Source organism: Petromyzon marinus, chromosome 16, assembly GCF_048934315.1.
Source record: "Petromyzon marinus isolate PM22_M1 ecotype Great Lakes invasive population chromosome 16, UKy_Petmar_22M1.pri1.0, whole genome shotgun sequence".
Taxonomy (NCBI): domain Eukaryota; kingdom Metazoa; phylum Chordata; class Hyperoartia; order Petromyzontiformes; family Petromyzontidae; genus Petromyzon; species Petromyzon marinus.
This window is the reverse complement of record NC_133682.1, coordinates 14289561-14433739: the sequence shown is the minus strand read 5'-3', so window position 1 is coordinate 14433739 and position 144179 is coordinate 14289561. Positions and strand designations below refer to the sequence as shown.

The 144179-nt window shown below is 44.5% G+C and overlaps 5 protein-coding genes across 5 annotated transcripts in view; 4 read left to right on the top strand and 1 right to left on the bottom strand.

Annotated features, from left to right (window-relative positions):
* Positions 1-23699, top strand: part of LOC116942783 (vesicle-associated membrane protein 3-like) — a 48967-nt gene extending 25268 nt beyond the window's left edge. Inside the window, exons 2-5 of the mRNA XM_076067532.1 lie at positions 6318-6429; positions 7313-7471; positions 12944-12995; positions 18430-23699. Coding sequence (XP_075923647.1) covers positions 6318-6429; positions 7313-7471; positions 12944-12995; positions 18430-18446 — 340 coding nt within the window. The 3' untranslated portion in view covers positions 18447-23699. The remainder of the gene's footprint in view (positions 1-6317; positions 6430-7312; positions 7472-12943; positions 12996-18429) is intronic.
* Positions 23700-30807: 7108 nt separating this feature from the next.
* On the bottom strand, positions 30808-45681 carry LOC116942812 (trypsin-like). Its single transcript, XM_032955122.2, has 6 exons — positions 44650-45681; positions 41319-41487; positions 39464-39605; positions 38347-38469; positions 32192-32329; positions 30808-31434 (listed from the first exon to the last, which is right to left on the bottom strand). Exons 1-6 carry the CDS (start codon positions 44690-44692, stop codon positions 31285-31287), a joined length of 765 nt encoding a protein of 254 aa, XP_032811013.1. The 5' UTR covers positions 44693-45681; the 3' UTR covers positions 30808-31284.
* Positions 45682-60060: 14379 nt separating this feature from the next.
* Positions 60061-73222, top strand: LOC116942814 (leukocyte cell-derived chemotaxin-2-like). Its single transcript, XM_032955124.2, has 6 exons — positions 60061-60151; positions 62539-62676; positions 64598-64741; positions 66639-66735; positions 69529-69674; positions 72177-73222. The coding sequence occupies exons 1-6, from the start codon at positions 60115-60117 to the stop codon at positions 72341-72343; spliced, it is 729 nt and encodes a 242-aa protein (XP_032811015.2). The 5' UTR covers positions 60061-60114; the 3' UTR covers positions 72344-73222.
* Positions 73223-79591: 6369 nt separating this feature from the next.
* On the top strand, positions 79592-90767 carry LOC116942813 (uncharacterized). The gene is made up of 8 exons (XM_032955123.2): positions 79592-79717; positions 81358-81495; positions 82571-82621; positions 84553-84693; positions 86297-86419; positions 87013-87103; positions 88466-88611; positions 89226-90767. The coding sequence occupies exons 1-8, from the start codon at positions 79681-79683 to the stop codon at positions 89396-89398; spliced, it is 900 nt and encodes a 299-aa protein (XP_032811014.2). The 5' UTR covers positions 79592-79680; the 3' UTR covers positions 89399-90767.
* A 36895-nt stretch (positions 90768-127662) lies between these two features.
* On the top strand, positions 127663-143296 carry LOC116942815 (uncharacterized). Its single transcript, XM_032955125.2, has 8 exons — positions 127663-127944; positions 129804-129926; positions 132457-132582; positions 134279-134401; positions 137661-137786; positions 140027-140117; positions 141567-141712; positions 142339-143296. Exons 1-8 carry the CDS (start codon positions 127845-127847, stop codon positions 142509-142511), a joined length of 1008 nt encoding a protein of 335 aa, XP_032811016.1. The 5' UTR covers positions 127663-127844; the 3' UTR covers positions 142512-143296.
* Positions 143297-144179: the final 883 nt, after the last annotated feature.

Sequence of the window (144179 nt, the reverse complement as noted above, 5' to 3'; positions counted from 1 at the left end):
CAGAAAGCAACCACCATAATGCACCACCAGAATGTACCACCAGAATGCACCATCAGAAAGCAACCACCATAATGCGCCCCCAGTGTGGGAAAGTGACGATTCCTCAGAGTGCATTCTCCAGGTTGAGAGTGGCTTCCCCTTCCTATCCCCCCTCCCCACACCCGATCTCTCCTGAGAATGCCGGTAACCTCCTCCCTGCCCCCCCCCATACATATTTCCATATTTCCAGCACAGTCGATCGGTTATCCGGCCGCTTTGGGAGGGGGCGCCAGATTTTTAAAAAAGGCAGGATAATCACTAATCATCATCATCATTATTAAAAATATCTTATATTTGCACAGTCTTATATAACATGTTTTTAGGTGTTGCGTGTATGTTTTTTTTTCTGTTTTAAATGTGTTTACTATATGGAATAGGCATAAATGAACATACAGATAAAAATAACAATAAATATCGTACTTTAAAAAAGTCATTGTATTTACCGTACCATACTTACCACTCCAATCTCGAAGAGCTTTGCAAGGGTTGACGTATGTACGCTGCAGTATTTTAATTGTTTACGTTGTATGTAGTGTATCATGTACCGGATATAATATCTGACACTGCAATCAAGCGTAGCTGCTTTTTTTTTATTATCACACGCACGTGGCTGTGCCGATCGCCGGACTGGTTGCAGCCTTTAGAGCGACTTTGCCGGTTTCGCCGGATCGAAACAGGGGACCGCCGGATAATGATGGAAGCAGCAGCAGCAGTCGGATTATTCGCGCGGTGCCCGATAATTAATCGATGATCGACTGTGTCAGCTCCCACTCACGGAATATTCTACCTCCCCCCCCCCACACACATCGACACGGTCAAGCGCCCAAAGTCATCCCGCTCGCTCCACCACCGCCGGTTTTTCTGTGCCCCCACGTCCCCAGGAACCATCGATGCGTTACGACCGCGCGCGAAGTGCTCGCCACAAAATAAAAACACAACTACAAAAGAGAGTTGCTTCCCCACAGACCGCTGATGATGAAATGTTGTTCAATCGTCATATTGATTAGCCGAGCTTACGCCATCACTGCAGATATTAAAGCTGCTTATTCAGAATTTTAGAGCAGTGTCATTTTACGACCAAACGTTGCAATGAGTGATGGAATCTTGGCAAAAGGTAAATACACATTTTTAGTTTTTTTCGCGTTTTTTAAAAGTAGGTTGAAAGCATTGTCATTTGCTCTATCAATCCACCCTAGGGGAGGCGTGATAACTGATTCAATCCCAACAAAACTTCATGCCAAAGCTGTGTTGGTTGTTATTCGGGACTCACAATATTGAAAACTGGCCACCTCCGATTAGCACGGTTAGCTACGTATGGTGCAAAAGAAGTTCAACATTCACACATATAACCCCGCCTCTGATTAGCACGGTTGCCTACGTCCGGTGCGAAAGAAGTTCAACATTGACACACACACACATACACGCACACACTGATCAAAGGCTTTCCCAAAACATTTAGAAGAAATCGGAGCTCTCTTAGGCCTCACTTTTAGCGTCCCGACTCTGCCCACCTTGGCCGCGTCTTCGTCGGCAGGGCCGCACGTCGCGGCCTTTGGAGAGGCTGCTTCCTGTGCGCCTCGCACGAGAGCGAACGTCGCTGTCGCTAATTGTACTCTGTATGTATGTCGAACTTTTCCTGCCGTACGTAGCCAACCGTGCTGATCGGAGGTGCGTGGCGGAGGACAACGAACTAAGTATAAAATCAGTTTTAGCGTCTCTGCTGTTCTTGCAGTGTACGAACTCCTCGCAACATTCACCCCCCCCACTACCCCCCCCCCCTCTCTGATTTATTTAACTGCCCTAACCCTGGTCTCCCTCCCACTTCAGTAAACATTTCCTTGCTGTGGTTGTCACACCTGATGATGATGATGACGATTGCTTGTGTTGCAATCGAAACGACGTGATTTTATTTTTTTCACCTACGTGACTTTACCGATAGAACCAAAGAGTATAGTTTTAAAGAAATTAGTTTGTCAATCTAGATGATGATTTGAAAGTGCATAGCTCCCAGTGCATACCTAATATCGGAAGGAAGAGCGTTCCAGACGGCCGCAGAAGCGCATCCGAAAGCACGCGATGCGGTGACCCTTTTTGTATAATGGCCAACCAAAATCCGGTGCGAGGATGATCGGAGTTTGCGTCATGATGGTTTATGTTGTGGTTAGTTTGTGGGAAGCACTTTTGTGTAATGAGTGTAACCATATAATGTATGCGTTCAGCAACCAGGAGCCAATTCATCTCAGCGAGCACTGGACAGACATGGTCGGATCTTGCAATAGCCGTCACCAGTGTGTGCTAGATATTTTATACTCCATGTTGATGCATATGCCGAGCTGCCGAAAGTGGCCCAGGGATATTGCAGAGTTTGGGCATTTAGCTACTGAGGATGCACACTGGGGACATAACGTGAGCCTTACTTAAAGAAAATGAAGTTGATGGCAGCGTATTCTTGGTTCTTTCGGTAAAGTCACGTAGAAGGGAAATAATAAAATAATACAAATGAAACATAATATTAAATTCTCACGACGTTTCGGCCACAACGCGAGCAGCCGTCCTCAGGTGAAGAACAGAGCTGTCGGAAAGACGCGGGCGCATGTTCCGACAGCTCTGTTCTTCACCTGAGGACGGCTGCTTGCGTTGTGGCCGAAACGTCGTGAGAATTTTTTGTATGTTTTATTTTCATTATTTCCCTTCTACGTGACTTTACCGAAAGAACCAAGAATATGAATCCCTGCAGTCACGAAAGCTTTAAATCGAAATTTGATGGCAGCGGTTAGGGATGATGGGGATTGTGTCCGTAGGGAGGCAGACACGTGGAGGTCATTGAAAACTCAGTGAAATGAGGCAGTAACGTGCATTATGCATGCGGTTATGTGACAGATGTATTACGTTAACTGGTCGGGGGGGGGGTGGCATGTTTTAGATTGTCTACATGCCCCACTTTGGGAGAGCAGAGAGGTCACCTTTTGTGTTTAAGAGACGGATGTTTTCGGCAAGAGCGATGGCTTTGTAATTTATTGCTGTGCGGTAGCTGGCACAGGCACTCTGAACATGCGCGGGGAGAGAGGGGGGAAGAGTTTTACCAATATGGGGAAAAATAAAGAATGCAAATATTGGGCTCCTACAAATCTCTTCACGAAACGCTAAATGCACAAATCTGCCAACACTAAACAGCGCTTCCGTGGTGAACCGTGTTCGGTAGTCGTGGCGGGTGATTGTTGCCATTGTGGTTGCATTAGCACGGATGGCTACGCACGGTGCGAAAGAAGTTCAACATACTTGCATTTTTGGAGTGCGTTGGCTGTAGGTGCGGTGTTGCTGTGGATCCGGCATTGTGGTCATTATTGCTGTCCACGGTGGTTGCGGCGTTGTTGAAGTGGTAAATAGCTGTGGCACTTGTGATTGTGGTGATTGTTGTACGTATACAGTACATGCATGTACGCTAAACTTATATCGCACCGCACGTAGCCGACCGTGCTAATCGGAGGTGCGGGGGCCTTTTTTGCTCTCAACACGACACATCGTAAGATTTGTAGCGAAGCGTGGATCGTAATCGGAGGCCGTTCCCTGGTCCAGCTGGCACCTCGGGCGACCCCGCGCTGACCCGAGCGTGACGACGCGCGGGCAAAACTCGGCCCCTCGTGTCCGTCGCGCAATCGATGGCTTTGGCGAAAGTAGGTGGGGAAGCCTGAGGTGGTGCGATGAGAATCACCGCCTGCGAGTCAAGGCCATGGTCCGCCCGTTTGACGACGATTGTAACGCTTGCGACGTTGAGAATCGAGAGGAGCGCAGCGCCTGTGATCGTGCAGCCGTCTCGCGTGGCACGTGGCCATTGGCTACTGGCCTGACCCAGTAAAGCCAATTCGGTGGCATCGTCATTTCCACATTTGAAGTTTTTTTTTCATCGTCAATTTCAACATTTGAAGATGTAATATAAAAACGGCGATGGGCAGCTGCACGCTGAGTGATATTAAACGTTGATTGTTCAAGGGTTACCGTTACTCTGGGTAATCAGATTACAGTCATGGGTCTCTTCTCAAAACTAAGGAGTCCAAGCACATTGGCGAATGCTTTGATGGACAGAGATTGCTGCGCTGTGAGATTTCCATTACAACCAGAGCTGGAAATCACCAATTGAGGCCATACCCCATGAAATTTTATTTGAAATAAAACTTCAATTTTGAGACGAAATTTCTCGTGTAGATGAAGTTATTTTTCTGCGGCAGTAAATAACGAGGCTTATATTTACAATCGTGCACACGCTGGCCTCTGACGAGCACGGCTCACTAGTTCAACACGTTACATGCGGGGAAGACGGAGGGGAGAACGCTGAACAAAAACAAAACCCCTTACATTTGCAGCGGCTCCCCGTGCGCCTGGAATGATAAGTCATAAACACGCAGGACCCAAGCAGTTGCGGCAGAAGGATTACCGCTCGTTGGATTAACGGCACCGAAAGAGATTGACGTCAGCTGCTATTTCAGGAAAAGCAGCTCAGGTACGGGCGGCTTGATACAATCACGCGGACTCGCGGGATGCGATGGAGGGAGGGCCCACTTGGAAGGCTGGAAACGCACGGTGCCAGCAACCTTGTGTGGGCTGCGCGCACCGACCGCATCTGTCGACCGATATGAGAAAGCGTTAATTTCGCCAATTCACGGCGGGCAAGATTTGTCACGAAAACAAAGCCAGCGTTACTTGAACGCATGAAATGATTCACGAATGTCGGGTGATTTATATATTTTTTTGTTAAATATATGAATGCATTACACGTGACTGCAAGGGAATCCAGTGTAAGCATTCGCCTTGCATATCGATTGTAGTCAATGAGCAACGCTTTGTACAAAGAAAGCGGTGCTTGTCCAATGGAAGGACTCTCCACGCGAAGGTGGAATTTCTGACACCGGCTCAGAGGTGTAAACAGATGAACACCACCCACCGCTTGCCCCGTGTGAGTGGGGAACCGCATTGACTTTGTCGACGATAACTTTGCGTATTGTGTGATTAATGACAATCGTCGTGGTGTGTAGAGGTCACGTTCTACCTTAGCGGGCCTCACCCAAATCCCACTCAGCATTCGTACCGCCCGGCCGTGACGCACACGCCATCTGCTGCTGCTGCTGTGCGTGGTGTGCACGCCTCGTTAGTGGACGTGCGTAGTGTAAGCCACCCCCGGCCTGCGTGCCTTCCGCCTGGCGGGCCCGCAATCACCGGACCACGAGGTGGGCCTCTTGGCCACCGCGTGGACGGACGAGGCAACGGTGTCTGGCCGGGCTCGCCGGTGACACTGAGGGCCACCTGGCATTGGCCAGCTGTCGTACGGGGCACGCGTGATTGGTATATAAATATATAACATCAAAGAAAAAAGACCGCTCAATTTTACTCACGATGGTGCAGTTGTGTTCATAGCGTTTGCTTGTTCAAATATGATCGTGTGAACATTCGCAATGCAGTTCGTATGGGGAATGGGCTGTTGCAGTATGTACCAAAGAGAGGCAACCCAGAGTAAAAACTGATTAGTATTCCCGAAGAGCTCACTTCCGCTTACAAGCATTAATGTATTAGATGAAGCATTCGATACAATGAATGAATGGATCGATGTGTTTATTTATAGTCTGATTATCGGCCATTCAGACGCAACGTCGTGCGGGTGTAACGGAGACTCTGTGTAAACTGTTGCATGAAAATAACCACAATATCACATGCAATCCAATTTAGTTTTCCTTCCTCTTGCTAATCCGTTCAAAATGTCTTTGGTGCGAGTCTCCGGCTACACTCTTAAGGGCAATACAATGCGACTCTGGCAATTGCAGCAGTGCCGGATTAAGCTTCTGCGGGGCCTGTAGCATATGTTTTAAAGGGGCCGTAAGTAAGTAAATAAATAAATATTAAATCACAAATGTTTAACTTGCATAGTAAAGTAATTGTATTTTTTCATTTTCGATACAGCCAGATAATACGACAAATCGCTAACCTTAAACGCCCAGTCGTTCATAAAAGTCGAAGGCGGTATAGTACTACAGTAATAGAGCAAGTGCAGAATCACTGATCCTGGATTGATAGCTTGAAAGCGTTTAGCGCAGGGCTCTTGAAAGTGCGGGGCCCGCAGGATAATCCGGCACTGATTTGCTGACTGATGCCGGTATCGCAATGACGTCCATCCAGTCTTCCAGTCCAGTCCATCGTCAATGTCACATCCATTAATGTCGCATTGGGACACTCCCCTCCTCCCTCCCCCTGCCAACCCCCTCCCCCCTTCATCCCTGGCTGTCCTGTAGGTCCACACCCGAGGCCGGAGCCCCTGGCGGTGCTGGCGGACCCCCGGGGGGGCCGCCCCCCAACCTCACCAGCAACCGGCGGCTGCAGCAGACCCAGGCGCAAGTGGACGAGGTGAGATGATCGGGGCGGTGGCATTCCACGAGCGGCGGTGGCGGCGCAGTCGTCGTGGTGGAATGATTCCTCCTCCCCCAACTGAACTCCCCCGGCGCCCACGGTGACTCACGGAGTTGCCGTCATCAACGAGGCGGTGTTCGCGGTCATGATTGGGTTCGCGAATTGATTCCTGCGTGTGGGGACATCGCTCCACCGACGGACAGAGCGGCACGTGGCTCGAAGATACAAACTTGTATACTCCAGGAAATAAGTGACTTCTGTATTTTTTTTACTCCACTATTTTAATTGAATGAGCCACATTAACAGAAGAGAAGTACTCGTCTACCATATGTGGATCGCACTCGCGAGACGATCCGTTTGTATTCACGTTTGATTTGAAATGTAAAAACGTTCGCATGACATTTTCAGTGCTTGTAGTTTGCAATAAAAACTAAAATTTGTTACATTTTCGATAAAAAAATGTATGCAGCAATTCGAAAAATTATAATGAGCATTAGCCAAATTACGATCTCAACAGACACATCTGCAAAAGATGGGAACATACACTGCATTGCCATTCGAAGGTGATTCAGAAAGTGCGGACTAATCTCCGTCTGTTCCTCCCACATGCAATAAGACTCATTAACTGGCTGAAAACATCTCAATGTATAGAGATAACTGCAGTGCTTGGCCAATTGCTGGTAGCGCCGGCTCTCCCCCTGGCTGCTGCCACCTGTCGTTCCTCGCCGATTATGAGATGCAATTTGCACGAATGCAGCTGCACCATGGAGCTAAAGGTTCACATCAACAAACGGATGGTGTAGGAGACGGGGCTTTGTGAATACCCCCCCCCCCCCCCCCGTTGAGCCCTGTGCACGTGTGTGTGCGTGCCCCAGGGCAGGTGGTGGACATCATGCGAGTGAACGTGGACAAGGTGCTGGAGCGCGACCAGAAGCTCTCGGAGCTGGACGATCGCGCCGACGCGCTGCAGCAGGGAGCCTCGCAGTTCGAGAGCAGCGCCGCGAAACTGAAGCGCAAGTACTGGTGGAAAAACTGCAAGGTAACGACGGTGCCACCTTTCGTCTGCCGCGTCTCCGGCTCGCAGCTCGCATTGTCCACAGCCCCACCCGCCAAGCTTGGAGTGGCTAGCTTGCCGTGGTACGGTGCGTCGGTCTCGCTCCCTCGTGGCGTTGTCACCGTGTGAGCTCCCTCACTCTCTTCTCTCTTCTTTGGTTCTTTCGGTAAAGTCACGTAGAATGAGAATAAAATAATTAATTGATAAAATAAAATAACACAATAATATTCTCACGACGTTTCGGCCACAACACAAGCGGCCTTCATCAGGTGAAGGGACGAAACTGTCTGGTAGGACAGCGCTGGAGTGAAAGAGCCACGTTCAGATCACGGCCTTTAAGCTGTGTGAGAGGAACAAAGCGCCTTGACAAAAGAATTAGCATATAATTTAGCATTGAAATGGCTGAGTGATTAGCTTGTGACTGGTCACAGAAAAGGCTATGTTAAAAGTTAAAGCATACACATCCGCAGAGGTACCCCTTGTTAAAGGAATTAGCATAGAATTTAGCATTGAAATAGCTAAGTTAAAGCATACACATCCGCAGAGGCACCCCTTGACAATGGAATTAGCATAGAATTTAGCATTGAAATAGCTGAGTGATTAGCTTGTAACTGCTCACAGAAATAGCTACGTTAAAGTCAGAGCATACACTCTCTCACGTGTTCCTCTCTCTCTCTCAAATGCTCGACAAATCGTTTGGTTGCTAGCGCATTGGCAGCGGCGCTACGAGCACGAGTAACAACAAACAGACTCGTCCGTGACATTGTCCTCGGCCGTAAACACGTGTGTCACGGTGAATACGCGTGTCAGGGTAAATACGTGTGTCACGGTAAATACGTGTGTCACGGTGAATACGCGTGTCAGGGTAAATACGTGTGTCACGGTAAATACGTGTGTCACGGTGAATACGCGTGTCAGGGTAAATACGTGTGTCACGGTGAATACGTGTGTCACGGTGAATACGCGTGTCAGGGTAAATACGTGTGTCACGGTAAATACGTGTGTCACGGTAAATACGCGTGTGTCACGGTAAATACGCGTGTCACGGTGAATACGTGTGTCACGGTAAATACGTGTGTCACGGTAAATACGTGTGTCATGGTAAATACGTGTGTCATGGTAAATACGTGTGTCACGGTTAATACGTGTGTCACGGTGAATACGTGTGTCACGGTAAATACGTGTGTCACGGTAAATACGTGTGTCACGGTAAACACGTGTGTCACGGTAAATACGTGTGTCACGGTGAATACGTGTGTCACGGTGAATACGTGTGTCACGGTGAATACGTGTGTCACGGTAAATACGTGTGTCACGGTAAATACGTGTGTCACGGTGAATACGTGTGTCACGGTGAATACGTGTGTCACGGTAAATACGTGTGTCACGGTAAACACGTGTGTGTCACGGTGAATACGTGTGTGTCACGGTGAATACGTGTGTCACGGTGAATACGTGTGTCACGGTAAATACGTGTGTCATGGTAAATACGTGTGTCACGGTGAATACGTGTGTCACGGTGAATACGTGTGTCATGGTAAATACGTGTGTCACGGTGAATACGTGTGTCACGGTAAATACGTGTGTCATGGTAAATACGTGTGTCACGGTGAATACGTGTGTCACGGTAAATACGTGTGTCACGGTGAATACGTGTGTCACGGTAAATACGTGTGTCACGGTGAATACGTGTGTCACGGTGAATACGTGTGTCACGGTAAATACGTGTGTCACGGTGAATACGTGTGTCATGGTGAATACGTGTGTCACGGTAAATACGTGTGTCACGGTAAATACGTGTGTCACGGTGAATACGTGTGTCACGGTAAATACGTGTGTCACGGTAAACACGTGTGTCACAGTGAATACGTGTGTCACGGTAAACACGTGTGTCACGGTAAATACGTGTGTCACGGTGAATACGTGTGTCACGGTGAATACGTGTGTCACGGTAAATACGTGTGTCACGGTAAATACGTGTGTCACGGTAAATACGTGTGTCACGGTAAATATGTGTGTCACGGTAAATACGTGTGTCACGGTGAATACGTGTGTCACGGTAAATACGTGTGTCACGGTAAATACGTGTGTGTCACGGTAAATACGTGTGTCACGGTAAATATGTGTGTCACGGTAAATACGTGTGTCACGGTGAATACGTGTGTCACGGTAAATACGTGTGTCACGGTGAATACGTGTGTCACGGTAAATACGTGTGTCACGGTAAATACGTGTGTCACGGTAAATACGTGTGTCACGGTAAATATGTGTGTCACGGTAAATACGTGTGTCACGGTGAATACGTGTGTCACGGTAAATACGTGTGTCACGGTAAATACGTGTGTCACGGTAAATATGTGTGTCACGGTAAATACGTGTGTCACAGTGAATACGTGTGTCACGGTAAACACGTGTGTCACGGTAAATACGTGTGTCACGGTAAATACGTGTGTCACGGTAAATACGTGTGTCACGGTAAATACGCGCGTCACGGTAATACGTGTCTCACGGTAAATACGTGTGTCACGGTAAATACGTGTGTCAGGGTAAATACGTGTGTCACGGTGAATACACGTGTCATGGTGAATACGTGTGTCACGGTGAATACGTGTCTCACGGTAAATACGTGTGTCACGGTGAATACGTGTGTCACGGTAAATACGTGTGTCACGGTAAATACGTGTGTCACGGTGAATACGTGTGTCACGGTAAATACGTGTGTCATGGTAAATACGTGTGTCACGGTGAATACGTGTGTCACGGTAAATACGTGTGTCACGGTGAATACGTGTGTCACGGTAAACACGTGTGTCACGGTAAATACGTGTGTCACGGTGAATACGTGTGTCACGGTGAATACGTGTGTCACGGTAAATACGTGTGTCACGGTGAATACGTGTGTCATGGTGAATACGTGTGTCACGGTAAATACGTGTGTCACGGTGAATACGTGTGTCACGGTAAATACGTGTGTCACGGTAAACACGTGTGTCACAGTGAATACGTGTGTCACGGTAAACACGTGTGTCACGGTAAATACGTGTGTCACGGTAAATACGTGTGTCACGGTGAATACGTGTGTCACGGTGAATACGTGTGTCACGGTGAATACGTGTGTCACGGTAAATACGTGTGTCACGGTAAATACGTGTGTCACGGTAAATACGTGTGTCACGGTGAATACGTGTGTCACGGTAAATACGTGTGTCACGGTAAATACGTGTGTGTCACGGTAAATACGTGTGTCACGGTAAATATGTGTGTCACGGTAAATACGTGTGTCACGGTGAATACGTGTGTCACGGTAAATACGTGTGTCACGGTGAATACGTGTGTCACGGTAAATACGTGTGTCACGGTAAATACGTGTGTCACGGTAAATACGTGTGTCACGGTAAATATGTGTGTCACGGTAAATACGTGTGTCACGGTGAATACGTGTGTCACGGTAAATACGTGTGTCACGGTAAATACGTGTGTGTCACGGTAAATACGTGTGTCACGGTAAATATGTGTGTCACGGTAAATACGTGTGTCACAGTGAATACGTGTGTCACGGTAAACACGTGTGTCACGGTAAATACGTGTGTCACGGTAAATACGTGTGTCACGGTAAATACGTGTGTCACGGTAAATACGCGCGTCACGGTAATACGTGTCTCACGGTAAATACGTGTGTCACGGTAAATACGTGTGTCAGGGTAAATACGTGTGTCACGGTGAATACACGTGTCATGGTGAATACGTGTGTCACGGTGAATACGTGTGTCACGGTGAATACGTGTGTCACGGTAAATACGTGTGTCACGGTAAATACGTGTGTCACGGTGAATACGTGTGTCACGGTAAATACGTGTGTCACGGTGAATACGTGTGTCACGGTAAACACGTGTGTCACGGTAAATACGTGTGTCACGGTGAATACGTGTGTCACGGTGAATACGTGTGTCACGGTGAATACGTGTGTCACGGTGAATACGTGTGTCACGGTAAATACGTGTGTCACGGTAAATACGTGTGTCACGGTGAATACGTGTGTCACGGTAAATACGTGTGTCACGGTAAACACGTGTGTCACAGTGAATACGTGTGTCACGGTAAACACGTGTGTCACGGTAAATACGTGTGTCACGGTGAATACGTGTGTCACGGTGAATACGTGTGTCACGGTAAATACGTGTGTCACGGTAAATACGTGTGTCACGGTAAATATGTGTGTCACGGTAAATACGTGTGTCACGGTGAATACGTGTGTCACGGTAAATACGTGTGTCACGGTAAATACGTGTGTGTCACGGTAAATACGTGTGTCACGGTAAATATGTGTGTCACGGTAAATACGTGTGTCACGGTGAATACGTGTGTCACGGTAAATACGTGTGTCACGGTGAATACGTGTGTCACGGTAAATACGTGTGTCACGGTAAATACGTGTGTCACGGTAAATACGTGTGTCACGGTAAATATGTGTGTCACGGTAAATACGTGTGTCACGGTGAATACGTGTGTCACGGTAAATACGTGTGTCACGGTAAATACGTGTGTGTCACGGTAAATACGTGTGTCACGGTAAATATGTGTGTCACGGTAAATACGTGTGTCACAGTGAATACGTGTGTCACGGTAAACACGTGTGTCACGGTAAATACGTGTGTCACGGTAAATACGTGTGTCACGGTAAATACGTGTGTCACGGTAAATACGCGCGTCACGGTAATACGTGTCTCACGGTAAATACGTGTGTCACAGTAAATACGTGTGTCACGGTAAATACGTGTGTCACGGTGAATACGTGTCTCACGGTAAATACGTGTGTCATGGTAAATACGTGTGTCACGGTGAATACGTGTGTCACGGTAAATACGTGTGTCACGGTAAATACGTGTGTCACGGTGAATACGTGTGTCACGGTAAATACGTGTGTCACGGTAAATACGTGTGTCACGGTGAATACGTGTGTCACGGTGAATACGTGTGTCACGGTGAATACGTGTGTCACGGTAAATACGCGCGTCACGGTAATACGTGTCTCACGGTAAATACGTGTGTCACGGTGAATACGTGTGTCACGGTAAATACGTGTGTCACGGTGAATACGTGTGTCACGGTGAATACGTGTGTCACGGTGAATACGTGTGTCACGGTAAATACGTGTGTCACGGTAAATACGTGTGTCACAGGTGATGGCATTTTGGGCAATTGCATGACGTCATTGCACAGAAGGAAGGTTGCTTGAAAATGCCACCTTTTTGAATGTCATAATAATAATTAACATTTATAAACTGCCCTTAAGCAATCGTTCTCAGGGCTCAGATACCGTATCACAGCACGCCGAGCTCACCAGCGGTTACAATAAGGAACGGGCATTTGAATTGCTGTGTCACGTGAGTTGCCGTCGGCGTGCCGTGGGAGACAGATGCATGGGTCTCTCTGCGTTCTCTCCGTTTCCCCTGGCAGATGATGATCATTCTCGGCGTGATCTGCGCTCTGGTCGTTCTCGTCATCATACGTGAGTACCCAGAGTCACGATTCCCTCCTGGGCTTTGCCGTGCCCCTTAAGAGCAAGGGATCGGTGAACCTTTCAAAGACAAAGAGGAGGCATTTTTCGTTTTTGGCTTTGGCCAACATTTTTTCTCCCGAGAGCCGCATCACGCGCAGGGACAGCAGCTTGTGCACAGACACAGCAGCAGATGTACAGCAGTTTGACTCTTGTTGACGTTTCCTTGTCACCGAGACGATCACGGATTCCGCAGCCAAAGAACCACATGGGGGGCAGAGAAAGAATCACATGGGGGGGGGGCAGAGAAAGAATCACATGGGGGGGCAGACAAAGAGTCACACGGGGGGCAGACAAAGAGTCACACGCGGGGCAGACCGCATGGGGATCCCGAACTGCAGGTTGCCGACCCCTGTTTTCGAGGGACAGCGCTGATGTGAACTGCATCCAAAGTCCTACCCTCTTCATGTACTTTAGAGGACCCGTGTACGGGCCCCGTTACACGGGCCTACAATTCCCTTCCCGTCGATGTACGCACTCACCGAGCTCGCGTGGCAGCTGTGCATCGCCGTCCAGGAGCTGGGTGGTTGTTTGGCAGCGTGGCCTTGGGGGACATGTCCAGAGCTGTGCTACTAACTTAGCAAAGACGAGTACAAGATGCGTTTAGGATGCTCAGGATGCAGCGTTAATTGCTGAGGTGGCTCGGAGAGCCAGACTGACACCCCTGTGATTCCTCAAGTGCTCACGGCTCAAAGGCACCAGGATACGTCTCGATTCTACCGCTGCTTCAGTGTAAATGCCTGGGACTCAGGAGGCCTACTTTAAGGGTGGCATAGCCACGGCTAACCAGCTTTATCACCAAAAAATAGGAAAAATAAATTTTGGTTCACATATTTAAGGTAGAAATTTGGAGATTGAATTGCTTGTAGAAAACCAGAGCGGTGACTTGTTAAGTACCGTTCTGCCTTTCTCTTGTCGACGATCGATGTCTGTGAGGGCTCAAGTTGGGAAACAGCAGGGAGCGGTAGTGCCGTGGCCTCCTGCGGTGGATACTACGAGATGTGAGCACCCGTGGGAGGATGGGGGCGGGATGGTGATGATGATCCAAGCTATTGCGGCAATATGGTCATGGTTTGACATCTTGCCGGCATGGCCTGTGTGTGTCCAAGCCGCGATGAGTACGCATTGTGCACGCTGTCGTCTGCCGCCCTTTCGTGCAGGTTTCTGCTCTCATTGGTTGGGTACAATGACGTGTTTGTGATTTCAATTTGAAAGTGACGTATATAGGTGTACGTCACTTTCAAATGTTGTGGGGGGAAATGTGCATTTAATTTCAGGTTAATATCTCTTTTTTAACAAGTGACGTGTTGCGTACAAAAGAGGGTTGTCTTGGGAACAATTAGAAATCTGATGAGCGCAGCGTTGAGCCAGAGAGGGCAGTGCGGTTTCATGCGTGCGGACTAACACACAGGCGCATCATTAAAGCAGTGGTGACTCTACATCGGGTGGCCTTTGGGCATCATCCAAATGGCTCTTGCGTGCTCACCTCCATTGACAACCCTAAGCAATCATGGAAATTCCACACACCTGTGGTACGGGCCGATAGTTCCGTAAAACAAACCACACTTTATTTCCCACAAAGCGGTACTTCATGTGTTAACCCTGTAGTGATGATGGGCTGGATTGAGTGGTGAGACTTGATTTGAAGCTTTCGTGACTGCAGGAATTACTCTTTGTTTTTTTTTCCGGTAAAGTCACGTATAAATAAGAAATAATAAAATAACATAATAGCGTACGACGTTTCGGTTGCAACACAAGCAGCCATCATCAGGTACAGAAGAGCTAAATTTACGAGAGAGAGGAAACACATAACCCCAGATGTATATACAGCCAACCAAGAAGGGGGGAACTAACACAGATACAACAGGGGACACAGAGAGAGAATCACACCAAACAAACAGGGTTTAGCAAAATTTGGAAACCATATAAAGCAACACAGACGGTCGGTCAAAACACAATTAACGCATAGTCTGGTTGATTACGCTATTTCAAAGATTGCTAAATTGCAAGTTAAGTATGAAATTTAAAATACAGACCGCGCACACACACATAGACATCCATTGAGTGGTGTGTGTGTGTGTGACAGCACTGATAATTTTTTTTTTAAGTCGTGGCCACTTGTCTGTCCGTCCCTCCCAGCCGCCAGAAGGGCCTTGTGCTCTCTCCTTGTCCTCTATACTCACTCTGTCTCTATTTATATCTGATTCTTTATTCCTCTGCCCCTCTTTTGCCTCTTCCCTCCCTCTACATTCCTCCCCTGCATCCACTCTTTCTCACCTGCCTCCCTGCCCCTATCACTCTCCCCGTGTCTCTCCCTCACCTCTCACCCTCACTTTCTTTAATCACAGCTCTCCATTTCCCGTCTCAAATGTCTCTTGCCTCTCCATGGTCCTCCCTCTCGCTGCGTGTCGCTCTCCATCGCTCTTCTCTGTCCACTTCACGATCTCGTTTTACTCTCGAGTTCACGCCCTTCCACTCTCTCCCCACCCTCTCCTTTCTGTTCCTCTCTTTGTCTCCCCCCTCCCTCCTCTGGCGAGATGTTAACAACCTCCCCTCGTGTTCAGGAGTTCGAGGGTGCGATCCCGACCCTGACGCCTGCTGTATATTTGGAGTTTTCTTGCTTTCCCCGTGGATTTTTCCCCTAGTTCTCCACGGGGTTTTCCCTCCACATTTAGAAACGTGCATTGAGAGTATTTGGCTGCTGTACATTTCGACATGATAAGCCACTTCGTTGAACTATCATGTGCGACAGTGAGGTCGCTTCTGGACCTTACCGAGTAAAATAAAGCATAGTTGATAGTGTTATCATTTAACACGTAGGCTTTCGCGACCAATATAAACCATAATAGAGGGGATTTTTTTTTGGGTTAGATCGCGTAAATATATAAATGTGTCGTTAAAGCCCGCCATCACCCGACACAGTCAACTAGTGAAGGTTGTCACGTCAACAGAACGTGGCCAATTCGTCACCAGTACAGCAGCACCGCTGTGTTGGAGAGCCAAGGCACAACGTTTACAATCTGAGTACGAAGTTTCGCCAGTAATTACAACTAGCTTCATCAGGCGACAGCCAGATTTGTGGCGAAGGCCACCTGTTTCGTGCCTTACATATAGATATTTGTATAGTTTAGAGTTTATCGCCCTCCTCTATCTCATCTATCGCATTTCCGCGGATTCCACGGCCGGGGTGGGGTTGGGGGTGCGTGGGGGGTAGCGCACGACATTAGTGCGATGCACGACAGCGGGCGACGCCGTCGCGAAGACGCGCGCGGCGGCGTCGCCACCACTTCTGTGCCAGCCAGCCGGGACAGATAGGAATCCAGGCAGGAAGCCAGCCAGCCAGCCAGCAAAACTTGATTTTTTAATTCTTTCTCCCTCTATGGTAAAGTATGAGAAACAAGATGACAGCACGTGCCAGTGGCGTAGAGAGAGCTCCGGCTCAACCGAGGGGCGGGGAGATGATGGCACGTCTCACGTTCCGTGCCTTTCTTTAGAATGGCTCTTACGTAACGCCGATAATTCACTGCTCGCGTTCCACAGGTTGACACGAGATAATGCCTTATGCCCAAAGACCCTTGTAGATAATATGCTCACATTTATTTTAGCACTCTCACCGTCATGAATTTAGACTGCAGACTGGGCTCATTGATATAAATATATTTTTTAAAAAACATGAATATGTTTATATTAAAAACGCGTTTTTCTTTCATGCTCACGCGAGTCAAAAATAAATACCGTCGTCTTGAAATAATTTAACATCATTTTTTTAAATAATATAATACATTAATAGGAAGTATATGTGCCGCTCGAACAATAATTTCAAGCACTTTTATTTATTATTTTCAGTCAAGTTCAAAGTTAATCCACAAGTGCCTGCGGAAAGTAAGAGTTAATGAATTACGTTCATTTGTCAACCTGGTGAGGAAGCCACTTACCTGGTCACCCAGGTGCATTCATGGTAAAGCATAACTCAACCATGGCTTACAGCATTTGACCTCTGCTCTCGAGCCAAGCCTCCAATACTTCGCGTCAAAGGGAATTTCTCAGCTGGCAGGTTCCTTGACAATGCGTAAATCGCCGTCACTTGGTCCAGGCATCGATGCTGTCCTTGACTACAAAGTGCCAGCGACAAAGACCGAATCAAGAACGTTGCGCTATCATCCCCGCTGCAATTCACTGCGAACTGGCACACACCCAAATATCCAACGCTTGCACCGCGTGCCATTTTCATCCCCCCTTCCCACTCGCTTGTGGCAGGCCCAAGAGTTGTGTCGTTCGCGGAATGTTAGAGATATTGCGGGCACTGCTTGCTCTTGGCTGGACGACAAAGGGCACTCTCTGTGTGGCTTTACATTTCACGGGGTTGTAAGCGGTCATGGGGAAATACACGTGTGGGTGAGACTTATGAGAGGATAGTGGGAGAGTGATAAGAAGGGCTTGCGTTGATAGAAGTGGAGGGACCCATGGGCTGCACGGCAATTTTATGGGATTAAGACTCTAGCTTAAAATTCACTTGTGTACATCTCATGCTCAGATGTGTTTCAAGGACAGAGGGGAATTCATCTTATAGCCCTGGAACTCGTTATATGTGTCAGAGATTGATCAACTGAGCACACTTGTACATGGACGGGAGGAGTTGTTTATAAATTTAATCCCGAACTTGGGTTTCCAACATTCCAGGTGATTATCTTCTTGTGACACGCAATCCCTGCGTACGTTACGAACAATTGAAAACTCATTGGGCCGGTAGACGCGAGGGCGTCCGCCAATTGTCCCAGCGATGGGAGGCGTGAAATTGCGGCAAAACTTTCTTCGGCCTTTGCGCAAACGTTGTACCCATTGGTTTTTTTCTTTTTTACGAATCGTTCGGGCATCATTCTGCCAGAGTATCACGAACCACCAACGTGTGGACGCGTTGGTATTATCTCCCGAAGTCTCCGGGGAATGATTGACCGCTTGAATGAGTCGCTTGTGCATTAGCATTCATCTTATGCTGCAACGCCTGCCGGTTATTAAGCCCGCAACTTGAAATGTCCAAATCTGGCTGTCGCCTGATGAAGCTAGTTGTAATTACTGGCGAAACGTCGTAATGTTGTGGCTTGGCTTTCCAACACACCGGTGTGCTGTACCAGTGACGAATTGGCCACGTTTTGTTTACGTGACAACCCTTACTAGTTTGCTGTGTCGGGCTGTGGCGGGTTTTAACGACACATTTATATATTTATGCGATCTAACCCAAAAATCTCTATTATGGATGATATTGGTCGCGAAAACCTACGTGTTAAGCTAACATGAAATGTGTTTATCCTTGTATTGCATTGAATACAAATTCTAACGTGTTGTTTTTTCTGCCCTCTTTTCTCCCCCCCTCCCCCACTTCCTACAGTTTATTTCTGTCTGTGATTGTCCGAGCCCAACTGGATAAAAGCAGCGCAAGCTAAATGAGATCTCTTCCATAAAATAACCACCTTGTTCCCTCCCCTTCCTCACCCCTTGTCCCCCTTCTGCTCTCCATCCGGTACCTCCCCAGCTTTCTCTTCTTGGGCTTGTGAATGTGATGACCCTTAACCCACCTCCCGGTTCCCAGCATCCCCCTCTCTGTAATGTACCCAAAGCAGTATTGTAGTGTTGAAAACAATAAGCTCCCAGAAAAAAAACTCTCTCATGTTAGGAAGTGATCACTGTTCATACCTCTGCAAACCAGCAAGGATGTCCAAAGTCGATCTGGCAGTATACTTTATGAATAGACGCACTGCATTTAGAAATTATTTATGACCTTTTGTGATCCTGTCCCACTCACAGTGCTGGCTGCCCAAGAGAATTTGTTTACTCTTAGACTTTAACTGGCTGCCTGCAAACGTAACTCTTTGTGTCTTTTAAAGGTTTGGAATCAATAAAAAAACTATGATATTCATTATGTAGAGGACAAACACAAGTAATGTATATTGACACGGTTAGACATTTTTTTCACAATTAATATATATAGCCACCACTCCTGAAAGTCGAACGGCTAAGTGATTCTTTTCGACCGGTAATCGCGATGTGATTCCTTGGGCATCACATTCTCCCGGATGTTAATTTACTGCAAACACGGTATGGTTTTTTTCTTCTTATTATATATTTTTTTGGGGATCAAACTACATTCTCTGATGCATGCTTTTATTCAAGACGGCAGTAATTCTCACCTCTCGGTTGTGATATGTACGCAAACAAAACGAGAGTCTTCAGTAAATTCTTGCGCAGATTGTGTTTTTTTTTGGGGGGGGGGGGGGGTGGGGGTGGTGGGGGGTGGTGGGGGACACACCTATTTGAGAGCTTGAGCGACGAGAGATGCCGCGTGGGCTGTGTGTGGCATTGGCGCCGGAAGGGGCTCTAAGGCATCCGTCGTCTGGGGCAGCGCGCGGTTGTGGCTTCGGCTGCTCGCTGTGGCTGCTACGCTCGAGAACGTCCTTCGCAGAGACACTCACGCAGGCACCTCTCCGTCGCGCGCCGTCATAGCCCTTGAGCGGGAACATTTTGAACCGTTCTGAAGATTTAAACAAAAAATCCTCCGCACGCTATTGCAAATACGCAAGTCGGAAACAACGATATTCTGTCTAAAGTAATATTCGCTGATCGGCGAAGAGCAGACCGTCAGCAGACGTGCAGATGTGACCCCCCCCACATACCCCACGTATCGTTTACCCCCCCCCCCCCCCCCCGCTGAAAACGACATAATTGTGCAATTGGTCTCACCTGGATACGGTATACTGCAAACAGACTCGGTGTCCATATTGTAACGTGCAACGTAAGTAGCTGTTGTGTTGTCTGTGCCGTGGGGTGTTCTCTCCGTGTGCCACGGTGCACACGACGTCGCGAAGGGCTCTGGGATGAACACGCTGAGCTTTTGCGCGCTGCCCGTGGTTTCAAAATTGTGAGTTAATTGATTTAAAAAAAAATTGAAATGTGTTTCTGACGTCTAGATGAGTTCTAAAGAGCAATATACTGTGAGCATGTAATCGAGGTTACACGAGTCCCTTGGTGGAAAACAGATTCAAGTTGGCCGTATTTCCCACCGTTTGCTGGTTTGTCCCCGATGGCTGAACACCGCGCAGACTCCAACAATCTGGCCAAGACGTTGATGAACGTTCGTCGTCTGAGTGTGCATGCCATGTCCATCACTGCTGTTTTGAATAAAGGTCAAACAAACGTGTGTGCTTTTTTTAAACGGTTGACTGCAAAGTTTAATTTCGCCTACAGTGCTGTTCGTATCGAAAGTATGTGTTTGACTATCAGATATTATATTGCATATCGCTTGAAATATCCTGTTGGCTGTTGGGGGGGGGGGGGGGGGGTGGGTGGCATGTACGTCTGTGAGAAATTTGTAGCTCAGAGAAAACAAAAAAACTCCATCGTGATACAAATGGTGTCTGTGTAACCACTCATGTTCTACCACTGCAGGACAACACTTTATTCAGCTGTGCTTTATGGTGCAGAAGCGGAGAAAGATAATTTACTCGTTACGTGGAAATGTAGAGGTTCGCAGAAAAAAAAGAGAGATGTACCGTTGTGTGGTTTATTTTAAGAACCATATTCATGTCTCTTGTAGTACTGTATAAAGAATAACACTAAAAAAAAATCATGCCATTTGCTCTCGCGACAAACAGACACGCTTACAACAAATCACTGCATTTCATCCTTCGTTCAATTTGCGGACGCCAGTTACTGCAATGCCGAATAGTGATTCTGCAACACCCTGCAGATATTAGGGGGGGGAGGGGAGGGGGGTGGCGGTGGTTCGGCATTTGCGGAGAGCTGTGCTGCCCCCTCAGATCTGCCTCCCATTCGCTGCCCCTCGCCTGCCCTGCCACCTCATGGCCGGGGAACCCGAGAGAAGCCGCCCGCATCGCCGCCCATTCATTGCCGCCTTGCCGCCTCGTTGCGCATCGTCGTAATTGTGTTTCTCTCTCTCTCTCCCTCCCTCCCGCTTGACACGCGCGCCGCGTTCCGAAAGACGTGTCCACATTTATGAAGCCGACGCGCCTTCCGCGGCGCGTACATTTGCACCGCGGATCTGGCGCAAGCATTTCGAATTGCCCTCGTTTAGTCTCATTTGGTTGCTGTTGTCACCTTCGTAGTAGCAGTGGTAGTAGTAATAATAATAATAACGATGCATTATGCAGAGGCCTGCCATGGAGCAGAGGACTAAAGAGGTCGCGATTGTGGAGTGATGTCAGGGAGAGCGACCGGGTGATACTTTTCCCAAGGCACTGCTGCTCATTTACTCCGGGGAGTGCGGCATTGCTTTCCCTCCTGCCCCTCCTCCCCCCCTTCAGATGCAGTTTTCTCCGTGACGTATGTAACCGTCCATAATATAGGGGGGGTTGGATTAGGTCGCGTAAATATTAATGTGTCGTTAAACCCGCCACCACCCGACAGAGCCAATGAATAAGGTTTGTTCCGTAAACAGAACGTGGCCAATTTGTTACTAGTACAGCACACCGGTGTGTTGGAGAGCAAATCCACAATATTCACAATCTGAGTACGACGTTTCGCCAGGAATTACAACTAGCATTATCAGGCGGACATCCAGATTTGTGGAGAGATCCTCCTGTTTGGCTATGTCGGGTGGTGGCCGGTTTAACGACGCATTTATTTTTACGCGATCTAACCCAAAAAAACTATTACGGATGATATTGTTCCCGAAAGCCTACGTGTATGTAACTGTATTGGAATATGGCATGTGATGTGAGACGTGTGTGTGTGTGTGTATTATTGTCCAGTGTTGGATTCGCCCTTGACCGTCTCTTTCTGACCATTGTTACACGGTTTCAGGGGCTGGTGGTTAGCCACACGGGGCCACTGAGCTGGTTTGCATGTAAATGCAACGGGATTGACCAAAGCGTACCGTTTGTTATTAAGTGAATGCTAAACACCCAGTGTCCCACCTCCAAATCGTGCATAATTATCATCCGCTTCATGAGAAACAATGTCACCTGCCCGCAACGTGACTACTGTTTTAAAGATATCGAGATCCCTAAGGCGATACGATACGAGCCTCAACTGGAGGGCTCACTCTCGATCATGAGGACAGGTCATCGGTTCCTGAGCACATTATTTTCCCTCTGCAAAAAAAAAAAAATCACCGCCCGTGGACATGGCCCACCATACTCTTTGGTTCTATTCTGTTCAGTCACGTAGGTAAAAAAAATAAACAAAAATCACGACGTTTCGACCACAACACAAGTGGCCTTCATCAGGTGAAGGGACCAACCTGTCCATAGGACAGCGCTGTCCTCTGGACAGTTTGGTCCCTTCACCTGATGAAGGCCACTTGTGTTGTGGCCGAAACTTCGTGATTTTCTTTTCTTTTTTATTACCTACGTGACTTTACCGGATAGAACCAAAGAGCATGGATGCTTGCAGTCACGAAAGCTTCAAATCTAGAATGGCCCACCTTGCTTGGGGGCATCGTCCCCTTGGGCGTGCGGCTCCAATTCACGACGACCGGTAGCCGTGTCGCAGCACTAGAGGCCGCTGCGAAGGACCCTGCGCGCACGGGCACTGGAGTGCAAAATGTAATCGCACGACGGCCGAGAGCCGGAACCGTTTCCGCGGCTTCTTCTCGTCCCGTGCCGCCCCGCTGGTCATGCGCGTCGCAACGTTGAGTTTCCTGCGGTATAATCTGTTCACGGGGGGGGTGGGGGGTGGGAGGTGTTGCTCAGCTGCGCACACTCCAATAAGATTTGGAACGATCGACACCGTGGGTGATTGGCGGGCGGCGGCGTCAGCGTTGCAGTTCTGTAATAGTTTAGAGAGAGGGAGGGAGGAAGGGAGGCCCCTCGGAGTGAGCGTTGTTTATCGGTCATGATCCATTTCCTCGTTCCGAGTCGCCCAACCTCCACCCCCCCCCCCCAGAAGAGATGGGCAGCCGTGAGCTTCCCTCCAATCGGAATGGTTACAACGGTGGCGAATATGTTTTCCCCCATTACGATGCATGGTTGTGGTGAGATAATTTCGAGGTTTTTTTGGTTTGTGTTCAAATGAGCCCATAACGCATACCTAAATGGCTCAATGTACTCATAGCTGAATGTGTTATTTGCTTCATGCTGTGTATCTATGGAGGCGATGTTATCGGTTGATCGGCAGGCCTAGAGGTGAGGGGAGGGGGGATTGCCACTGACAGACGGTGACATGTCGTGCTCCGGCCTCAGAGAGACACCCCAGGGGTTGATGCGAGGGTTTGATGAGGCCAGGAGGCCGACGATGTCCCGACTGCCATCAACAGCCTTGCACGCGGGAACGGTGACTAATACGTCGATGGCATCGTGAAGCAATTGAAACGTGCATTGTATTTATAAAAAAAAACACCAACACCAACAACAACTTGTTGCTCTATAGCAATGGCTTGTCATGATGTTTAATAAATGTGTTCTCGTCGCAGTGGTGTGCGTCTTGCTACCGATGGCAAGGAAAGGTTTTGCATCTTTATGACATTCCCCAGGCCCACAGTTGCTGCCCGAGTGATTGTGTCAGTCGCGTCGGGTGTGTGTCTTGGGATGCTTTTGGTCAACCCATGTCACGCATTTACTTATTTCCTGTCTTTGTGTTGCTGCTGCTGCTGCTGCCGCTGCCATCATGAAAAGTGCTTGCTCAGTAAAACCTCCTCGTCCTGTGTATTAATTTGTGGATTTCTGTGCCCTGATCGTTTCCTTCGTTTGCGTTCACCCAACCGCTTGCCTCGTGCGACCTTTACATCGCGATGACGCAACACTGCCCTCGTGTCTAACGTTGAGTCAGCACGTGCAACATCTGCGAAAACCGGCAAAATTGGGAAAAAAGGACATTTTTCAAAAATTTTACGCTGCCGAAAAAAAAACCCTCACTACGATCCTATACATTCCCACCGAAATAAATTGTTATTGTTCACGTCCACGTACTAAGTGTGGCAAATATCCAAGAATGATTCAGGGTCACATCGACGTGACAGCGAAATTGGGCCCCGACAGTTCAAACAGTGGTTAAAAGCTGACAAGTCTCACTGGAAGATTGCAATGTCACGTGGCGATGCTGGGAACGGGCCCTGTTAAGCAGCAAACACAACCACGGCCTCAAGAATGCCGCTCAAACAATGAATACCCAACGCTGATGGATTCGGTATGTATGTTGAACTTCTTTCGCACCGTACGTAGCCAACTGTGCTAATCGGAGGTGCGTTTAGCAAGGTGCATTTCCCCCAGCGGTAACGTTAACTATGATTACTTAGAAAACTCAAAAGTTCGGAAAAACTTCATATCTATGTCTCTGGTATGAAAACAATACCCATTCAAATCAAAGGAACATGGTATCTCTGCTTAATGGGTGTTAGGAGTTTGCAGGTAGCTTATCTCCAGATTATAAGACGCTTCGGAAAGTGCGCCCCAAAACTTTTGCTCAGTATCGATACAGTTACATAAACCTTGTCATACATACAAAGACAAAGAGCCTCTGTTTGGCAGCCTGAGCAGACTATTGGGCAACGTGATCACATTTGAAGGCCGGCACAGCACAGAAGGTAAACTAAACTGTAAACGAATCTAGAATTGAAGCTTTCGTGACTGCAGAAATTACTATACTCATTGTTTTTTTTCGGTAAAGTCACGTATGTGGAAATAAAATAAAATTTTAATAAATAAAATTAGATTAAAATAAATCACGACGTTTCGAACGTAACACAAGCGCTCATCATGCGGTGTGAATGGGGTAAAACACAGTAGCAAGGGAACACACAGAGGGACACCACGCACATTGCACATAGAAAACGCCAAACTACACGGAGGCAAATACCTCGTGATTTATTTTAATCTAATTTTATTAATTTAAATTTTATTTTATTTCCACATACGTGACTTTACCGAAAAAAACAACGAGTATAAACTGTAAACTATTTTTTATTTTGCGATGAAAGGCTCGCTGAGCTATGTCGCTCTTTTTTCAGAAACAACCTGGCCACAAATGGTAGCTCAACGAAGTGGCTTATCATGTGCAAATTTATAGCAGCCACATACTCTAAACGCGTGATGTTGATTCCAAATGTGGAGGCAAAAACCGGAGGACCCGGAGAGAAATCCACAACAACGGGGAAAACGTGCAAACTTCAAATATACAGCAGGTGTCTGGGTCGGGATCGAACCCACAAACCCATGACCTAGCGAGGTAGTTAACATCTTGCCACTGCGGTTGTGGGTGGACAAAACTACACTCCGCCGCCTTTGTCTCTCTAGTGGCAATGTTTACACACTGTACCAGGTACTCATTTGAGGCTGAGTCGACCTAGGGGAGGCCCAGGACCGGTTTAGATAATCGTCAATGGTGTTGGTGGCCGTGAGCAGGAATCGAACTTGGGCAGGCAGGGTTCGTAGCACAGCGTGCTAACCACTGCGCCACCCCTCCGCACACACAACACACACAACACACACACACAACACACACACACAACACACCACACACAAACAACACACACAACACACACAAACAACACACACACCACACACAAACAACACACACACAACACACACAACACACCACACACAAACAACACTCACACAACACACACAAACAACACACACACAACACACACACAACACAAAAACACCACACACAAACCACACACAACACACACACAACACACACACAACACACACACAACACACACAACACACACACACAACACACACAAACAACACACACACAACACACACACATACAACACACACACAACACAGACACAAACAACACACACAACACACACACACAAGCAGCTCATCAACAGTCACGCTCATTTATACCAGTGGACTGAGATGGGTTGTGTTCGACCAAGGTAGTACTTAATTTATTGGCCCTGAAGTGATGATTTGGATGAGTCATCCTTCGACAGGATTGGAACTCAGAATCTGATCGTTGAAAATCTTCTGCACACCGCTGCTGCCATTGAGTTCAATCGTTCATTATTATTGGCCATGCAACCCAAACTATGGGCCGTATCGTACGCCACTGTAGCCTGGGTTGCTTTAACGGAGACACAGCAAAGCCACACGAATTCGTCACCCAAAAGCCCTGCCGTGGCCAGCAGACCTCGACATCGCCACTTAGCTCCTGGACAGCAATATTAGCACGTGTGTAGCCTCAAAAGGAAACACAAATGTAATAGGCACCACGTTCGGGCAATGACCCTTGATTAATAAAATAAAAATCCCAAATCTATTCACTTAAATGTTCTACCATGTGTTGCACCATTTACACCCGAAGGAGTAAGCCTGCTCATAGTATTTTAGATAATGAGCAATTTCTCGACATGGAATTCAACTGTCATGCAGACTGCTGGTCACCAGTGCCGGATTATGATAGTGTGGTGAGGCCTGTAGTATATGTTATAAAAGGGCCCTAAATAAAAAACGTACATATTAAAAACAATTTTTAACTTTCATAGTAAAGTAATTGTTTGTTTTCATTTGCTATACAGCCAGATAATACGACAAATCACTAACCTTAAACAGCCAGTCGTTCATAAAAGTTGAAGGCGGTATAGTACTATAGTAATAGAGCAAGTGCAGAATCACTGAACCGGAATTGATAGCTTGAAAGCATTTAGTGCGGGGCCCTTAAAAGTGCGGGGCCCGTAGCTACTGCTACTACATGTGTAGTAGCTACTACTACTACACGTGTAGCAGCTACTACTACTACACGTGTAGCTGTAGTAGTAGTGTAGTAGTAGTAGCTGCTACACGTGTAGTAGTACTACTACTACTACACGTGTAGCAGCTACTACTACTACACATGTAGCTACTTTTGCTACTAGGATAATCCGTCACTGTTGGTCACGGCTACTTAAACGTCGCACTTGAGCGATTTAGCCTTGAGCCCAATCAACCCTGAATGTGCTTCACCTCATCAGATCTGGGACGCGAAGCGAGGTTCACCCTCGTTAGTACGGGGATGGGGAGACTGTCTTGGTAACAGCAGGCGTTGGGGGGCCCTGGGCTCTGAGATTGACACGGGATGGCAGCGTTCACGGGGTTTTGTACATTTCAAGGCCAACTCCCTCCACGACCATCACGCTCCATCATTGCCCGTGTGCTTACCTACCAACTCCTTTGGAGCGATCAAGCCGCCTCACGTGGACGCCTTGGCGGTAAAAAAAAAATGTTTGCATCGCCTCACAAAGAGGACAACATCCAGCATTGTTATTATTTCTAAAAAAAAAAAGAAAAACCTCATTACTGTTAATGCAGACGCACAGAAATGTAGACTTGTAAGTACTCACTATCCTACTAATTGGTGACGAAGATGCTTTTGGGAAGATGCTTGGAAAAGTGCGAGACCTGTGGCAATCCTTGCTGCTTCTGTTTGCAAAAAAAAGAGTGTGAGCTCTCATTCCCCTCGCTCCTGTTGTGCCAGAGGTTGTATTCCTCGCCAATGTCACGAGAGAAGGTTTAAATACTGGACAGGTGTTAGCTACCGCGCTGTGTCGCTCTCTCCGACGTCTTTTACAGTTGTACCGCGTGTTGTAAAGACACGGTGTACGACGTTTCGCCCCACACATATTGGGGGGGGGGGGGCTTTTCAGGCACCGAATTCAGAATATATTCTTCACGAACTCAGTTCCCGAAGAAGCTCGCAGCACGCGGAGCGAAACGTCTGGCATCGTGCTGAACAATGCGCGCGGTACAATCCCAAACACATCAGACATCCAGAGAACCATGCAGGGAACCCCATTCATTGCGAGTTGCAAGCGGCGAACGTACTGTTGATGAAGCGTGCCGGCCTGGGTTCGCAACCTCACCCGCCGACAAGTTGAGCCCATTCAGAGTCCCCGCAAAACGTCCACGGCCGAGTGCCGCGTGGCCAACTGCACGGCGAATCCGTCGTTGAGCGCCTTGCACAACGCGCAGGAGCTAATCGGAGGTGCTTGAGGTATGGCGAGCCGTGGATGCAACGTGTGCAGCAGGTGATGTCCCGGGCAAAGACGATGTCCCGGGCAGGATACGGAGGCCACCGAGTACAACACCCCGCACAACGGCTGTGACGACCCAACAACGTTGTCCGTTTCATAAAATGAAGCCGTGCTGAAGCTTCGTGTGTTTTTTTTTATATTGCGGTTGTTACCAAAAAAAAAACCTCCCACATCAAGGAGGCCTTTGAGATGAATCATCAACAAGCACCCTGGCAAACCATTGGAGCCGTACATATCGACGCTCTCAGATGGCTGTGATCAATCGGAGCGCGTGTCGTGTTGTATCATTGAAGGTGTAAGCCACGCGCGCGTTCGATATTCCCTTTTCCAGCATTGCCGACGTCATTATGCCCCACATCTCTCTCCGGCCTCTCTTGATGCTCCGGTGAAGGGCCATTGCCCGACACGTTGGCCATGACATACCGTTAACCTTTTAAGGCGGACGAACAGTGTTGGTTGTTGTTGTTATTTGTGCTTTGTGCACCACTGCCAACGCAGCAGCGGCGTCACCAAATAACTTGGTTACGCGACAGCTTCGGGGTGTTGCGAGTAACACCGTCCACCGTTTTCCCCGACGTGGTTCATGTTGGTGTAGGAGTGACGCAGACTGGCGGTGTGGATCTGTGCGTGTTTCCGATGACCTCGGAGGGATGGGTTTTCCGCATGCAAATAACGTGTCCTACTTTGTGCAAAATTCTTCCGCGCTGCGATTGGAATTAAACGGTGAACTTGGAATTGGAGGCTGGCATTGTTTTATCTGGCTCGATGAGAATGAGCAGAAAACGAGAAACCGATGTATGTATGTTGAACTTCTTTCGCACCGTACGTAGCCAACTGTGCTCATCACAGCTGCGGGGGAAGGACAATAAACTAAACACAAAAATAAGTTTGAAAGAAACTAGTTTTCAACCGAAGATTTAAAAGTGCACGGGAGCAAGAGCGTTCCAGACGTCCGCAGAAGCGCATTCGAAAGCACGCGATGCGGTGACCGTCTTTGTTTGATGGTTCGGCCAAAAGCAGCTGCGAGGATGACCGAATTTCTCGTGATGGTTTATCGTTCCTTGACGAGATCAGCAAGGTACATGCAGATCACGTGCCGTGGTTGGACCAACCATGATAACGGCTGCTGCTGGTTTGCTGTATAACAAGCACACAAATTATGCGATTACTCGTTTTCTTGCTAAAGTTAATCACTCGGAGGTGCCGATGATGAGAATCACTGTCATCATCAATTCGAGAAAACCACAACCTTATCCGCGCTTGGCTAAAGAGACGAAAACCAGAACCTACTGCACCTCAACATCGGCTAAAGGGACCACGGTTGTTGTGTAAACTCTGTGTGCACAAACATTTCAAGAGGATCTTTTTAACTTCCGTGTGCTTTCCCCCCTCAATCCTCTCCTCTCGATTCCCATTCACCACGGTTGATCAGCAATCCGTTGACAGCTGCCGTTATGGAATCCGAGCGATGTCAACATCGCCAGCCAACTGCACGAGGGTAAATTTCAAAATTATTACGGATAATAAGAATGTACCGAGCTGCGTAGCAAGTCATCAGAGAGTATCGCTTGTCGCTGCTTGTGAGAACACGGCCAGAGTAAAAAAAACACATGTAAACTAAAACCAAAAACTATTTTTTTTATTTCACCAGTTAAGGCCCACTTGGCTATGTAGCTCTTTTTCAGCAGCGACCTGGCCACAAATGATATCTCAACGAAGTGACACGCAAACTCCAAATATATAGGCGCCAGGGTCGGGATCGAACCCATGACCCACTGCATACCAAGACAAGGATCATAGCCGCACAAAAAAAAACAGCAAAGGGGTCGGGTACGAGCACGACTGGAGTCAATGTGGAGACTTTCCATTTTACTGTCAATGACAAGGTCCGGTCAACGCAGTCATTCATCGTGAACGTCGCTGGCTCATAACCGCAAAAAAAGTTATATAAACAGGTGAAAACCACGCAGATTAGAAATAAGCTCCAAGGTCCAACGACGGTATAAAAGATATTCAGTAAATCCACTGCAAAAAAGATACACGTGACACTTTGATTACAAAAAAAAAACACCCAAGAATCCAAAAGCTTAATAATTGCTATGATAAAAAACCACACACACACACACAAAATGACTTCAGCGCATCACGTTGTTAAGAGGGACACTGATGGACACAACTCGGGATGGAATGGCAGCTAAGAATATGAGGCATGTGAAGGAATGAGGTGATGCATGCCTGTGAGATGAATTCGGGCCACGTACACTGCGTTGCGAGCACAGCGAGACTTGCGTCAGTCGCTAAATGTTTGGGTTAGGCCTCGGAGTCATCACGTGACAAAATTTGTCGTGAAGTCCCTCCGCCGCCTGACCGAGCCAATCACATTAATTGCCGCACGTACAAAATGTTCAACGACGCGCTAATTATTATTGTTTCACAGCTCACCGGTGAGTTAAAGAACAAATTCTCGCAACAAAACTTAGCAGCAATTAGGTAGGCTACATTTCATTTGAAACTACGTCAACCATCATCAGGCAAGATCTAGGAAGTTAGAATCACCATACCACCTAAACTAAGACAATTTGTTATTTTACCGGGTAAGGCCATCTGAGCTGTACAGCTATTTTTTCAGAAGTGACCTGGCCACAAACGATAGCTCAACAAAGTGGCTTATTACGTGGACATTTCTAGCAGCAAAACACTCTACAAGCATGTTTGTAAATGCGGAGAGAAAAAAAACAGAGGACACGGAAAAATATCCACACGACCACAGCGAGAACATGCAGACTCCAAATGTACAGGTGTCAAAGTCGGGATTGTCATTTCCTTAATTTAATATAATAATACAAAGAGAATACATTTATTTAAGAAGCCGGGTCAGGTGACGTGGTTTATTTTTGCCTTCCTGAATCGTGTCCCGATGTCCGACGTTGTCTCAAATGAAACGTCGCATATAATCTGGTTGTGAGTGACTCTCCTGGGGAGCTGAAACTATAACTGGCCCATTGTTAAACGCTTGTAACTGTGCTCGTGAAAATACATTTCCTCGGCTGTGTCGGGTGACGAAGTGGTTCTGAATAACAAGTTACGCCATCATGAATCATGACGTTGGCTCCAAAAACCTACGTGTCAAACACAAGTTCCGTTTGGCAGGGGTTGGAAGTCTGATTAAAGAATTGCTCCGTCTGTCGGTCAAGCCATTTACACAACTCATTTGGCTGCCACTAAGATGGTCCATCTCATGCCTTCATCCTATTGTGGCCAGGCGTCGACTCAGTAGGCGGCAAGTATATTGTTGATCCAGGAAATGAAGCGAGACACATCCGTGTAGATTCCAAAGTAGCGGGGTCGGGCGCATCCAAGGCCCCACGACACCAATCCCTTGAGCTTATTGTCGCATATGAGGGGGCCGCCAGAGTCACCCTGCACACGCACACACAAATACCATGACCCCCCATCCCCCCCATATAGCCTTCGCAGACTGTTGGGGCAAGTGCTGTTAGCGAGCACCTATGAAGGCCGGCACGGCACACGAGGGGGTGGGTGGCCAGCACCACGCCCGGCCGCCTTTGTCCCCTCAGTAACGATGTTTACTACACACCACACCAGGAATTCCTTAGAGGCTGAATCAACCTAGGGGAGACCCAGGACCGGTGCAGATAATCGTCGCTGGTGTTGGCCGTGAGCGAGAATCGAACTCATGTCGTCGGGTTCGTAGCGCAGCGCGCTAACCGCTACACCACCGCTCCTTACACACACACACAGGAATCGATCAGTCTGCGGAGTGATATTGATAATTTCTCATTGTGTCACTTAACTTTCTCAGTTTATTCGCGAAGAATGTCTAAACATCATCCGAGCATGGGGCATCACGGCGTAATGTGGAGTCAGTAGCGAACCACCTCTGGTCCACGAGATCACAGACTTAGCCGAGCCTGCAGTGACTGGCCCGCCTCTGTGCTGCGTAAGCTGAACGCCCTGTCTCTCCCATACCTCCGATTAGCACGGTTGGCTACGTACGGTGCTAAAGAATTTCAACATACATACACACGTACATGAAACTGCTCAGGCTTTCGTAAAAAGGCACCTCTCCACTGTACCGGGCTCTTGTTCAATTAAAAAAAATGTAGAAACAATCATTGTATTCCTTCTTTCGTAAGTCTCCTGGTCAACGACTCACCTGGCAGGCATCCTTCCCCCCTTGGTCAAAGCCAGCGCACAGCATGTTGACTGTGATCAGTCCGCGGTAATACAGCGTGCTGTTACAGAGCGCATTGCTCACAATGGGCACCGTGACGGCTCTGAGAACGTCCGAACCCTGCAGAAGAAACGAACAAACCGGGCATGCGCGAACGCACTCAAGATATTTGTGTACACACACGCACACACTACATACAGGGCCTCTGTTCATGGCGTAAATTCGTATGCCATTTGGTCATATTTGCAACACAAATCCGGCTGTCGCATGATGAAGCTATTTGTAATTAGTGGCGAAACGTCGTACTCAGATTGCAAATCTAGATCTGAAGTTTTCGTGACTGCATTGATCCATACTCTTTGGTTCCTTCGGTAAAGTCACGTAGGTAAAAAAATAAAATTAAATCACGACGTTTCGGGCGCAACACAAGCGTCTGTCATCAGGTGGGGACAACCACAGCAAGACACACTTGCTGAAGTAGGCAAAAGAGCTGCTAGTATCAAGGAATTATATAGAAGAGGGAGGAGTAGGAGGAGCCAGGGATAGAAAGAGTGGGGGTGGGGGTGTGGGTCAGAGGGGGTGGTACTGCTAAGGTACAGTAAATTTGGGGAGTGGGAGTAGAGGGCGTGGGTCAGAGGGAGTGGAATGCTGAAGCGCGGTAAATTTCCAAGAGACTGGTTTGAGCAGGGCTGGGCATAAGAGACTGGAATTGCGGATATGAAGGCAAACTATAGAGCAGCTAAGGTTTGACATGGTTAATGACATCCTTCCAATGATTGCTCAATTTGTATCCATCTTTTCGATTGAAGTTATGTCTATGTTTATTTATCTGGATGGCTTCATGAAAAAACCTTTGATAGTAGCCAGATGGTTTGCAGAGTACCTTGGTCTCGGAAAAAAAACAATATAATGGGAGCCCACAGCGTTATAACAATGGTCAGCAACGCGGAGGAATTAGTTCTGCCGTGTTTCAATTCTGACTTGTGCTCGCAGACACGGTCAGAGACATGACGTTTCGTTTCCCCAATGTAACAATCACCACAGATGCAACTTAGTTTGTAGACTCCAGGGTATTGCAAGTAAGGAATGTCATCCTTCACAGATAGGATTAGATCACGGATTTTGTGTACTGTATTAAATCAGACCTAGAATTTGTGTTTCTTTAAGATTTTGGAAATGTTTTTGGTGACGCCTGCTATGTATGGTAACGTGATGGTTTTTATCGGCGTCTCAGGGGGTTGTTTCTCCATGGTTGGAGAAACAGCTTTGCCAATAATGCGGTCCGAATATCCATTCATCTTAAGGGCCTGGTGTACGTGTTCCAGTTCACTGGCTAGGTGGTGTTGGTCAGAAATGCAGTGTGCCCTGTGGTGTAGTCTTTTGATGAGGGAATTCCTCTGTGCCGGATGGTGGTGGGAATCAGGTTTCAGATAGGAATCTGTGTGGGTGGCTTTCTTGTAGACAGTGTCCCGGAGAACCATCAGGTCTCTTCTCAAACAAAACATCAAGGAATGGTAGTTTGCCATCCTTCTCCAATTCCATCGTGACTTTTATGGATGGGTGTATGGAATTAATGTGGTTGAGAAATTGGTTCAATGCTGGCAGGCCATGTGGCCAAATGTCGAAAGTGTCATCCGCATATCTCTTCCACAGGGACGGACGTAGGGTTGATGTCTGGATGGCATCTGTTTCAAATTTCTCCATGAAAACATTCGCTATCACTGGTGACAAGGGGGAGCCCATGAGGGTGCCGTCATTTTGTTTGTAGAAAGTACCATTCCAGGTGAAGTAAGTGTTGGTAAGGCAGTGGCTAACCAGAGTAGGAACATCAGAGTTCAGTCCATGTTGGACTAAGTCTTCAGTTAATGCTATGGTGGCAAGTACTGGAACCTTGGTGAACAGAGAAACCACATCAAAGCTGACTAGAAAGTCATCTGTGGACAGTGAAATGTCCTTGATTAGAGAGACCAAGTGAGCTGAGTTATGTACTGCTGAGGTAGTCTTGCCAGTGAACTGAAGCAAGGTATCAGACAGAAAACGGACCAGTTTGTAAGTAGGTGAGTTTATCGTGGACACGATGGGCCGAAGTGGAGTGCCTTCTTTATGGATCTGGGGAAGACCATAGAATCTGGGTGGTTTAGCAGTCGAAGGTTTTAGGGAGAGTTTTCGTGACTGCAATGATCCAAAGGCTTGGGACACATCCAGACAGACGTTGCTAGAGCTGAAATTGCTACTATCCTCAAAAATGCTAAGCAACCCATTAGCAACATCAGCAAAGATGAGCGCTCTGAACTCGCAAATTTGAAAAAGAGAGATGACATAGTCATCCTTTCGGCTGACAAGGGCAATGCCACTGTCATCATGGATAAAACCACGTACAACAACAAAATCATGGACCTTCTCAATGATGGTAGCTACTCCAAAATCAATAACGATCCTACTAACACCATGACTAAAAAAAACAACAATATCATTACCAGTCCGACTTCTCTAATCGAACCAGCCAATGGCTCTCCCTAAAACCTTCAGCTGCTAAACCACCCAGATTATATGGTCTTCCCAAGATCCATAAGGAAGGCACTCCACTTCGGCCCATCGTGTCCACGATAAACTCACCTACCTACAAACTGGCCAGTTTTCTTTCTGATACCTTGCTTCCGTTCACTGGCAAGACTACCTCAGCAGTACATAACTCAGCTCACTTGGTCTCTCTAATCAAGGACATTTCACTGTCCTCAGATGACTTTCTCGCCAGCTTTGATGTGGTTTCTCTGTTCACCAAGGTTCCAGACTTGCCATCATAGCATTAACTGAAGACTTAGTCCAACATGGACTGAACTCTGATGTTCCTACTCTGGTTAGCCACTGCCTTACCAACACTTACTTCACCTGGAATGGTACCTTCTACAAACAAAATGAGGGCACCCCCATGGGCTCCCCTTTGTCACCAGTGATAGCGAATGTTTTCATGGATAAATGTGAAACAGACGCCATCCAGACATCAACCCTACGTCCGTCCCTGTGGAAGAGATATGTGGATGACACTTTCATCATTTGGCCACATGGTCTCCCAGCATTGAACCAATTTCTCAACCACATTAATTCCATACACCCATCCGTAAAATTCACCATGGAAGTGGAGAAGGATGGCAAACTACCATTCCTTGTTGTTCTCTGGGACACTCTGTCCCTAGGAAAGCCACCCACACAGATTCCTATCTGAAACCTGATTCCCACCACCATCCGGCACAGAAGAATTCCCTCATCAAAACATTACACCACAGGGCACACTGCATTTCTGACCAACACCACCTAGCCAGTGAACTGGAACATGTATACCAGGCCCTTAAGATGAATGGATATTCGGACCACATTATCCACAAAGCTGTCTCTCCAACCACGGAGAAACAACCCCCTGAGATGCCGATCAAAACCATCACGCTACCATACATAGCAGGCATCACCAAAAACATTTCCAAAATCGTAAACAAACACCAAATGCAGATCTGATTTAATACAGTACACAAAATCCGTGATCTAATCCCATCTGTGAAGGATGTCATTCCTTACTTGCAATACCCTGGAGTCTACAAACTAAGTTGCATCTGTGGTGATTGTTACATTGGGAAAACGAAACGTCATGTCTCTGACCGTGTCCGTGAGCACAAGTCAGAATTGAAACACGGCAGAACTAATTCCTCCGCGTTGCTGACCATTGTTATAACGCTGTGGGCTCCCATGATATTGTTTTTTTCTGAGACCAAGGTACTCTGCAAACCATCTGGATACTATCAAAGGTCTGTTCATGAAGCCATCCAGATACATAAACATAGACATAACTTCAATCGAGAAGATGGATACAAATTGAGCAATCATTGGAAGGATGTCATTAACCATGTCAAACCTTAGCTGCTCTATAGTTTTCCTTCATATCCGCAATTCCAGTCTCTTATGCCCAGCCCTGCTCATTCCAGTCTCTTGGAAATTTACCGTGCTTCAGCATTCCATTCCCTCTGTTCCACGCCCTCCACTCCCACTCCCTATATTTACCGTACCTTAGCAGTACCACCCCCTCTGACCCACGCCCCCCACCCCCACTCTTTCTATCCCTGGCTCCTCCTCCTCCCCCTTCTATATAATTCCTTGCTACTAGCAGCTCTTTTGCCTACTTCAGCAAGTGTGTCTTGCTGTGGTTGTCCCCACCTGATGACGGACGCTTGTGTTGCACCCAAAACGTCGTGATTTAATTTATTTTTATTTTATACCTACGTGACTTTACTGAAGAAACCAAAGAGTACAGATTACAAATGTTGTGGATTTTCTCTCCAACTCACCGGTGCGCTGTACTAGTAACGAATTGGCATGTTCTGTTTACGTGACAAACCTTACTAATTGGCTGTGTCGGGTGGTGGCGGGTTTAACGACACATTTATATTCATGCAATCTAACAAAAAAAAACCTGTATTATATAGGAAGACCAGAATGTACGTCACACATCACTGGTGCTCGTCGTGGCTGGGATTGAGCACAACATTCCGGGATGATAGCACGGCGCAGGAATCACTCAATTACTGCTTTGACTCCACTCAAATCCACATGGAAAATCCAATTACGCATCGGAAATATCCTTTTCGAAAATATGAAACTAAATTCTCAGTTGGCCGTTTACTTTGGAGGAGATGAAAACGATCTCCATTGCCGGCCAACCTATCCTGATGCTGCGCTGAAAGATTGTTGGCCCAGACACCGCGGTAATTAAAGTGAAGATCCGCACACTCTGGTTCAACAACAGGCCGTATATCACTACCACCAGCGCCATTTGACGGATGAAGCCCGGATACCCAAAGCTGGCACCAACTTCCTTTGGCGGCGCGACTGCGGTTCACTATACTCGCCGAAGTTCCACACTTAACACAGTCCTCCGCTGAGTTTGATGTCCTCACGTTTGTGTTGACGTCAGTGGCGAGATGTTAATTTCCTCGCCTGATATGCAGGAGGCCGTAGGTTCGATCCCGACCCTGGACTCCTGTATATTTGAAGTTTGCGTGTCTCTCTACCCTTGGTCGTCTGGATTTTTCTTCGGGTCCTCGGGTTTGTCCCTCCAAATTTAGAAACATGCGTTTAGAGTATATGCCTGCTATAGATTTCCACGTTATAAGCCACTCCATTGAGCTATCATTTGTGGCCATGTCGCGTCTGAAAAAGAGCTACATCGCTCAGTGGACCTTACCTGGTAAAATTATATATATAAAAAAATAGTTTAAGTTTTGTAGTGTTGCCATCGGTGGAAGGAACTAACACTGAATGTTGGTCCTTCTTGACGTAATTATAGATTGTGGTGGTTTTTGTGTTCACTTCAAAATGAGCCCTTAATGACCTCATTTCTGCTTAGCCCTGACTCTAGGGCTAAGCGGAAGTGAGACTCTGAGGCTTCCGTCCCCATTCGGGTCGCCATGACCATCGCTGTTTCGAAGTGTGCACAGCAACATTCAAATGCATTGTTCAAAGAGCAAATGAAATCCATGTAAGAGCTACCTGGATTATCTAAAATCCCACTCTTAAGAGTTCCAAAATCCCACATGGGAACGGAACATTTTTGATTATTGAAATAATAAATCAAGTATGATTCGGGTAAAATGTAATTCACAGGGAAACTATAGCTGACAATTTATGTGCATGCAGTTCAGCTAAAGCGTGAAAGTCCTCTTATCCCCACGGACAAGCCGACTTCTATTGAGAACGTATCCCGTAATATGGTCCACGTTTGACAAATTTGAAATATCACCCACAAAACACTCAACCGGAATCTACAAAGCCAATCATTGGCCCCCGACTGCAAAAAACTCGACAGGGCCTTCCTCAAAGAGTGTCATGGGAATGAGTGCGGCTTTCCTGGGTGAACAAGCCTCATACGAACAAATTAACAAACATAACAATAATCTCCAATTCAAGCACGACTGATTTATCCACGGATGCGAGGACTTATTTTCATGGACAGGCCTGGCTAATGCGTTCTGACCATTAGCGCCGCCCACATCAGCGCGCGGACATGCGCACGCACACCGATGGGGGTACGACTCGTGATTGGCGCGTTGCGCGACAGTTTCCGCGCAACCCAAAATGAGAGTCAGTCACACCTTGTTGCTGCTCTCCTGGAGGGTGCCCCAGCCCGACACGTTGCACAGCGTTCCAGGCGGTAGGGCGCTCGTCTGCAGGGCCACCAATTGGATGTTCGCGTTGAGGGCGACGTTGGCCGAGAGCTGCGGGGGCAAAGGGGCGAGATGGGCGGTGACGCGGCGTGAGGAGCGCGGCAGCGCGTGGCGCATTTGGAAGTTTCGCGCGCGGTACGCTCATTCGGCTGGCTGGCTTTGAGCGCAGGTGTGTTGTTGCGTTTCAGCAGGCGTCAGAACTTGCAAGGGTGGCCCGGGTGTACGCTGGAGGTGGTTTGCGCAGAGAGGGAAGACTCCGAGATGCACGAAGTATTGATTATGGAGAGAGGTCAACGTCGCGTATAAGCGATATGTTTGCAGTGGTAAATGCAACAGTTGGGGATTAAATGGAAAATTAAGTACAAAATAGAAAAAGTAGATTTAAAACGCATTTCTGTCAAGCTGTTTGTTTTTGTCAGTTTAACACGTAGGCTTTCGCAATAAATATTATTCATAATAAAGGTTTTGGGTGAGATCGCATAAGTATAAATGTGTCGTAACCCTCCACCACCCGACACAGCCAATTAGTAAGGGATTTGTCACTTAAACAAAACGCCAGGTAGTTACTATTTCAGCCCACCGGCGTGTTAGAGAGCAAATGCACAACATTTAAAATTTGAGAACTGATGCATTTGAGTACTCAAATTTGTGTCGGGAGGTGGAGGGATACGACACATTTATGCTGACGTGATCTAACCCCAAACACCTTTATTATGCTTCTCATTGTGTTTAGTTTGTTGTCCTTTTTCCGCACCTCCGATCAGCAAGGTTGGCTACGTACGGTGCGAAAGAAGTTCAACAAACATCCATACAACTTACACGGTAAAACACAAATGCACAGAATTTTTTGGTCATAATTCATAATTGGTGCTTTTCCGGAAAACGAAGCATCTCCCGCGGAAAGTTTCCTACTCGTCTCGCGCACACTCCAAAGCAGTGGATTGACCAGAGCTGAACTGATGCGTTACAACTGAGCTCATTCTCACTTCATTACCGCTGTGCAGAGACGCACGCGACGGGCAGCGAGGCAGTCCACGCATCGTACCTTCACGAGCATGACGTCGTTGTCGTTCGTGACGTTGTTGAACTTCTCGTGACGGACAACGCGCGACACCGAGAAGGTCTTCTCCGTGCCGTCCGCCTTGGACATCGAGTGGTCTCCCAAGACGACCTTCAGATTCTGCGCGCTGGGAAATCGCGCGCGAGTCGATCCGTGAGCTCGCGCCACCGTCGTACACAACGCGTGCAATGGCTTCACGTCTCAGCACCGAGGGTGCGGTCTGTTCTCCTGTAAACGCCGCGTGTTGCTTTCACGACTCCAATTGGATATAACGCGATGGGACGTATTGGGCAACACGTTGTTTTTTTGTTCATATAACGCGGTTGCGAATTGGATATAACGCGATCGAGTGAATGGAACGCCGTCGCGCGAGTCGGACTAAGCGGTCGTACGGCTGCCTCGGCAGTAGCATCGCACAAGGCACTGGGATACTGCTGGATACTTCCAGATGCCACCCACGCGCCCTCAGTCTTTGTTCAGCCTGCGTACGCATCTCACATGTTTTCAAAGACTGCGCTTTACCCCGTGTATTATTTCTTCAATAACGCGGTGTTTTTCAGGAACGCAACTCCCGCGTTATAGGAGGACAGACCGTATGTGGATATGCTGCAATAGTCGCACATTTATTTGCGTACCCAGGGAGGCCTCTCTGAGGCATAAATGGATCGTTCGTTGAAATGTTTATACACAAGGCCACTCATGAGTCTTTCGCATTTGGCAGGAAACCGGAGCACACCAAGACAAGCCATGCATACGAGGGCGCAACACTCTAAAGGTTCACAGAGATAGGTTTCACAGCCGATTTGCTGTACTGCTATCACCTAACAAGTGACAGCTCGTCCTGGTATATGTTGGCATTCGTCATATAATGGGCGACGCCGTGGTAATGACTGCACTTGCGCTCTCATCTCAGCTACTCAAGCTCAGTTGCTGACGATGCAGCAACTGCATCGTGTGTGTGTGTGACGTGGCGGGAAGACGCTCGCCTTTGCTACAAAGTGTGACACAATAATGGTGACGTTGGATTATTACCACTCGGTCGTCCCCCTCGTGCGATTGTGTTGTACGCATGGCGCATCACCAGCAGGTTCGGTCTCAAGAGATGCTCACTAGCTGCGCTTTCCCCTCTAGTTCTATATCTGGGGAGGCAGGTGTAGTCCTGGCCACACTGGTCTCATACACCGCGCAACGGATTGGAGCGCTGGCGAGGATTGGCAGTGAATTCATTCTCGTTTTTCTCTGCTTGTGTGTGTGTGCACCATCAACACCAAGTGACGATGGTCTGAACCCGTCCCGGGCCTCCCCTAGGCCGACTCAGCCTCGAATGAGTACCTGGTGCCATGTGTAGTAAACATCATCAATCATCACTAGGGAGATAAAGGCGGCCGGGTGTGGTGCTGTCCACCCACAACCGCGGTTGCGAGATGTTAACTGCCTCGCCTTGTATGCAGGAGGTCGTGGGCTCGATACCGACCCTGACGCCTGCTGCTGTATTTTTGGAATTTGCGGCGTCTCTCTCCCCGTGGTCCCGTGGACTTTTTACTCCGGGCCCTCCGGTTTCCCCCCTCCACATTTTGAAACAAAATGCGTTTGGAGTATTGTGGCTGCTATACATTTACACATGATAGGCCACTTGATTGAGCAAACTTTTTTTGTAAATATCGCCACTATGTAGACAAAGGCGGCCGGGCGTGGCGCTGGCCACCCACCCACGGCGTGTGCCGTGCCGGCCTTCATAGGTGCTCGCTAACTGACAGCGCTTGCCCCAACAGTCTGTTAAGGCTGCACGGCCCTCAGAACCCCGATTCTGCAGCCGTTGCACGAGAAGCGAGCGACGCACGCTTTGTAGCAGTGCGCGGAGGTGATGACCCAGTTGGTCCGGATGAGGGCCGCGCCGCAGATGTGCACCCCGTTGTAGCGCAGCGAGGCCTGCGACGGGATGGCGTGCGGCGCCACTTCAGAGCCGCCCACGATGAACGTCCAGGGGAGCGTCGCCGCCGCCAGACGCCCTGGAACGCGCCGCGCGAGTTCATCGCCGTTACGACGGCGTCCGCCGGAAGCGCAAACTCAAGACAAAGACTCAACGCGTTCCGTTCAATAACGCCGTGCGTGGCCTTAGCAGGAGGAAGGGTGGAAAGTAAGAGAGGGAGAAAGTGGATCATAAACATTGGAGGCTGCACCCACACATCATGGCATCAGCAGTGAATTTGGTAAATTTTGACATCGCCTGATTAAATGATCTTGAAAGTAACTTTGTTGCGTTATTCTAAATGGTTGCGCAATCTCGCGTGTGATGCAAATCAACCGCCTTGCTTCTGTTGCGAAATAGTTGCTGAGCGATGGGACTCAATGATGGGCCAGTTCATCACGAATACAATGGAAGCTGGGAGTCCCGAGCCTGTCCTCCTGTCTCACCGGGGCAGCCTTGCCCAGAGAGCATGACCGAGCATCTAGGGCTGTGGTCCCTCGACCGGGTGGGTAATGCGGACCCCTGGGGGGTGGGGGTACACGTGGCAATGTTCCAGGGGGTGCGCGAGGTGATTTATAAATGCGTGAAATTATGTCACACATCAGAGACGTTGATGAATAAGCATGTATGAATCTGCCAATATACAATAACCACGATCAAAATGTAAATCCATATTGTCTAAAATACCTTTCTAAACTCATTGATCGTAAACAATGCGGCGAGCTCGAGCACATTACGTCACGCATGCAGAGCGTCTGTTGAATGTTTATTTTTTTTATTCGCTTCCAGTTGCTAGCTAGTTAGGATACCTCACAAAATGGACAACGGGTTGAAATATTGATGCGCATTATTCCCACATTTATTTCTCAGAACCATGTTGCGTAGGCAAGGGGGTGGGGGTTGAAACTAAATTCAACAAGGGGGGGGGAGGTAAAGTCAACAACAAAGGTTGAGAATAACCACTCGTCTGCGCAATGGAAGGTGCCAGCAATATGAACAGTGCTTCAACATTTTGTCTCCTGGAATGAGAGAATTCTCATTATTCTTTCGTAGAACAATTGCGATAGGAATTTTCTGGGTTTTTTTTCCCCCTTCGATAATCTCCATTGAATGAATACAACATTTTCGTAATGCATGACATTCCATTTACATTGGGCTATTTTTAAACGCAGTCTCCATCCTATTCTCTGCACTTGCTCCAACGTGGAACCAGAGCCGGCATTCCATCACCGTGAAAGGATTAATCAGCGTCGGGTGACCATTTGCAAACGGCATCCTGGATGTAATTTCTTTAAAATACTGCCCTATGTCAGCTGCACGACAAGTGCTGAGCAGATAAAATCTGAGTGCCAGATCTGGTCTGTACAATGGATGGAGCCACACAGTCCCACCAAACTGTCTGAGGTCACCAAATACGACCCCGTTGAGAACTTGAATTGCTCGCCACGTCTTGCTGACTTGCGGGCATTTATTTTGAAGTTATTGGTGAAAATTTTGGACGAGTTTATATTTTGTACCCAAAGTAATCATTTACAGCCTCCTTTCTCAATCCACTGCTGGAAGAAAGCCTCCCGACACTTTGCAAGTCATGAGGCGCATTTGACCACCGATTTTAGCCGTGATCGGGAATTGAACTAAGGTCGCCGAATTCACAGCACACTGTGCAAAGTGCTGTGCCATTCAGCGTTACCCAACACCCCACCCGTTGTCTAAAATGTTGTCATATGAGCTTATCTGACACGAATATAATTTTTACTTTATAAAATTGCTAGAGTCCCATGCAATTTTAACACATTTTTTATTAATTATTATTCACTGACCCCCAAAGTATAAATTGCACGGTTGGAATTGGTATCACTCAAAAGCTCAGTCAGCTCTATGCAGCATACATGTGTAGTGTCAACGATTCAGAGACAGAGTTTCTAGGAGGCACTTTCTTAATGATCAACTTCCACGGTCTCGTCCGCACACTCTCCACAGTAGCTCAGCCTAGCCTGTACACAATGCTAGCCGTCTAACACTGACGGCGCTGACTGAGATAGCCAACTACTCTCCTTCCTAGCGCAATATCTAGCGGAGACGTTTGGCGATGACGGCGAAGAGACGTCAGCAAGGACGAGACGAGTCCACTCCCAGAACCGGCAGCCTCGAAGCCCCCCGCTCTCGGCTCCTTTTATGCTCCCAGCGCGGCCTGGCCCCGCCCTGACCGCGCCCCCCTTCTCGAACCCACTAGCAGGTTCCAGGGGCCTCCAGATGGGGTCCTCCGTGACCCTTGCCGAAGTTCCTCCTCTCTGACAACACACACCGTGCTCACGCTCACCGGCGTGTGTGCTGTCTGTCCGCCACAGTTGCCGGTGCTGTCCACCAGCCGGCGCTATTGCACTACACTTGTATTTGGCTCCCAGTCTGCCCCACGAAGACCGCTGGATAAAAGCAACTCACTTAACAACACGAGGTCAGAAGAGGAAGTCCATGAGCATTGCCAAGTGCTGTGATTTGAAACTCTGCTGTGCTGTTCATCGTAATGCCCTGGGTGCTCTAATAGTGGTGCTTGCTTGAGGAAGAAATCCCAAGCAATGTTTTTGTCAAAACCAACGTTGGGTTCTAATGGTTAAGATGTTACTACTCATCTGGTAGTCGTCTCTGATGATCTTCCCATGTAATGCTTTGCATGAGAGACTGATCACTTAAATATTTTGTTTAATTTCACAAAGTAGTCATTTATTTAATTTGAGGAACTGATTGAATGATGTGCTAACATCTGTTACTGGTATATCATTGGACTCTGTTTGATATTTTCTTAGGACTGGTTCTGTCTGCTCTTATATGCTCTGCTCTTTTATTTGGTGACTTCATGGACGAAGGGATTTTTTTTTTATATGGCCAAAGAAAATACTGTTCTGTAAACTAAACCTTAAAAATGTCCTGTACCGTATTTAAAATAAAACAAACACTTAAACATACAAAACTATGAATTACTGCATCGTGAAATAGCATTTGTGTTTAACAGAAGCATCATAAATATATTTGTAATTTCTGATATAACTAGCACATCTTTGACAGGTTACATTACGTGAATATGAATATTTTCTCTTCTTTGACAGCACAATTTCTCGAAAATTTTTGTTTGCAAAGGGTGCTAAATGTTGTTGCTATACAGCATTACCCTAACTGGATAAACGTCCAAGAATGTCATACTTACCCATGACTGCTGCAATGCAGGCTAGCACGAGGATACCCTTCATGTTCGGCGATTCGGACCGCAGGCCTCTGCAGACGTCTTGCTGTTAGTTGCTTTACCCAGGACCACCTGGAAGGCGAGCGATGCTGGTGCCAATGTCAGCATTTATGCAGCTCTCGTCGAGTCACGTGATGCAAGCTCTAACTCTAATACGCATCAGGATTATGTGTGTAAATGCCATCTGGGACGTGAGGGCTTATTCATAGTTAAGTGCCTTGATTGTTCGTAGCTGTCAGTCTGAATGTCAAGGTGTGGTATTGTCTGCAGTGCTGATGGCAAAGGCTTGACTGGCGTGCACGCACGTATGGGAGCATAGGTGTTTGTCGCGTTGTAGTTAGCACACTTTTAGAAAACCGGCGTACTGAGTTCGACTCACGGCCAACACCAGTAACGATTATCTGAACCGGTTCTGGGCCTCCCCCAGGTCGACTCAACCTCAAATAAGTTCCTTGTGCGGTGCGTAAACATCGGCATTTGGAAGACAAAGGCGCCAGGCCTATGCCTCGTGTGCCGTGACGGCCTTCATAGGTGCTTGCTAACAGCACTAGCCCCAACTGTCTGTTAAAGGCTATATGGGGGATCTCTGTCTTGGTCGGTAGAAATAACATAGACCCCTGTGATTGGTTGACTAAAGTGTATTACCATCGTGGCTTGTGCAATCCATAGCTAGATTACGAATTTAGCGCGAATGCCTTTTTCTATTAACTATTGATAAACTATAAGAAAAGGGTTGTCCCCTTTTTTCTGGCAACAAAACTGAAACCTTTTTACGAGGATTCATGTCTGCATTAACCACAATACCTGCAGTCAACATGCAAACAAAAAACATACTATGATAATATATGCATTGTCCTTGAAACTGATTGGTCCACACCAAGGGACGGCTTTCTTTTGAGCCTCGACCCAATTGGTGCTCGACCAGATGACGCAAAAAGGTGTACAGCTCAAAGACAATGCACTATCAAAGTAATGAGGGCTCGTGGTGAGCATCTACATCATTAGACCTCCTTTGCCAGTACCAAAATATAAGAATAGGGGTTTTCCCCTTTTTTTTCTGGCAACAAAACTGAAACCTTTTTACAAGGATTCAAATTGCAAACAAAAAACCATACTATGATAATATATGCATTGTCCTTGAAACTGATTGGCCCACACCAAGGGACGGCTTTCTTTTTAGCATTTTGACTGCAGGTATTGTAGTTAATGCAGAAAAACGCATGTCAAAAATGTTATAAATTGATTTGCATGTTAATGAGGGAAATAAGTATTTGACCCCTCTGCAAAACATGACTTAGTACTTGGTAGCAAAACCCTTGATGACAATCACAGAGGTCAGACGTTTCTTGTAGTTGGCCACCGGGTTTTCACACATCTCAGGAGGGATTTTGTCCCACTCCTCTTTGCAGATCTTCTCCAAGTCATTAATGTTTCGAGGCTGACGTTTGGCAACTCGAACCTTCAGCTCCCTCCACAGATTTTCTATGGGATTAAGGTCTGGAGACTGGCTAGGCCACTCCATGACCTTAATGTGCTTCTTCTTGAGCCACTCCTTTGTTGCCTTGGCCGTGTGTTTTGGGTCATTGTCATGCTGGAATACCATCCACGACCCATTTCCAATGCCCTGGCTGAGGGAAGGAGGTTCTCACCCAAGATTTGACGGTACATGGCCCCGTCCATCGTCCCTTTGATGCAGTGAAGTTGTCCTGTCCCCTTAGCAGAAAAACACCCCCAAAGCATACTGTTTCCACCTCCATGTTTGACGGTGGGGATGGTGTTCTTGGGGTCATAGGCAGCATTCCTCCTCCTCCAAACACGGCGAGTTGATCTTCTTTGGTTATTTCGGTAAAGTCACGTAGAATGAGAATAAAATAAAAATAAGACAATACAATTCTCACAAATTTTATTGTCTTATTTCATTGTCTTATTTTTATTTTATTATTTTATTCTCATTCTACGTTACTTTACCAAAAGAACCAAAGAAGATGATTCCCTGCAGTCCAGAAAGCTTTAAAACGGCGAGTTGAGTTGATGCCAATGAGCTCCATTTTGGTCTCATCTGACCACAACACTTTCACCCAGTTGTCCTCTGAATCATTCAGATGTTCATTGGCAAACTTCAGACGGGCATGTATATGTGCTTTCTTGAGCTGGGGCACCTTGCTGGTGCTGCAGGATTTCAGTCCTTCACATCGTAGTGTGTTTCCAATTGTTTTCTTGGTGACTATGGTCCCAGCTGCCTTGAGATCATTGACAAGATCCTCCCGTGTAGTTCGGGGCTGATTCCTCACCGTTCTCATTATCATTGCAACTCCACGAGGTGAGATCTTGCATGGAGCCCCAGGCCGAAGTAGATTGACAATTCTTTTGTGTTTCTTCCATTTGCGAATAATCGCACCAACTGTTGTCACCTTCTCACCAAGCTGCTTGGCAATGGTCTTGTAGCCCATTCCAGCCTTGTGTAGGTCTACAATCTTGTCCCTGACATCATTGGATAGCTCTTTGGTCTTGGCCATGGTGGAGAGTTTGGAATCTGATTGATTGATTGCTTCTGTGGACAGGTTTCTTTTATACAGGTAACAAGCTGAGATTAGGAGCACTCCCTTTAAGAGTGTGCTCCTAATCTCAGCTCGTTACCTATATAAAAGACACCTGGGAGCCAGAAATCTTTCTGATTGAGAGTGGGTCAAATATTTATTTCCCTCATTAAAATGCAAATTAATTTATAACATTTTTGACAAGCGTTTTTCTCGATGTTGTTGTTGTTGTTATTCTCTCTCACTGTTCAAATAAACCCACCATTAAAATTATAGACTGATCATTTCTTTGTCAGTGCACAAACGTACAAAATCAGCAGGGGATCAAATATTTTTTTCCCTCACTGTACTCTAAACGCATGTTTCTAAATCAATATATTGTTTTAATCACTGAAATTATCTTTTGACATACTCTACAATATCTCGTTTCCAGAAAAAAACATTGACAATTATGTAAATTCTATCATTGGTTTGACTGTGAATTCTACCGAAATTTTGTGAAAACCCATACATATTTCCTATAACAAACTATTCAGGGACTATTTTACTTACGAACATTCGACATATGAACTTTCAGAGATCGAATAAACCCGTCCATATGTCCAGTTGCCCGTTTCGACTGAGAGTTGTAGGTTCAACCGCCGCGCAATAGATGGCAGTGGAGGCATCTATATCTGCAGAACATGACAAACCAGTGGCATCGACATCTACAGAAGATCATACAACTTTGAAAGCCATTTCCCGTGTTTAGTGTACACGCCGTACAACATGTTTGGAATCGACCGGAGTAAAGTTGGACTTACGAACAAATCGACTTACGAACAGACCTCTGGAACCTAACTCGTTTGTAAGCAGAGGAGTCCCTGTAATGCTATAACAGAAGAAAGAAAACACTGAGCCAAACCATTCCAACTGTAATGCAAGGTAATCATGTCAATGCGTGGTACCACTGTGGTTTCGCTATGGAATCCGAACAGCAAATTGTGAAGAGCCAAAAAGAAATGAAAAAAAACACTATAAATGGTGTGGCCAAGTGCTTTGGTTTTGCCGTTATAGCATTAAAGTGTGCTATAGGATTTTATCAATGAGTTTTGACAAATTTGTTTAACTTGCACAGTGAAACCAATGGCACCACGCACATTCACAATTGTCGTCCTTTGTATTACAGCCAAACGAATATCAGACCTCCAACCGACTTTCCTTTGGCAATAATGTCGAGGACAGCTCTGTAAAACGAACTAAACACGCTCGTAAACAACACTGCCTTCACAGACAAATAATATATAATGAGCGATGTTTCAGGCAATGGCCCTTCTTCATCAAGCCAGACGGCACAGAACGTGACTCGCAATCAGGAAGTACAAAGGTGAGTTGGATGTTTTTGCGAACCCATAACTGGGTAAATTTAGCCCTTCAATTGGCTCATGAAGCTACTCACACTGTTGTATACGGCCCTTTTCCACAATTAATATCAATAATAATATTTGCCGATATATTTTTTAATAGTAACCGAAATAATGAATGAAAACACACAAACCCAGGACCAGCAAATGGAGACCGTAAAAAGGCCATTAAAAAATATAATAAACTCCGGGGCAAGGAGGGGTTAGCGGCTATCGGTGGAATCGCCAGATTGCCAGGGGACGATTTCACAAACAAACGGGTTTGATGTGACACGGCCTCCAGGATCACCAAGAGGTAAGGGGAAATTCCAAGCCGAGAGTTCGCCCCCCTCCGTCAACCCGCAGACATAGTGACGCCAGGGACAAGCGTGTTAAAACGGTTTTCATCTCGTTTGCTATTAAAACAACGGTTAAAAGTTCAAAATTCAACAACGAGAAAAAGCTAACATTATCGATCCTCACACTCCAATTAAAAACCTGGCCATAATCTACATCAGTGAATCATTACCCATTTATTAATTCGATACTAAATGTTATTTTCACCTTTAATAGTTTCTACACGACCTGACCAAAGCATCTGGCAGTCCGAATTATTCCAAAGTCAAAACGAATTCTCTAACCTCAGGACATCAGCTATAATAATGATGCAGTGTTAAATCCAGGATTATCCAGAAGGCATGAGACAAACGGGCAAACTTACGAAACGAGTTTAAACAATATTCCAAGAGACCCCGACCGCCTTTGTCTTCCCGCAGCGCGGGAGAGCAGGAGTAACACCAGAGCAGGAATTACACCTTATCGCGAGGGCCATCTGTGCAGCGGATGCGCGGAACTTCATTAGAAAACACACGAACACTCCAACCCCATGACACCCTTCGAGATCACAAAGGAGGAAGGGGGCGGGAAGAAATTCCTTAGAGCTGAGCAACGTGCGTCAGCGGAACCAGGCGAACAAGTTTTAAGTTAAAGAAGAAAAATGAATACATAGTATCACACAGAACATTAATGCTAACGTTGTACACCTTAAAACTATATTCCGTTTATATAACCTTGCAAACACCAAGGAGTACAAATTACAACAATCGAGAGGCTTATCTCTTGGCTCAGGATATCGGAAATAAAATGATATAAATGATACAGCTTACACACGGAATGACGGAAATTAATAAATCCTGAGGGTCAGGGGTAAATCACCAACCTTGTTAAACATAAAACCAAATGATATTTGAGCGACGCTAAACCGAGAGCTAGCCGGAGAGGGAAAGAGAACCTCCCTCTTCCCGCAGCACGTGATAAGAGTACACATACGCTCAAGAGGGCATCTCCTCTTGAAAATAAAATAAAACACCACGATGGAAACTACCGCAACATGCCTTGAGTCACATGCAGAATTGTAACTGCGAGTGATACGGTACCAAAAACTATGATGGAATAAATGTTAACTTTAAAAACCTTAACCCAACCTTTGTGCGTCGGAAAATGTCATACAGGGGGGAAACTCGCCACTCCCTCCAGATTGTATAACGCAGACAGAGGGACGCCTTCGGGACGATTTGCAGCATCTGTTTCCTTTTGATGGTTTATGTCTTGAGGAAGCCAACGAACAAAACTATGCCATAAATGACACACACACACAGACACATACACGGACACACAAACCCCAACCCCACGACACACAGCTAGATCAAAGGGAGCTCCGCCCCTTGTAAGGAGGAGCCAAGGGGGGAGATTTTGACATAAAAGTAGGACGCTCCAGCATTGAAATCAGCTCGGCGACCAGCAGCTCCTCATCAGCCAGCAGAAGAAGACGGCGACCATCAGAAGACCAGCCACCACCGACGCAGAAGAAGTCTCTACAACTCGCCAGAATGGCGAGACTCGTGTCAGCTGTGAGCGCCACCTACCGACGGAGAGAGAGAGAGAGCGCCGACGGCGCACCACCGTGCCAGCTAGCCGCAGACGATCTGCGGGCGCCATCTACCGACGGAGAGAGCGCCAACGGCGAGCACCGAGACACGAGACAGCTGCTACGTGCGAGCTGTGAGCGCCATCTACCGACGGGTCACCGCACCTACAGCGCACTGTGCCACCTCGCAAACCAGTGTGGGCCGAGCCGACTGCTGTGAAAGAAGAAGTCAACTATACGTATGACGCACTCTGCCCCCTACCATACGACAAACCTGGCGTCTGCTTGACGCAAAGAATTACTTCCGAACACTGACCAACTCAACCCAATCCATATCACTCAACACATACACGAATCATTATCAAGAAGCCTGATCATCAAATACGTGAACAATCAGTGGCCGTGAAGGCATCGCGGCAGACCGAGTAATAACAATACGTCGTTTATAAGTACATTCATAATTTTTTCTTCTTAATTATTTTTGTTTTGGGTTGTACTCCTAATCGTATAAATTACCAATAGATTCATCCATACGAATTAATCCTTGACACCTTCGCCACGGAGCTATGCTCACGGGGTGGGGGGGGGGGGAGAGCAAACCGGTCGGTTTCCTTAGCAGGCGATCTTGCCCACAATCAATTAAAAGTTGGCCCAATTTAAGGAGCTCAGGGGAGAGCACGCACCCCCTCGCACGCCCTCACTCCAAGCCATTTCTGTCATCATATAATCTTTCCTATGGATCTATTCATATATTTGTGTCTTTGGGAATAATAACTTTTGATTGCCTTTTCGTATGAATATCGTCGCATAATTTTAAGGACCTTTTGTTCATACTCGCTGCACGTGCTCATGTTACACTGCATAAGAATCAATTGCTCTGATGCCCCGTAACAACGTGATAAGAATTTGCATTGAGGGTTGCACATGGATTCATGAATGAGTGCAGTGCTGTGTGGCCAATTTCAAGTATACGAATTTGTATATTATAGGGTTAAGGTTTTTGTGTAGAATAGCATGCATGTTTTAACGACTCTCTCTCTCTCTCTCACCAACTGAGCTCGCGTTACACGGTGGAATTAACCACGTGCCGTTGCCAAAGTGAAACAATGCAATCGTTGATGGTTACTGTGTTGATACTGTGTTGAAATTCCAAGCCGAGAGTTGCATCATTTAGAGTTGAGGTTTAGTTAGAAAATAAATTGATTAACACAGACGTGGTTGAGTGTTTCTTTCTTGAAATTTCATGCATAAGAGCTGTATCCTGCGTTGAGATCTGAATTTGGAGACGTGACATAAACACACTAATACACTCAGTAAATGTAAAGCGAGAATAATTATATTACCGAGCATTCATACGGACCTAAACAATAAAGCGGAGCTTACTCTGGCATACTCGCATCACACTGGCATAACTTCATACGATCAATTGTATGATCCCGATTGATAATACGACCCTTGTCAGCGAGGCGGGGCCTAATTATCATAACGGCCTGCATTAGCATAATCACACACACTCGCATAAATTAATAAGATTGGCTCTAAAATTAGCATAATTGTGCACATAATTACATGAATTAACATAATTTCGGATACTTACGCAATTTTTCTAATTTCATTTCATTTTTTTTATTTTCATCAAATTTTCATAACCGAAATATACAACAGCACCCACCATGGTGAATGTGTAATTGCCACCATTGGATGTAAGGAGAGTGCTATATTAGTGCCACCCCATGCTAACGTCAGTGGGAAGACACATAGTGTTTTATATCATTCACTGTCACAAGAATTACCATTTTGTTCCTCATAAATATGAATGAATATTTGTATAAGGTCACCCTCATTACACGCAAAGTGCTTGCTACAGATGAACCAGAGTACGATTTAAAGCTTTCGTGACTGCAATGATTCATCTTCTTTGGTTCTTTCGGTAAAGTCACGTAGAATGAGAATAAAAAAATATTATTGTGTTATTTTATTTTATCAATGTATTATTTTATTCTCATTCTACGTGACTTTACCGAAAGAACCAAAGAAGATGAACCAGAGTACCTTGCTGATCTCGTCAAGGAGCATAAACCATCACGCGAACTCCAGTCATCCTCGAGGCGGCTTTTGGCGGCTATAGAACTAAGACAACAACAACAACAACAACCGCCATTCGCCACAAAGTGGCGGTGACGTCACCACGACGCTTGTGCCAGGCCAGAACTAAGATGGTCACCGCATCACGTGCTTTCAGACGCGCTTCTGCAGCCGTCTGGAACGCTCTTCCGTTCGATATTCGGAAGCCACTGGAGCTACGCACTTTTAAGTCTAAATTGAAAACTCTTCTCTTCAGAACTGTTAGTGTTTAGTTTGTTGTCCTTCGCCGATTAGCACGGTTGGCTACGTACTGTGCGAGAGAAGTTCAACATAACATATATTAAAAGGCTGAGTTTGAGCAAACAAACAGTAGCACGCAGGTGTTCCGCCTGCGTGTTTTTCTCCGTTAAGAAGGTAACGTGGGACGTGGCGTGCTCTACATCGGCTGGCACTTTTATAAAGCACCAGCCGGCTCTATAGGGCATGAACTTAAAGCACCGTCAGTAACTATTCTCTAACATATGCACGCGAGGTGTTCAGCGGTTCCACTGAGATTGGCACAGTTGCGATTGGCACGATTTTTTTTATAGTTGCCAAAGGGGAAAGTCCATCGAGACAATGTAAGATTGTTCAAGACACCGGCGTGCGTTCAAGTTTACTTTCATCTTACCGTCGGTGCTTTACTCTGTTCTCCGGTGTATACACTACTCACATCAGATTTGACGTGTCCAGGTACCCACCCCGCCCACCCCCTTATATGTGTTGAAATCCATAATAGAGGTTCTTTGGGTTAGATCGCGTAAATATAAATGTAACGTTAAACCTGCCACCACCCGACGCAGCCAATTAGTAAGGTTTGTCACGTAAACAGAACATGCCAATTCGTTACTTGTACAGCACTAACCGGTGTGTTGGAGAGCAAATCCGTAACATTTACAATCTAAGTACGACGTTTCGCCAGTAATATCAACCGCCATCATCCGGCGGCAGCCAAATTTGTCTGGCTGCCGCTTGTATTATGGATGATATTGGTCGTGAAAGCTTACGTGTTAAACTGATGTGTTGACATTTTGATACAAGATAACCTTATGTGTGGAAATGTTTACGAACGTTCGTAGCGGTAAAATGACAAAACAGGCCACCGCAGAGTGTGCATGTAGGAGAGGGTTCACGCGATCGGTGCGTGTGTGCAATATTCTGAAACATCACCACGTGGAGTTGATGTTTCTGGCAGTATTTGTCAGCTGAAACAAACCCATCAAACCGTTTAATTCACGTTCGCATTGACGTGCAATTGTGTAAAGTGTACAACGTACGGAGCAGCACAATAACGCGTAAACGTGTGTAGATAATGACGTACGGACACGCAGGAACGAGTAATCGGTGTGAGCGGTAACGCACGATCATTTAAACTGGAAGCTCACTTTGTTCTAGAATCTAAAAATATCGTCTCGTGTGGACGTGTGCTCTTACAATGACTCAGGAAGCTGTCATTGGGTAACACCGCCACCAGGACTCTTATCCATTGCTGCATTATCACATTTAATCCTCGATTGAGAAACGGCAGCTCTGAGTGGTGCAAGAGTTCGTCACGGGGAGAATGCAAGTTTGTAGCGCTGATATTTAGTGTTGTTAAGTCTGGTCTATTATCACACGTGGCTTGGCTTTCCGGTCATTAGCATTCAAATATCCTGAATGTAATACAACCGATTACGACGTATTTTCAGCATTCGAAAAGCACGGCGACAACGCTTCTACTTCAGTGCACGACATGTACCCTTGTTGAGCATTTTTGATGAAGAAAAATAATAATTCGACGATGTGATGTCGGGAGAACAACAGCAGCAGCAGCATCCCGCGTAAGAGACGCGTCGCTCTCCATCGATTCTGGGATTTCGCGTAGTCTGCAGAGCGTTGTTTCCTTGCCCAATTCCACCGTGGCATGCGACATCTCTGAGCCAAATTTTGATTTAAAGCTTTCGTGACTGCAGTGATTCATATTCTTGGTTCTTTCGGTAAAATCACGTTGAAGGGAAACAATAAAATAATAAAATATACAGTGAGGGAAAAAAGTTTTTGATCCCCTGCTGATTTTGTACGTTTGCCCACTGACAAAGAAATGATCAGTCTATAATTTTAATGGAAGGTTTATTTGAACAGTGAGAGACAGAATAACAACAACAAAATCCAGAAAAACGCATGTCAAAAATTTTATGCATTGATTTGCATTTTAATGAGGGAAATAAGAATTTGACCCCTCTGCAAAACATGACTTAATACTTGGTGGCAAAACCCCTGTTGGCAATCAGAGAGGTCAGACGTTTCTTGTAGATGGCCACCAGGTTTGCACACATCTCAGGAGGATTTTGTCCCACTCCTCTTTGCAGATCTTCTCCAAGTCATTAAGGTTTCGAGGCTGACGTTTGGCAACTCGAACCTTCAGCTCCCTCCACAGATTTTCTATGGGATTAAGGTCTGGAGACTGGCTAGGCCACTCCAGGATCTTAATGTGCTTCTTCTTGAGCCACTCCTTTGTTGCCTTGGCCATGTGTTTTGGGTCATTGTCATGCTGGAATACCCATCCACGACCCATTTTCAATGCCCTGGCTGAGGGAAGGAGGTTCTCACCCAAGATTTGACGGTACATGGTCCCGTCCATCGTCCCTTTGATGCGGTGAAGTTGTCCTGCCCCCTTAGCAGATAAACACCCCCAAAGCATAATGTTTCCACCTCCATGTTTGACGGTGGGGATGGTGTTCTTGGGGTCATAGGCAGCATTCCTCCTCCTCCAAACACGGCGAGTTGAGTTGATGCCAAAGAGCTCCATTTTGGTCTCATCTGACCACAACACTTTCACCCAGTTGTCCTCTGAATCATTCAGATGTTCATTGGCAAACTTCAAACGGGCATGTATCTGTGCTTTCTTGAGCAGGGGACCTTGCGGGCGCTGCATGATTTCAGTCCTTCACGGCGTAGTGTGTTACCAATTGTTTTCTTGGTGACTATGGTCCCAGCTGCCTTGAGATCATTGACAAGATCCTCCCGTGTAGTTCTGGGCTGATTCCTCACCGTTCTCATGATCATTGCAACTCGACGAGGCGAGATCTTGAATGGAGCCCCAGGCCGAGGGAGATTGACAGTTCTTTTGTGTTTCTTCCATTTGCAAATAATCGCACCAACTGTTGTCACCTTCTCACCAAGCTGCTTGCCAATGGTCTTGTAGCCCATTTCAGCCTTGTCTACAATCTTGTCCCTGACATCCTTGGAGAGCTCTTTTGTCTTGGCCATGGTGGAGAGTTTGGAATCTGATTGATTGCTTCTGTGGACAGGTGCCTTTTATACAGGTAACAAGCTGAGATTAGGAGCACTCCCTTTAAGAATGTGCCCCTAATCTCAGCTCGTTACCTGTATAAAAGACACCTGGGAGCCAGAAATTATTTCTGATTGAGAGGGGGTCAAATACTTATTTCCCTCATTAAAATGCAAATCAATTTATAACATTTTTGACATGCGTTTTTCTGGATTTTGTTGTTGTTATTCTGTCTTTCACTGTTCAAATAAACCTATCATTAAAATTATCGACTGATCATTTGTTTGTCAGTGGGCAAACGTACAAAATCAGCAGGGGATCAAATACTTTTTTTCCCTCACTGTATATAAAACAATAAAATTATCACGACGTTTTGACTGCAACACAAGCAGTCATCATCAGCTGTGAAAACCAACGGCAAGAACATTTGAAAGAAGTGGCGGTTTGTATTTATTTATTTTTAAACGTTAGCACCACGGACAGCGATTTGACAGTTTGTTTAGATGAACGAATTACATTAAATCAGTGATCTGGTTCCGTCTGTAAAAGATGTGATTCCGGACATACAGTACCCTGGTGTCTACAAAATAAGTTGCCTGTGTGGTAGTAGTTACATTGGAGAAACCAAACGACGTCTCGGACCGCATTCGTGAACACAAAGCAGACCTTAAACACGGTAGGACCAACACCTCAGCGTGGCAGATCACTGTTATAATTCAGTAGGCTCACATGACATTGACTTCTCCAAGACAGAGGTTCTTTGCAAGCCATCTGGCTACCATGAGAGATTCGTTCATGAGGCTATCCACATATACAAACCCAGAGACAATTTCAACCGAGAAGATGGATTCTGGCTTAGCAATAATTGGAAGGATTTGATAAACCATTTCGGGTCTTAATTGATTGTTCACGCTTACGGTGGATTCAGACAGCATACATTAATTTTTCGTCTCCCCCCTCCTCTTTTCCGAACATAGATGGACTCGTCCATCTAAACAAACTGTCAAATCGCTATCCGTGGTGCTAACGTTTAAAAACAAATAAATAAATACAAACCGCCACTTCTTTCAAATTTTCTTGTTGTGGTTTTCACACCTGATGATGACTGCTTGTGTTGCAGTCGAAACTTCGTGAGAATTTTATTGTTTTATATATTTTATTATTTTATTGTTTTCCCTTCAACGTGACTTTACCGAAAGAACCAAGAATATATATCTCTGAGCCATTCACGGGCGGATGAAGGAACAATGGTAAGACAAAAAGTAGTCCTGCCCCTTTTCTTACCTCCATTATCCGCGGCCTATTTTTCTTCTTCTTCTTCTTCTTTTAAAGTGCATCTGATCACACACACACAGTAGGTGGGGGAACGTACAACACCTGGCATTCCTGGGATGTAGTGGAAATGTCAGGGGTGCGAAAAGCCGCAGCAATGTCTGTTTTTCTTGAGCCTCAAGCAACTTCTCTGCGGTGATATTGCAATGCTCCCTTCGTTCATGAGTTGTTGTTTCTTAACAGGGGCTGCAACAATGGGGATCGAATGTTTTGCTTAGCTTTTCAACATTTACCACCTATTGTTTAGCGATACATTTGAACAATAGCGTTTTCGATGGCCTGCACAACAAAGAATGCAGCCGGCTACAATTGTTACAGACCGTGCCCAGTCACGGAGTCAGTCGAAGCGATATCCTTTGCAATAGGGCATTCTCTTGGTTCATACCTTCTGAATGGTCACGTTGAAATTGCTTCCTTCCGCTTAACGTGTTCGTATTCAGCGGATTATTGTCCATATTTAGGTTGCACTTTTATTGTGTAGAAGGTTGCCTATTTTAAAAACTCCGTTGTCCCTCTCTTGGCGAATGTTAAAAGATAATGATATTCCACTACAAGTTGTAATAACTACCTTTTTTGCCAAAACTATGCCTATTTCCTAGATACAGATAATGATACGGATACAGCATTGCACGTTGTAAGATATTCGCGTGAACAAGTAAAAACGCACAAGAATTCTAAACAACATACAGCATCGTGAAGTTGTTTGTGGGTAGCCACAGCGTCATGTTTGCATAAAATGTTGCTTTCGTCGACACTGGCCTTCGCGAACGATATCTGCAAGGTTAGATGTGTGCAGGGAAACAGACCCAAACACTCCAGTTGGTTAAATTCACACCGGTCAATATTGGCGTATCCGTGGATCGCAAAAAAACACGATTTCATGAAGGTGAAATAAAATAAAACCACATTACAGATACGTTTGTAATACATATTGCACATCAACTTAATAGAGTATTCTATTTGATGTGAAACCATGGTTTGTGCACCTAGACATGTAATCCGGAGGCCACCGGCTCCATCTCTCCGGCGCGGCAGCTGGAACAATGGGCAAGTTTATTGAATCCGCCAACTTGTCCGCACAGCAGTATACATGGGTACACTATACGGTAGTTAGATCCCTAGCAGGCCACGTGGGATGGACGAGAGCGTGGGTATCCCCACTTTGTGGGAACCACGTGGCGAGATGTTAACTACCTCGCCTGGTTTACAGGAGGTCGTGGGTTCGATCCCAACCCTGGCGCCTTTATATTTGGAGTTTACATGTCTCTCTCCCTATGGTCGCGTGGATTTTTATCCGGATCTTCCGTTTTTTTCCCCTCCATACTTATAAACATGCTTTTAGAGTATTTGGCTGCTATACATTTTCACGCGATAAGCCACTTCGTTGAGCTATCATTTGTGACCAAGTCACTTCTGAAAAAAAAGAGCTACATAGCTCAGTGGGCCTTACCTGGTAGAATAAAAAAAAAGTTTCAAAAGTTTTTAGTTTAATCGAAGACATCTGACCAGCGTGGAGGAATAGACCAAAGTTCCTTCTAGAGGGTCTCTCAAGAGCTCCCTCTAGGGCAGGGCTCGGTAACTTGCTGCCCCGGAGCCACATGCAGCTCTTTGGCTTCCCCTTGGCTTTAAAAAAAACAACAACACGTAAATCTTAAACGTAATTTAACGTGAACATAATTTAATATATATGGCAGGGAATGGGTCACTATGGAATGTCTTGATGAAAATAAAATGTACAACAGTCAAATTGTATTGTTAAAGAATTACTAAGGGAGGGAAAAACCTAAATAGACGCAGTTCATTCCATAACCTATTTTTATTTAATTCAGAATGTGTGCTGTTATTTTCTGTATACCTGCTGTGTTTGTGTACAAGTAGCCCTGCGCGTGATGCGGCCCTCTAACTCTTTTGGTCAAAGACAAAAACAACAACAAAAACGTATCCTCTTCTTCTGCTATGAAAGGTTGCCGAGCGCCTGCTCTTGGGGCTATCTCTAGAGCTCCCTCTCGTGGAGGGCCCCTTTCGCCCGTAGTGGCGTGAACGGCCAGGGCAGTAGGGTCACGGCGCAGTGGTGACACAACTCGCGGCTCACAGCAAAAAGGGCCCTGCGATTGATTCCCAACCCGGATCGCCTTTCTGCGTGAAGTCTGTGTGTTCTCGCTTTGTTCTCTGCAAAATTACTTACTTGTCAGGTGAGCGAGAGATAGAGGGCTCATTGAGCCACAGTGTATATTTTGAATGTAGACACTGGGGTAAATAATGGCTTGAATAGAATGCAACGTTTAGAGTATGTGTCTGCTATAATTTTCCGCGCAATAATCCACTTCGTTGGGCCATCATTTGTGGCCAGGGCGCTTCTAAAAAGAGTTCTATAACTCAGTGGGCCTTACCTGGTAGGTTTTTATATATATAAATGTCCATCCAAACGCCAAATATTTATTGTGGCAGTAATATTTAGAGCTAGATATAGGAACACGCAGTCTAAGACTGATCAAAATCAACGATAAGTCAATTTGTTGAAAAGACAATTCAGTACACAAGTCTCATATGCACCAACATTCAGTCGTTGGGGAATTCAAAAAAGCATCGTAATGTTATTACCGAAAAGAAAAAAAGATACATAGCAATCAGATATTCAATAACAATGTCTTTACTCGGGAATCAGCCCAGGTGATGCTCATTGCTTAAAATGTCCCTGACCATGGTAGGCTATCATATCGAGATAATCGTGACACTATTGATATAACCTTGTGGTGTTGACAGATACACCACACATGCGGTGTTCTGCCCGCTATATAAACCGTTGCTTCAGTCATTAATCGCGAATTGCGTTGCCTGCATGAAACCGGTGGCACGATGATTGCTCTCTTCCTCTTGGGGCTTGTTGCGGCTGGTAGGTTCTGTTTCGATTCCTAGCAGTGTTCAATGGTTGGTATTCATGCTGTCTACTTGCCATGCCAGGTGCTCGGGTTTCCTCCCACGTGTATTAACACTCGACAATTGACCGAAACATCTCGACGTATGGACGACTGCAGAGCTTGGGCAATTGTCGGCGCTAGCTCTCCGTATAGCTGCTGCCTTCCCACTCGTCTATGGTTCCTCGGCGATTGTGTGATGCAATTTGCATGGTCGAGGCTCCATAATTGCACTGCATGTACCATATAGGACCCACCGTTGTGACCTCTACTTAACATCAAATCTCACATCACTTGATGCAAGAAGAAATCTACATTGGGCACTGTACATCCGTTAAATGTTTATTGGCAAATCTACGCAATACTTAGCCAATTCATTAACCCCATTGTCAAATTCTTTGGTTCTTTCGGTGAAGTCACGTAGAAAAAAAAATTAAAGTGAATAAAAATAATAAAAAGAAAATACAAATAATAAAAAAACACTAATGTAGACTGTAGCCTGGTTCTAAATCGGAGTGTGTGTACTGGCAGTCTATACTGTAGACTGTAGCCTGGTTTTTAAGCTGGTGAGCGTATTAGCAGTCTATGATGTAGACTGTAGCCTAGTTATAACCTGAATAAAATCAAATAAGAAAAATCCAGACACCCAAGACGTGCATCTTATTGACTGTTAACTATCCGAAAACGAGCATAGGAGTACGTGAAAAAGCTTTTGCAGTTGCAGCACTAGCATTTTTGAACAACCTTGCAGTAATCTTCTGAAGCATTTGCAAATGTGATTTGTAACTTTAATACTTAAATTTGAATGTGCAATGCTATTGAGGGACTGTGTGTTGTTGTCTTAGTGTGGTCTGGGACTTTTCCTGCTGTTGTTTTGCCGCCTTGTTGAAGCTTGGGAATTGGTGTACTTACGCAATTTGAACTGATATACTTGATCTATTTGATGTTTTTATATTTAGTGATTGGCTTACCTTGCCTATACTTTGCACTCGTATTGTTTTTTTGCATTGTGTTTGTTGTAACTTTCTGAGCCCGTGCCTCTACTGGACTTAAAAAAAAGCTTCATAGCCCATCGGATTTCTCCAGGATAAATAAATATTATAATTCTGATAAAACTAAACTAAACATTATGATATGCCGTGGTGCCAATTTTATAATAGTAAATTAATTTGTGTAGGAAGTTGGGCAACGTCGGTGTGATAAAGTTAAGAGTCCGTGATAGATGTTTAATTGTACAGGAGTATGTATGTGTGTATGTTGAACTTCTTTCACACCGTGCGTAGCCAACCGTGCTAATCGGAGGTGCGGGCGTAAAGGTATATTTGTATCATATCCTCATCCCAGAACGTCCCTACATATATGTCACGAGTCATTTGACAAATCTTTGTATATGGGAAACACCCCCAAAAGGTCACTCGTTCTTGCAACAAAATACATTGGGTTGGCATCACTAGACGCACGTGACTTTGTACCGGTGGCCGGCTCGCTTTTTCTTGTTGGCTGCGGGGGTTCGAATTTAAATAATATATACATGTGGGAGCTCTCAGGGAATACTCACGTCTGGAGGCGTTGTCAGAGGTGAGTGCCATCCCTCAACTTCCGGTTCGCAGATCGTTTTTCTCTGCTTCAAATAAAAGTGACTCTTTTGAAAATACAACAATGAGCTGCGTCGCCATGGCGTTACACGTATGTGTGTATGTTCGTAGGATATTCGTAGAGTCTCAAGTTTTCATATCCACGGATATGAGCCGCAAGGGGAAATGAGTCATTGCACCTTTGGACGTCAACTGGGAAAGAAAAAAATCATTAGCACGGTGATTCAGGTGTCCGTGCGGACTTGGTTGGCAAGATTATTGTACTATGTACGTATGTTGAACTTCTTTGCGTACCACCGTACGTAGCCAACCGTGTTAATCGGATGTTGTGGGGATGGAGGGGGGGGTAGAACAAGGAAGGGACCATCCATTTAGTACGTACGCATGGAGGGGGGGATGGGGGTTAACCCAAATGCGTACGTTTGCATAGGAAACGGGGGGTGGGGGGTGAAGCCTCGATAATAATTTGTCAACATCGGCCTTCAAATTAGTTAGATAGTCCGGCGGTGAACTATCTGTTTGCTTAAACACGTTCATATTATTGATCCTTGATCGTTTCTGCGTGGATTAAATATCGGCCGTTCTATAGGATTCGGGGGGGGGGTGGGGGTGGTGTAAAGAGTACGCGTGCGTACAGGGGTCAAGTTTTGACGGATTTTTTTGCGCACCTACCAAATGGATGGGCGCCCCAAAGGAAACGCGCAACAAGCGGTCGCAATTGCGAGGGGTGATGGGCGATGATCGGTGCTGTACCGCGTGGCCCCTTTCAGTGGGGGCTGACGTCGCCTGCACGAGCCAAGGGGGCCAGTGCGTGGACTGGCGAAATTACAAGTGCACGGCCGGAGTCGCCACGGGCCTCTGCAACGGAGACGCCAATCGTCGCTGCTGCCTGGCGTGCAGCTCCACGTGTGAGTGTCCCAACGCGCGCGCGCGCGCGCGGGGGAGGTTCCTCTGTCTGACGTCACGAGATTTTGGACGATTTTTTGACCCCCCCCCCCTTCTTCTTCGTCACTCGGCGTCATAAAAAAAGTCAGACCCCGCCCCCCTCATTGAAATATGACGTCACAAAGCTCTGCCCCACCCCCCCAAAATAAATAAATAAACATGTTTCAAATCGCCTTAAACTATTGTCATTGTAGTGCGAATTTGATGTGGCGCTGCAACTCTGATGTTGTAGGAGAAAACATTTGTTAAAATTGTTGATTTAAAGCTTTCGTGACTGCAGGGATTCATATTCTTGGTTATTTCGGTAAAGTCACCACGTAGAAGGGAAACAATAAAATAATAAAAATATAAAACAATCAAATTCTCACGACGTTTCGACTGCAACACAAGCAATCATCATCAGGTGTGAAAACCACAGCAAGAAAATTTGATGATGATTGCTTGTGTTGCAGTCGAAACGTCGTGAGAATGTTATTGTTTTATAGTTTTTATTGTTTCCCTTCTACGTGACTTTACCGAAAAGAACCAAGAATATGTATTAAAAAGTCGATTTAATTAAGTAGAACGTGTTGTCTATATTTATTTAAAGTTGCGCATTTTTACGTGACGTCACATTTCTCAAACACCCCCCCCCCCATCGTCACACATCGTCACAAATGTCTGACCCCCCCCCACCCCTAGGTGCGTGACGTCATTTATGGACGGTCCCTAACATAATACAAAAAAAAAACGAAAGCCATAGCCGTTGACCAGAATGAACAAGTGAGCGTATTGGCGGTGGTACCGCGGGAACAAAATTAAAATGAAAATTTTAAGGCAATGGTTTTTTTTTTTCTCCCGCGATTCGCAAACCCCAGGTCATGCAATCTCGCGGGTTGGCGAGTCAAAAATCAGTTCTCGTGATATCAAAGCAGTCAGTTAAACATTTTGATTTGATTCTAGATTTGAAGTTTTCGTGACTGCAGGGATTCCAACTCTTTGGTTCTTTCGGTAAAGTCACGTAGGTGGAAAAAAAAAAGCGCCCGAAACGTCGTGATCAAAAAAAAAGATCACCTACATGACATTACCGAAAGAGCCAAAGAGTATTTTGATTTGAGACTGGTTGATGAGGACCGGCGTGTTAAGTTGCACTTGTGTACGGCCAATACGTCCATTTGTATTTGTTACATGCTAACCAGAACTGAACCCTAAAAACGTATCTGGAACCAATTACCCTGTAACCGTTATTTTTCCGGTTTCGGTTTAACCCGAACCGATGAGAGAAGCAAACGATTCAACTCCCAGCCCTCTGTGCCGTGAAAAGGTCACGGATTTGCAGATGCCCAGCCTCCCTTCGCCCCTACTCAGAGGCGTATAAGGACACGGTATACAGATCGTGTATCACCATTAACCTCTGAACCCTAACGCACATATCCCCCCCCCCACTCCTAATAACACGCTGGATTGCGAGTCCCAAATGGAACTACACAGCTTGAAATTTGCGTGTACCGCAGTGCCGGATTATCCTAATAGCAAAAGTAGCCACATATGTAGTTGCTGCACATGTAGCTACTACATATGTAGCTACATATGCTACGGGCCCCGCACTTTCACGGGCCCCGCGCTAAATGCTTTCAAGCTATCAATTCCGGTTCAGTGATTCTATACTCGCTCTATTGTTATTGTACTATACTGCCTTCAACTTTTATGAACGACTGGGTGTTTAAGGCTAGCGATTTGTCGTATTATCTGGCTGTATAGAAAATAAAAAAAATACAATTACTTTACTATGCAAGTTAAACATTTATGTTCATATATATATTTTTTTGGCCCCTTTATAACATATGCTACAGGCCCCGCACGAGCTTAATCCGGCACTGGTGTACCGGTACGTTACACCTGCAGGTCTTTCCAATGAGCAGACCTGGTCGCAGAGTGACGGTGGCTGCACGGGCAGTGGTGGCACGTGCCAGATCAACAGCAACTACTGCGCTGGCTACTACGCTAGTGGCAAGTGCGGGGGCCCCTCCAACCGGCAGTGCTGCCTAAGTGAGTGAGCGCTCGCCGAGAAACCCCCCCCCCCCACCCCCATAGGGGGCACGCTCGTCACACCTCGTTCGACACGCGGCATCCTCACGGTCACGAGGTGAACTCTACGGACGGGGAGGTGGCGCAAGTGGGACGATTACCTTTGGTATATGTGCAGGAGAGCGGCGAGTGAGCTTCACAAGTAGGCTTTCGTGTGTTGGCTCTCCAACACACAGGTGTGCTGAACTAGTAACGAAGCGGCACGTTTTGTTAACGTGACAAAAGTTACTAAATTGGCTGTGTCGGGCGGTGGCGGGTTTAACGACACATTTATATTTACGCGACCGAACACCAAAAAACACCTTTATTATGGAGCGAGTTAGCTCGCCAAACATTTACAGCTGAGCCCCGTGTGAGCCTTCAGAGTGATTTGAGGCTGACCCGGGTAAAGAGCCGTGGTGATATTTGTAAAAACTGATTTTGTTTCTGGCCTGGGTTTCAACCACTCTAATGTTGCACGTTGTTGACACGTGCGTTCTAAACGGAGGCACCCAATTATGTGGTGTACACTCCACGAAAGTGCAAATGTGTTTAGTGTGTTTATTTTATATTTCACTAAGGCCATGCTTTAAATGCAGTACAATTAGACTTGTTTTTTTATCACAAACACTTGAGCAGCCTCACGCTGCTGCAAACATATGGCAGGATACAAAGTCCTTGCCGTTAAAGGATTCAAATCCCTTCCCATGTATACAGAAACACTTCTCATCCTATTGTGCGTGCACTCCAGGACACCTTCCTGTTATCCGTGCACTACATTATTTCTGTTGCACGAGCATTTGCAAACAAACTGCTTGGATGTGGTCTCCTGAAAGCGATTCAATCTTCCTCTTATCGGAGTCTTTGTTCAGATAAGAGGGAGTGATCCAGAATTAGTGGCAAATTCATCTTAATGCTTGGGCAAAAGGAATCAAATGTGTGAATAAACACAAATAACTGAATGCGCCCATAGCCCATCCTCTCATCAAATTGGATGAGGAGTTTGCGTGAGTACTCTCTTATATGTGCCGTGCTGTTTTGCTGCTAAAGAGTTAAATACGCCCCTTTAAAATCAGGCCACTGTGCAATTAATGCGGACACCCTTGGTCGAAGCCCATGCTGAATTCTAGCTAAAACCCAAGGGGCTGCATTGGTAGGAATGTGCAAGCACATACTGTACCAAAAAATACCCAATCACTGTTATCACACGGTGGTTGTTACATCGGATATATGATGCTACACGTGACAACGGTGGTGAGTTTTTCGTAGCCTGTATTAAATGCTGGATTGCTCGCATATGGCCGTGTCATGTAAACATTTAAAAACGGAACATAAGTATGTTAATACTCTGAGATATGATCTAGGATGGCATGCCACCTATTAATAAATCAACGTGTGCTTTTTGGTCAGTGCCTTATATGCTATAAAAATTAACATCTGTGGTTTTTAATGTTTTACGACTGCAAGAAACCCATAATCATTTCAACTAATGGCACAAAAGACAAAAAAAACATTCAATTCACAAACTCAAGTTAGTTTTGTGGGGCGGGCGGGCGGGACAAAGTCACCCGCTGTTGACTATAGGCATTGCCGTAAACCAGTGGTCCTTAACCGGGGTTGCACGCTGCACCACCTGGGCGTGCGAGATGCCCTTTCTAGGGGTGCGAGACGTGGCCAGATATTTGTTAGAAGGTAAATCATCGCAACACAAATCAAGCACGGGCACGTAAGTACAACTACTTTGTTTAATCAAACCTCTACTCATGTATTCCCATTAAACTTTGTTTTTTTTTGTTTACGATTGAGGACCAAAGGGGTGCAAGTAAAGGTTAAGAACCACTGCCCGTAAACGCTAAAGCGACCACTCTTTTGTTGGCAGAGAGCAGCGGCAACTGGGCCACGATCTGCGCCGGTCAGTCGTCCAACAGGGTGAGAGGCTGCGACAGTCAGGGGTGCGGTCACTACGGCGCCCCGCGGTAAGGAACCCGGCCTGCGTCCGTTCATTCGCCGAAATCGTAAACCTGATTCTGCGCTTTGAGATACACTTCAATATGAAAGGCCCTTTATAAAATCGAGGTTGTTATTATTATGATGATTATTACTCTTCTTTGGTTCTTTCGGTAAAGTCACGTAGAATGAGAATAAAATAATAATGATAAATTTAATAATTGATTATTCTTTCGGTAAAGTCACGTAGAATGAGAATAAAATAATAATGATAAATTTAATAATTGATTATTTTATCAATTTATTATTTTATTCTCATTCTACGTGACTTTACCGAAAGAACCAAAGAAGATGAATCATTGCAGTCACGAAAGCTTTAAATAAAAATGATTATTACTATTAGTAGTAGTCAGCTACGGTGCTGTGATACTTGACCAGGACACAAAAAACACAGCGCTGGTTTGTGACAGCATGTTTTGCAACGTAGGCGGAGATACCTTTAAGAAATTGAGTCTTGCGTTTACTTAGACTTTTTAAACAGTTTGCAATCAAAACTAAATATTGAATAAAGTTATGACTTACTGGTTCACCGATCCGTAACCTGCCGTAAACTTTTATTTAAAGCTTTCGTGACTGCAGGAATTCATATTCTTGGTTCTTTCGGTAAAGTCACGTAGAAGGGAAACAATTGTTTTATATTTTTATTATTTTATAGTTTTCCTTCTACGTGACATTACTGCCGTAAACTGTTGTGGTTTACGGTACGTTCGTCCATACTCCAAGCAGAAGGCAAAGGAATGATGTGTCAAAGTAGACAGTGAGTTTTGTGCTCAAGAAAAGTCCGTTTCCATTGATCTTGTGTATTTATAAAATTGCAATGGCATTATTAGCTTAGCTAGGCAAATAAGAGATGTTTTCTTCCTGCAACTGTATTTGCAAAGCAAGGGCACGTTTGCAAATGCTTATCTATGATATTATAGACAAAAGGATTAATGCAAGAGTCATTGTTTTTAAATAGCAACCTATCCAAAAATAGCTTTGACCTACATCTCACATATTAAACTACAATAATATCCGGTATAAATATACATTTTGAAGAAGATTAAAAAAAAACTTCAAACACTCTGAGTGTTGCACACACATTCATTATTTCAAATGTAGTGAAACTCAAAGAATCCGCAAACACTCCGACATTCGACAAAGGCAAAATTCCAAACTTTCCACTATTTTACGATGAACAAACAATGTGAGCGTAGCGCTTCATAGCTGTAGATGGCATCTACATCATCAGACCTCCTTTACCAGTACAAAAATATAATAACAGGGGTTTTCCCCTTTTTTCTGTCAACAAAACTGAAACCTTTTTACGAGGATTAATGTCTGCATTAACCACAATACCTGCAGTCAAAATGCAAACAAAAAACATACTATGATAATATATGCATTGTCCTTGAAACTGATTGGTCCATATATTATCAGTGTGTTTTTTGTTTGCGTTTTGACTGCAAGTATTGTGGTTAATGCATACATTAATCCTCGTAAAAAGGTTTCAGTTTTGTTGCCAGAAAAAAAGGGGAAAACCCTATTTTTATAGCTGTCGATGGCTTTGAACCACTGGTGCTAATTCGACATTCAGAATCAGAAATTGTATTTATACTGGAGGAATCCGATAAACTATAAAGCTGTTATTCACAGACGTCCAGTAGGGGCGGGTAGAAACGTTAAAACGTCAGTACAAAAAACACCATATAACCAAAAACGCATACAAATGAAACTAAACCATCCCCATCCTACCAGGCAAAGCCCACTGAGGTATTAACTTATTGTTCAGAAGTGACCTGGCCACAGGTGATAGCTCATCAAAGTGGCTTATCATGTGGAAATTTACAGCCGCAAAATAATCAAACTAATTTAAATGGATGCTGGCCTCTCCGTGGGATGACCACGATTGACTTGCCAGACAGCAGTGCTGTGCTCATTCTATCGACCCCACAACTCGGTTTGAACTGACAAGAGTCGTTTGATTGCGAATCCAGAAATATAATTACGCCACCACGAAGCATAAAAAAATCATGTCCCACCCTAGATTTGAAGTTTTCGTGACTGCAAGGATCCATACTCTTTGGTTCTTTCGGTAAAGTCACGTAGGTAGAAAAATAAAATAAAAAATTACGACGTTTTGGGCGCAACACAATGATGACGGGCGCTTGTGTTGCGCCCGAAACGTCGTGATTTGTTTAATATTTATTTTTATTTTATTTTTTATTTTTCACCTACGTGACTTTACCGAAAGAGGCAAAGAGTAACGTACCACTATTTAACCCGAGTTTGGTCAAAAACACAAGTTTCCTTTGATTGCACCAAGAGCCGTCCCTAGGTTTACGGTGAATCTGGGCGACTGCCCTGGGCCCCGCGCCTTGGGGGGGGTGTCAGCTGTAATACTTCCAGTTTAGTTTGAAGGCGTTGGGGGGTCCCACGCGCTGTAATCTGCACCCCCCCCCCATCATACCTGTCAACCCACACGGTTTACCCCGTATTCTTGTAAAGGCAAATTGAGTTTTCAGGTCCATACGGCATACAGCCGTTTCAATACGGGCAAAAAAAATGTCTATTTGTTTGTGTTTCTCCCTTGTGACGGGACTTTGTAGGATGAACGTTGAGATCTATAAAGACCAATAAGGTCTGAATTGGTCTGTAATAGGGTAGGCACTGATAAGGGCTTGACAGGTTTTCCCTATCGACGGCCTTGGATGCACCGATATTACTTAGGTCACGAAACACCGCTGTATTAACCCTCTCAACGTTGTTGTAACCCGACACAGGGGCGACCGTCAGCACATGGGAGCGGACGTGGTCTGCAATGACGGCTCGGTGGTTTACTCTCCCTTCACGGGGACCCTGCAAGGCCAGGCCAAGCCGTACGGGGATGGCAGTGCCATCGATGATGGAGTGAAGCTCTCTGGCTCCGGTAACTCGTCACTCACACCTCCACAGCTTCCAATTTGGGTTGATTGGCGGACTAAGTCGGTGGTATTTTGCCATTGTGGGGGTAGGGGGGAAAATTAATTAATAAATGTGGAGGGTGGGGGGGCTGTGGTGAAAGTTTGTTCACACCACACGTGGCAAATGTTCTCAGTGTTATTGAGGACCTGCCGTCAAAGCTCCAATCGCATAGGACTGTGTATGCAGTCCTGTACAGAAATTTATACAAATGGGATGATTCACACAATAGAGTGCAAAAATGAGAGAGAGAGAGAGAGAGAAAAACAATTGATTGCTTAATAAAATTGGGACCGGGGAATCTCGACAATTCCTCATCTCCAAGGGGAGGGGAGTGAGAATTGTGTACAAGCCTGGGTCACAGTGGCTTTGAAGTGGCTGCTGGAACACTGTGCGTCTGTTCTTGTCAACTTGTTGTGATGTGGGGAGTGGTGGTGGAGCGGTTAGCGCGCTGCGCTACGAACCTGGCGCACCAGGTTAAATTCTCACTCACGGCCAACACAAGTGACGATTATCTGAACCGGTCCTGGGCCTCCCCTAGGTCGACTCAGCCTCAAATGAGTACTTAGTGCGGAGTGTAAACATCGCCACTGGGGAGACAAAGGCGGCCGGGCGTGGTTCTGGCCATCCACCCCCTCGTGTACCGTGCCGGCCTTCATAGGTGCTCGCAAACAGCACTTGCCCCTACAGTCTGTTAAGGCTATACGGGGGATATTTTTTTTATTTGTTGTGATAGTTCACACAATGCGAGATTTTGCACTTCTTTTTTTACAGTACGCTTCATGTTACTCTTAACAAATTTGAGTGCGAAAGCAAATTTGTACGTTAATATTCGTTATTTTTTTTAAACAATGTGTTCAACCGTTTTAACTTCATATGAAAAATCATCAAATATTCCCGACGTTACAGAGCTGAAGAACCCCCAAAGACGATTTATCCCCCAAATATCTCTCACACAGAGACGCAGACATCACAGACAGGCACACACACACACATAGATGACGCATGCAGACTGCGTAACACAAAGACACCAACACACACACGCGCGCATGCAGACGTATACACAAACACAGACTTGCAAACACAATGCAGATGACGTACACCGACACTTGTGTTAGGGCCTTCACTGACGCTGATCAATAATAATTACGACAGTATCGTAAAAAATCACACGTTCCGCCCAAGCTGGAATCTTGTCATATCTGGGGTGAAGCCCCCAGCTGCTACCCTACACTCCTGGTTAGAATTCAACGTAAAGAAGACAGGTCGATGGATGATCGAGTGATCACCGAATCCCTCAGTCACCTCCTTATACATCGCAAGGTCGCACTCGTTAAACACAAAGTGGCTTACGACAAATGAAGCACCCTTAGCTTGCCGATATCGCCAAGGAGAATAAACCTTAACCATGCGAACTCTGGTCATCCTCGCAGCAGCGGCAGTGGCTTTTGGCTCGCCATTGAACAAAGACGGTGGTCACCGCATCGCGCGCTTTCAGATGCGCTTCTGCGGCCGTCTGGAACGCTCTTCTGATATGAGGAAGCCACTGGAGCTATGATGCACTTTTAAAGCATCTAGATAAAAAAATATTTCTTTAGAACTGCATTTTGTGTTTAGTTTGTTGTCCTTCCCCCGCACCTCCGATTAGCACGGTTCGCTACGTACGGTACAAAAGAAGTTCGACATACATAAATCAACACTATTCTATCGCTACCTACCATGGCTACTGTTCCTGTGAACTTCGTCATTGATTTCTCCACCCATGCTGAGATCTTGGTCTACCAGACACTGACTGTTGTCGTCTTATCTACGGTGTGTTCCAACCACCACACTGCACGCCACGCAACACTTCTCTGTCTGCTTATTCCCTTGCACTGCTAGTCTTCGTCATTCGCTCACAACTGTGATAACACACGAAACATTAATGCCACTTCCATTCATCCCTTCTTTGCTAAGTTTCAATTCAGGCCTCAAGATCAGCTCTGCCATAATGACTTGTTTCCATTAGCATGGCCATGAGAAGAGGATGCATAGTTTGTGGTTGCATGCTGAATAATTGTCCAAGTGTGGTGCGATTCATAATAAAGTTTGTGGGTTAGATCATGTAAGTATAAATGTGTCGTAATCCTCCACCACCCGACACAGCCAATTAGTAAGGGATTTGTCACGTAAAGAAAACGCCAATTAGTTTACGTGACAAATCCCTTACTAATTGGCTGTGTCGGGTGGTGGAGGGTTACGACACAATTATACCTACGCGATCTAACCTAAAAACCTTGATGAAGAATAATATTTGGTCGCGAAAGCCTACGTGCTAAACTGTGGCGTGATTGTTTGTCTAAAGAATGTGCGGACCGGTTCTTCGATTAATTGAGCAAAAACACGCGTGACGTTATCACTACCACATTGGTCACGCGTTGGTCGAATGCACTTTGTCACTATCCCTCCCCGTGGTTTTGTTTCCGTCCAGGTTACTGCGTCCTGATGTTCTACCTCCGTCCCGACAGCTACACGGGCTCCGTCTCCAGTGGCCAGCGCATTGGCTACCTGCTGAACATGCAGTCGGTTTACCCCGGGATCACATCTCACGTGCACGTCCAGATGTGCGACAAAAGTGACCCCACGCCGTTCCTGTGAGCAGACGCTCGGTCCCCGCGGTGCAGAACTTTTGCCCGCTGTTCCATTTGCCAGCCCAAATAATAAACGCGCTGCCGGCGCCGCAGAGATCTGTCCAAAAAGTCCAATGTTATAACGAAATGTCGTACAGGAATCTTTAACATCGAACTCGAATGCTGAGAGGCCCTAATGATATGTCCATTTCAAATCAATGAACCAACACCACTGAAATCCTGGGCTCCTACTTGAGATTTTATAAGATTGTCATCAGCAGCGCATTTTGTTTCTTCAGCACGATCACAATTGAATAATAAAATACATTTTAAAAAGGTAGTTTTTGTGTACAATTTGGCTGAACCTAACTCTAAAATGGGCAGAATTATGAAGCGTTGCTAAAGAAAGAACTGTATGGAGGTCACATGAGAACCTGTTGGGGCAATATTGTGCAAAGGCTTTCCATGTCCCGTCACAAGTCATTATGAAAACCACGTGAGGCTCTAGTGGCGTGCGGGTTGCAGGACGGAAACGCGTCTTGTTCTGTGTTAAGGTGCCCACAGCATAAAGTTACTCTATGCCACATTATTACGGTGAAATGAAAGAGACTTTGATGTCAAGTCACAATGCAACTAACAACCTGCGCGTACATTTTTTTTTGATCATTCTGTCAAGTCCCTCCATCACCTGATACAATATGTAGAAGAACATTATCAAACACATTTTAAAATATTAATACATTTAAACCTACAATATTGTTTTACCGATATCAAATAGAATTCGAGTAAAAATGCAATCGTAATTTTTTTTAAGTTGATTGTCTTTAATGTTTACCCCTCTCTGAATGATTGTGATTCGTAAATCTGTACCTGTAAACATTACACAATAAAACATATTTGACTGGCATTGCTACGTTTGGAATCAGTTAAGGACATAATAGCGTAAGTTTAACAAAACATTTCTGGGGGCACAATGGGAATTGAAAATGCCAGCCTTAAGTTGTTTCAGCTGCTGGCTACTGCCACATAGTGGCATCTTCTTTGGTTCTTTCGGTAAAGTCACGTAGAATGATAATAAAATAATAAATTGATAAAATAAAATAACACAATAATATTCTCACGACGTTTCGGCCACAACACAAGCGGCCTTCATCAGGTGAAGGGGGCGAGACTGTCTGGTAGGACAGCGCTGGAGTGAAAGAGCCACGTTCAGATACGGCCTTTAAGCTGTGTGAGAGGAACAAAGCGCCTTGACAAAGGAATTAGCATATAATTTAGCATTGAAATGATCTGAATCATTAGCTTGTGACTGGTCACAGAAATAGCTATGTTAAAAGTTAAAGCATACACACCCGCAGAGGCACCCATTGTTAAAGGGATTAGCATAGAATTTAGCATTGAAATAGCTAAGTTAAGGCATACACATCTTGACAATGGAATTAGCATAGAATTTAGCATTGAGATAGCTGAGTGATTAGCTTGTACCTGCTGCAGAAATAGCTACGTTAAAGTCAGAGCATACACATTCACCGAGGCCCTTAGTACAAATCAAACAGGATAATTTAGCATTGAAATAACTAGGCGAATCCAGCATTGAAACAACTGAGTGATTAGCTAGTGACTGGTCACAGAAATGACTACACATCTGAGCTATTCACAGTACTATATAGTGAACCAATAAAAACTAAAATATAAATGACCTTCATGTTATCAATAAACTCTATATTCTCCAATCAGCTAAGCTACCAACAATAAGTCGTTATATATCACAATGCTATATGGCGAAAAAATGGGTGGATTCTTACCCTCAAATTTCAGCACCACGGATAGCTACGGGCCCCGTTCAGACGGACGAGTTCGTCCATGGTCGGAACAGAGGAGGGGGAGAGAGACAGCTGCGAGGCCCTAGTATGCTCCATATTGTAAAACTATACCATTAACCGTGGTGTGAGAGGTATTAAGAGGCAATGCTGGCGAAAGAGCTGCAGTCTGAAGGTCATCGTAAAAATACAATTAATTAAGAACAGAAATGATTTAAAACATCTTTCCAGTGGTTACTAAGCCTGAATCCATCTTCTCGGTTGAAATTGTCTCTGTGCTTGTATATGTGAATGGCCTCATGAACGAATCTCTCATGGTAGCCGGTTGGTTTGCAAAGAACCTCCGTCTTGGAGAAGTCAAGGTCATGTGAGCCCACTGAATTATAACAGTGATCTGCCACGGCAGAGGAGTTCGTCCTACCGTGTTTCAAGTCTGCTTTGTGTTCGCGGATGCGGTCCGAGATATGTCTTTTGGTTTCTCCAATGTAGCTACTACCACAGAGGCACTTTAGTTTGTAAACGCCCGGGTACTGTATGTCTGGAACAGCATCTTTTACAGATGGAACTAAATCACGGATTTTATGTACTGTGTTGAATCGGACCTGGATCTTGTGTTTGTTCAGGATTTTGGAGATCTTTTTAGTGACCCCTGCAATGTAGGGTAAGGTGATGGTTTTGAGTGGCTCCACAAGAGGATCCTTCTTCATGACTGGAGTGATGACTTTGCGGATTGTGTAGTCGGAGTAGCCATTAGCCCTGAGAGCCTGGTGTACGTGCTTGAGTTCACTGGTAATGTGTTCCTGGTCGGAAATGCATTGGGCTCTATGGTATAGAGTCTTGATGAGGGAGTTCTTCTGGGATGGATGGTGGTGGGAATCCGGTTTCAAGTAAGCATCTGTATGGGTAGCTTTCCTGTAGACAGAGTGGCTCATTGAAATGCCGTGGCAGATCACTGTTATAATTCAGTGGGCTAACATGACATTAACTTCTCCAAGACGGAGGTTCTTTGCAAACCAACCGGCTACCATGAGAGATTCGTTCATGAGGCCATTCACATATACAAGCACAGAAACAATTTCAACCGAGAAGATGGATTCAGGCTTAGTAACCACTGGAAAGATGTTTTAAATCATTTCTGTTCTTAATTAACTGTATTTTTACAATGACCTTCAGACCGCAGCTCTTTCGCCAGCATTGCCTCTTAATACCTCTCACACCACGGTTAATGGTATAGTTTTACAATATGGAGCATACTAGGGCCTCGCAGCTGTCTCTCTCCCCCTCCTCTGTTCCGACCATGGACGAACTCGTCCATCTGAACGGGGCCCGTAGCTATCCGTGGTGCTGAAATTTGAGGGTAAGAATCCACCCATTTTTTCGCCATATAGCATTGTGATATATAACGACTTATTGTTGGTAGCTTAGCTTATTGGAGAATATAGAGTTTATTGATAACATGAAGGTAATTTATATTTTAGTTTTTATTGGTTCACTATATAGTACTGTGAATAGCTCAGATGTGTAGTCATTTCTGTGACCAGTCACTAGCTAATCACTCAGTTGTTTCAATGCTGGATTCGCCTAGTTATTTCAATGCTAAATTATCCTGTTTGATTTGTACTAAGGGCCTCGGTGAATGTGTATGCTCTGACTTTAACGTAGCTATTTCTGCAGCAGGTACAAGCTCTATTTCTGCAGCAGGTACAAGCTAATCACTCAGCTATCTCAATGCTAAATGCTATGCTAATTCCATTGTCAAGATGTGTATGCGTTAACTTAGCTATTTCAATGCTAAATTCTATGCTAATCCCTTTAACAATGGGTGCCTCTGCGGGTGTGTATGCTTTAACTTTTAACATAGCTATTTCTGTGACCAGTCACAAGCTAATCATTCAGCCATTTAAATGCTAAATTATATGCTAATTCCTTTGTCAAGGCGCTTTGTTCCTCTCACACAGCTTAAAGGCCGTATCTGAACGTGGCTCTTTCACTCCAGCGCTGTCCTACCAGACAGTCTCGCCCCCTTCACCTGATGAAGGCCGCTTGTGTTGTGGCCGAAACGTCGTGAGAATATTATTGTGTTATTTTATTTTATCAATTTATTATTTTATTATCATTCTACGTGACTTTACCGAAAGAACCAAAGAAGATGAATCATTGCAGTCACGAAAGCTTTAAATCGACACATAGTGGAAATTTAGTCTTCTTCAAGGGACCATTCTCGGATTCCGGATATTGTACACAGCTGGATTTGAAAAGAAACGCAAAGATGTGCATCGCATGTAAAACTGACCTCGTCCTTATCCAGGCCACCAACACGAAATAACCGGAGAAGGCCGAGAGTTTTTATATTCGTCCAATGTTAATTTGTGTGTGTGTTGTTAAATCTATGATGGGTTCTGGTCTGTGATCATTGTTATATTGTGATGGGGTTTCTTGTCACAGATTTAAATGTATTGTACACACCTACTATCCATCAAGGCATCTGGAGCCAGTTACGCTGAGCATGAATAAATGGCTCTGCCTTCATACAGTTCCTATCATCTTACTGTTATATATGGCGAGATGTTAACTACCTTGCCTGGTATACAGGAGGTCGTGGATTTGGGAGTTTGATCTCGACCCTAACGCCTGTATATTTGGAGTTTGCATGTATCTCTCTCTCTCTCCGTGGTCGTGTGGATTTTCCTCTGGGTCCTTCGGTTTTACCTCTACATTTAGAATCAACATGCATTTAGAGTATTTGACTGCAATACATTTCCACATGATAATGCACTTTGTTGAGCTATCATTTGTTGCCAGGTCATTCATTAAAAAGAGCTCTGTAGCTCAGTGGGCCTTACCTGATAAAATGAAAACAGAATAAAAATATGTATATTCCTCTAAAGAAGAATGAACATCAAACGCAATTATGCATCCACTTAGAAGACTATACGAATATATTTGACTAAATTAATGCAGCCATCCACACGTTCACAAACTCCTAAAATAAAGAATATATATAAACATGATTCATACACATTTTAAATTGCATAAACAAAGAAACAAAATACATATCACGACGCAGGCAAGAAGAAGCGTTCTTGCCAAAGTTTTATCGAAAGTATGATTGAAAATATAAAGCCATGAACATAAATTGTGAAAATACTCGCCAACTCAGAATTTTTGCTGATGACACACACGGTCATTATAACAGCCAATGAACATGAATTCCAGAATATCATTGAAGAAATTAGCACTGTATTGAGAAATTCAAAGTTGGGCCCTAGATAAAAATATGAGCAAAACAAAACTCAGTTACGGCAAGTCCAGTGAACACTAGAAGTTATCAAAGGGACACAACTGGATAACACGTGAGAGCATTACATTGAGGACAATTATAGAAAGCTGGGCTGGTATCAAAATTATTAAATACATTATTCCCTCGTTATTCGTGAGGGATACGTTCCGGAGATGCTCGTGAATATCACATTTCGCATGTATCATAATATTGGCCAACGAATGTCGTACAGGCAACGTCTGCAGATCATTCTAAAGCTTCCAGAATTTCTCTAGCTCGCTCCTCTCTCTACCTCGTCACTTTAATCACCTTATCCCATCACTTTTTCCCATAGCTTTCCCACATCACATTCTCTCATCACTTGATCTCATCACTTCCTCTCTCTCTCTCGATGTAAAGTCGCGTCGCGTTACAGATGCAATTCGCGGATAGCCAAAGTGGCTGGAAAGCAAGTCCTCCGTGAATAACGACGGAATGCTGCAGTCAATTGAGAGCATGTTAGAGTGCTTTTGGAAAACCGAACTTGATTATAAAAGACAACACACTAAAAATGTGCCTAAAGAACAACGTCTTCGATCAGTGCCCATGACCTGCTGTGACATGGCTCAGAAACGTGAACTTAACAAAGGGCGAGGATGTTGCGTGTTCACCTCCTGCGGTTAATGCGGGTAACTGTGTTGGTTATTCACCTGAGAAGCTAAGCAATGTTGAGCCTGGATAGCGCTCGGATGGGTGAGCATCATGCACAAAACAGGCTGCCGGGCCTTGGCGGACCTATTGATTGGCCGGTAAAGAGCATTGCAGCAAAGTCGGTTGCTATACTGCACTTCTATGCTGCCTGCCTTCACCGACCCGCAATGATCAGTGCGGTGAAGCATGGTCGAGTACGCAGGTGTTGGGGAGGCTGTCATCCAGTCGTCGATTGGCTAAGACGCTGCACGTGTAGATAAGTGATGGAGATCTATTTCAGCCGCTCAAACAACGTATCATGACATCAACAGCTGAAAAACGATTAGTGTAATGACAAATGACAACAATGTGGGCACTGAAGCTTAAATAAACGGTAAGTCATGGCCAAAGGTATATCAATGCATCAATTAGCTGCAATCGCCTCGACGATCGACAATGGGTCAAGTCTTTTGGGTGACGTTTTTTTAAGTTGTTTTGTCAACATTAATCTCGACCTAAATACAAACTAAGCCTGTATTTAATGTCAGCATATCGTGAATGGAATTTTTATGTTTATAATTCAAGACTTTAACAAGCCTGCCTCTGATGCACTACATTGTTCGTCGTACATCAAACTAAATCGTTTAAACCGAGATAAAAATGCCAGGAAACATGCCGCAAAAATCTCTCCCTTGTCTCTGCTAAAATTTAAAAGCCCCCAAAAATGTAGATGGATTGGTTTCTGATGTATCACATTGATACACATTTAGGATTCGTACCCATGAATGGTTATGTTAATTGCGTTGAGTATAATGTTTTGCACTTGCAGTGTAAGCATCATTGTATCTTGTTTGATTGCTGTCGGATTTTTGTTTACAATGGCTAAACAGCAATCAGTTATTTAATCAAATCACAAACCTGATAAAAATTTAAATGAAGGGTGACTCGCCATTAGGCGGAATTTAGAATGCTGTGTATTTCGTAATTAAACATTCAGAACCAGACTTGTCTATCCTAATCAATCATTGACAATAAGGCTGCCCACGACATCAAGAACTGGACAACGATAAGTGTAATGACACGTTCAAAGAAAGTAGGCACTAACGCTTAAATAAAAGGTAAGCCATGGCATCTGTCTAAAAATGGCCAATAATATTAATACTGAACTGAAGCAGAAGCGTCACCTAATGCACCAATTAGCCGCAATTGGCTCCATTACCCACAATGGGTCAAGTTTTTTGGATGATGTTATTCAGTTGTTTTGTCAAGATATTAATGAGAATCAGAATCTTTAGCTATGGGTCCTCCAATATTGATATGGACAATGGCAAGACCCAGTCTGTTGTTTTAAATATAATCTGGCCCTAAATACAGCGACTGTAATGACTAACACGAGAAGGCTAATCCTGCAATATTTAATGTCAGCTTATTGTAAAATAAAATTTAATACGCATCGTGACCTTCAAGCCTAATACACAATTTGCATAAATGTTGCTATATAATATGAGGCGTAAGAGTCAGGAAAGCAGAGGGCAGTGCTTCTCAAGCCTCTACAAAATTAAATCGGTCTTGTTAAGGGAGAAGAACAGGACTACAATGAATATTCTCATTCTACTTGTCCTTTTGGGACCTGGTAGGTTCTGTTTAAAAAAAAAGTGTAATAAATTAAATTGGCAAATATTAGGATGACAGGAGTGCAGTGTAGTTCTGTAGTTTGTATGAGCGTGGAGTATCCTAAGCACTTCCACAAATCTTCTCATTGATAAAAATCAAATTCATTGCTCGTTTAAAATGTAATTGATCTCAGTAAATGTGTACGACAGTAGCATTTCTCAAACGTCAGTTATTTCGCTGACGGTAAATTGTTCGTCTTAAATTTATTTTTTACTCTACTCTATATTGAAACAAATGCTAAACTAATACAGTGATTTGAAATATCCACAGGTCGACGGTTCGTTTATGTGATAGTCAATCATGTTACCTAACATTTTGAACATTTGAATATAACATACATGCTTATCGAATATAGATTTATATAGCGCCGTATTATGAGGACACTTTACAGCAATTTTAACATTGTACAAAAGATGATAGTGGTTGAAATAAAAATAAAATATTACAAGTGGTGGTTGTAGTCTTGGTGACAGGAGAACCAGCGGGAGTGGTCAAGGAAGTGTTGGGGTAGTGATAGGGGTCGTGGTAGGGGTTGGGGTAGTGATGGGGATAGTGATGGGGATAGTGATGGGAGTAGTGATAGGGGTTGGGGGTAGTGATGGGGGGTAGTGATAGGGGTTGGGGTAGTGATAGGGGTAGTGATAGGGGTAGTGATGAGGGTAGTGATAGGGGTCGTGGTAGGGGTTGGGGTAGTGATGGGGGTAGTGATAGGGGTTGGGGTAGTGATAGGGGTTTTGAGGGGTTGAGGTAGTGATAGGGGTTGGGGTAGTGATAGGGGTTAGGGTAGGGGTTGAGGTAGTGATAGGGGTTGGGGTAGTGATAGGGGTCGTGGTAGGTGTTGGGGTAGTGATGGGGGTAGTGATAGGGGTTGGGGTGGTGATAGGGGTAGTGATAGGGGTAGTGATAGGGGTTGAGGTAGTGAAAGGGGTTGGGGTAGTGATAGGGGTAGTGAGGGGTTAGGGTAGTGATAGGGGTTGAGGTAGTGAAAGGGGTTGGGGTAGTGATAGAGGTAGTGTAAGGGGTAGATTAAAAATGTTAATAACGCACGCTTTACTGCTAAAATCAAGTCAGTTAGTTTCTGCACCACTCACCACAGGGATTTATTCGTACAGCATTAAAGTCAATTGGTAAGTGTGAAGGAGACAGACCCTCCGGCCTCTCCTGGGATATCTCTCATTTTCAAATAAGACTTCAAATTTGACACGTTCAGTAAACGATCCTGTACGGTCTACACTGAGGGGAGAATTTGAATAAAATTGGGAAATGTTAAGTCACTTCTATTATAAAATTTGCCAACAACATGATTTTTAACGAGAGGTAAACATGGGTTGATGGCTTGAAGAACGTTTACGCTTTGATGTCAGACGTGTTCTTCACTCAAAAAGTGACCACAGTTTGGTTTATTTTGCACCAGGACTTATAATATGTTTCATACAATTGAATGCCTATTTGCAGGGTGGGAGATGCAAACCCATACTTTTTAACATTACCAATCTTTGAAAATATGAATTGATAAGAAGTAACAAGACGTCCCAGGATAGACGTCTCTTCTCGGGGTCGATATGCATCACTAATACGCGCTAACGCTGTGCATTCCAGGCTTGGCTGTGGCTCAGTACGAGGAAGACGTTCAGTGCGAGAGCGAAGAGGGAGTGTGTCAGTACAATAATGAGACGTGCAATGGCACGTACGAGTTGGGCAAATGCGGTGGACCAATCGACCGACAGTGCTGCCTCGGTGAGTATCTGCAAGTCTACATTCAATGTGTAAGGGTGGTGTTGGGACACATTGAGGTTAGGGTGAGGATATGGAGACACAGACCCTGAATTGATCAATAACGGAGGTGCGAATGCAGCCGGGAAGGAGGTAGCAGGGGATTGACTTAGGAGTTGAAGGAGAGATAATTTGGCAGGAAGGTAGGAGGGGGAGTTAGAGCAGGTGGCTCTTAACCTTTACGCCATCCTGCACCCCTTTGGTTCTCAGAAGGGGCATCTCTCACCCCAGGTTAAGAACCACTGCGTTAAATGGGCCTTCTGGAAAGTTCTAGAGAGATCTGCGGGCAGTGGCTATATAAGGGGTATGGGACGCGTGCCCGGGGCTCTTGAAGTGAAGGTTTCATGTAAGTGCCTGTGTGTTGTAGTTGGAGGAGCTTCAGTGAAGTCCTTTCCGAAGATTGTCTCGTGTGGATTCCCTTTCACATCTCTTAAACATAACACTTTGTGAAATGAGTAGCTGGTAGTTTGGTCTGAAGTTTGCATATTTAGGAGTGCATGGAATGAAAGTTACGCAAAGTATTTTATTGCATTAAATTAAAACAAAATCTGCTTTGATGTACGAGAGTTGTATTGAATAATGGCAGAATTCCGGGTAGGCTGGAAAGGCAACTCGAGGATAGTTAATTAATTAAACATAAAAATACAGTGCATATATGTTGAACTTCTTTCGCACCGTACGTAGCCTACCGTGATAATTGGAGGTGCGGGAAAAGGCAATCAACACAAAAAGCAGTTCTAAAGAAATTCCTTTTCATTTTAGATTTAAAAGTGCATAGCTCCAGTAGCTTCGTAATATCGGAAGGAAGAGCGTTCCAGACGGCCGCAGACGCATACATCTAAAAGCGCGCGATGCGGTAACCGTCTTTTTTCGATGGTTGGCCAAAAGCCGCTGCTGCGAGGATGACCGGAGTTTGGCGTGATGATTTATGCTCCTTGAGATTAGCGAGGTACAGAAAGTATGTCACCGCCACGGTAGACTGATGCAATAGGATGCCTGTCACCCGCATCCTCTAATCCTCGTGTTTATTTACCCTCAGAAAACGCCAATCCGCTCAGATACAGCCTCCAACTACCGCCTTATGGCCATGGTAAGTGATTTGTATTTCGCTACAGGGTCGTTTATTTTTTAAACGATTAAATTGTCCTGTATTTATTACATTCGTCTTCCTGATTGCGCACAATTATCTGCATTTTCTTCTTTCCCGACTGGGAGAGCTGCTTCCTGTTCGCATTTTTTTTCGTGGACAGAGTCGCGTGGTAAATTCTCGTTTTTTTTCAATATCCGTGGGATAGATGAGATTTTCCAAACATGGCACGAAAATCTACGTTCACTGAATCGATACAGTGTACATTCATGAAAAAGACTGTGACCTTGCAAGTGTTTGTTCGAATTCTAATATATTAGAATTTTATCCTTCATCTACTGATAACATGTGCACCAATAACATATATGGCCAGGGAGCTATGCACAGTGTACGCATCACACGTGCAGGTCACACGCCGTTGCCATCGTCACCGTTGCGTGCGCAATGCGTGATGCCACCAATGCGAACACACAAGGGCTACAGATGCATCGCACATGCTGCATAACACGGATTCCCCATTGCTGTTCAAAACCTCCATTTAGAGGTCAATACCACTCCTACACATCGCCAAAGCAACGTGGCGCTTCAGTAGCCACTGGAATCCTTATCGTTTCAGTTTTTTTTTGCAAAAGTAGTCCTATTATTTTCAAGTTACCAGTGGGCCTTCACTGACTCCTTTTCCCAGCGTTCACTTCCGGGAAATTTGTCATGACTCTTATCCGTGAATTTTACCGAAAAAAAGTTTTTCACGAAAAACAATAAACTTGATTTTTATTATTATTGTTTTTTTTTTATCTACGTCACTTTACCAAAAGAACCAAAGAATATCATCCTATATACCTGTCAACCCCTTGTTAGTGCCTACCTTATTACAGACAAATTTAGATCTTATTGGTCACCCCGTGCCCTAAGAAATATCAACGTTCATCCTACAAAGTCCCATCACAAGGGAGAAACACAAATAGACACTTTTTTTTGCCCGTATTGAAACGACTGTACGCCGTATAGACCTGAAAACTCAATTTCCCTGTACAAGAATACGGGTAAACCGTATGTGTTGACATGTATGCATCCTATTTGCATGTATTTGCACATGTTTCATGGATAAGTGGGGAAAATCCACGGATAGCTCTGCGAATAATAGGATCTGCGATGTCCATCCCTCCACATTACAGCAAATGAGGGGAGTTCTGCATAATCTCAATTTAAATCGTCACATACTATATGCACAGTAATTTCATGCATATTTTTATTTGAAAATGTATGCAAATGTTGAAAAGTGTTGAGATTTATTATTTTTACAAGGTCATAGTTTAAGAATCCTTGGTCTGTAAACAGTTATTAAAATAACATTATTCCACTACATTATATTGCATTGCATACGAATTTCTTATACGTATTTGCCACTGAAAGTCGTCCATCCAATTGTGACATTTGACAAAATGGCAGCAGACATTAAACAAGCTGCTGAGATTTGGTGATGTCGAAACTGGTCCAGTAATTTGGCTCGTTCAAACAAATGGTAATTGGGACACATTGATTCAGAAGGCCAACTGGGTGTCGTGTCTCTGCGTAGGGGCAATTAAGTTTTTTTTTACTTTTTAAACCCTTCTTAATATACGATAGACAGTATTAAATAAAATAAAAATGCCCACGTCACATTTTCTGTTGAAAACATTTAGTAATTTCGATTGGGAATTCGTAAGTGGTATGCATGGTAGAATTAAGCAACCCCATTCTTTACAATGAAAGCCATAACGCGGGTTAGGGAATTTAAGAAAAAGTGTGGCTTGAGATAAGATGTGTCTGTTGCTGGTAAAATTATTTCAGTGTTGCACCATTTATACCTAAAATAAATATGCCGCATGATATAATGATGTTTTGCTAGCATGCAGTATTTAATGTTATTCTGTTTGAATATTCTCATTTTACAGTGATTACTCAATGCAAACAGGGTGACTTTTGTCAGTCTCTTGGTGAAAAGTGTCAGGACATTTGGAACCCTAATTTGAAATGCAGTGGCAAATACAGACCAAAAATGTGCCCTGAACCAGGGCATTGTCAGTGTTGCCTACGTAAGTATCCGCAAATCTGAATTCGTGCATTAGACACAACTAATGCATGTGGGAAGATACATTGAAACAATCACTCTGTAGTTCGCACACTTCGCGGCACATATATAGCACAAATTATAAGTTACGGATGGCATTCTCTTGCACGGGACAAACTAACGGCGCTATAATGCAACTTCATTTGTGTAAACATTCGTTCGAAGTAAATGTTTAAAGTAATAGAAGGATCACACTGTATTGTATTACTTCTGACGGGATTAACTTATTTATCTAAAGTAAAACCCGGACCGGTGGGATGCAAGTTACACTTCAATGTAGCCAAAGTAGAGGGTTAAGCCAATTGTAGGATGCAAGTTACACTTCAATGTAGCCAAAGTAGAGGGTTAAGCCAATTGTAGGATGCAAGTCATACTTCAATGTAGCCAAAGTAGAGGGTTCAGCCAATTGTAGGTAAAACCAAGAGCGTCGACGTTAAAACTCAATACGAGCAGGCATCTGATTTTAGGTTAATTCTAGTTAACAAATTCAAATAGCTGGAAGAGCAAATAAATGGTTGTCACCACTTCAGACAAATAATCTACCAGAATAGCCATCATCACCATCAGCCATGGTCAATTCACTGCTCGACGAAGGCCTCTCAAAGCCACCGCCACTCTCAGGATGCTCTTGATGTGACAATCCACCCAGCACCTGCACATGAACTGATTTAATGATGAAGCGACATCCAGAGCAGGGAACACGCCAGGGACGATTTCCACCAAAGGGATGTAACGGTGAAATCAGCTTGTGTTCAGACAGAAGCTACGTCATAGGCATTCTGTTCCTCGAACTATAACAGACGGCGACGGCTTCAGCAGACCATCCGGGAGTAGACTGAGTGCAGCTGATGGTGATGATGACAATGACTTAGGTTTCACACAAGAAAAGAACGCGTCTTGGAACGTCTGCCTCGGTTTTATTTGTTACATAGCCCGGAGGCTAAAGGGCGTTTCCAATAAGCCATTTTTGTACGTTTTAAACATTTTTAGTGCAGTGTTCTAACAATAAAGCGTGTTACGAGTAAAGCAAAAAAATTTGCTTTAAAAAATGCTATCTCTCCATAATATAGGTTTTTTTTTAGTTAGATCGCATAAATATATAAATGTGTCGTTAAACCTGCCAACACCCGACACAGTCAATTAGTAAGGGTTGTCACAAAGTCAGAACATGCCAATTCGTCACTAGTACAGCACACCGGTGTGTTGGAGAGCCAAGCCACAACATTTCCAATCTCCAGTTTTCGATTGAACTCCAAATGTTTCAATTTATTTTGAGTTGATTATGCAGTATCGTCGACACTAAAGGTAGAATTGTAAACAATTTGGAAAATATAAGTCGCCTGCATTCTAGAAGTTCACAACACCATTCTGTTCAATGAAAGGCATGGATTGGGGACTTTAACAAAGTTTAGACTTTGGTATTACGTGCCCATTGGCAAACATCTAAAGTTGTACTTTTCTTGCACTGGTGCTAAACAGATTGTTTACAAAGTAGAGTTATGTTTATTAGCATGGACGATTGAAAGGCATTCTGCTTTAATATGTCTGCTGTTGCTGGGTGCAAACAGGGTGCCAAGAAGATGAACGGTGTAAGAAGGTTGGTGGATCGTGTCAGTACAATAATTACAAATGCCATGGCATATACAAGCCGCAAATGTGCCCTGGAGGAAAAAACTGTCAGTGCTGCGTCCGTGAGTATCCACACGCCTTCAGTCCTAAAACTCTTGAGAACTCATGAACCCTAATTTTTTAAAATGTTTAGTTATAGTAACAGTTCCGGCTCGAGCAGATGGCTTGCAGTGCAGGCACACGCACAGCAAGTGGCGCACGCCCTTGCAGCTGCGTGCAATAAAGCCCCGTTCACTCGTCTCCAGCTCTCGACCAGACCTCTTTATTTCGTCCTTCTCTTCGTCTCTCGTGCTGGCTCTTGTTTCCACTGTCGTGTGAAGGCCTAGTTACATGCAAACGCTGGTGTATCAAGTTCGTACTCTTTCTGATGTCAAAGTTTACGTAACACTTTCTCGGAAGCGAATCGTGATTTGTCTTTAGTTTGTCCTTTCATTAGAAATGTAGAATTTCCAATACTGGTTTAGGACTGCCATTCCATAGGCAAGCACTACCGAGTGCTCATGTTGAATACGGAGACACTTATGACCTTATTATAATAATGTAAAAAAAATGTATATAAACTAATGCAGCCAATATGAAAAAAGTGTAGCATGTGTTCTGAATGTGCACGTCGATATACATAATGATGTACTTTGTGTTGGATAATGCCGTTCAGCAAAATGGAAGCCCTTCTGTCACGGCCAAGTGGTGAACGTCGTGAGAGGATGTGAGGGTAAATATGGGTGCGGTCACTACAAGTCCCCTCGGTAAGAGTCTCCAATCGCTCAGAGGCGACGTGAGGCACATACATTACTTCTGGCCATTACAATGGTCCAGCCCCACCTTTTCCAAATTCACCATATTATGTGTTCGTTCTGTGCAATTGAAAAGAGCGGTTGCCAATGTCTGTAATTGCAAAGGTTATTCACTCTTCCGAGTAAGTCCAAACACTCTAGTTATAACTTTATATGTCATTTGTGATTACGGAACTGTTCGTAGTACTTTTCAGAGACAGTTTTGAGCTAATGTAACAGTTTATTATTTTCCTTATACATTTTATAGCAACTTATCTTCAGACGATACACGTTCTATCTTTGAGAATACAATCAAACCATCCTTGTGCAATGTGTAAGCAGACGGGACATTAAGCAAAATTGATCTGACGATAGAATCTGATTTATTTTTCTGTAAGACAATTGCATTTGGTGTTGAGTGGAGCGAGGCACATCGCTTATATTGAATTCCATGGCTCAGAGTAAAGTTCTTCCAGGAACTGAAAAATTTATATTACTCTTCCATCAATTGTGTATACTGTAGTACGATAACGTCTTACACTTCAGAAGTCCATCTCGAATTACCCACGCGAGACTGTGCATGTTTTGCTTAACACTGAAATCCGACCGTGCAGCTGAATATGCGTGTTCCAGTCGGGAGTTTTTTAGGTGTTCAATATTTATTTATTTTGGTGTCCTTCCTGGCTTACCCCGAATTTAGGCTTCATGAGGTTTTACTGTATTCATTTTACGGGACATTTTACATTTCAGCACACACTTAGCCATACGTCATTTACCATCGCATAGGTAAATGTCTCACCTTTATGAAGATTAAGCAAACAGGTTTCATTCTTAAATCAGTGAGCAACAGTTGAGGAAACACCCACTGCCGTTATTTTCAATGGCTTTGTAATTGATAACAATAAAGAAATCCACGTGAGTTTGGATACAATCACTGCACCAAGCGATGGAAGGCCATATTAAAACCCTTGTGGGTATGTGATGGAACTAATTAAGATATTATTTGCTTAGCCGACATTGTTACCATAGCACTTGACATAAGTCCTTATTGAGAGTTGACTAAGCCCATAAACCCTGCAGGGTTAATAAAATAACCACGTCTTTGTAGGAAGTCGAGAGTGGTTGCTCCTTGGAGACACTGACCTCCACCCAATTGACATCAGGGATTCAGGGCCTCCACAGAGATGAGCATCATAACAATAGTGGGACACTGGGCATATTTTATTTTATTGAGATGCACACTCATTTTTACATGAACAACTACGATAGGAACAACATGTGTACCGTATATGTATTTTAATGTGAAAATTACCTCCTCTTTTTAATTGAATACAGTCCACATGGCAAGCACATGGGAGTGGATATAATTTGTCCTGATGGATCCAGAGTGAATGCACCATTCAAAGGAGAACTGAAGGGTTGGGCCAGGGCCTACAAGAAAAACAATGCCATCAATGATGGAGTGATTCTTTCCAACTCTGGTAATGTTACACACTTGGAATAATTAATCCCATTTTGTATAATGCTGTTCAATTATTGTATATGTTTATACTACTTGTTCTTGCAGTTCATAGCCTAAGCCCCTTATGATGAATGTGAAGACTAATACACCTCTTTAATGCATTCTGTAAACATCATTAAAATGTGATCCTACTATAAGCATATATATGCAGTGCTATGAACAAACACATGAGTTTGGGTGAATAAACAGAGAGAATATAGCCACACAACCTGACAATCATTACGGGCCGAGAAAGATGTTTCTGGGTCTGTGAAGAATAATCCATGAGGGATTTATTGACCAGCAGTGGTGGAAGAATTATTAATATCAAAAACAAGACATTTAATCAATGTGGACCAACCAATAAATGCTTGTCAAGTTGTAACTGAACAAAAACATAGATAAGCAATAGCTTTGCAGCGTGAAATATATAAAAAAAAATATTGTGTGGAAATGTGATGGTTCATCCACGATAATACATATTGCATTTTTGCCTGACATTGCTTTTGAAGTGAGAACAATGTCTTTTACAATGACATTTAAATTCCAATACTAACATGTTCGGCATTTGTCTCTTTGATTGTGTGTATGCAGTCTTCTGCATTAAGATTTTCTACGTCCACGCTCACCGCTATACCGGCGCGGTTAACAGTGATCAGGCAATTGGGTATCTGCTGAACGTGCAGAGGGTTTACCCTGGAATCACCTCACATATCCACGTCGAGATGTGTGATAAATCCAAGGATCCAACATTTTACTTAAACTAACAGAGGCATGAATTGCTGAAGGCGGTGTCTTTTTACGTATCATTCTGGGACTAGTTTAAGGTTTTGCTATAATTAATCAAAATAAATTACAAATTTTGTGCAATGAAATATGAGTGATATTACAGGACTTCGTCGGTATCCATAGCTATATTTATTTTCCAGAACCACTCGACCACACAACCACTAAACTGCCCTCTTAATTTGCACGAAATTATCTCAAGTGAGAGCCCAATATTTGAAAAGGGAATCTTATAGCTGCAATGGCTTAAATTGCATTATTAGAGTTTGATAAGATTCTAGTCATATCTTCATTACTTTACACAACATTCTGAATCCCAAAAGCTTTTGAAGGATCCTAATTGAGATGTTTTTTTTTAATTAGAGCATTTGTTGCATTTGAGGAAACAAAGTGCTGAGAGACTCCCACGAATAACGTGTTTAGAACACGAAAACAGTGTGCAATTAAAATAAATCAGAACTTCCCTAATTAGAAACCCACTTGCAGTACGCTGCTGTTCATCAAGGCGAGTGTTATAATTGTATGGTTCTACACTTGGCCAAGTTTACCCCCAATTTGCTTTCATCCTGGTACATGGAAAAGTATTACAATTTAAATGAACACTTCTGGAGCGCACTAAATGTGGTTAATTTCACTCCTACCTTTCAATAAATTCAGAAGAGTGTTTTTTTTTATTGAACTGGTCATCTTGTATAATAACTGTAATCCAGTGCTTTAGGAGGCAAGGATTGGGTGAGTGAATAGATAACTTAAATTTCCAAGGAGATTGCATTACAGCCAATGGCTTTGTGAACCATTAAGTGGGAAATTTCTAAATTACCCCCTCCTATGTGTTGATTTTCTCTGGGCACATTTTTCTTCCCGCATGCAAAAGCATTATTTAAATACATTTTAACAGACTTTGCTATAACAAATAAATGACAAAGTCACCATCAACAATGCTCAATCCACTGCTGGATGAAGGAAACTGCCACTATCAATAATATCCATATCAATATTTATTTTTTATTCTAGTCGGGATAAAAGTTTAGATAGTCACCCACAGTAAAATCTGGTCGAGTGGTAGCATAGCATGACATGTTTAGCGTGACTAGCGTAGTTCTAAAGCATTCATGTCATGCATCCTGTGTATTAAGCATGCTGCACAGACCCTTACATATCTGATATGATGCAAACATCTGTAATATCATAAAGTATTCATGCATATTAAATGGTACTTTATTAATGGTATTTTTGATTAATGGCTTGCGGGTGCTAATACAGTATTTGTACTGTTTGCTTGTCGATGAGATTGCAAATAGTCTTTTGAGATCATACTGTATTGTAGAAAATAAAGGTGTTTTTTTCTGCTATCGTCTCATTTTATTTGCTTGCTTTTTGTTGTATGGGCCAATCCATGGGTGGAGTTTGCGGGGGGGGCAATACCCCGCCCAAACTGGTCATCTTCATTAATCTATTTTTCAGTATTCTTTGGGTCTTTCGGTAAAGTCAGGTAGATAGGTTCAAATTAATACAAATAAAATAAACAAAAAACTACGACGTTTCGATCACAACACCAGCGATCGTCAGGAGGAAAACGGGGAAAGCTGATAAGAGCAGACTGTTTTAAAGGTTTAAAATGGGTGGAGACCCTTCGGCTGCTGGATGAAGAAACTGCCACCATCAATAGTATCTATATAAATCTTTATTTTTAATTCTAGTCGGGATGAAAGGCCCTTGGGCTACACCCATTTTAAACATTTTAAACAGTCTGCTCTTAGCAGCTTCCCCCCTTTTTTTCCTCATGACGATCGCTTGTATTTTGATCGAAACATTGTAGTTTTTTGCTTATTTTATTTTTATAAATTTGAACCTATCTACGAGCCTTTACCAAAGACCCAAAGAATATGAATTACTGCAGTCACGAACGCCTTAAGTCAAGATTTATTTTCAGTAGTTTACAATTTAAAAAAAGTGTATTATATGCACCCACAATTCCAAATGTGAGGGACAAAGCGAACTCCTGTCTCCCTCCGAATATATAGAAGTCAAACTCTGCCTAGTGTAATGAGTCTACCAGACGAAGATTGAGATGACACACCTAAACATAATTTAAGATAGTAATATATGAGTAACCATAAGACAAGATAGTACACACAAGGTTCAACCAGACCTTCCAACCGTAACAAGTGAACAACCGACAACAACTTCCGGTGCGAAGGAATGACAATATCCTTTTCCTCAGTGGTTCTGTGGTCTTGCATGCGGTTGTTGTTCATCACCGTGGGAGCATCACCCGAGCCCATGCCCGGGTAATGGAGCCATGTAGCCGTGGCTCGGTTGGATGCTGCCATACCTCCTTGGTCACGGGCGGTCCTGGGGAAGGAAGGCAACCTTCTTGAGGTTGGTTCGCCACGGCAAGTGGCTTCCCCGACCTCAGCAGTGATGATGGTTAATGAAGGGGTGAAGGTGTAGGTGTTCGCGGTAACCTGTTTGTTGGCGAGTATATTGGGTGCTCCTCCGAGTCGAGTGGCGCATCCATCGTAGGTTTAGACTGGTCCGGCTTGAGATGAGCGGAATGTATATACCATCGCTGATGTCCCAATTAGACACGTAAACATTGAGGCCTAAGAATCTCTACCACTTTCACAGGGCCCCGCCATGGACAGTTAATACTCTTTGGTTCTTTCGGTAAAGTCACGTAGGTATAAAATAAAATAAATCACGACGTTTTGGGCGCTCAACACAAGCATCTATCAATAGGTGGGAAAGCATGGTCTGCTGCTGAGGCAGACTGTTTTAAAAGGTTTGAAATGGGTGTAGCTCAAGGGTTATAAAGAAGTGGCCACATGACAGGTCACTGGGTTCCGGATGCTCCAAGTCCCTGGGGCGTCCAGCGATGGATCTTCTGGGTAGGGCCCCGAAATGTCCCTCTCACAGCCGCCAACATCTCCCCCCACGGGCAGCCCGACGTCCCCCTCTACTTCAGCGTCCTTTTCTTGGTCCAATATTCACCGGACACCCTCCAATTCCTTGACGTTGTGGCCTCATCACCTCCTCATCAGCTCTTATGATCTTCACAAACCACAATGAGGTATGCTTGTCCTCATCAATGACAGTCAAGATTATTGTTAAATCCTGTGCCAGCGCTAGCATAAAGGTGGGCCACCATAAAGTCCAGGGCCCTCACGTCCAAGCCCGGGAAATCAGCTTGTGCTAAGGTTATGAGAGCACTCCTGTAGGCCAAGGCTGACTCCCACTCTACCCGCCGACGGTTCTGAAATTATCTCTTTGCGCTGGATGGCGGGTCTAAAATCTCTGAAAATCTCTGCAGTAGCACAATAAGCAGCTTGCAGGGTTTTCTTTTTCTCTGCGGTGATGGAGGAAAATATAATATGAGTGTCTTCACTAAGGGTCATAGGGAAAGCCTTCAGTGCCTCAGGCTCCGTCCACTTGAGGTATGTATATGCCACCTCATATCAATGACCAAATGCTCCCCAAGTCCCCTCGTTTAACCACAAACGTTTCTACGTGGCCCAACCAACATGGTCGATCAGCGCCCTCTCTTCGTCGCTGCTCTGATCCCCCAGGTGAATTAATTCCTGCGGCCAGGGCTGTGGCTGTTGCGCGCGCTTTGGACTGTTGTCCTAAGGCTTCCCCATGTGGCTCCAACACTCTGCCGCGAAGGCTCGGAGTGGCCATTACCGATGAGCCTGGCGCGTTTCACGCCAATTCCGCTCCGATGGTGGCTATCGGTGTCGACCCCACCAAAGTTAATCCCACTCCCTCCAGAGGTTATCCTTCTCCGTCTCTTTGTATTCTGAACTCTATCGGTGGCAATTTCGAAGCCTCCGATGGGCTCGCCAGCCTGGTGAGGGTGGATCCCGCTGGTCGTGGTGCTGCGCTCTCATCCGTCAGCAGCGCTGGCTCCTCCATCCCCAGCGCCGATGTCTCCAGCACTCCATCGTGGACGGTAACCATCTCGGCCGTCGCTGTTGCCCATGGCGTCCCCGCTATCGGGTTTCCAGCTCGAACTGAAGAAGAAGCCGACGCGGACGCCGAGGGCGCCACCGCTGGGCTAGCAACCATCTTGTCTTTCTGCAACTATTGCAGGAGTAGCGTTACCGTCTCCGTGAGTTGGTTGACTCTTTCTTCCCAGAGCCTACTTCTCCTGCGGGGTCGAGAGCTCTCTGGCGAGTCGCTCCGAACCTTTCACCATCTTCTTATGGTTCGAGAGCTGTCCCGACCCTGTCTGTATACCGTGCTGTCTCCGGATCACGGCCGTCTGGGGCACTAGGAGTGGAGGCACATTTATATCCCTCTTTACTGGGGTCTTGGTCAGGGTCCTTCAATTACTCCATCGATGCATCTTCACGATCCCACCATTGCCACCAGTTGTAATGGGTACACCAGATGGAGATTGAGATGACACACTCTTCTTTATTTTCAGCGCGAACTCATGCCGCACGCGTCCACTCCACTCTGAATCTCTCCAGGAAGCGCCCCAATCGCTACGTCTCATCCGGTGACGTCCCCAGTCTCTCCCTGGACGTTCCCTCTCTCTCTCTCGCCATGCCTTCGCTTTTTTTTCCCTCATGACATCATCTTAACTGTAACCTGGGATCCCGAGAGTAATTCTACCCCCGGATCACGTAAGTGTTAGCACTAACATGCTATAACAGACCCCCATAATGGTCCCCACTACATCAGCATTCCCTACCCTCTGCAAGCTGAGGTTAATCACTGCGCTGAGTTGACAGGGAGAAACTCTCGAGGTATGAAGAGAAGCGATTGGTGGTTGGAGATGAGGAGAATATGGTTCAAGGTGTGAATAAAGGGAGATTTGTGGCTGGGAGTGAGGAGCCAGGGATGAGGGGAGGGAGCCGTGGGTTTCTTTTTACTTATTTAGCAAATGCTTTTACACAGAGCACCAGATACACAAGAAAATTAGATACATATATATGTCAATATGATGTGAGTGGATGTCAGCCCACGTAGCCGCAGAGCAATGTGACAGCCTCCTCCAGCACGTGCAGGGCAACCAATCCACCCGGCACGCCCTGACGGACTTTACAGTTGGAGATGATGTGTGCCACAGTCTCCTCACACTACGGACTGTTATGTAGTACGCCCCATCGATGTTCGGAAGCGGCGCACACCCCCAGGTCACACCGCAAGCAGTTCAACTGAACCCACTAGCACCTGGGGAAGTCGAAGTCAGGCATCTGGACAGACGGATCACTGATGAGGTCCTTGTTAGGCACATCCACGCATCTCCATTCCTCGCCCCAGGCAGTTTGGGTATCTCGCATACTCGGAGTCTTTGGGCTGTGGTAACGCCCACACTGGGTCTTGGGACTTCAGGTGCATTGGTGGAGACTTGAAGATACCGACATGAGGGGGCAACTCCAGTGCCACATGTTGCACCTTGTCCAGCATCTTTTCCACTGTAGCTTAGTGTGAGCTGATTGAGTTAATAGGGGTGCACAGTATTCAGCTACAGATTAGTACAGAAAGAGGACCATAGTAGGTAGTGACCGGGTACCAGTACCCCAAGTTAAGGCAGCCAGCCGGGCCAGCAGTCAAGTGCCATACTACTTTCCAGCATCACTCCAAGGAACACCAGCTTTGGATAATTTAATAACTGGCCTTTCAGGTGCACGTTGAGCTCATACGTGGCTCTGGCGTTGCGCACGTGAAACATATTGCAAACGATCTTACTTGTACTTGGCTGGAGTGGCCATCTACTGCAGTAGTCTGCTACCATGGCCAGGTAGTTGCTAGCTTAAAACAAGTTACATCGAGGCCAGTTTCTAATGCCAGCTCAAAACAGGAGCAGGATTCATCGACCTCTCTTCGGCATATGATGCACTATGGCGGGTTTCCTGCTGAAACTTGCGACAGACGTGCCTTGACACCTATCAGACTCATCACTTAAATGCTGAGTGACCGATGGTTCACCGTCCACTTTGGTGGGGCTGCCAGCAGCCCACAAAAATTGTTAATGTTCTAGCCCCAGTGCTGTTCAATATTTACAGTAGCAACATTCCGACAACATCCTCCCATAAGTTAACATACACAGACGACATCGCACTGGCAACCGAAGCCTGGATAACAAAGGACACTGGAAAAGTTCTACAAAAATATCTCAAGACCTTAAAAGCATACTTCACAAATTGGTGCCTAAAGCCAAGCACTTCTAAGAGTGTTGTTTCCATCTTCCAACTGAACATCAGGAAAGTCAGTAAAACATTAAATGTCAACTTCTGCGGAACACCACTAACACATGACCACCACCCTCGGTATTTAGGATTTACCCTAGATTGGATACTCAACTACTGACACCACCCTCACACAAACTTCACTGCACTTCGTATCATCAGTGGCACTCTGAAGTCCATTCCACTCCTGTGGTTTCCTGTGCTGGCGAACATCACCCCAGTCAACATCCGGACATGATGCCGCAACGATTTTGGAGTAGAACAGGATCATGGAAAACTTCGCCCTGCCGCAAAATATAGAGAAACCCTCACACCCTAGGCTTGAATCCAGGACACCTTTCTAGATACGCGCCTCCGTTCTGGCAGCTGAAAAGAAAGACACTCAATGGTTTTAAGGGTGGGCGGCTACAAACATGGCAAACAAAAATATCAAAGGACCCGACCATGGAAGTGTTGGGATTTCTCTCTCTTCCGACGGCGGTGTACCACACTGAACCATCCTCTGACGCAGCAAGGGAGATGCATATACACGTTCCATAAGTGAAAAATCAAATAAATTCCAAACTGTGACTGTGGTAAAGCCCAAACCACCAAACACATCACTGATGTGTGCAACATCCATGCAATCCCTGGTGGTATTGCTGCAATCCATAAAGCATCTACTGTTTCCTTGGATTGGTTGAAGGATCTTAACATTCAACTATGATATCGATACAAACTGTTGCTTACATGCCATATGAAAGAAGATGGCCAGGTGGTCACTGTTCCGGATATTTTTCGCCACAACTTTGTAGTAGGTAGGTCACTGATGTAAATGTTGAAGAGTGCTGGGGCAAGAACAGACTCCTGAGGCAGTCCAATCTTTTGCATCTGCAAGGAGCTTACCTTGTTGTTCATGTTCACGTGGAAGCAACGACCTTGGAGATTAAGCGAGGTGATGTTCACTTCTGAGCGCAGCAGGACTCGCAACAGCTTTAGCAGAAGTCCAGTGTGCCAGACGGTATCATATGCTGCTATGTGATCCGATGGCGCCGATGATGGCAGCCTCGGCCGGTTGGTGCGCCCTGTTTTGTCCAGTTTTGTCTTGTTTTGTCTTGAGAGGGGCTTGCTGTTCAACACACTCGTGCTGGTGAGAGAGGCCTGCTGTTCATCACACCCGTGCTGGTGAGAGAGGCCTGCTGTTTTGGGGCCTGCTGTTCATCACACCCGTGCTGGTGAGAGAGGCCTGCTGTTCAGTACACCCGTGTTGAGGGGCCTGCTGTTCAGCACACCCTTGCTGGTGAGAGGGGCCTGCTGTTCAACACACCCGTGCTGGTGAGAGGGGCCTGCTGTTCAACACACCCGTGCTGGTGAGAGGGGCCTGCTGTTCATCACACCCGTGCTGGTGAGAGAGGCCTGCTGTTCAGCACACCCATGCTGGTGAGAGGGGCCTGCTGTTGATCACATCCGTGTTGGTGAGAGGGGCCTGCTGTTCAGCACACCGGTGCTGGTGAGAGAGGCCTGCTATTCAGCACACCCGTGTTGAGGGGCCTGCTGTTCAGCACACCCGTGTTGGTGAGAGAGGCCTGCTGTTCAGCACACCCGTGTTGAGGGGCCTACTGTTCAGCACACCCGTGCTGGTGAGAGGGGCCTGCTGTTCAACAGACCCGTGCTGGTGAGAGGGGCCTACTGTTCAGCACACCCGTGCTGGTGAGAGGGGCCTGCTGTTCAACACACCCGTGCTGGTGAGAGGGGCCTGCTGTTCAACACACCCGTGCTGGTGAGAGGGGCCTGCTGTTCAACACACACGTGCTGGTGAGAGGGGCCTGCTGTTCATCACACCCGTGCTGGTGAGAGAGGCCTACTATTCATCACACCCGTGCTGGTGTGAGGGGCGTGCTGTTCATCACCCCCGTGTTGGTGAGAGGGGCCTGCTGTTCACTGCCATGCTGGTGAGAGAGGCCTACTGTTCATCACACCCGTGTTGGTGAGAGGGGCCTGCTGTTCACCACTCCCATGCTGGTGAGAGGGGCCTACTGTTCAACACACCAGTGCTGGTGAGAGAGTCCTGCTGTTCAGCACACCCGTGCTGGTGCGAAGATGGCGCTGATGATGGTAGCCTCAGCCAGTCGGTGCGCCCTGTTTTGTCTTGTTTTGTCTGTCAATTCAGTGTTTTGCCAAGATTTTCGGAGTTCTCTAACAAGAGACGAACTTTTAAATATCAGGGAAACAACTCCTGTGGATTTAATTCCTACTTTTCTGCTTCCAGCGGCAGAATTAGTAGGCATTCTAGTCAATGCCGCGCTAGGCTTTGCTCAAGCAACGAAACGCCGCCCAAGGGGTAAACGGTCGGGGGCTCTAGTACGGCTACGCAGACGCGGGATCCGAACAGTGCTTCCGAGCTTTTTCCTCTCCAACGTACGTTCACTGTACAACAAAATGGATGAACTTCAGCTACTGATGGTAAAAAACAAAGACTTTCTTTCAGCTTCTGCATTGTGCTTCACGGAAACATGGCTGTGTGATTTGATTCCGGACACTTCGCTACAACTAGCAGGATTCCATCTTGTAAGATCGGATCGTGACATAGCACTCTCCGGCAAGACGAAAGGCGGTGGTATTTGTTTTTACATTAACAGTGGCTGGTGTGTAGATGTCACAGTGATTCTGCAACATTGTTCTCCACTCCTTGAATCAATTTTTATAACCTGTAAACCGTTTTACTCGCCTCGCGAGTTCGCGTCGCTCATTTTGGTCGGAGTTTATTTGCCGCCTTGTCCTCAGGTTAAAGAGGCCCAACGCATGCTCGCCGATCAGATTCTGAGTGTGGAGCGAGCAAATCCAGATTCGTTGGTTATCGTACTTGGCGACTTTAACAAAGGTAATCTCAGTCACGAACTCCCCAAATACATACAATTCATTAAATGCCCAACCAGAGAAGGGAACACTCTGGATCACTGCTACACTACAGTCAGTAGAGCCTACCACGCCGTCCCCCGAGCAGCACTAGGACACTCTGACCATGCCATGGTCCACCTGATTCCTACATACAGGCAGAAACTAAAACTCTGTAAACCTGCTGTGAGGACATCTAAACAGTGGACCAGTGAGGCTGTGGAAGATTTGCGGGCGTGCTTAGACTGTACTGACTGGGATATGTTCACGACTGCTACCAATAGTCTGGATGAACTCACAGAGGCTGTGACGTCCTACATCAGCTTCTGTGAGGACTGCTGTATCCCAACACGTACCAGGGTGAACTTTAACAACAATAAGCCCTGGTTCTCAGCAAAGCTCAGAAGGTTGAGGTTGGAGAAGGAGGAAGCGTTTAGGAGTGGAGATAGAGACAGATTCAAGGAGTCGAAGAACAGGTTTAGCAAAGCGGTGAGAGAGGCTAAACGACTGTACTCAGAGAGACTAAAACACCAGTTCTCTACAAACGACGCTGCTTCTGTCTGGAGAGGGCTCAGGCAGATCACCAACTACAAACCCAGAGCCCCCCACACCACTAACGACTCCCGCCTAGCCAACGACCTGAACGAGTTCTACTGTAGATTTGAAAGACAATTGGACTGTCCTGAACCACCCCTTCCAACCCAAGAGGCCCCATCCCCCACCAATACTACAGAGACGACTATCTCCTTTCAGGAGGGAGAAGTTAATAGACTTTTCAAGAGGCAGAATCCACGCAAAGCAGCCGGGCCGGACTCTGTCTCTCCAGCCACCCTCAGGCACTGCGCTGACCAGCTGTCTCCGGTGTTCACCAACATCTTTAACACCTCCCTGGAGACATGCCATGTACCAGCCTGTCTCAAGTCCTCCACCATCATCCCTGTGCCCAAAAAGCTAAGGCCAACAGGACTAAATGATTACAGACCGGTCGCCCTTACATCTGTGGTAATGAAGTCTTTTGAGCGCCTGGTCCTGGCACACCTCAAAGCCATCACAGACCCTCTCCTGGACCCCCTTCAGTTTGCCTACAGAGCCAACAGGTCTGTGGACGATGCAGTTAACATGGCCCTCCACTTCACCCTACAGCATCTGGACGCCCCAGCATCCTATGCCAGGATCCTGTTTGTGGACTTCAGCTCTGCCTTCAACACCATCATCCCTGCCCTGCTTCAGGACAAGCTCTTCCAGCTGAACGTGCCATACACCACCTGTAAATGGATCACAGACTTCCTGTCTGACAGGAAGCAGTGCGTTAAGCTGGGAACACAAGTCTCTGGCTCCAGGTCCATCAGCACCGGAACTCCTCAGGGCTGCGTCCTTTCCCCTCTGCTCTTCTCCCTGTATACCAACAGCTGCACCTCCAATCATCTGTCCGTCAAACTATTGAAGTTTGCGGATGACACCACCCTCATTGGGCTGATCTCTGGTGGGGATGAGTCTGACTATAGGTGGGAAGCTGACAAGCTGGTGACCTGGTGTAGCCAGAACAACTTAGAGCTAAATGCTCTAAAGACAGTTGAGATGGTTGTGGACTTCAGGAAGAATACAGCACCACTCACCCCCATCACCCTGTTAGACTCCCCAGTAAAAATTGTAGAGTCCTTCCGCTTCCTGGGCACTATTCTCTCCCGGGACCTCAAGTGGGAATTGAACATCAGCTCCCTCACCAAGAAAGCTCAACAGAGGATGTACTTTCTACGGCAGCTGAAGAAATTCAACCTGCCAAAGACAATGATGGTGCAATTCTATACAGCGATCATTGAATCCATCCTCACCTCCTCCATAACCGTCTGGTACACTGCTGCCACTGCCAAGGACAAGAACAGACTGCAGCGTATCATCCACACTGCTGAGAAGGTAATTGCCTGCAATCTACCGACCCTCGAGGACCTGCACACGACAAGGTCTATGAGGCGAGCGAGGAAGATTATGGCCGATTTCTCCCACCCTGGACACTCTCTGTTTCAGCTACTCCCCTCCGGCAGAAGGCTTCGGTCCATCAGGACCAAAACCTCACGCCATAAAAACAGTTTCTTCCCATCTGCTGCTGGCCTGTTAAACAAGGCCAAGGGCTAACACTGTTTTTAACATTTGATCTACATAACGACACGTTGCTGATATTAACTATGTTTCCCTATTTGTATTTTTAAATTATATCTTAAAGCTATTTTATATTCGATATTTATTTAATTTTATATACTTCAGCCCCTTAGTGTTAGACTTTTAACCCTTATTATAGTAAGACTTGTTTAAAACTTATTTAAGATTTTAGATTCCTATATGTTGAATGTATGCACCATCCTGCCAAAGTAAATTCCGTGTCGGTGTGAACTTACATGGCGAATAAAACCCTTTCTGATTCTGATTTCTGATTCTGATTCTGATGAGCTCCAGGAACACTGCACCTGTTTTGAGACATCGGCAGGAGTGATGGGAGGGGAGAGCTGTGGTTGAAGTCAAGGGAGTTGTATATGAAGGAAGAAGCTTTGTGATGGAGGTGGAATAAAAGGATTGGAACTCTTACCTGTCTCCGCGTGTTGGTGAGGAGGGCGTCCACTACAATGTCATGCAAATACAGCTGGTGTCCATAATGTGCACACAGTGGTGGGAAGTAACATGTTACAATAGCATGTTATTGTAATCAGATATACTACATGCAGGTCATGGGAGTCCTCTCTTGTACTCAGTGACCAATTATAGTATCAGTATCCGTGTTTCAGAGGTCGCGAAAACAGCAGGGAAAGTATAGATTCCCCGTAGGTGTGGCACGAGGGGTCGACCTAAGGTTGTGTTCACACTACCCCTGTACACAAGTACACATAAATACATATCCACCCGCGGATAATGGTATAGATATATATAGCATCACAGCGGCCGTTCAACACAAAGTGATGGTAATGGGAACTGGACGCTTGTGTCAGGCTGCGTGCACCTTGAGGCCACGTGAAGCCAGTAATTACAACTAGCTTCATTAGGCGACAGCCAGATTTGTTGTACTCAAATTTTAAATATTGTGGATTTGCTATCCAACACACAAGTGTGCTGTACTAGTAACGAATTGGCATGTTCTGTTTGTGTGACGAACCTTACTTATTGGGTGTGTCGGGTGGTGTCGGGTTTAACGACACATTTATACTTACGTGATCTAACCCAAAAAAAAACCTATAAGATGGATCATGAGTAATTGCCCCGAATGAAGAACGGCCATTGTGTCCTGAGAATTAGTGAAGCACAACATTGACATTGCTGCTGTCAGTGAAACACAACTTCCCAGCATGACATGCGGAACTTATTTCAGGACAAAACCCTATCAGGTCACATCATAGATCACAGCTCCTGAATGATGACAACGCCATCCGTCAATGCTGGAAATAACATTACAAACAGATCTTGAACAGGGAATTCACCATGACAGATGAAACCCTCCACACCATACGGCAACACCCCATGGAGCACCACCTCAGCGAGCCACCAACTAATGGTGAGCTGAGGCGTGCCATCAAGCAGATGAAGTCAAACAGAGCCTGTGGTCAGGATGGCATTCCAGCTGAAGTCTTCCAAGCTGGCAGCCACCAGCTCACTTCAAGACTCCACAAGCTGATCCTCCAAATCTGCGAGGAAGAAGACCTTCCCGGTGACCTCAAGAATGTGACTATAGTAACAATCTTCAAGAAGGGGGACAAGTCTTACTGTGAAAGCTACAGGGGGATCCCCCACTTCTTTATAGCAGGAAATATCCTGGTCTGCATCCTGCTCAGTGGTCTGAATAACATTGTTTTGGAGGTCTTGCCGGAGATACAGTGCGGATTCCGACCATCCTGGGGCACTGCAGATATGGTGTTCGCTGCCCGACAGATTCAAAAACTCTCATTGGCATTTATCGACCTAGCCAAGGCATTTGACTCCCTTAACTGGGAAGCCCGTTGGAGTGTCCACCAACACCTTGGTTGTCCAGATAAGTTTGTCACCTTTCTGCGGTTCCTGCACGACAACATGACCACCACCGTGCTAAGTGGGGGATATGAAACGGATGCCTTTCAGATGCGAACGTGTTTCAAACAGGGCTGCGTGATTGTCCACAAATTATTCACCATCTATCTTGTCATGGTCACCCACCTTGTCCGCGGTCGCCTTCCATCTGGCATCAGTAATTAGTACCGTCTGGGTGAGAAGCTCTCCAACCTCGGACATTTCTGGGAAAAGAAGATGTTGACTACAAAGGGGATCCACGACCTGCAGTTTGCGGATGACTGCCGTGCGGGGGCTGACACCACGCAGGACACCCAGATGCATATACGAGATGTGCCAGAACCGTGAACCTCACCAAAACCAAGGTCCTCCACCAACTGCTATCGGACCAACCAAACATCCCCTCGACTATCGATGTGCATGGAGAGGCCCTTGCAGGAACAACCTGGGAAACTACAGCTGTAGTGCTGCGAATTGCTGCCCTCTCACTGATCTTCTTAGTGGCATAGTATTGTACTCAAGCCTGGACCGGGAGGTCGTACACAAAACTGATAGATGGCACAATTGAATAATGCAATAATAATAACTTGGATACTGAAACCGACACCAATCACCTGGCTCTCTGTTGTGGCGATCATTCTGTTACCAAAATATCTGCAGACATTCCAACTGCAAGAGAGTTTACACGTTTTCTTACGAACGACAACAACCTATCCATCAACCAAGACCTCAACAATGTATCCCCCTTCTAGGATCACACTCTCACCATCCTAGAATCTCACTCTGAGCCAGAAGAACGCTGGTGAACAGAGTGGAACAACGTGGATATCCAGAATAAAAGCACCTCATTCGACACACAAACATCGCAACTCCTGGCTTTGGCATTCATATCATAATATCAGCAGGCCGTTGTGCACATCTCCGTCATGTATTGCAAATTTAAGATATGCCACAGTATCACTGTGGCCATAGAACGCAAACTATCATCATATGGCAATCCACTGGAGTCTGCGCTCCTTCAACGAAGAAATAGCAAAACTACACAAACTCTCTCCTGAAGCCTGCTCGTCACGAGCAGACCTCGACATTTGATCTTAACTCCTGAACATATTTCCATACACACGAGTAGAATAGGAGTCCTCACAACGACCAATACACAGGTAATGGTATTGGTTATTCCCCTCAGAAGCTAAGCAGAGTTGAGCCTAAATAATGCTCGAATGGGTGAGCACCATACACAAAAAGGTTTTCAGGCCTTACGGAGCTTCGTAGTGGCCAGTAAAGAGCATTGTAGCAAAGTCTATTGCTGTACTGTACTTATGTAGTGGAGTAAACGATACGCATAGGAGAACAGGTCACATGAGGTCGAACAGGTGGTCGAGTCACGGGTGGCGTAAACAACCCGAAGTAATTAAGGGAGTCGTGGCACGAGGGCTGTGATTGGTCGAGAGGCTGTTAGCGTTAAGTGGCGGCGTCTCGAAGTCGGACCGTTGGACAGGTGCGAGCTGGCGGGAAAATGCCAGCGAGCCACGTGGCAATTAATTAAGGCTAATTGGAAAGGGGATAAAACGCTAGGTGATTTGGACTGGGAGTTGAGTTGTTGTTGGGCAGTTGTTGGCGAGAGGTGGAGAGATACGAAGAGGACAGCTGATAATGTTAGGGAAGAATAGATTGAGAGCCGAACCCAGAGGACAGTAAATAGTGATAGGGAGAGTTAGCATTAGCGGAGAGGTAGTTACGGAGGAGATAGGTACAGGGAGAGTTACAGATAGAGTCACTGTGTGTGCGGAGATAGATAGGGTTACTGTGTGTGAATAGACAGGCAAGTCACTGTGTGTGCAGAGATAGATAGAGTCACTGTGTGTGAATAGACAGACATATCACTGTGTGTGCGGAGATAGAGTAAGTCACTGCGTGTGAAGAGATAGCGGAGGCACTGTGTGTGAGGAGATAGAGGAAGAACCACCGTGTGTGGAAGAGGATGCGCGGACGGTGCTGAGGTGAATCGGAGTGTCGGGAGTTGGCGGAGCGCGAAGAGGAGAGTTACTGTGTGTACGGAACGATGGAATAACAGTGACGGTGGAAGAAGACGGTTGTCGTCCGAGTGAATTCACGGCACTACACTTATATTGTAACTGCCTTCAACCCGCAATGATCAGTGCAATGAAGTATGGTCAAGTAACGCAACCCCACACAGGTGTGTGGAGGCTGTCAACCAGCTGTCGATTGACAAAGAGGCCGTACGTGTAGATAAGTTGTTGACGTTTATTTCAGCTGTCGAAACAACGTATCAATTGTCTCCATTAGCTACAAAGTGGCAGGTATGGTTTATATAGACATTTTAGTTTGGTGCCGTTGTCAAGTCAACATATTAATCTGGCTCTATATATAGAGAGAGAGAGCGATTAAAAGCACTGCAATGATAAGGATAAGCCCGTATTTAATGTCAACGTACTATTTTGTGAGAGTAATTTGATTTTGTTTAATGCATGACTTGCACATGCATTATGCTCCATTATTGGTTGGACATCCATCAGTTTAAACCGACGTGAAAATGCCAGCAAACGTGTCATAAAATCTGCCCCCTCCCCCGTTTATGCTGGAATTAAAAAGGCTTAAAATCGAGATGATTTGGTTTCTGATTTGTAACATTTACACACGATTCCTATCTGGTTATTTTCATCATGTTTGGTATAATGTGTTCAGTATTTGCCAAGCAAGCATGTTGCAAATACTGAATACGCAAACATTTTATTCTGATGTTATACTTCATTGCATTACCGTGACCCCTGCAGCCACTGCTGTAGTTTTTTTTACAATCTACTTCTTCTTTCATATGTATCAATAGCAGCAGATAAAAAAATGTAATTGTAGATTTGTTATCCACTCAATTGTCTGTTCAGACGCAGAGTGGATAATTGTCCATTCCTCCTTTAAAGGAGTGAAGACAGCAGCAGCAGCGGAGTGTTTACGATGCGGTCAATAGTTTGGAATTGGTGGCCACACTCGCAGGCCGCCGAATCCTTCATGCGCCATTTGTGCATCAAGTGGCCGCATCGGCCATGCATGGTCCTGATTCGGTTGATGGTCGACCATTGGTGGCGTGGAAGGTTGAAACCTGGAGGTTCGAGGGTAGGGTCCTGTATGAGATGTTTATTTTTGACGTCGGCCGTAGTCCAGACTTGCTTCGATCTATCACCTTTTTACCATGTTATTGAATGATATCCCAACCTTGATCAAATGAGCTGCAGGTGGATCCTCAGTGGTGTATTACTTTAAAACAAATTTAATGAAAGGTGACTCCCCATTTTAACATAATTTAGAATGCTGTATATTTCGTATCCTAACATTCAGCGCAAGACTAATGCGTCCTAATCAACTATTGACAAAAAGGCTGTACATGTACATTCGCTTTAACAAAACCACTATTTCAGCTGTATAAACAACATAATGATATCAAGAGCTGGGAAACTATAAGTGGAATGACAAATTTAAATAATGTGGGTACTAAAGCTTAAATAAAAGGTGAGTCATGGCATGTCTAAAAATAGCCAATACTGGACCGAAGCAGAAATGTCACCTCATACATCAATTAGGCGCGATAACATACAACAGGTCAAGATTTTTGGACGATGTGTTTCAGTTGTCTTCTCAAGACATTAATCGGGCCCTAAATACAGCGAGTGCAATAGCTACACTGAGAAGGATAATCCTTTAATATTTAATGTCAAAGGAATTCAAATCTGTTTAATGCAATACAAGCATAACTCGCAATTTGCATAAATGTTGCTATATAATGTGTGGCATGAGAGTCGGGAAAGCAGAGGGCAGTGCTTCTGAAACTTCTACAATATTGCATTGGTCTTGTTAAAGGAGAACAGGACTACAATGAATATTCTCATTCTACTTGTCCTTTTGGGACCTGGTAGGGTCTGTTTAGTTCTCTATATTCAAACAAATGCTAAAATAATAGTGATAGGAAACATCCAACGATCGAAGGATCGTTTCTGTGATAGTCAATCACGTTACTTCACATTTTAAATAGTATACATGCTCATTGAAATGTGTTAATAATGCACGCTTTCACTGCGAACATTAAGTCAATTGGCTTCCACACCGCTCGCAGTGATTTGTTCATGGAGGATTGAAGTCCACTACTTTTCAATTTGTCTAAGTGTGAAAGAGAAAACCCCTCTTGCCTCTCCTGGGATCTCCTTATTTTTTTAGAAGGATTTCAAATTTGACACGTTCAGTAAATTATTGAATGGTCTACACTGAGGGCAGAAATGGAAACAATTTGGAAAACGTGAAGTCACTTGCATTATAGAATTTGGCAAAACCATTCTTTTCAATTCGAGGGAAACGTGTTGGGGACCTGAAGAGAGTCTGTGGTTTTATATTCTACGTGTTCTTCACTCAAAAAGTGATCACAGTTTTTTTTATTTTCGTTTTGCACCAGGACTAATATACGTTACGTACAATAAAATATTGTTTTTCAACATGGGAGATGTGAAGCCATATTTGTTTGTATTCATAATATTTGAAAATATGAATTGATAAGAGGTGCAATACATGCTAGGATACACTTTGCTTTTCGGGGTTGCTGTACATCACCAGCATTTGTTAACGCTGTCCATTCGAAGGCTTGGCTGTGGCTCAGTACGAGGGAGACGTTCAGTGCGCAAGTGAAGGTGGAGTGTGTCAGTACAATGATGATACGTGCGATGGCACGTACGTCGTGGGCAAGTGCAATGGACCAGGCAACCGGCAGTGCTGCGTCCGTGAGTATCCACAAGTCCGCATGCATGTGCAGAGCAGAGCCAAGACGATGTTTGGGGGGCTGCGTTACTTTATTCGCCTCCAGTCCACACTTGCCCACAGCCCTCTCCCAATCCGTTCCCCGCCAGAATGCCCCAGCCCCTTGATGCCCCCCTCCTATATCTCCTCGCCTACTTCTCCCCCTCTCCCCTGTTCCCGCCCCACTATCTCCCTCATTTCGGCAGGAACCTTCTCCATGCCCCTTAACTCACTGTCCATCTTCATTGCAACTCCTGACATCCCTTACACATGCATTAGACGCAACACGAATTATTATAATAGATTGCTCGCTAATGACAGGTTGCAGACTTGTGCCTATATTCCAACACTGCATAGTGGAGGGTTGGCAGATCACACAAATGTGCTATATCCAAGCTTGCCTGGATAGTGCGGTACAGCAAAGTACAGAATAATCTCCATCTATCCCTTCTGTATGGGATAGAACGTTGGGTTTTTTCCTGACCTTCTTTGGTTCTTTCGGTAAAGTCACGTAGAATGAGAATAAAATAATAAATTGATAACGTCGTGAGAATATTATTGCGTTATTTTATTTTATCAATTTATTATTTTATTCTCATTCTACGTGACTTTACCGAAAGAACCAAAGAAGATGAATCCTTGCAGTCACGAAAGCTTTAAATAGAACATTTTTCTTGATGTTTTTGTTTCCTCTCACTTGTATAAACACTCATTAATTGGCCGAGAACATCTTAAACGATGTGCCTCCGTGTTTTCCAGATTGTGCGGTGTTGAGATGCAGTTTGTTTGAATTACTGAACATGATATAAAAATGGTCCTAAAATTATCACTTTAAAATTTAACATTTTAGCTGTGCGCGTAGCATGGATTAAGAGTTGTGTAGAATATTCTCTCACACATTGCATTTCACAAGTCTACTCTGATGTATGAGGTTAATGGTAAACGGCAGCCTAATGTTACTTCGTTTCTGTTTAAACATTTAGTCAACGCATCCACTAAATGTGTTCAAACAATTAGCCTCTCCTGTTCAGGTTCCCATTTTTTCCATTCTGCAACATTTAAAGTTTACGTCATCGAGTGTAACGTTGGATATTTACTCCATCTGAATAATGATCTAATTCCTGGCATATATGTTGTTCAGTCTCTATTATGTTTCATGGTTTCACATTTCTCGCCAAGGTTATGCTCTGTCAGCTGTACGCCAATACCAATACCCGTCATTCGCCAAGTGGCGGTGACGTCACCACGGCGTTTGCACCACAACGCTTGCACCAGGCTAGGTGCACTTTAAGGCTACGTGAAGGCCCGCTGGCAAGAGATCACGAGACAGACCGAGGTGCCATGGGTTAACTGAGATGACTGGCAGATGCATCACCTGTGCCCTCTACTGTGCCAACTTGCTGTGTTTTAGTCGCCCAGCTCTCAATGACGTGCTAGTGGGAACCAAGTAACCCAAAATCAGAGAAAATTTAACACATCTTATGAAAGAATACTTAACTCAATTCATAATGACAGCAACCATCTCTAGCCAATTAGACTAAATCAATCGATCATTTAGTATAACAATGTTACGACAACAATCTCTTCCATCAACCGGTATCACTTAAATCCTCATTTTGCACATTTCCACAATGATAATTAAACTAAAACTATTAACCAACTAACGCTTAAATAAAATCACAACTGCATAACTGCAGCTTAATTATGAACACATTACACCTTCATGTAACTCGTGAAAGCCTATGTTCACGAAACCGTGAAATGGAGTCTCTATATTAATCAGACTCACCAGCACGCTGTGCTGATGATGTTATGGCACCGACTTACGAATTCGGTTCTGGAAGCTCTTTCAAGCGAGAGCTGAGCTTGTGTTTACAACTGATAGTGCTGGATGTAATCTCAAGGTAAACGTTGAACACATTTGTCAACATTTTGCTCGCTTTTCTACATTGTGTTTTTTTTCTTCTGATAAACCAAATCAATTAGCATATTGGGCCATGATTGACTGTCAGGTGGAGGGTGAAAATTAGAAATGAACATACCTAACCATAAAAGATCCCAATTAAGATTAATTTCTCGCCAAGGGCTACCATTTCTGAATGAACAATAATTTATCTCCTTTTTAATTTCAGCCTCCAATTTGATGGGATGTGTTGTGACCGCTGCTCCCCGAATCTCCACTCCCTTGCGATCCGAGGCTCTCCTCTTCTACACTCGGGGGAGGGTTGCTACCCCCCGCCTCTCCCACCTTCGCCGCTGCTGTGCGGGGCGTGGTCCCCGGCTGGCGCTTAGCCCCCCGGGATCCGTTCGCACACACGTGCCCTACGTGCCCAGGCACTAACAAACCCGACTCCGCTACCTGCCCGGCTCCGTACACCAATCACACGCGAGGGACTTGGGGTCAGGGGTTAGAGGGCAGGGGCGTCCACCGTGCGCTCGCTACCGATTGGAGGGGACACCTCTGAGCCGATCTCTCCTCGTCGCCGTAAACAGCCGCGCATGCACGCGAACACAAGGCACTCCACCCTCCTCCTCACACTCGCAAAGACCACACTACACAGTTTATCCTCTACTGGCGATTTTATTCCCCGCGAATAACCCGCTAAACTACGCGTGATTGCGTGGGTCAGCAGACACTAACTAGCCTATCCTTCGGGGATCCTGGACTCAATTTATCCTGCCTGGCGCTCCACTTTCTACCCTCTGATTAATTAACCCAAACTCACCTCTCTCTTACTTACGCTTACTTCCAATCTGATGCGCCGGAAGCTGTAGAAGGGCGATGCTGTGGGTCATCTCCGTGGGGAATTGGGCCTGGCTGCGTTGAACCTCGTCACACGGACGACTCGAACGACTGGCCCCAACACTCTGCTGATCTCGATGCCTTGAAGGACTTCTCTTTACTGCCTGAATCCCCCTCCTTTTATCCTACCTACAACAAATGAGTTCCGCTGTTTCGCCCCCTTGGCCTCCCGTCCAATCAGGGGCCTGGATTTTCCTGCTCTTTTGATAGTCGGATCCCAGCTCTGGTGACGTCACCGCAGTGGTCCCCTCGATGTCCGCTTTCTGCTCTTCCCGCTACTGGGATTTTCCCGCTCTTTTGATATTCGGATCCTAGCTCTGGTGACGTCACCGCAGTGGTCCCCTCGATGTCCGCTTTCTGTTCTTCCCGCTATCAGCCCACTGACTCGTGTTGTGTGTGCGCGCTTCCATCCGCGGTGGCTCAACAGCCCCTGTCGTGACCATGCCATTACAATCCAAGGTCACGGCGCCGCGGTGCCCATCAGCCTCGGGGGTAGGTCGCCCAATTCCCCGGCCGTAGGAAACCATGAAGCTTGATCCCAGTAGGGGCTTCTGGACGAAAACCTGTCGGCCAGGTGACCTTCCCCTCCGGCTCTACGTGGGGTATGCGTGCATTCATGTGGGGGGCGGCGAGGGGCGCGCAGCGTCGGCGTCGTCACCCCCCGGTGGCGGCGTCACGGCGGTGGGCACGGCCCCGACGGAGCGGCTCCGCTGTGGCGGCACCACAGATGTACCCTATCAAAATAATCAGTTATTGTGCTTACGAATAGGATATCTTCATTGTTAACAATACAGTACTCTACAGATAAACCTCTCAATGCCAGACATTAATCTGGGCATTCAGTTGGAATTGAGGCATGTTAGAGAGGCGACCTGAATAATGGACACCGTTCGTGGCCAGAACGCTGGTTGTGTGCTCATCAGCTGTGCTCGGCACCACATCATGCTGAATAAGCCTACCACGTGATCTGATTATGATATGCACTCTTTTATTAATATTTTTCTTCAGAGTGAATTATATACATACAATGTTATTCTGTGCACATGTTTAACAAATTAAATGTGTTAAATATATTTAGAAATCGAAAATAAAAAAGGGAGAGTGCGAGTTAACACCACACCGAGAGGTAATCTGATGCTGTTGGATGTCTGAGTCAACCACGTACTGTCTCTCCCTCTTTACAGTTTCTTCAGAGGTTGATTCTTCAGGTACAACAACACATCCCTTCGACCCTCCAGATCAAGAGACTCCCCAGGGATATAAAATTGATAGTAAGTGACTTTCATTAAACTGTACAGTTTTGATATTTTTAATTGTAAATCTTTCATTATAAACATTCAGTCGTTATTTAGCTATTAAGTGTTAAATGTTAGGTGCAAGTTAGGTGTAAGTATAATAATGCAGAAATGTTAAACTTATTTAATACTTTTTGGGATGCAAGACAACCCCGTGCCTAGAAAGCGGTTACCCCCAATTAGTCTGCCTTCAAAAAGATTTCTGTATTATGCAATTATAACAATCTAATTTCACACTTGTTAATTTATAAACATGTAAATGTTGATAAGTGCTGAAGTTTAAATGAGCGGTGGAAGCTTTTGTTCACGCCAAGAGAACAATGCAAGAAAACGAAGCCAAAGCGTCACAACTGGTTCCACTTCTTTCATAGTTTATTCTGTCATTGCATCTAGTGCAGGTTATACTATTTCATAACGTGAAGGCAGTGCGTACTTCAAATGTGATATCATATACAATATATAATGATCTGCTTTATCTGATTAATGCTTTGATTGCTGAAATGCGTTATTTTTTTCCTCAAGAAATATCGGCAAAAATTCAACCATTAGTTTTAATATTCTGTCTCTGTAATGTGTTATGGTTTGATAACATCTTTCATGTATGAGCTCAGACTAGCAAGGCGAAATATGGGGTATGCTGCAAATGCTACCTGGGAACCAATGTAAAACCTCAGGCCAGAACACTTCGTATGCTCCTCAGCTGTGCCCGGAACCATATGCTGTACCACAGTAAATCCACAATGCATCAGTCTATCACCTAATGTGATGGTAATGCTGCAATGCTTTCTGTTCCGAATATTTATTCCTTCGAGTTCATTAATTACCTTGCATTTATTTTACGTGCATACGGTTTACGAATTAACGTCTTACACGTATTTAGCAATCTAAAATAAAAACAGGAGTCCAAGTTAACATCACACCCCGTAAAGTAGTCCGATGCTGTCGCCAAAGCCGTACTCGTGGGTGTCTGAGTCAACCACGTACTCTGCCCGTGCTCTCTCTCTCTCTTCACAGTTACTTCAAGAGCAACAACACATCCCTTAGACCCTCCAGATCAAGAGACTCCCCAGGGATATAAATTTGATAGTAAGTAACTTCGATTCAACTGTACAGTTTTGATATTTAAAATTTAAAATCTTTCATTATAAACATTGAGTCATTATTTAGCTGTTAAATGTTGAATGTTAGGTGCTAGTTAGGTGTAAGTGTAATTTAAATGCAGTATTGTTAACTTATTCCATTATTTGTGGGATGCAAGACAACCCCGTGCCAAGAAAGCTGTTACCCCTAATTAGTCCACCTTAAAAAAATATTTCTGTATTATGCAATTATAACAATATAATTTCACCCATGTGTTTATTTGTAAACATGTAAATGTTGAAAATTACTGAGGTTTAAGAATTTGACAGCACCATAGCTAAAAAATGCTGATTTCCATTGGTATGTAGTGAGTCCAACTGGGTCGCTGACGTTATTCTTTAGAGGCAACACATGTATTTAACATCAACACGTTAACACAAAGGGGTAACTGCCCTTTTACCAGATACAGCCAAGGGTGGTGACCACCCAGCTAAATACACTAAACGTAAAAGTTACAGCTACAAAGGGTCGGACCCTCACTCGGGTCCCCGGCCACGTGTTGATGCCTCGTAGGACGTAGAGCTTCCAGCTTGTCGAATGCAGCGACCCCGGTCCCTCTCAGGGACCCACCTTATATCCTCCCGAGTCGGGGCCGCTCTGCCCTCGGCCCCGCCCGCCTTCTCGACCGTTCTAGCTCTCTCTCGATCCCCCTCGAGAGCTCTCCCTGGACACGTGATCACCCCTAGCCCCCACCCCCCAGCCGGGGCCTTCTCTCCAGATCACGTGTCTACAGGGTCAACCAGAGTGCCATGGCCCGGGGCAACCATGTCCCTGGGCTGACACTCTCCCACTCCCCCTGGTGGGAGACCGCACTACACGCTATGCGTGGTGCCCGCGCTATCCCAGCGCTAACCAAACCCCGCTAGGGCTGGTACTACACCCGCCCACGGGGTGTACGCGATGATAGTGCATCGCACGCCGTGCTGTGCTAGAGCCGGCATCACACAGCAACCCACCCGGTGCTGTCCGCGATGTAGGCACATCGCACGCCACGGCCCTCCCAGGCCGGCACCATACAGTGACATCCTCGATGTCACTACATCACCCCCCCCCCGCCCCTTCGTAGCATTCAGCCGTCCCGGCTGTCAACTCCCCCTCCAAGCAAACAGTTTAGTGAAATGCAAGGGAAAAAACATAGTGTGCCTCAACAATAACAGGAACATAAAAATATACCCCAACCCACCTGTACAAAAATTACACTATCCACAAATGTACAAACCAACCAGGGAGAAGGGTGTAAACCAACGAACCCATAACAATAACACATCAGCAAGCAAAAGAAACGCGAGAAATCTCGGGATCCCCTCCTACCACCACCACACCTCCCACTTTCACCGTGTAACAACGCCCGTGAGCTCAATGGCGGCGAGGATCATCCAATATCTGCCACGACTCAACGAGCGTGACAAACAACTGACAGCGTGGGCGCGTTTGTGTAAGGGGATCATGAAAAAGGAGTCTTTGAGCGAGTTCGTGATGCCGGGCCCCCAGGGGAGATGGGCTCGCTCACCCTGGAAGTCCCGGGGGAAATGTGCAAATGTTCCGCCGAACCCGGCTCCTCACAGAGAGCAGTAGGCCGGGTTGATGGATCCTCCGCGCTCGAAGCCTGTGGAGATGGCATGCGCGGCCGCTAGGGAGTTTTAATATTCTATCTCTGTAATGTGTTATGGTTTCATCTTTCATGTATGAGCTCAGACTAGCAAGGCGGAATATGGGGTATGCTGAAAATGCTACCTGCGAACCAATATAAATATTCATTGGTTCTTTCGGTAAAGTCGCGTAGAAAAATAAAATAAAAAACAAAACTCACGATGTTTCGATCACAACACAAGCAGTCGTCATCAGGCGGAGAGAAAAAGGGGGGCAAGCCTCCAACTGCAACTGTTTATAAAGGCTTTAAATCTCAGCCCAAGTGTCAGAAGGAGTGGGGGACGGACGAGAGCCGCGGAGCAGCATGAATGGACGAGCCAGAGCTGTGAGTGGGGGTGGAGCCTGCGCTGAGCGGCGCAGTCCAAGTGTGCCAGCAGCATGGGCGGGGCAGCCAATGCTAATGCAGGAGCAGACAAAGGGGGGGAGAGAGGGGGAAGAGATGGTGGAAGAGGGGGGGCTGAGACAGGGAGAGAGAAGGGGGGCAGAGATATGGGGGGGGGGGGGTGCTTGTGTTGTGATAGAAACGTCGTGAGTTTATTTTTTTATTTTTTTATTTTCTATCTACGTGAATTTACCGAAAGAACCAAAGAATATGAATTCCTGCAGTCACGAAAGTTTTAAGTCAAAATTCAACCAATATAAAACCTCAGGCCAGATCACTGTTCGTATACACTCATCAGCGGTGCCCGGCACCATATGCCGTGCCACAGTCAATCCACATGCATTAGTCTATGAGCTGATCTAACGGGAATGCTGTAATGCTCTCTGTTAAGAATAAGCATTCCTCCGAGTGAATTAATTACCTTAAATTTGTTCTCTTTGCATACGGTTTACGAATTAACGTCTTACACGTATTTAGAAATCTAAAATAAAAACAGGGGAGTCCAAGTTAACATCACACCCGTAAAGTATTCCGATGCTTTTGATTGAAAGCTTTCGTGACTGCAGTAATTCATATTCTTAGCTCTTTCGGTAAAGTCACGTTGAAGGGAAGCAATGAAAAATATATAAAACAATAAAAATTCTCACGATCCAACAACGACGTTTCGACCATAACACACCTGATGACGACCGTTTGTGTTATGGTCGAAACGTCGTGAGAATTTTTATTGTTTTATATATATTTTATTCTTCTTTGGTTCTTTCGGTAAAGTCACGTTGAATGAGAATAAAATAATAAATTGATAAAATAAAATAACACAATAATATTCTCACGACGTTTCGGCCACAACACAAGCGGCCTTGCAGTCACGAAAGCTTTAAATAAAAAAAATATATTTTATTGTTTCCCTTCAACGTGACTTTACCGAAAAAGCTAAGAATATTCCGATGCTGTCGCCGAAGCCGTGCCAGTAGGGTGTTTGAGTCAACTGCGTACTCTGCCGGTGCTCTATTTCTTCACAGTTACTTCAAAAGCAACAAAACATCCCTTAGACCCTTCAGATCAAGACACCACCCCGCCAAAAACATCTAGTTGTAAGTGTCAATGGTGTAACTGTACGGTTGTGATTGTTTTTTTTTATTGCAAAAATTTAAGAATACATTTTAGTTGTTACTCAGCTCTCAAGTGTCAAATGTTACGCCCTAATTCAGCGTGAGTGTAATTTAAATGCAGAAATGTTAATTGTTTCATTATTAGTGAGATGGAAGACATCCCCTATGCCTAGAAAGCTATTACCTCCAACTAGTCCGCCTTCGAAAATATTGCTGCATTTGCAATTATTATGAATCTATAGCGTAATTCCATCAATAGGTTAATTGATAAATATGCAAGTGTTGAGGTTGAAAATTTTTACAGCAGCATAGTTTACAAAAATGCCTCATTTTCATTTGAAAATGGACTCGAATGATGTACTCAAGTGAAATGCTAATTTCGTGTGAAAGGAAACATTAAAATGATCACTTTGCAGTTCACACATTAATCAGTCCATTTGCTTTCACTCTTTGAATTTGACGAATCTGCTCTGATGCATCAAAGTTGTTCAGCATAATTGAAGCTGTGCATATACAAATATAATGTAATCATCGCAGCATTTCAGTGTGTTGGATGTCGACCGCGTACTCAGCCCATGCTCTCTGCCTCTCTTTACAGTTTTTATCGAGATTTATCCATTGACGACAAGTCGCCACGTGGACCATGATCAATCAACAACCAAAGAGCCACATCATCGATGGCCTACTATTAATGGTGAGTGACTCATATTAAACTGTGCAGTCACGATGTTTAAAAAGCAAATATTTAATACTTCCTATTATTCTATTAAGCGTTAAATATTACGTGTTAATTAAGTGTCACTTAAATGTAGTAATAGTACATTTACTTAATTATTTGATTGATGCTAGAAAAGGGTTTGACCAAACTTGTATGACTTTGAGAAGCTGTGCTATATTATGCAAAACATTATGCAAATGTCTCTATGTTCAGTTTAGAGTGTTGTAATTCACGTTAACTGGTAAATATGCAAATGTTGACCACTGCTTACAATTTTTTACATTTCCATTGTTTAAGAATCACTGATCTCCACTCGTAAATGTACTTAGTACGTGCTCAAGTGAAATGAGCACATACCAGTTTCGTGAAAGGAAAAATGTAAATGATCACTTCGCAGGTCACACATTTCTCACTGCATTTGCACGGTATTCTGTTTCACCCGTTGAATTTCCCAAATCTACTCTGATGCATCAGTTCTTTAGCACAATTTAGCATACCAGCGTTTAATTTCCGTGTCAACATTTGTTGAAACAAAAACTGCTCAATGTGATGAAACAAATGGCTGCACTTCTAAGATAGTCTTGTTATTTTATCTACTGCAGGAAGTGTGACTTTCATAATGCAAAGGTAGTTATATTCTTGGTTCTTTCGGTAAAGTCACGTAAAAGGGAAACAATATTATTATTATTGTATTGTTTCCCTTCTACGTGACTTTACCGAAAGAACCAATAAAATGAATCCCTGCAGTCACGAAAGCTTTAAAGCAAAGGTAGTTGTTTACTTCATCTGTTTAATGGTTTGATTTCTCAAATGTATTATTTTGTTCTCATAAAAATATGCACAAAATGAATCTACTAACTGTAGGATTCTGTCTCTGTTATGTGTTATGGTTTCATCTGTCATGTATAAGCTCAGACTATTAATCCGAAATTGGAGGTATGCTGAAAATGCAACTGTGCCCGGCAGATAATGCAGTTAATGCTCATAGAATAATCCATCACGTGATTTGATGGTGGTGATGCTGTGCTGTCTTTTTTCATGTACATATATGTTTAAGGAGTTAAAAATGTGTTCAATAAATGTAGAAATCGAATTAAAAACAGAGACAGCACAAGGTCAGTGCGACACAGTGCGGTGGTCTGATGCATACTCTGCTCATGCTGTCTCTCTTTGAACGTTTATTTTAGATGTTCTTAGTCCAAGCGCAACAGGTTACATCGACCATCCAGATACACCGAGCAAACCGCCAATTAAGTACACTAGTGAATGTAAGTGACTTGGTTTAAACTGTAGAGTAAATGTTTCATATTTAGTTCATTATGATTCTATTCGTTGTTAAATGTCCCATGCTAACTAAGTGTAAGTGTAATTTAAATACAGTAATATAACACTGATTTCATTATTTGTGCGATGCAAGACATACCCCGTGCACTGATCACATGCTAATTTGGTGTCAAAGGGTACATTCAAATTATCACTTTGCAGTTCACACATTTAGCAGTGCATTTGTAAGGTATTCTGTTCCACTAATTGAATTTCACAAATCTATCAGAATTGGAAGGCAATAGCCCCATAATGGAAATGCTTAATTTCATGCATATTTTTATTAGTAAATATTGAAATGTTGAAAAGTCCTGAAAGTTATTTTTTCGATCTACGTTCGTGACTGAATGGTTTATGATTATAAAAATAAAGGTATCACTGTATTGTTTTGCATTCTGTCGAATTTACTAGATTTTATTCCATGTATGATGTGTCAGGCCATTCATTAGCACTCATTACCAGTTGGCTGAGATGTAATGAAATATAAACTTGTCCATGAATTGAATTATTAAAACAATTGTTTACAGGATACACTAATCCAGAAGATCCTTTGGTTGTTGGATCGACTGCTTAGTTTAGGCGATTAAACGAGCTTACTACTAGTTATATATATATTTTTATTAACAGTGGTCCTCCCATACAGAGCTTAAACCCCACCATGGAAATGTGAAATTTCCACCACTGGCTCAGAGCCATCTAAAGAGATGAGTGCTGCACCCATTATTCATTTGAGCAAGGGCAGCATAAGAACCTTGATTGTTAAGTTGTGATGCAAAGTCTGTAACGTGGTTTTATTTAACACCAGTTTTTTCCTGGTGTGAATCAGACCAAACACACCTGCTTACGCTCCATTGTTTCTAGGTGTGTTCAATGGCGTTAGGATTAGGGTCACCATTTGAGGGAGATAACTGGCTTTACGAAAGGGGCATTGGGGATTATAGGAGTTGAGATGACAGCTGTTAGTTAAGAAAAACAAATTCGTATCTGCTCTGCGGAGGTGATGTGGTTATGGGGATAAAACACGAGACAGCTTAGCTGAACACACGAATAATCCGTTTAGAAATCCCCACGTTTGTTGTATTTTCGTTTACCCACCCTATGAATATTTAATAGTATAGTGTGTAACTAATAATGCACGAAGTGACTGTTAAAATTAAGTCACTTGGCTTGGGGAAAAAAATATGTCACCTGCTGCATTCTAGAGTTATGCTAAAGCAGTATTATTTTTGAAAGGCATAACATGGGTTGTTGACTTAAGGAAACTTTGTTGTTTGATATTAGATGTGTCAGTCACTGGTAAAATTATCTCAGTTCTGCGTCTATTCCACCAGAAATGTACAGTATATACTTTGCACAACAGAATGCTGATTAGTAGTTGGAGGATAACATGTCATTCTGTTTTTATATTTTCCAAAATTCAGTATCTACTCATGGCAAATGCGAGCAAGGTGGAAAGTGTAATGATATTGGTGAAAAGTGTATGGACAAGAACAACCCTAAGGTGCATTGTAATGGCAAATACTACCCCAACAAGTGCCCTGGATCAGACAACTGTCAGTGCTGCATCTGTGAGTATCCCTACGTCTGAATTAATGCATTAGACACAACACTAAGGGAAATGAGCTGAGAATAGTTTCGTGTTAGAGGATACATTGAAATATCACTTTGTAGTTCACAAATGTGGTGGTACATGTAGCATGGATTGGTGGTGCATATAGCATAACAGTTACATATGAGATTCTTTTCCACTCCATAAATGTAACAAATCAGCTCCAATGCATCAGTGGGATAGCCTAACAACAGCAAAATTAGACTTAAGATGTTGTCTTCTTCGCCTGGTATGCAGTCCATGGATTCGATCCGGACCCTGACGCCTGTGTATTTGGAATTTGCATGTATTCTTCTCGGAGTCCTCCACTTTCCCTCTCCACATTTAAAATCATGCGCTTAGAATATTTGGCTGCTATAAATTGCCACTTCATTGAGCTATCATTTGTGGCCGGGTCACTTCTGAAACAAGAGCTACAGTATATAGCTCAGTGGGCCTTACCTGGTAATATAAAAAAATTATTTAGTTTAGTTATAACTCAATAAGCAGTTAGAGGAAAACATTAAAGCCTCTCCATTCGCGGATTTTTCTTTTGCGAAAATTTATTATGCGCGATTTTATGTGGATACCAGTTTAACTTTCGCCCTTTTTCCCCTTCAACTGTGGCAACATCACATCAAAGCGGAGGCATATTGTACTTGCGCAGCACAGTGGTCGAGTGTGGCTCATGTGCCACCATCCACAACGCTGAAGTTTGTACTCTTCTTTAAGCGCCATTTGCCTTTCGCGCTATTTTTTTACCTTAATTGTGGTGTTTTTTTTCCATTCGCTCATGGGAGTCTAAAGGTCAAGTGAGTGGAGTGAGTGTAAAAAGCAGAAATAAAACGTGATGAGTGTAGCTCAAAAAGTAGAGTTGTTGGCTAGACTTGCTCGTGGTGATCAGACTCAGCATCTTTATTTAGACTGCAGGAGGAATCCGATGAGCTGTGAAGCTCTTTTTCACAGATGTCCAGTATGGGCTGGTCAGCAAGTTACGACAGCAAACAATACAAACACACGAAAGTAGTGCAAAATAAATTTTGATTTAAAGCTTTCGTGACTGCGGTAATTCATATTCTTAGCTCTTTCGGTAAAGTCACGTTGAAGGGAAACAATAAAGTAATAAAATATATATAAAACAATTAAAATTCTCACGTTTCGACCATAACACAAACGGTCGTCATCAGGTGTGTCGGTTCACATTCATTTATTTATTTTTAAACGGTGTATTTATTTATAAAAAAACGTCAGCGCCACGCGCAGCGATTTGGCAGTTTATTTAGAAGGACTAGTCCATCTATTTTCTGAAAAGAGGAGGGGGGAGACGAAAAATTAATGTATGCTGTCTGAAAGCCACTGTAAGTGTGAACAATCAATTAAGACCTCAAATGGTTTATCAAATCTTTCCAATGATTGCTAAGCCAGAATCCATCTTCTCGGTTGAAATTGTCTCTGTGCTTGTATATGTGGATAGCCTCATGAACGAATTTCTCATGGTAGCCAGATGGCTTACAAATAACCTCTGTTTTGGAAAAGTCAATGTCATGTGAGCCTACTGAATTATAACAATGATCTGCCATGGCCGAAGTGTTGGTCCTACCGTGTTTAAGGTCTGCTTTGTGTTCACGAATGCGTTCCGGGACATGGCAAAATAGTGAAAACTAGCAGGAAGTACCCAGCTTTGCCCGGGGGAAAAATATATTTCAAAACTTGTCTTCTCTTAACAGAAACAAATACTAAGCTATTGTGAAAGCCCGGCGTTCCGTTTGTCTGTCCATTTGTTCGTCAACAAAATTATAAGAGCCTTTCAAAAGTCCTGAATCAAAAAGTTAAAGAAAGTGGGGGGGGGGGGGTAAATAGTTGATCTTAAAGGTTTCCAAAAAATGTCCACCCCCCCCCTCCAAAAACATTTTTACCCCCCTCCACCCAATGTTTTACTTTCTAGGCATATATACCTACACACCCTCTACATACAATAGTCAGTAGTATCTAGTGACTCTATAGTAGTACCTACTGACTCTAAAGTAGCATCTAGTGACTCTATAGTAGTATCTACTGACTCTATAGAAGTAATTGCACAAATAGGGGTGGGGGGGGGAGAAGGGGACATCACACTGTTCAGGATTTGCCTCAGCGTGTGGTTGTGCAGCAGTAACTGTGCTTGATTGTTTCCTTTTTGGAGTTTTTAACTACGAAGGAGAACCTCCCTCCTGTTGCAAGCGTGTTTGCGTTGCTAGGGGCAACCGCGAGTCGGTGTTTCCACGCATGCGCAGATGCGTTTCTGTGGCGCGCGCGAGCAGCATACATTGTTGAAACGTGTGATGTTTTATGAAACGTGTGATGTTCTTAGTTTACATTTGACCAAGGGCAAAAAACAAATAGCGATTTTTCGTCCGGGCGCTTAGTGTATTGTATCTGTGTACTTTGTTGAAAACTTAAACCCAACAGTTTGTCAGTTAAAAGCGTTACAAGGACAGGCGTGCGGCAGACAGACCAAAAATGATAGTTATAGGTAAGATGATGAGAAAGTCAGTAAACATAAACAATTAATTAAATACTTCATTATATGCTGGATTTATCAAGATTGACCAAGGCAGCAAAAACAACGAAACGGCCCCAGACCACACCCAGATAATACCAGACAACAGTAGTCCCTCAATAAAATGGCACATTAACATTGAACTATCGCTACACAGGTGTAATGGGTTGTAATCAGGCGCACACCAAGACTGGGAGGCAACACGTTTTATTCTCTAACACAACCAACACTATTCAACGTTCCAAGGTTAACTATGTACATTCTGAGCGACTATTTACATTACAGGTTAACTACGTACAGTTATGGCCACCGTTCCTAACTACCTAAACACTTGAACGGATTCCCTACATGGTTGAACCAGAACTGCCGGCACGCCGTCGTGTCGACGCGTACTGAAGAGCGAAGATCGGAGAAGATGACTTCTTCCCGGGTTGAACAGCCACGCTCCGTCTCGGGGCTCGGCTTATATGTCCTGTGGCGTGACCGGGCTCCGCCTCTGGGTACGCCCCCTTCTCGATCCTTCGCGAAGAGTCTGGGTCCACATCACGTGGCCCGCTTACCCCCTTCTGGGTGCCCCCGTGCCCCCTCGCCCGGTCACGTGCTCTCGCGGGTTCAACCAAAGTGTCATATCCTGACCCGACCTCCGTGACATCCGGAATCTGCCCTCTAGTGAGCTCTTGTGTATAGTACACCCACTGTCGCCATAGAACAGCCCATTTATGCCGTTACACAGGTAATTATCAATGTTACAAATCACATTTGCAAAATGTAACTGCATCCAGCACTCATCTTCTGCTTCAGGATAGTTTTTGAAGGAAGCTTTACGATGTTAAGGGAGGAAACAAGTTTGTTCCAAAATGTTGGTGTTGGAACGGCAAAGGCTTTTTCACCTATTACAATTCTTGTTATAGGGATATTTAAAATGCAATCAGATGGACACATTTGGTTTCTTGGGTTTGGCAATGGAAATTATGAATTAGCTAAGTAGAGTGCAGATTTGCCAATAAGGATGCTTTGGATGAACAAGGCCCAATGTAGGTTTCTCCTTGTGTAGTGACATCGGGGATGTCACTGTATGGTGCCGGCCTGAGAAGGCCATGGCATGCGATGCACCGTCATCGCGTACACCCTGTGAGCGGGTGTAGTACCAGCCCTAGCGGAGCTCGGGGAGCGCTGGATAGCGCGGGCACCACGCATAGCGTGTGGTGCGGGCTCCCACCAAGGGGATTGGTAGAGTGTCAGCCCAGGGGCAGGGTTGCCCCGGGCCATGGCACTCTGGTTGAGCCGGCATACACGTGATCTGGAGTGTCCACAGAGAGGCCCCCAGGTGGGGGGGACTAGGGGGTGATCACGTGTCTGGGGAGAGCTCTTGAGAAGGATCGACAGAGAACGAGAATGCTCGAGAAGGCGGGCGGGGCCGAGGGTGGAGCAGCCCCGACCGTAGGGGGATATAAGGCGGGTCTCTGAGAGGGACCAGAGTGGCTGCATTCTACAAGCTGGAAGCTCTACGTCCTACAAGCTGGAAGCTCTACGTCTCAAGCTGGAAGCTCTACGTCTACACGCTGGAAGCTCTACATCTACAAGCTGGAAGCTCTACGTCCTACAAGCTGGAAGCTCTACGTCTCAAGCTGAAGCTCTTCGTCCTACGAGGCAACCATGTGGTTGGAGACCCGAGTGAGGGTCTGACCCTTCGTAGCAGTAACTCCTCTGTATAGAGTAGTTAGCTGGGTGGTCACCACCCTAGGCTGTATCTGGTGAAGGGGCAGTTACCACTTGTGTTACGTGTTACAAATAAATGTGTTGCCTGTAAAAGGGACAACGTCTGAGACTCAGTTGGACTCACTACACTTGCATCAGGTGATGTGAGATTGTGATAGTGCGTCTACTGTTGGCAGCTATGCCACAATAGACGAGTCAACAGTCTGATTTATCGAGAAACACGAGAAGGCAATCAGGGTGCATCCGATGACTGCCAAAGTAGAATCATCATCATCACACCCCATCATCATCCAAGGTAAATACAACTTTGAAATGAACACCATAATTTATTGGTGTTTTTTTGTATTATTTGTGTTATTATCTATTTGTGTGATCGTATAATTTGAACTAAGTATATGGATGTTATTCATGTGTATAGTACAGGATTAATGTTGTGAAAAAATATATATATCATGTTCTCCCGTATGTTCAGCCGGACACAGGAACCTAATCCCTCGTTTGCAATATTACGTAGTTCAGTATCTACATTCGCGAATTCTACTTTTGCGCACATTTTTAAAAATATAACCGTTGTAGGTGTTGAGGCCTTGCCATACAAGTGTCACACCGTACTGTATTACATCAAACAGACTGTCGCCAGGCAACTTAGGGTGCAACGTAGCCAAGGAAAACCAAGGTCGATTGTTTTACTTCCAATTGCCAAAAACAAAAAAAACACGTAAAAAGATATATATACATCTGCATGTCGCTGATGCAAGTCGAACTCTAAGCAACAGATTCAAATGCTTGGGTGGGCAAATTGACTCGTGGATGTCAAAACTTTAAATAATGAATTAATCAGCATAGCAATGAATAATGCATTGAAAAGTCGGGGGAAATGTGAAACAAGAAAGGGGAAATTGTCTGAAACGTTACACTCTTATAAAATATATATGGGGGTGCTATACTGAAGACTAAATTTACAGAACTACATAAAACAATTAGAAATTTAAAATCATTATTAAAGCTCGTATCCTTTTCATTGTTTTTGGTGGAAACAAACCAGTGAAGATGCTCACTCTGTGTTCCACCTGGTTAACGTTAGAGAGTTACAAGGTAGGTGTGGTAACTAAGTCCACGAAAGGAGGGTAGACTGGTGGCCTGCAGTTTGGACCGAGGTGACACTGCAGATATTTGTGTGGAGTAGAGGCCGACCGAAACTGAATTTCTGGTTTCGGCCGAAAACGAAACCAGACCGAAAATTAAAAATTGACTTTCGGCCAAAACCGAAAGTAAACCGAAAGTTAAAATTTAACTTTCGGCCGAAACCGAAAGTTAAAATTTTACTTTCGGCCGAAACCGAAAGAAAACCCAAAGTAAAAAATGTACTTTCGGGCGAAACTGAAAGTAAACCGAAAGTTAACTTTTTGGCTTTGGCCGATACCGAAAGTATGCCGAAAGAAGCCACTTGCCAACTTTCGGCGCCGAAACCGAATCCAAATTTCGGTCGGCCTCTAGTGTGGAGGTGCTTGTTGGAGGTCTTGTAGCTGAATGAATAGGACATCAGATGGTTTAGCTTAACACGCAAGCAGTGCGTGTTTAAATCCTCATCTAAGATTTGTTTTATATCCCATTGGTTATAGTGTGTTTCCAATTAGCTATCCTATTGTTTACTGGTTATTTTTTTTGTAAAAGTGGACAAGAGATGGTATTTTAATCGTTTTAATAATGCTTTTTTGTACTTTCAAATTAAATGTTAGTCAAATTTCGATTTAAAGCTTTCGTGACTGCAAGGATTCATCTTCTTTGGTTCTTTCGGTAAAGTCACGTAGAATGAGAATAAAATAATAAATTGATGAAATAAAATAACACATTTCAATGCTAAATTCTATGCTAATTCCTTTGTCAAGGCGCTTTGTTTTTTCTCACACAGCTTAAAGGTCGCGATCTGAGCGTGGCTTTTTCACTCCAGCGCTGTCCTCCAGACAGTCTCGTCCCTTCACCTGATGAAGGCCGCTTGTGTTTGTGTTGTGGCCGAAACGTCGTGAGAATCTTATTGTGTTATTTTATCAATTTATTATTTTATTCTCATTCTATGTGACTTTACCGAAAGAACCAAAGAAGATAAATGTTATGCAATTTTACATTCTATACTGATGGCTGGTTTGGGAACAATTTGGAAAATACAAGTTGCCTGCATTCTAGAATTATGCAACGTAATTTTTTTTAAATCAAAGGCAAGATTTTGGTTGACGGTTTTCTTTCCTTGCAAAATTATCTCAGGTTGGCGTTGTATTTTCACCAGGACTAATAATAACTGGATACAAATTAGAATGCTGTTTGGTATCATGAACGATAGAATGTCATTCTCTTTTAATGTTTGATGTTGGTGGCGGGTTTTAACAGCATGCAATCAGAATGAAACGTGTTCCAGCATTGGTGGAGAATGTCAGTACACTGATGAGGAGTGCAAAGGAATGTACATCAGCAAGAAGTGCCCTGGAAAAAAACACTGTCAGTGCTGCGCCCGTGAGTATCTCCAAGTCTGCTTTCATAGCGATAGATTTAAAAGTGGAGCCCATAGCCTCAGTGACATGTTGTATGCATCTTCATTTCTGGTGGGAATGAGACCAGAAAAGGACAGAAAGGCTGCCTTCCTATTCAAACTGAATACCGTTCAGCCGGCAGGACTGAATGAAAGCCTGACCTTCATTTAACACGTTGTAATATTATTGAGCGCGAGATTAATTGTATCCCTCTATGTAATCCAACGTGTGCTTCAATTGGTGTAAGCTCCGATTGAAGCACACATTTGTTTACATTACAATAAATTTGCCAGTGAAAGTGGACAGCAAAAGCTAAAAAGATAATCGTTTTAAACTTGTCTCCCATAAATTCCTCTACCGCGATCCATATTTGTTTTTGGATAAGTTTATGAAAAAATACATTAAACCGAATGACATCAACACTAATCAGTTTAACACGTAGGCTTTCGTGACCAATATTATTAATAATAAACGTTTTTGGGTTAGATCGAGTTATTTATAAATTTGTCGTAACCCTCCACTGGCAAAGACTAATTAGAGAATCCATTGAAATTGAGAGAAATAGAAAGAACTTTAATTGCTCTGACAGCTACAGGCTTAGTGTGGCCTGGAAGCGTATTATTAAATAATACAAATTACAATTCCTTATAGGGGAAACACATACTAATTAACTGATTACTAACGTAGCATGTAATTACAATAACACATTGCAACTCATTACTAATCATAACAATTGACTGATTACCAATCTATTATATAATTACAATACCCCCCCACCCCGCCTGAAATCTTCGCACCTGAGTTAAATGATGACGTCACCCTGCTGCTCTATTTAAGAACGGGAGCAAGTGAGGGCTTCACCATTCTGGCGAATTGCCCGATGATGCTGGATGTAATTACCAGTGAAACGTCGCACTCAAAAACTGTAAATGTTGTGGATTCACTCTTCAACACAGCGGTGGGCTAAAGTAGTGAACTATTTTGTCAACATGACACTCTTTTGCTGATTGGCCGTGTCGGGTGGTGGAGGGTTACGACACATTTATAAATAATGCGATCTAACCCAAAAACGTTTATTATGAATCAACACTAATGATAATAATTTGGCATGAAACTACAAATATGTATCATTGTATTGACTATGAAAACCGACCTTTTTAGTTCCTGCACCCTGCTTACAAGGTTCAGGAATTTGTAACTTTTAAAAGTGCCTTTGATCCTAACATTTATAGAGAGGGACTGTAATCCTGTTGAAATGGAAATTTTGCTCAGGAAAGCATCATTCAAAGCTTTATGTTAAATGTTTTATTGACCTTAATGCAATATAGTTACTCACAATGGAATGTTTCATTACCATTTTTATTGTACTCTGAATGCAAATTAGTTTAATTAGTAATACATTTTTGGTTATTGAAGGTTTTGACTGTTGCTCAGTAGCTGCTAATAGGTAACTATTCGTATGTAAAATTACGAATTGTTCAGGATTTTTTTTATTCTCATCAGACCCCATATATAAAAAGCAGTCTCCAACTCTTATCGACTCTATCTGTCTAGTCTATCTGCTATGCAGAAAGATCATTGCCCAAAATGTTGCCTATTGTGTTTGTTTTCCTTTAAGGCAGTGTGAGAAGGCAATAGACCAACATAGAAAGCTGTTTCGTAGCATGTAAGATCGCACGTCATTCTGTATTAATACTTTTACTGTGCTAACAGCATGCCAACAAAGTATCAACTGTATGAGAAGTAATGGAACGTGTCAGTACACTGGCAAGAAGTGCAAAGGAATGTACATCAGCAAGAAGTGCCCTGGAAAAAAACACTGCCAGTGCTGCGCCCGTGAGTATCTCCAAGTCTGCATTCATGGCTATAGATTTAGAAGTGGAGCCAATAGCCTCAGTGACATGTTGTATGTGTCTTGATTACTGGTGGGAATGAGTGCAGAGAAGGACAGAGAGGCTGCCTTCCTATTCAAACTGAATACCGTTCGGCCGGCAGGACTGAATGAAAGCCTGACCTTCATTTAACACATGGTATTATTATTGAGTGCGATATTAATTGTATCTATGTAATCCAACGTGTGTTTCAATTGGTTTAACCTCCGATTGAAGCACACATTTGTTTACATTACAATTAATTTACCAGTGAAAGTGGACAGCACAATCTAAAAAGATAATCGTTTTTAACTTGTCTCCCATAAATTCCTCTACCGCGATCCATATTTGGTTTTGGATTAGTTTATGAAAAAATACATTAAACCGAATGACACCAACGATAAGAATTTGGCATGAAACTACAAATATGTATCATTGTGTTTAGTTCCTGCACCCTGCTTACAAGGTTCAGGAATTTGTAACCTTTAAAAGTGCCTTTGATCCTCACATTTATTGAGAGGCACTGTAAAACTATTGAAATGAAATTTTTTCTCGGGAATGCATCATTCAGAGCTTTATGCTAAATGTTTTATTGACCTTAATGCAATATAGTTACTCACAATGCAATGTTTCATTACCATTTTTAATATACTCTGAATGCAAATTAGTTTAATTAGTAATACATGTTTGGTTATTGAAGGTTTTGACTGTTGCTCAGTATGTAGTGTTCGATTTCACTCGGACAACTTCTGTCTTTCTCCGAACACTGCTTTATTTACAACTCTCAGCATGTCCTCCACATTCCACAGTATCCAGGTCGCCATGGCTCACTCGCCGTGCTTCACTCGACTCGCTCGCCACCTTTGTCTCTCCACTCCACCGCGATTACTTCACTTACTCCGCCGCTAACTTCTTCGTCTCCGCTCTCCGCTATCACCGTCGCTATGCTCTCTCCACTGCTAAATACTTCGTCTATGTTCACCGCTATCACCATCATAATGCTCACTCCAGTGCTAACTGCTTCGTCTCCGTTCACCGCTATCACCGTCACTATGCTCACTCCACTGCTAACTGCTTCGTCTCCGTTCACCGCTATCACCGTCACTATGCTCACGCCACTGCTGGCTGTTCTTCATCTTCAGCTCCGCTATCGCTACGCTCTCTCCACTGCTGGCTATTCTCATCTTCAGCTCCGCTATCACTCTGTCTCCAAGCTCTCCATTCTTCAATTCCCCGCTGTTCACTCCGGCCTCTCCAACTTCAACCAATTGCCGACCCCCCAATTTATCCCCGCTCTCATTACTCCCCAATTAATTAGTCCGCGTTCCAACGGCACTCCGCGTGACCGTACACCTGTTTCTCCTCCAGACCTTTAGGCGCCACTCTAGCCCTGGCAACAGCACAAACCAATCACAGCCGTCCACGGCTCTCCCAGCTTAATTGCCCCAACATAACCTGCACTGTATTTGCCTTCGCTACAGGCTGACCCAAGATAACCCGTACTGTCTGTGTGATCATGTAATCACGCTGTTTGTACTACGCACCTTCCTACTCCACTACACGTATGAAAAATTACAAACTGTTCAGGATTTTTTTTATTCTCATCAGACCCCATATATAAAAGGCAGTATCCAACTTTTATCGACTCTATCACTCTAGTATATCTGCTATGCAGAAAGATCATTGCCCAAAACGTTGCCAATTGTGTGTGTGTGTGTTTTTCTTTAAGGCAGTGTGAGAAGGCAATAGACCAACATAGAAAGCTGTTTCGTAGCATGTAAGATCGCATGTCATTCTGTTTTAATACTTTTACTGTGCTAACAGCATGCCAACAAAGTATCAACTGTACGAAAAGTCACGGAACGTGTCAGTACACTGGTGAGGAGTGCAGAGGCACATACGTCGAGAAGAAATGCCCTGGCCCAGGTCACTGTCAGTGCTGCATCCGTGAGTACCTTAAATCTGTATTCATTTAGACACCACACTAAATGAAATGAGCAGCTAATAGTTTGGTCTGAAATGATGAGAGTGAATAATCAATTGTATGTCACACATTTATCAGTATATTCAATGTAAATTAGAAAACAGGTACAGTATTTTCGTAGACTATTTAAACGTGACAAATCTACTCTGATGCAACAGATTTGGATCACGTGACAGCAAAATGGTATTTAATTTATTTGCAAACATTTCAGCGGATCTCTTTGTTCAAGTGTCACTTGATATTGTGAAAGACATTGCTTCTTCAAGTGTGATAGACGGCACTTCCTCCTTTATCTGAACAATGGTTTGATTTATCGGACATTTTTTTTCTACGCCATAAAAATACTGAGTAGAATTTTTCCACTAAACTTGAAAAATTATCCAACCAAAATCGAATTCAACCACCACTGACAGCTGTCTCCAGGCAAATTAATCTTGCCACAACTTGACAATTTGCAAAAACTGGTCCAATCCGAGTATCTTCCACAGGCACTGAGAGACCACTTGATATCTTGACTGAACCTGACCCAGGCCATTGCCTCTTTTCGATCCAGTCCTTCCAAGTACTCTTTGGTTATATTCGGTAAAGTCACGTAGGTAAAAAATAAAATAACAAAAATCACAACGTTTCGGCCACAACACAAGTGGCCTTCATCAGGTGAAGGGACCGTGCTGTCATGAGGACAGCATTTGAGTGAAAACGGCCAAGCCCAGGTCGTGTCCTTTAAGCTGTGTGGGAGGAAGCAAAACGCTTGACAAAGGAATTAGCATAAAAATGAGCACGATGTACGTAGGAGGTGCATGGGCCATGATGGACCAGGAGCGGGTGGGGACCATGACGGACCAGCAGCGGGTGGGGGGGGGGGGGAGTAGAGTGAGTGGAGTGAGTGAGTGGAGTGAGTGAGTGGAGTGAGTGAATGGAGTGCGTGAGTGGAGTGAGTGAGTGGAGTGAGTGAGTGGAGTGAGTGAGTGAGTGGAGTGAGTGAGTGAGTGGAGTGAGTGAGTGGAGTGAGTGAGTGAGTGGAGTGAGTGGGTGGAGTGAGTGGAGTGAGTGGGTGGAGTGAGTGAGTGGCGTGAGTGAGTGGAGTGAGTGAGTGGAGTGAGTGAGTGGAGTGAGAGGAGTGAGTGAGTGGAGTGAGTGAGTGGAGAGAAATAAACAGCTGTGAAAGTTTGGGATACCACTTCTTGAAAAAATTTTACTGTACCATTGAAAATTAGTTTAATGTCTGGTTTGATTTAGAACATCTTTCCAATGATTGCTTAATTTGAAACCATCCTGTCAGTTGAAATTGTGTCTGTGTTTGTAAATCTGAATTGCCTTGTGGACAAATCTCTGATAAAAACCCGTGGGTTTGCAGAGAACCTTGGTATCGGAGAAAACTATATCGTGATCACCCACAGCGTTGTAACAGTGGTCAGCTACGGCAGAATAATTCGTTCTGCCGTGTTTCAAATCTGATTTGTGCTCGCGAATTCGGTCAGAGACATGTCGCTTCGTCTCCCCGATATAACAATCACCACAAGTGCAGCTCAATTTGTAAACCCCGGGGTACTGTAAGTCAGGAACGACATCCTTCACGGATGGGATCAGGTCACGGATTTTGTGTACTATATTGAACCGGACCAGGATCTTGTGTTTGTTTAGAATTTTGGAGATCTTTTTAGTAACGCCTGCTATATATGGTAGTGTGATGGTTTTGACCGGAGTATCAAGTGGTTGTTTCTGTATGGAGGGAGAAACAGCTTGGCGGATGGTACGGTCAGAGTATCCATTTCTCTTGAGGGCCAGGTGAACATGTTTTAATTCACTGGTCAGGTGGTGTTGGTCCGAAATGCAATGTGCCCTGTGGTATAACGTTTTGATGAGATAATTCTTTTGAACTGGGTGGTGGTGGGAATCAGGTTTCAAGTAGGAATCTGTGTGGGTGGGTTTCCTGTAGACAGAATGCCCCAGTGAGCCATCTGGTCTCCTCTCAAACAGAACATCCAAGAATGGTAGCTTGCCATCTTTCTCCACTTCCATGGTGAATTCTAGACATCCCGCCATCAAATTCACCATGGAAGTGGAGAAAGATGGCAAGCTACCATTCTTGGATGGATATTCGCAGCAGCGTTCAATCTACACCTATGTTTTAAGAGACTTAAGGCCCTCCCTTTTTTGTGCCTGGCTTTTGAGTAACACGGGGCTTGGCTCTGTGCCTCAGAGCCACGATCAATTATGTCTGTGAAATGTTGTGTGCACAATGTTGCATTATTATTACGGATGCATTGGAAACAATTGGGAAAATGTAAGTCGCCAACTTGAAGAAAGTTTATTGTTTGATAAAAAAAAAAGTGTTCTTACCTGGAAAATTGTCTACATTTTGCTCTTTTTTTACACCAAAACTAAAAAAGGCATGATGCAAAATGGAATGTGTTTAATAGCACGGATGATTGAATGTAATTGTTTTAATATTTGTGTTGCTGCTTCGGGGGGTGGGGGCGGGGTTAACAGGGTGCAAACAGTATAGTAAACAGTGCTCCAGCCTTGGTGGGAAGTGTCAGTACGCTGGCGACACATGCGATGGTGGATACGTCAAGGGTAAATGCCCTGGAGGAGACAACTGTCAGTGCTGCGCCCGTGAGTATCTCCAAGTCTGCTTTCATAGGGATAGATTTAAAAGTGGAGCCTATAGCCTCAGTGACATGTTGTATGCATCTTGATTTCTGGTGGGAATGAGACCAGAAAAGGACAGAAAGGCTGCCTTCCTATTCAAACTGAATACCGTTCAGCCGGCAGGACTGAATGAAAGCCTGACCTTCATTTAACACGTTGTATTATTATTGAGTGCGAGATTAATTGTATCCCTCTATGTAATCCAACGTGTGCTTCAATTGGTGTAAGCTCCGATTGAAGCGCACATTTGTTTACATTACAATAAATGTGCCAGTGAAAGTGGACAGCACAATCAAAAAAGATAATCGTTTTTAACTTGTCTCCCATAAATTCCTCTACCGCGATCCATATTTGTTTTTGGATTAGTTTATGAAAAAATACATTAAACCGAATGACATCAACACTAATCAGTTTAACACGTAGGCTTTCGCGATCAATATTATTAATAATAAACGTTTTTGGGTTAGATTGAGTTATTTATAATTTTGTCGTAACCCTCCACTGGCAAAGACTAATTCGAGAATCCATTGAAATTGAGAGAAATAGAAATAACTTTAATCGCTCTGACAGCTACAGGCTTAGTGCGGCCTGGAAGCGTATTATTAAATAATACAAATTACAATTTCTTATAGGAGAAACACATACTAATTAACTGATTACTAACGTAGCATGTAATTACAATAACACATTACAACTCATTACTAATCATAACAATTGACTGGTTACCAATCTATTATATAATTACAATACCCCCCCACCCCGCCTGAAATCTTCGCACCTGAGTTAAATGATGACGTCACCCTGCTGCTCTATTTAAGAACGGGAGCAAGTGAGGGCTTCACCATTCTGGCAAATTGCCCGATGATGCTGGATGTAATTGCCAGCGAAACGTCACATTCAAAAACTGTAAATGTTGTGGATTCACTCTTCAACACAGCAGTGGGCTAAAGTAGTGAACTATTTTGTCTCTTGTCAACATGACACTTTTTTGCTGATTGGCCGTGTCGGGTGGTGGAGGGTTACGACACATTTATAAATAATGCGATCTAACCCAAAAACGTTGATTATGAATCAACACTAATGATAAGAATTTGGCATGAAACTACAAATATGTATTATTGTATTGGCTATGAAAACCGACGTTTTTAGTTCCTGCACCCTGCTTACAAGGTTCAGGAATTTGTAACTTTTAAAAGTGCCTTTGATCCTAACATTTATAGAGAGGGACTGTAATCCTATTGAAATGGAAATTTTGCTCTGGAATGCATCATTCAGAGCTTGATGCTAAGTGTTTTATTGCCCTTAATGCAATATAGTTACTCACAATGGAATGTTTCATTACCATTTTTATTGTACTCTGAATGCAAATTAGTTTAATTAGTAATACATGTTTGGTTATTGAAGGTTTTGACTGTTGCTGAGTAGCTGCTAATAGGTAACTATACATCAGACCCCATATATAAAAAGCAGTCTCCAACTCTTATCGACTCTATCTGTCTAGTCTATCTGCTATGCAGAAAGATCATTGCCCAAAATGTTGCCAATTGTGTTTGTTTTCCTTTAAGGCAGTGTGAGAAGGCAATAGACCAACATAGAAAGCTGTTTCGTAGCATGTAAGATCGCACGTCATTCTGTTTTAATACTTTTACTGTGCTAACAGCATGCCAACAAAGTATCAACTGTACGAAAAGTAACGGAACGTGTCAGTACAGTGGTGAGGAGTGCAGAGGCACATACGTCGATAAGAAGTGCCCTGGCCCGGGTCACTGTCAGTGCTGCATCCGTGAGTACCTTAAATCTGTATTCATTTAGACACCACACTAAATGAAATGAGCAGCTAATAGTTTGGTCTGAAATGATAAGAGTGAATAATCAATTGTACGTCACACATTTATCAGTATATTCAATGTAAATTAGAAAACAGGTACAGTATTTTCGTACACTATTTAAACGTGACAAATCTACTCTGATGCAACAGATTTGGATCACGTGACAGCAAAATGGTATTTAATTTATTTGCAAACATTTCAGCGGATCTCTTTGTTCAAGTTTCACTTGATATTGTGAAAGACATTGCTTCTTCAAGTGTGACAGACGGCACTTCCTCTTTTATCTGAACAATGGTTTTATTCATCGGACATTTTTTTTCTACGCCATAAAAATACTGAGTAGAATTTTTCCACTAAACTTGAAAAATTATCCAACCAAAATCGAATTCAACCACCACTGACAGCTGTCTTCAGGCAAATTAATCTTGCCACAACTTTACAATTTGCAAAAACTGGTCCAATCCGAGTATCTTCCCCAGGCACTGAGAGACCACATGATATCTTGACTGAACCTGAACCGGGCCATAGCCTCTCTTCGATCCAGTCCTTCCAAGTACCCTATTCTGGCCACCACCTTATCGTCATTTTGCTACAATGACCCAGGCCTATCGTAATGAAAACTACCCTCTATTCACACATTCTAAGAAGCATCAATTTTCCAACCGTTGAGCATCTACTGGCCAAATCCCTCTCCATCTTATCCCCTTCACCCAACCCAGGTGTCTGCGCTCATCAGCTTGAAGCTGACCTCCGTTCGACAAACTGGCACCTCTCAAATCTCGATCTTCAAGTAACATGAAAACTCTCAACGGTTGTGATTAAATTTTTGGCCTATGTCATCCTCGGCTATATTCCCTCGCTTCCCTTTACTCCCTCCACCTCGTGCCCTTATAAATCTCTACGTTCATCCTGCAAAGTCCCATCATTAGGGAGAAACACAAACAAATAGACAAAACATAGTTTTGCCCGGATGGAAATGTCTGTATGTCATATGGACCTGAAAACTCAATATCCCTGTCTCAAGAATACGGGTAAACCGTATGGGTTGACAGGTATGAATCTGGAAGCTTAACACGTAGTCGGCTTCCTCGACCAATGTTATTCGTAATAAAAGGTTTTTTTGGGGGAGGGGGTTAGATGGTGTGACTATACATGTGTCGTTAAACCCACCACCACCTGACAGCCAATTTGTAAGGTTTGTCACGTTAACAAAGCATGCTAATTAGTTACTAGTTCAGGCCGGAAACCGGAAGACTTCTTCACAACTCTGGCAAATTCTGGCAAATCGCCTGATGAAGCTGGTTGTAATCACCAACGAAATGCCTCGTGAAGGATGTCATTCCTGACGTACAGTACCCCGGGGTTTACAAATTGAGTTGTACCTGCGGTGATTGCTATATCGGGGAGACAAAGCGACATGTCTCTGACCGAATTCGCGAGCACAAATCAGATTTGAAACACGGCAAAACGAATTCTTCTGCCGTGGCTGATCACTGTTACAACGCTGTGGGTGATTACGATATAATTTTCTCCGATACCAAGGTTCTTTGCAAACCCACGGGTTTTCATCAGAGATTTGTTCACGAGGCAATTCAGATCTACAAACACAGACACAATTTCAACAGAGAAGATAGTTTCAAATTAAGCAACCACTGGAAAGATGTTCTAAATCGAACTAAACATTAAACTAATTTTCAATGGTACAGTATATTTTTCACAGCTCTTAAAAATTCCCTTTTCACACCATCAATAGGTAAACACCCCCTCCCCCTACCGCGCCAAACGGCAAGTACACCCACACATACACCACCTCTATGCTAAGTCGGCCAATCAAATGCTAATTTTTATGCTAATTCCTTTGTCAAGGCACCTTGTTTCCTCGCACACAGCTTAAAGGTCCGCGGTCTGAGCGTGGCTGTGTCTCACTCCTGATCCCTTCACCTGATGAAGGCCGCTTGTGCTGTGGCCGAAACGTCGTGATTTTTGTTGTTTTATTTTTTACCTACGTGACTTTACCGAATAGAACCAAAGAGTAAACAACATCACAGCGATCCGTAAAGAGGAAGAGGCAACAACGAAGCAGAACTCGTCAGAGGTAGAGGCAAAAAGAGCGCTTTAAGGATGACAAAATAACATTATTAACAAAATAAACAGGCATATTGCAAAAAAAAACAAAGACGAGGGAATGAAGGGTTGAAGAGGAGATGTGTGCGAGGCGAGGCGAACTCGATTGAGCGAGAAAATCAAACACCACGGGAATGGTGCCGCAGCAAGCGGGTTCAGTACAGCGCAGCAGCCGAGCTGTGTGCATTCTGAGCCAGGAGTGATTTTAAATGATGGAGGCAGAGGGAAGGGTAGAGTGTCAAGTCTAAGTAGAGAGGCGAGGGCATTCCAGTACAAACGTGGGGCAGCAGTTTGGAGGGACACGTCGCAAAAGCTAATTTGAATAGATGGTATTTTAGAAGAGGAAAGCACTTCAGAGGTCGCCACTGGTAATTTTCAGAGTTATGAGGTCCTTTTGATATTTGGCGTTTTTTTAAATTATAATAAGCGATTAACATTATTTTGGCTTTCAAAAATATTTATTGCATATTTTTTGTAACGGTAATATCTAATTTCGAAATATATACTTTGTCAAATTTACAGTCTATGCTGATGGATACATTGTAAACTATCGGGAATGTTTAAGTCGCCTAGGTTACAATTTTATGCAACGCCATTCTTTTCAATGAAAGGTATAAAATGCTCTTTGGTTCTTTTGGTAAAGTCACGTAGGTATAAAATAAAATAAATCACGACGCTTTGGGCGCAACACAAGCGTCTATCATCAGGTGGGAAAAGCATGGTCTGCTGCTGAGGCAGACTGTTTTAAAAGGTTTGAAATGGGTGTTACTCAAGGGTTATAAAAAAAAATGGCCGGGGCTAGTGATGTTAATGTGAGAAATTAGCATGTAACTGTAAGATAGGAGAGCGGCCTCCTAAACGAGGGCACGGAAGTGGCTATGTATAATGTGAGGGATTAGCATGATGTTAATGTGAGAACTTTAAAGCTTTATTTTAACATGACGTGTTGTACGGAAAAAAAATCTCAGTTTCTCTTGTGTAAACTAGGACTAAAAATACTGAATATACAATACATTGCTATTCAGTAGCATGGATGATTGAATGCAATTCTGTTTTAACATGTATGTTGTTGCTGGGGGATTTTGACAGCATGCCAAGAGTATAGTGAAAAGTGTTCCAGTGTTGGTGGAAAGTGTCAGTACATTGGTGACAAATGCGATGGCATATATGTCAAAAGATTATGCAGTGGACGAGACAACTGTCAATGCTGCGTCCGTGAGTATCCACAAGCCTGCATTCTTGCATTCCACACAACACTAAGTAAAACGAGCAGCTAATCGATCAGTCTGAAAGGGACCTATTAAAATGAAATGGATAGCCACGTGAAGTAACACTAACCCCTTTTTGCTGTTGTGCATATAGTCATGACACAGATATTCTACTGTGACTTCCACCTGAAGACGGACGCTTGTGTTGCCTCCGAAACGTCGTGATTTAATTGTTTCTTTTATTTTATTTTACCTACGCGACTTTACCGAATAAAACCAAAGAGTATGAATCCTTGCAGTCACGAAAGCTTAAAATCTAGAATTATGTTCCGATGTCTTTAAATATTGAGTTGCATTTCTTCTTTTCCCAAAACCTTTTGTAAATTCCAACTTTGGGTTGGCATTGTCGTCCCTTTTCATGTCTTGTTCTTCATTTCGTCTTTTGTGGTTTTAGAGAAAGTGTTCTCTTTGCTTTTTACCTTTCTTCCACTTTCCGTGTACTGTACATTACTACACTAGTTAGTTTATTATTTAAAGTGCAGATCAATATCCAGATGTCATCATGGCTTCTACACTCAACCAGATCATGCAGCTGAATGCACAGACACACGAGCTCCAAGATGTTTCCAACAATGTTTCACCATCTGGACTTTTGTCTTCCCTTGGTCACGGGACCCGTGGAGACCATTCCAATGCCCTCCTTCCCCATATAGCACACACCCACCATGGGCGTTTTTTTCTTTATCATATCTCTAACTCTTAGCTGCCGTGTTCTTTTCTGGACTTCTGCATTGCTTAATCTTGTCTTGCCATGAAAACCCTAGCATCTGCCTCAAAGACCCATCCTCATATTGATTATAGAGACACGAGTCATTTTTTGAATAACGTTATATGTGTAGAGTAGTAGTAGTTAGTGACGTAGTGTCACGTTCGCCCTCTGGTACGATGACGTTATGGATAGTGACGTCATGCACAGGGGGCGGGACGGTTACATCATGTTCCCCTGGGGGATTTAAGCTGGAACCCGTCACGTGTTCAGGGTCGTCTGGAGCGTCCAGGAACGTGAAGGGTGGAAGTCGGGACCCAGGGTAGGGGGAAATTGGCACCAGGCTAGGGTAGCCTGTGGGTGTGCTAGGGACCTCCCTAGTAACCTTCCCCCGGGGGAGCGATGGGACCCCGGGGTAGGGAGAAATTGGCACCAGGTTAGGGTAGCCTGTGGGTGTGCTAGGGACCTCCCCAGTACCCTTCCCCTGGGGGAGCGATGGGACCCCGGAGTAGAGGGAAATTGGCACCAGGCTAGAGTAGCCTGTGGGTGTGCTAGGGACCTCCCCAGTACCCTTCCCCTGGGGGAGCGATGGGACCCCGGGGTAGGGGGAAATTGGCACCAGCCTAGGGTAGCCTGCGGGTGTGCTAGGGACCTCCCCAGTACCTTTCCCCTGGGGTGTGGAGTGTAGGCAGTGAGTGTGCAGTACACGGAGTCGCGTGTGAAGAAAGGTCTTAAATAAAACAACTGGCGCAAGCCCCTACATGAAGATCTGCCTCCGAGTCATCATGTATAAAACATATCTCAAATTCTTGTTGAGCGCTTCGCGCCTCGCCCGTCACCCCTACTGATGTCGTCTTCTTTCCCCCGCCCCATGTATACAGATACTACTGACTCATTGTACGTAGGGTGTGTAGGCATATATGCCTACAAAATAATAACAATTTTAGGGGGGGGTTGACAATTGTTGTAAACCTCGATTTAAAGCTTTCGTGACTGCAGGGATTGATATTCTTGGTTCTTTCGGTAAAGTCACGTAGAAGGGAAATAATAAAATAAAAATAAACAAAATTATCACGACATTTCGGCCACAACGCAAGCAGCCATCCTCAGGTGATGAACAGAGCTGGCGGAAAGAACAGAGTTGTCGGAAAGATAGCTCTGTTCTTCACCTGAGGACGGCTGCTTGCGTTGTGGCCAAAACGTCGTGAGAATTTTATTTTAAATTTTTATTATTTTATTATTTCCCTTCTACGTGACTACCGAAAGAACCAAGAATATGTTGTAAACCTGTTGGATCAACTTTTTACCCCCACGTTTTGATTGAGGCCTTCTGAAAGGCTCTCATAATTTAGTTGACGGACAAATGGAACGCTGGGATTTTATGAGAAATTGCAACAAACAAGCAAACGTTGATAACATGTTCTTAATGTGTCCATATATACCTAAACATACACTGTACGTTGTGTTATGATACTGTACAGCAAAATGGAAGCCCTTCTGTCATGGCCACGTGGTGAATGTCGTGAGAGGCTGCGAGGGTAAATTTGGGTGTGGACACTACAGGTCCCCTCGGTAAGAGTCTTCATTCGCTCAGATCGAGACTACGCGAGGCAAAATCTTTACTTCTGGTGACTGGAACGGTCCAGTCCATCTGTTCCAAATTTGCTGGAGAAAATTGGCTGTTTTGTGCAATTAAAAATTATTGTTGCAAATTATTGTTGTAAAATGTTATTCAACATCCCAAGTAATGCCCTCTCCTCTTGTTCTATCTTCAGCAATATTTTGGTTTATTATTATACTGTGTGTAACTATTTTGAGAGACAGAGTTTTTCTCAAGTAGTAGTTAATTGTCTGAATAAATATGCAGATGACAGTCTTGAAGTACACAAACCATTATTGTGAAATTAGTGCAAGCAGACATGGTGTTAAGTAACACTGATCCGATGCTAGAACCTGATTTAATTTTATGTAGGCATGCATTGGTGTTGAGTGGAGGACAATCATTGTATTTCACGGCTCTGAGTAAATGTATTCTCGTAGCTGTAGAATGACTATTCCAGTACTCATGTAGACTTAAATTGTAATGACTGTATTACAAGAGTGTCTTACACAATACGTGCATCTCTCATTACCCACACAAGATTGGCATGTTTCTTTACAGCTTAAGTGTGCGAACCGTATTCCAGTCGGAGTTTTTGGTGCTTTTATTGATGCATTTGTTTTGGTGTCCTTTCTGGCTTACCCCGAATTCAGGCTTCATGAGGTTTTACTGTATTCATTTTACGGGTCATTTTACATTGCAGCACACACTTAGCCATAGGTCATTTACCATCGCATAGGTAAATGTCTCACCTTTATGAAGATGAAGCAAACAGGTTTCATTTTTACATCATTGAAAAACTGTTGATAAAACACCCACTGCCGTTATTTTCAATGGCTTTGTAACTGAAAACAACAAATACACGTCACATTTTAACGGAGGCATGGGAAGGCCAGATTGAAATCATCTTATTTGATGGAACCAATTCGAATATGATTTGGTCAGCTGGCATTCTTAACATATCACTTAAAGTTTTCAGAACGCAGAGAGTGCCTGTTCATTTCGAGGGTTGACTTCACTCAGCTACCCTCCAAGGTTAATACATTAACCACGTACTGTATTGGTAGGAAGTCGAGAGTGGTTGCTCCTTGGAGACACTGATCTCAACCCAACAGACATCAGGGATTCAGGTCCTCCACAGAGATAAGCATCATAACAATCAGTGGCGGGTCGTGACACTTCCACTAGGTGGGCCTGTCGTTGAAAGAATCATATTCATTTTTTAAGACAAAACAATTCATAGAAAAGTTTTTTTTATGATAAAAATAATTTCTCGCCCCTAGTGGACGAACCGCGCTTGATAACAATATTGCGACACTGGGCATATTTTATTTGATTGAGATATAGCCATGATAGGAACAATATATGTACCGTATATGTATTTTAATATGTGAAAATTACCTATTTTTCATTGGATACAGTCCACATGGCAAGCACATGGGAGTGGATATAATTTGCCTTGATGGACGCAGAGTGAATGCACCATTCAAAGGGGAACTGAAGGGTTTGGCCAGGGCCTACAAGAAAAACAATGCCATCAATGACGGAGTGAAACTTTCCAATGCTGGTAATGTTACACACTTGTCATGATTAATCCCATTTTGCACGATGCTATTCAATGATTGTACATGTTTATTTACATGTTCTTGCAGTATATAGCCTAACATGATGAATGTTTAGCCTATTAAACCTTGATGCATTATGTCAACATCATTACAATGTGATCCCACTATACGCATGTCCATGCCATGCAATACACAAACAAATGAGTGTGGGTCGATAAACAGAGAGGATACAGCCCCACGATCTTGCAATCGTTGGGGCCTGAGAAAGATATGTCCGGGTCTATGAAGTAAATTGTCTTCCACTTGGGATTTATTGACCAGCAGTGATGGAAGAACGATTAATATCAGAAACAAGACATTGTATCAGTATGTAGACCAACCAGTGAATGCCAAGTTGTAACTGAACAAAAAAAAATATTAAATAACTTTGCAGCTTGAAAAAATAAATGTATGATTTTGTGCTGCGGAACATCTATTGTGTGTAAAGGTGCAGGTTCATACACGATAATGCCTATTGCCCTATTGTTTGACAATTTGAGTTTGAACTGATCACAATGTATTTAAAAATTATATTTACATTCCAATAGTAACATGTTCGGTGTTTGTCTCTTGTATTGTGTGTACGCAGCGTTCTGCATTAAAATTGTATACATCCATGCTGACCGCTATACCGGCACCGTTGACATTGGCCAGCCGATTGGGTATCTGCTGAACGTGCAGAGGGTTTACCCTGGAATCACCTCCCATATCCACATCGAGATGTGTGATAAATCCAAGGATCCAACATTTTACTTAAACTAACAAAGGCATGAATTGCTGAAGACGGGGTTGTTTAAGTATCATTCCAGAACTGGTTTTAGGTTTTGATATGGTTGCTATTAATCACATGCAAATAATCACAAATGTTGTGCAATTAAACATGAGCGATATTACAGGATTTTCTCAGTTTACATAACTACATCTATTTTCCAGAAACACTGGACCACACAACCACTAAACTGCACTCTTAATTTGCACAGAATTATCTCACGTGAAAGGCCAATATGTGAAAGGAAATCTGATAGCTATAATTGCTTAAATTTCATTATGGGAATTTGATAAGAATATACACAAGGTGTATACATATCGTAATTATTTTACACAGCACTCTGAATGCCAAAACCTTTTGTGGGATTCTAATTGGGATGTTTCGTACAATTATTTAGACCATTGGAGTAAACGAAGACCCAAGGAACCCCCATGTAAAGTAAATCAGATCCGGTATGATGCATAAACCCGTAATTTCATGAAGTGTTCATGCATATAATAGAACTGGATTAATGGTATTTTGATTATAATGGCTTGCTGGTGCCAATGCAGCATTTTTGCTGTTTGCTATGCTCATAACTTGTCGATGTGATTGCAAATGCTGTAGTCTCTTGTGATCATATTGTGCTGTAGAAAATAAAGGTCGTTTCTGGGATAGGCTCATTGAATTCACTCGTGAGTGCTTGCCTGCGTGTTGCACGGGCCAATTCATATGAAACATGCTGCTGATGCTGTCCATCATCGCCACACAGTGGTGGGAACATGTTAGATATAGCATGTTATTGTATTCACATATACTACAGTATATGCAGGTAATGGTAATCCTGTATTGTGCAAAGTATTCCTTGTCCAATAATAGTATCATGATACATTCTGATTAAATAATATGAAAACACTTAAAGCCAATATGTATGCTGTAAATCAGTGGTTCTTAACCTGGGGTGCACGTACCCCAGGTTAACCTCTACCGCAGGCTGCGGTAGAGGTTAAGAACCACTGCTGTAAATAATATCACAAAGTTTACAGTAATAAAACCGGTTCAGTCACATGCTGAACGACACACCCACTCTACCCAAACATCCCGACACACTTCTTCTCCACCTCGAACCTCCCCTTCCTTGGAAAAGTTACAGGGAGGGTCATCTTCTGGCACCTCTCCAAAAGCGCCTCTCATCCATGGCGTCCATGACCGGGTACAATCTTGTTTCTGCCGGAGCCATTCCACTAAAATGACCTCTCTTCAGACGAGATGTTAATGATGTTAAGGGTCATCTTCTGGCACCTCTCCAAAAGCGCCGCTCATCCATGGCGTCCATGACCGAGTACAATCTTGTTTCTGCCGGAGCCATTCCACTAAAATGACCTCTCTTCAGACGAGATGTTAATGGCGCTGCGATGGCGATATGTTATCGGCTTCCCCTGGTATAACAGGAGGACATGGGTTCGATCTCGACCCAGACGCCTGCTGTATATTTGGAGTTTGCACGTTCTCCCCGTGGTCGCGTGCATTGTTCTCCGGGGTTCCGCCACATTTAGAAACACGTGTTTAGATGATTTGGCTGCTGTAAATATCCACGTGACACGCCACTTCGTTCAGCTATCATTTGTGGCCAGGTGGCCTCTGAGAGAGAGCTACGTAGCTCGGTGGCCTTTACCTCGTTA

What these genes read in the sequence shown, in the direction of transcription:
- LOC116942812 (XM_032955122.2), bottom strand. Translation starts at nt 44,692, where the DNA reads ATGAAGGGTATCCTCGTGCTAGCCTGCATTGCAGCAGTCATGG. An exon ending in ACGACGTCATGCTCGTGAAG is followed by an intron (nt 38,470 to 39,463) that starts GTACGATGCGTG and finishes TTGCCCCCGCAG; the next exon opens with CTCTCGGCCAACGTCGCCCT. An exon ending in GGGGGAAGGATGCCTGCCAG is followed by an intron (nt 31,435 to 32,191) that starts GTGAGTCGTTGA and finishes GTGCGTGTGCAG; the next exon opens with GGTGACTCTGGCGGCCCCCT.
- LOC116942814 (XM_032955124.2), top strand. Translation starts at nt 60,115, where the DNA reads ATGATTGCTCTCTTCCTCTTGGGGCTTGTTGCGGCTG. An exon ending in CAACCGGCAGTGCTGCCTAA is followed by an intron (nt 64,742 to 66,638) that starts GTGAGTGAGCGC and finishes TTTTGTTGGCAG; the next exon opens with AGAGCAGCGGCAACTGGGCC. An exon ending in AGTGAAGCTCTCTGGCTCCG is followed by an intron (nt 69,675 to 72,176) that starts GTAACTCGTCAC and finishes GTTTCCGTCCAG; the next exon opens with GTTACTGCGTCCTGATGTTC.
- LOC116942813 (XM_032955123.2), top strand. Translation starts at nt 79,681, where the DNA reads ATGAATATTCTCATTCTACTTGTCCTTTTGGGACCTG. An exon ending in AAACTGTCAGTGCTGCGTCC is followed by an intron (nt 86,420 to 87,012) that starts GTGAGTATCCAC and finishes AATGCCGTTCAG; the next exon opens with CAAAATGGAAGCCCTTCTGT. An exon ending in AGTGATTCTTTCCAACTCTG is followed by an intron (nt 88,612 to 89,225) that starts GTAATGTTACAC and finishes GTGTGTATGCAG; the next exon opens with TCTTCTGCATTAAGATTTTC.
- LOC116942815 (XM_032955125.2), top strand. Translation starts at nt 127,845, where the DNA reads ATGAGAAGTAATGGAACGTGTCAGTACACTGGCAAGAAGTGCAAAGGA. An exon ending in TCACTGTCAGTGCTGCATCC is followed by an intron (nt 134,402 to 137,660) that starts GTGAGTACCTTA and finishes GGATTTTGACAG; the next exon opens with CATGCCAAGAGTATAGTGAA. An exon ending in CAACTGTCAATGCTGCGTCC is followed by an intron (nt 137,787 to 140,026) that starts GTGAGTATCCAC and finishes GATACTGTACAG; the next exon opens with CAAAATGGAAGCCCTTCTGT.